Source organism: Oppia nitens, unplaced genomic scaffold (assembly GCF_028296485.1).
Source record: "Oppia nitens isolate AA-2021 unplaced genomic scaffold, nextdenovo-longstitch-racon4-pilon3 scaffold19_pilon_pilon_pilon, whole genome shotgun sequence".
Classification (NCBI taxonomy): Eukaryota; Metazoa; Arthropoda; class Arachnida; order Sarcoptiformes; family Oppiidae; genus Oppia; species Oppia nitens.
Genome location: NW_026533198.1, coordinates 754,462 through 896,124, shown reverse-complemented (window position 1 = coordinate 896,124; position 141,663 = coordinate 754,462). Strand labels below are relative to the sequence as shown.

Sequence of the window (141,663 nt, the reverse complement as noted above, 5' to 3'; positions counted from 1 at the left end):
TTTATGGTTAAAACATGAGATACCAATTTAGTTAATACCTTTTACTAAATACTATTACTATAACTATTGAGATATTTTTTTTAATTTTAAAATAATTTTCATAATTAGCTAATATATATATATTGAAATCAGTAACCAAACTAAATATACTATATATAAAAAATAATTAAATATTAATTGCTTACTTATTTAAGTTTTTTGTTTTATAAAATAAAGTAGTTTTCATTTATATATATACAGTATATACTGTATAATATATAGCATTATTACATATTTTAAACTGTATTATATATTATATATTATTATTATTATTATTATTTTTGATATTATATTTATAGGTAAGTTCGTGGGATGACTTAAAACTGTTTATACCTGAAAAATACGTTAATCTTTTTAGACAGTTGTATAAGTAAGTCACGAATTTATTTTTAAGTATTTATTTTTTAATTATTATTATTATTTTTACAGTATATTATTAATTATATATATATATATTGTTTTTGTTGTTACATTACATGCGAATTAATTTAATTAAATAAAAAAATATTTGACCATAAAATACTTGTAATATAATATTGTATTATAAATATATATATATAACTGTTTTTTTTAAATTATTATTATTATTAGATCACCAAAAGATATCGATCTATACATTGCAGGAATAACTGAGCGCCACTTTCCCGATGCCGATGTCGGGCCAACGTTTGCCTGTATTTTGGGCATACAGTTTCATCATCTAAAATATGGTGACCGCTATTACTATGAGCACGGGGGTCAAAGTGGATCATTTACACTAGGTAAATTTAGTCAACAACAAAATTACCAGTATATCATATATATATAACATAATAATATAACATATAGTTTATTAGGTTATTATATTATACATAAAAATTGCATTTAATAATATACATTATAAATATATATATATATATATCACTTGGAAAATTAATTATCACATCAATTATTATTAGAATTAATTATTATAATAATTAATTATTTTTTTAATTTAAACACTAATAATACATTTTTATTTATTAAAAAATTATAGCAATTAATTATATTTTGAGAGAAAATTGTTTTTTAGTATATATATATAAATGTTATTTATATTATTTTTTTGGATGAGATTTTATTGTGAAAAAATTTATGTATAATTGATGTTTTTTTTTTTAAAAAAAACTTAATAAGCAAACATTTTTTTTTTGTATTTTATTTGTATATTATATTTTTTTGTGTGTATTTTATTTTTTATGACTATTTTAGCTCAACTAAATAATATCAGACAGACAGCATCGTTGGCCCGATTGGTATGCCTGACCTCCGATTACATTAGTCGAGTACAACCGTATAGTTTTTTTCCTGAAAGCAAATACAATCCGAAAATTGATTGCAAAAAATACAGGGATTTTGATTATCAACTATGGAAAGAGTGATAATAATAATAATTAATAATTAATAAAAATTATATCAAAATTAAAATTAAACAAAAATTAAAAAGTTTTTAGAGTCAGTCATATTGTTTTTTTTAATTTAAATTTAAAAATTTTATTCTAAATTAATTCTAATATATTTATATATTATTATAAATAGTAATATTGATAAATATTATTAACCAAAAAAAATTTATAATGTAATGTCTATTATATTTTTATTTTTTATTTATAAATATTTTTTTTAATATTAGTTACTAAACTATTAAACTATTTAAAAACTATAAATTAGATTTAATTGTGTTTTTTTCCAGTAATTATTTTAGAGAGAAAGAGAGATAGAGAGAGAAAAAAAATTATAAGTAAATTTAATAATAATTTAAATTTAATATATTGTAAACAAATTAATTATTTATTTTTATATAAATAGTTTTGAATCATGTATTTTCATATATAAGTTTTTTTTCCAGTAATAAAGTACAAAATTTTACTTATATTTTAATTTTGTTGAAACTATTGAATTACTAAATACTTGTTGTATGAATTTGTAATGTTTAAAAAAATTAGTTTTTTGCTAAAGTTTTAATAGTAATAAAAATTATTAATGGTATAAATTTAAACATAACAAACATATATTTATTTATTTATAATGACATTTTACATACAAACATATAAACAACACTAATTAAAAACAATTTATTTAAATATATATATATATATATATATGATATATAAAACACAATTGAATATACAAAATGATGTAAATGTAGACTATTTTTTGCATATCATATATTTGCATAAATTGCAGGTTTTTTTATTATATGTATAATTATTTTTTATTTTATTTTTTTCAATTACAAGTTGTCTGTCTGTAAGTATATGTAAGTATTTTTTTTAGTTAAGTTTTTTAGTTTAGAAAGTAATACAACAACAACAAAAATTTTTGATGATTTATTTCCTGATAAAAAAAATTATGAAAAGTTATGTCACAATTAGTTATCAATTAGTTTAATAATAATAATAATAATAATTTACATTTTTAACTAACAAATTATAGTCACAAAAAAATAGCTAAAGTTTATTTTTAAAATAAATTTGTAGCAAATATTGTTTAGCATATTATAGTTGTTTATATATGTGGTTTAAATTTGTCTATAAATTTAACTTTTAAAAAAAAATTTTAGTTAAAAACAGAATTAACTAAAATAAATGTTATTTTTTATATTATTATTATTATTACAACTATTAAATTATTATTATAATATTTGTTTATATCTATAATATGTGTATTGTTTTTTGAAACTTTTTTTGTTTTTTTTTATTTATTTCAAAATACAGTATAGTATTCAAAGTGCTTTCAACCCTAATTGCAACACATTTTTTGGTTTAATATTATAATTATTATTATTATATTATTATTAATATTGATGGCCATCAATATACTTAAGGATAACATTATTTAATTTATTTTTTATTTATATAAATATAATAAATGAGTTATTGTTTTCATTTAATAATAATAATAATATACTCTCTCTTTCGCTTTGATAAACAATTTAATTTTGAATACATTGAAAATTAATACAAATTAAAAAATTGTTTTGTTTTGTTTATATATATATATTATTTGTTTAATGTTTAACATATAATATTATGAGAGGGTATCTAAATATCTTAATTTAATGGCTTTATTAAACTGTTTTATTTTATATATATATATATAAATTCTTTCACTTTTTTTTCAAATGCCAATCAAACCATACAACAACAAAAAAAAACAGTAAACAAAATACATTATATTATTTAATTATTATTATAACAGTATAGAGTATTATATAATTGTATTTTAATAATATATAATATAATATTATAATATAATTGATGCGTCCATTAGATTGCTTTATGCGAGAAATAATACAATAACTATGATATCTATAATAATCTGTATTTTATATATATATTAACAAAATAAAAAATTATTATTATTATTAAAAAATAAAAAATTAACACTAGATATCATATACAGTATATATTCAAGATATTAATCAACTGTTAGTCCAAACGTGTGTCCAACTATTTTGTCAAACATTTTTGTTTATTTATTATTATTTTATAATTTATATAATATTATATATTATTATATATAATATTATATATATATATATATATATATTATACAATATATTTAATTATTTAATCTAGAAACTTTAAAGCTAGACATATATTATATATAATATATATATTGTAATTTAATATCATAATTTAGTTTAGTATGTTATCAAATGATATTTAGATAATGTTTTTTTTATAAAAAATAATTATTTATTATATTGTATTAGTGTGATAATTATAAATTATTATTATATATTTTTTTTAAATTTATTGCACCGTTAACTATACCAGACTTTTTTAAAAATTTTTTTAATTAATTAAACTAAACAAACAAACGTTAAATTTATTTATTTTTTTAAAAAAAATTAGTTAATATTTCAAAACTGATCCTTTAATATGACAGCAATATTAGTTAGCATTGAATTGCATTCATAATATTCATTGATTTATTTAAATAAAAAAATTATTATTATTATTATTATTATTACAGGTATTATTCATTTTGTTATCACTGAACTCAATATTATAATGTAAATACTGTTTGCTTTAAATTATAATAACAATTATTTATAATAATAATTATTATTATTATTATTAATTTGTTTTTATTATTACTATAAATTTTTATTCTATGTCACTTTTATTTATTAAATGTTTTTTTCAAAAATTAAAATACAAACATATATATATATAAGATATATTATAATATATATATATATATATTATTTTAAAAATCTCATAATTCTAATCATTATAAAACTATATCATTATTTATTTAAGCAATTTTTTTAAAATATTTATTTTATTAAATGTAAATGAGTTTAATTGCAGCTTATATTTATAATATATTTATATATATATTTATATATATTTATATATATATATAATACTGTATATCTGTATATATATATTGCATTTTAACTAAAGTGCAATAACTGTTTATATACAGTATATATATACTGTATTTATAGATATTAAACTTTATATATACAGTAGTATACCAGTACTGTATATAATAGCTATTAAGTACTCATCATTAACTATATCTTATATATAATAAAAAATAAATTTATAGTTAATCTGTTTTTAAACGAAATAAATTGACTAATTTGGCATAAATTTAAAAAATATTTTTATAAAAAAATTATTTAGTAATATAAAATTATAAGTTGATATATACCTTAATATTGTTTTTTTAAATAGTAAAAAATAGTAATTGTTAAAAATTTAATCAAAAAAAATAATAAAAATTGCAAATATTTTTTTCCAATTATAAAAATTACTAAAATGATCATGGATAAAAATTATATTAACATTTTTGTCTAAATAATTATATATATATATATATATATAAATAATAATAAAATGGATTATTGTTTTTTTAAAAAAATGTTAATTATAATAATTTATATCTATTTATAAAATATAGTCATCAAAAAAATAAAATAAAACATTTAAAAAAATAAATAATTAACCGCTTATTACAATTTATACTGTTTTATATTAATAACAATACTAATAATAATAATAAAATGACATAAAAAATTACTATTTAATAAAAAAAAACACTTTTATCATTGTATAAACAACAACAACAACAAAATTTAGACAAATTAATATAATATTATATATATATATATAAATAGTTTATAATAATAATAATAACAATATATAACAATTATTATGCAAAATATGTTTTTTGTTGTAAAAAAACAATTTTACGGTTCAATCATAATTTTAATGATGAAGTTGTCAATTGAATGTGTCTTTTATTATTATTATTATTATTATTATTATTATTATTATTATTATTATTATTATTATAATATTATTATTATCATTAGATTAGACCCACAAATAGAAAATACAAGTTTTTTATTAGTTATATACAGTATTTATCATTTATTTTTATTTAGTTATTTAGTTATTATTATTTATTTTTTTGTTATCAACCATAAAACTTGTTTCACACAAAATATGATATAAAATTTTTGTTTTTATTTTTTTTATTTAATAAAAAAACTTTTAACCAGTAGTACTGTAACAACGATAAAATTAATATTTTATTTTCAAAAAAAAAAACAAAAATTTGTTATCTAAAAAATTTGCTATTTATGTTATATACCAGAATAAGGTATATATATAATAATTGATTGAAAGATATTTTTATTATTTAGTTATTTTTTTCAACACACAAAAACATAGATATTTCTACAATATATACATATATAATGTAATTGTAATTATATTTATTAACTGACAGTTATAATAATAATAATAACAAAAAAATAAAACAAATAAATAGTAAATCATATACTGTATATATTGTATTGTATAATAATTTATGGTCTATATATATAATAAATTGTTTTTTAATAAACAAAAAAATATATATATATTATATTATTTGTCAATAATAGAAATAATGGTAACAAAATTATTAGAAAATAACTAGAAAATTTTTGTATAATTATTAAGTGATTAAAATGGAATAATTAAAATAATTTATAATTTAATTTAAATTAAATATATATATATAGATTAATAATCAAATTATATTTTTTTAAAAACATATATTTATTATTTGTTATCCCAGATTATAAATAAAAACTTAAATTGATTTAATGCTCTATATTTCAAAAAAAAAGTATTACAATATTTACAAATTTATATTTAATTAAAAATAAAATATAATTTAATTATTTAATTCAAAATATATATTGATAGACTGTTTTTGTTCCGGTTATAACCAAATAATAATAATAAAATTATATTTAATTATATTTTTCAAAAAACTTATATTTAGACTTTAGAATTATAATATCAATAAAAAATCATTTTAAAAAAAACAAACATTTAATAACATTATAAATACTAAAATTTTTAATATCAACAAAAAAAAACAAACATGTATTATACAGTTTTGTGTCAAATAAATTTATATTAACATTACATTACATTAAATTACATTTACAGTCACACACACACTAACTGTAACAATACAAGCAATAAAATTGCATTTTTAACTACTAATAAAAAATTTTGTTTTTTGTTTTTGTAAATTTAATTATTATAATTGAAATATAATGATGATTTGGTAATAAATTATCGTCAATGTAGTAGTACTAGTAGTAGTAATAGTATTTGTAGTAGTATTAAAACAATTGTTTTTTTTATAAATGAAAAAATTAATAATAATAATAATATTTATTGAATTATTGAACCAAATTGAAAGTTATTATTTTTATATTATATATATATATATATATTTAACGGTAGCTTAGCTTAAATGTAGATTAATTATATAAAATATTTATTATTATTATTATTATGATTATTATTATAAACAACAAAAACAATAACAATAATTATTATTATTATTTAATATAATAAAATATATCATAAAAATATATTTATATAACTTTACTAATAGTTTTTTACAATAAATTTATTAAAATATTAATAAATAATAATTACAGTATTTATCATATAAAAACATTGCAACCATTAATACAGTAAATCTACATAAAATGCTAATAATTTTTTTTTTAAAACTTAATAACTTTTGTGCTAAAAAATATATATATAAATATAGTAAATAATAATAAATAATAAAAAAATTATAACATATAATAGTAATAATATAATAAGTATTTATAACACATGTATTTAATACACATTTGAATATATTATTAGTTATATAAATAATTAGTGAATAAATATTTAGTATTCAATTTGATTGTATATATATATTATATTAAAAGTTAATATTTGTTTTTTATATACAAGTATTTAGTCGTACATAAGTGTATAGTATATTATGTATTATTATTATTAATGTAAAACTTTTTTGTTATTATACTTTAATTAAATAATAACTATTAATTAGTATATATATATACTGTATATGTTTTTATTTTTCTGGTAAAATATCAAAACAAATATTAATTAATTGAATTGAAAATAAATAAATAAATAAAAATTTACAACCAATCGATTAATTGTTGTTGAATTTATTTATTTCACACAAATGGTTGATTAGAAAAATAATAATAATATAAATAATTAATAATACATTACTATTTAGATTTTTTAATTTTATATTTACAAACATTTTTTTTGTTTGAAAATTATTTGTATATAATTATATAAATATAGCTTACAGTATAACTGGTTTTTTTCTAAACAAGCAATTTATTATTATATTTGGAAATATAATAGAGAAATAATAGTGTATTTTTACTTTTTTTATATTTATATTTATATATATGTTTAAGACTGGCAGCAATTTTTTTAAACTAAAAATAAATCAGTAGTTTTTTTTAATGTTAAAACTTAATATTTTTAATGGCTATATAAAAATTTTCAACAAAAATATATATATATAAATATAAATGTATTTTTATATTCAACCAGGAGATAATCTAAATTTCAAAAAAATAAATAAATAAATAAATAAAATGCTTTATATTTTTTTCAATGAAAAGACGAAAAATATATATAAACTATTTCCCAAAAATATATAATAAATTTACTTTACTTTATATTAATTTTTATTTATTAAATTCAAAATTAAATTATGTTATAATTTATTGTATCTTTATTTAACTGTATTTTATTTTAAATATATATATATAACAACAAAAAAGTATTACTTAATAAAAGTAAAATATATGAACTATTACATAATATTTTTTATTACTTAATATAGTATTAATTTATACAATGACTAAATAATATATATTTTATATACATATATATATAAATCAAATATAAAATTATAAATAAATATAGTTTTTTAATTTATGCAACTTTTTTTTGTTTAATTTTCATTTAACAAATAGGAAATACTATACCAGTATTTTAAACGATAATCTATTAATTTATGATAAGATATATCGGTATTGTTTTTTTTATTTTAATTATTATTTTAGTTTCAGTTATTTTTATTTTCACTTTTATAGTATTAAAAAAAATAATTAATTAATTAACGTTTTAAATTAATTATTTAGCAGAAAATTATTTATTATATATTTAGTTATTTTAATATTAAATTTAATTGATTACTAGTACCACACCTGTTATTGTCATATTAATTATTTTTTGTTTAATTAAATTATTTATTTGATGTATTAATTTTTTTAAAACAAAAAACATTAAATAATTTAATGATTTTTTTTAAATATTAAATTTTATTATAATTAGCTTCTCTATAATTATTATGAATAAATTATTATTATTATTATTAATATACAGTATATTACAATTTTAATGCATAAATATCATTATATTTCTATTACATATACATAAAAAAAATTTTAATAAAGTATTTTTTAAAGTTCATTAACCGATTAAAAATTAAATTTATATTTATATATAAATTATTAAATTATTTTAATACATTGTTACACGAAATGCTTTTAACACTCACTCACTCACACACTCACAAAATAAATGAAATTTAAAAAAAATGAAATAAAATTAAATTTAAATTTTATAGAAAGTGAGTGAAAGTTAATTAATTTATTTAAGTAGTAGTAGTAGTAGTAGTTGTTGTCGTGATAACAGATCTGAGATTTTATTTTATATATATATATATATAAGTTATACTAACATAACAAACAAAATCATATTATATAATATATATACTGTATATATATATATATAAAATATTTTAATGTGTTTTTATATACAGTATACTAATGTATTTATTTATAAATCAAAAAAAAAGTTATCAACAAAAAAAACTGTTTACCAGGAAATCAACTGCAACTCAGTTATAAAAACTTTTATAAATATCAAAAATACTCTTAAATTAAATGATAAATAAAACATATTTTAACATTAAATCATATTATTTTAATATTTTTTTTATGGATTATAAAATCAATATATAATAATGATTTGATAGTTATTTTTTTATATATTCTATTTGTTTGATTCAAATATAAATTATTAAAATCAAAAGTATATATATATATATATAATCAAAATATTTTTATTATAATAATAATAAAAAAAAGTTAAATCGGAAAAAACTAAATCTTTTAAGATTATGCTAACATATCAATCAATTTATTATTATTATTATTATTAATTTAACTGATAATTACTTGAAATACATGTTTTATTGTACAATAATTATATAATAAAAAAAGAAAACTAAAAGTTTTCAAAAACTATTTATCAATATATCAAAATTTATTTTTTTATTGATTGATTATCTTATTTTTTTTTAACATCCAGTTATAATATATTTATAATAACTGATATTATAAAAAATAAATACTGCATTAAAAACAATAAATAAATTTTATTTATTTATTTATTTATAAATGTTTTTTTCTACTTTCATTTTTATTATTATTATTATTATTATATTGATATGTATTTATATACAACAAATATATATATATATATATTATGTGAAAACAAAATAATAAAACTAAAAATTAATTTATATTCATTCGCAACTTTTTTTATTATTATTTTTTAATTTGTAATGTTTTTAAAAATAGATATTAAATATTATTATAATAATAATAATAATAAAGTAAATTGTTATACAGTTTATACAGTGTATCTATAATTTAAACAATAAATAAATAAAATAAATTTTTTTAATATATAAGGAGAAATCAATTAGGTTAGGACATCCTAACCCAATAAACAACAATTTTAATGGCATTTTTCAACACAACAACAAAAAAATACAACCTATTAGTTGTAATTGTAATGTAAACTATTATATACAGCATATATATATACAGTATATTATATATATTGATATATATGAGAAAAATTTGAGCAAAATTTTTTTTATTATTTACTAATTAATTTTGTTTTCAATACATAATAATTTCATTTTTGTTTTTTCTCTCTCTCTCTCTCTCTCTCTCTCTCTCTATAAAGTCGATATAGTACTCAATAAAATGTATATTAGATTTATTTTTTTATTGAAAAGTTTTTATTAAATAGTTTTATTATATTACTGTATATATGAAATCATCGAAAACTTGAAATACTTGTTCATAAAAAGTTTTTTAAAAAAATTTTCTCTCAAAATTTTGAGGATATATATATTTTGAAGAAAATAAAATAATTTTATTTTTTTAAAAATTAAAGCATCAATTGACTTAATAATAAGTAATTTTTTTATATATATATATACACAAAAAATTAGATCATTTCATTTGACTTAAACAAACAAAATTATTTAGTTTTTTTTAAATAATTTTATAAGTGGTGTATAATTTATATATATAAATATATATATATTATATAGATATGATATATCAATATATAAATTATTTTAATGAACTAAAACAATAAAAAGTAAAAGTAAATGTTTTCATCATGTTTTAAGACATTTTAAAAAAAACTAACTTAAGTATCATTATTATTATAGTTAAGATTAATAGTAATAATAATACAGTATATAATTATACATTAGATTTTTAATTATTATTATACAGTATAATCTCAATAACTCAATATACAAGTTTGGTTATAACAAATAAATCGATTTTATTAATTAAATTAAATATAACTAACCGTTTATAAACATATACAGTATACAGCTTTTTATTATTGATTTTCTAATTGAAATCTATGTTAAATCCTAATTATATTCGTGTATATAATATTATTTTATATAATTGTTGTGTATATGTATATACAGTTAATATATATATATATACAATCATTTCCTATATTTAATATATATATATATAAAACTTTTTATTTTTTGATAGTTTTATTTTATGCTTAAAAGCTGTTCTCGTTTTTTCTTATATAACTTTTTAGACTCTTAATGAACTTCAGTCTCTCTCTCTCTCTCTCTCTCTCTCTCTCTCTCTCTCTTTCACACAAAACTTCCGGTAAAATTGTTTACACAATAATTTAAAAGTTAAATATTATTAATAATATTAATTTAATTTAAATTTTTTTTCTTCAGCAAACTTTACAAATTCAATTATAATTACAATAATAATAATTATTAATTAATTATTTATTTATTATTGTTAACAATTCCCTTAGTTATGTGTATTGGGAATGATTGAAAATATTTATTATTATTATTATTATTATTAATAATAAACTAATAGTAATATACTATTATTTTTTTAAATAAACAACAGCAATAAATTATTTTTAATAAACTATTCAATAAATAAATACAATAAAAAACTAAAGGTATTTAAAAATAACACCAAAAAAAATTGTCATTAATTACACACACAATCAACAAAACCTGAATACAAAGTTAAACCTGAATTAACACTATATAAGAGACACATAAATTGTATTATCAAACAAACAAATAAATAAAAAACATGTCCTTAAATCAAATAAAAAAATATAATAATAATAAACATATATTTATAATAATACTAAATAATAATTATGATTATATAATAATAATAATAATATAAAAAATAATAATAATTTTATAAATAGTAATTCGGCAGACAATTGCAAAAAAACTAATTTTTTTTTTATAAATTTCATTTTATGTGATGTCATTCACAACATACAGTAAACTAAGTTTACTAATAACTTACTGTATAACAAAAAAAAATTATTATTATTATTATTATATATATTTGTTATGCTAGCCTTAAATTAGATTTATTATTATTAGTATTATGTTTAAAAAACTAGAAATTTTTTTGTTAACACACAGAGGAGAAAAAAATTATTGCAACAATTTGTCTGTAATAGTTAATTATATATAACTTTATATACGGTATATATTGGGATATATATTATAATTATAATGACAATTGATTATACGGTTTGTGTGTTTTTATTTTGTTAGTAAATTAGTTTAGTTGTCTTCAATTTACTAAATAAAGGTATTTTTACTATATATATATATACCAATGTATATATAATACAAATGTCATAACAAATTACAGTATTTTTTAAAAAGTTTTGTTAAAATTTTTATTATCCATACATTAGGCTTCAAAAAACAATAGATATTCAGCCATTAATCACAAATGGTTGGTCACAATAATAAATAAAATTAATTTTAAATTATATTATTTATATATTTTTTGTTAGTTTGTTTAATAGAGAGAGAGAGAGAGAGAAAAAAATATTATTATTAGATTATAAACCATAAGAGAGTATTAAGAAATATATGTTAAAACTCTTTTATTTTCCTAAAGTTATTATTTAACATATAATTCAAGTGTTTATCTAAGAAAAAAAATAATGTATACAAATAACTAACTAATTATAAATTCAAAACAAACAAAAAATACAATTTTCAGTACATTTATTATTATAAATACCGGTATATATTGTGTGTGTATATATATATATATAAATTAAATGCCTGTATTTATATACAGTATAAATACATTGTTAATCATACAGTATAAGCATTTTTATGTTTAAAAACTAAATATTTTTTATTTGAGAGAGAGATATGATAAGAAACAAAATATTTATTTATTTTATTTTTTTTTAATATCTAAATATGGTATCACTTGTATAGATAGTAGACAAACAAATAGTAGATAAAGATTTTTTTAAAAATTTATTTAGCAAAATATATATATATATATATATATATATATGTACTTTACAATCGTATAATCATTTATTTTTTATTTTTTTCTTAATATATATATATATAATTATTATTATCAAAAACAAAAAATCTATTAACACTATCTATGAATTTTAATCATTACAATCAAACTAATCAACAAAAAAAATATATTTATTTTTTTTACTGTTAACGATATGATTAGTTAATTACTGTAATATTAATATAATATTTTATTTTTGGGTAACAATTACTGTGCAATACTGTATTTGCTAATTAATTACTTAAATGTTTACAATTACTATCAGATCATTATATATATATATATATATTTATTATTGATTAATTTGTTATGAGATTTTTTTTAGTTAAAAGTTTTTTAGTTTTTTTTTTAAAAATTATGCATTCAATTGACGACAAAAAAAATGTACTAATAATATACAGTATACTTATACATGTTATTACACTTATTATAATACATTATTAATACAGTATATTATCATTTAAAAAAAGATAAATATCAAATGTATAATACAGTTCAACACACATATACACACACAAAAAAACACAAATTTTTATAAAAATATTTCCATATATTAGTATTATTATCAGTTAAAAACAAAAATGTCAAGTTTAGAAATTTAATGTTTAATATTTCAAATACACATACATAGTATTATAAATTAATACTTATTAATTATAATACAGATTGTTATTATTGTTATAATATGATGTTATTATCAAAAATTTTACAATTATTTATGGGCCCATAAATTATGGGATACTAGTAGTGATGTATTGCAATCAAATATATATATATATATATACTGTATATTATACCAGTAAATAAAAGCATATTATTTACGATTATATCTATTTTTATATATATATAGATCACATTCAATAATATATATATACAGTAATTATAATCTTTCGCAAAAATATTTTCCAAAAATTATTTTAGTTTATTATAGTATTTATTTATAGCTTATCTATTAAATACTATATGAATTTAGTCTCTCTCTCTCTCTCTCTCTCTATTTAGTTATTTGTTTAGTCAATATATATCTTTAAAATAAATCAATTGCTTTAAAAATATTTAGATTCACGTGATTTAATAATAAAATTAAAAGTTATTTTTAATATACTGTATATATAAATATAAATATATATAGCAATCATACAGTAAAAATATATTAAACGGTATAATAATATTAATATAAGTTATATATTAATATATATACAGTATTATATAATACACGCTTTTTTTTAATTATTAGCAATAAATAGATAGTTTTTATTTTGTTGCTGTCATTAAATATAAAGCATATCATACCTGATATTTCATGTATATATATATTTATAATAAACAACATGTACTGTATAATGTATTTCACAGTAAATTTTTTGTTGTACTTTAAATATATCTATCTATTTAACTGATATTTTCAATTTTGACCTTAATTTTAAAATATTTCTCTCTCTCTTAATAATATTTATTTGCAAAAATCTAGCGTTTTTGGTGCTTAAGCAGCACATCATATATACAGTGATATACAGTATATATATATTTATATAAAATTTGGCCCACATTTTCATATATATATATATATATATATATGTAGAGAGCCAGCGGTGTGAGAGGAGATGGATGTTTTTGTAGGGGTAGCTCACAGCAGAAAATCATAGAGGGGTGGGCTAGTGGTGGGGGAAGAGAGTATAGAAGATTTTTATGAGTTCCCATAGAAACAATTGAAATCTTATATATATATACTGTATATACCGGTATATATGTAGTTATATTAGGTTAGGTTAAGTTTGATGACTTTGTCTCTCTCTCTCTCTCTCTCTCTCTCTCTCTCTCTATCTCTCTCTCTCTCTCACTGAAAGATTGGTCACACATATACACACAAACATACATTCAATATAAATACATACATAAACATACTTAAGGCTGTATAGTAGTGTGTGTATGGGGAGGCTTGTTGAGGATGACCTGTATATGTATATATGTATATATATATTAATATAGATATACATATAATTGTATAGATAGGGGGGAATGGTAGGGCAAACTAGTTTAGACTTGTTCTCTCTCTCTCTCTCTCTCTCTCTCTCTCTCTCTCTCTCTCTCTCTCTCTCTCTCTCTCTCTGTAGAAGCACACACACACATACATAAGCGTAGAAAACTTGTTTGTTGTTGTCTTATATTATATTACTGTAGTCCACGTGCCATATATTACCACCAAAAAAATACTATAACTCCAGTTATATACACTTAGACTACAGTTTTAATAGAGGAGTCATTGGCGCTATGCTCTCTCACACACAAACACACACACACACATACTGAGAGCACAGGTAGTTTTTAGTTTGCGGTCGTCTATCCATCCCATAGTTATGGACTGCTTTTCCTACACTACTATTATTTCTCATCATCTCTTATCTCAATGTGTTTAACAGTTATAACAGTTTTTTTTCTCTTAAAGTGAAATATATTCGTGTCATATAATTATATGAAAGAGAGAGAGAGAGAGAGAAAAAAAAAGTTTTTTTTGTTCATAACTTTTATTTAATTTTTTTTTTTAGTTGAATATATAATTTTATTTTTTTTAATTGTTGTATATGTTTTATAATTCATCCATCAATTTTTGTAGTGCACTGGGATATTATTATTTTTTTAGTCAACCAATTTTTGTTTGTTAATTAACAACAATAACAACACCATCACAATAATTATGTTAAATTTATTCAATAGTAATAATAATAATAATCCTAATAATCATCATCAGCTACAGGTGCCAGAGATTAATATTATTAATAGGAGGAGGCAATGTTGCAGTGCTATTATCGTAGGACATACCGTTAATAGTATCGCTAAAATGTGTAAAAGTTTCCTAATACCTGTCCAACTGTTCCTAATTGTTAATCTATTGTTGTTAACTGTGTCGTCGGTGTTACCTACTGGTGCTTCAGCACAGGGAGTACTGTTACCCAAACGGATAGTCCAGCAGATTAGCGAAAAAATCAAACTACCGACCTATTCGGTACACGAATTGGACGATGCATTCAATTTGGGCAAATCAATGGTCAGCGATAAGTTGCGGCTGGAAAATGAACTGATCCGTGAAGGTATGACTACGGATATGTCGAAAGTTACGGCCACTAGTCGTCATCAGGCAGTGACCACTACGCTGGCCAAAGGCAACCAATTGGAGCACATGCAGGAACTGTTTGAAGAGACCAGTAAGATATTGTTGAAAAATATGACACACGGCTCAGTGGATCCAATGGTTTTTGCCGAATCGGCTATTGCACTGCAATCGATACCGTTGTTGACCGCACCGAGTGCCCGACACGCTGTCCAACGATGCCAGGAGGAACAGTTTGTCCATTGTCAACCGTCACGCTACAGGACAGCCGACGGTAGCTGCAATAATTTGGTTCACCCGAATTGGGGCCGATCTTTCTCATGTTTTGTCCGATTGATTGCACCGGACTATGCGGACGGCCAGTCGGCACCCAGGATATCGGTAACGGGTGCACCGCTGCCCAATCCACGTATCCTATCGGCCGTAGTGCATCGGGATCTAAACTATCCGGCCACCTATACCCATATGGTCATGCAATATGGCCAGTTTTTTGCCCACGACATTGCCTTTACACCGAGTTCACGTACCCGTGACGGCAAAATGATACAGTGCTGTCCACTCGAACAGAACAGCCATCCCCAGTGCTATCCAATTCACGTACCCCTGGATGACCCGTTTTATTCAAAATTTGAAGAAAATTGTCTGAATTTTGTCCGTACAGCTATGTGTCCGCAGTGTCGACTGGGACCCCGCGAACAGATGAACCAGATTACTGCCTATATTGACGGATCAAATCTGTACGGAAGTATGCAAAATGAAACCGAATCATTGTGGACCCGAACGGGTCCGGCCGGTCGTATGCACGTATCGTTGGCCCGGAATGGCGGCGAATTGTTGCCACAGTCGCCCGAACCCGACAAAGATCAGTGTAGTAAACTGGACGAACAGCTACTGTGTTTCAAGGCCGGGGACAAACGTGCCAATCAGCACCCGGCCCTCATGTCGTTGCACGTACTATGGCTTCGTCAACACAATCGGGTGGTCAACGAACTCAAACGGGTTAACCCGCACTGGAACGGCGACATACTGTACGAAGAAGCCAAACGTATAGTCGTAGCCCAGATGTCTCATGTAGTCTACGCCGAATGGCTACCGATTGTCATCGGACCGGATGCCATGAAATTTCTGAAACTCAGTGTCCTGCAGGACGGCTACACTGAATACGATCCGCACGTAAATGCCGGCATTATCAACGAGTTTGCCGGTGCCGCTTTCCGATTTGGTCACTCACTAGTCAACAATGTTTTTGCCGAAATCTTGCCCAATGGTAAAACATCAGGCTATCGACTTCGGGAGTTTTTCTTCAATCCGTTTGGCTTTTACGAGGGACAGTTGGATTCAGTGTTGAGAGGACTGATCAGTCAGGCCGCCCAAAACAGGGATCCGTTTGTGTCGTCCGATATGAAGAATCATCTCTACCGGCCGAAAGACAATCCGTACGGTCTGGATTTGCCCGCTTTCAATGTTCAGCGCGGCCGCGATCACGGTATCCGCGGCTATACTAGTTATCTGAAGTTTTGTTTCGACGAAAAGATACACAACTGGAACCAATTGGACCAATACATGCCAACCTCGCAGAGGATGCGCTTCCAAAATCTATACAAGTAATGGCTATTTTTTCTTTGTTTTGTTTTATTATCTAATTTTAACCATTATTTTCTTTTTGGTTGGGAACTGCTCTCTAACCTAACCAACCGACCAAACAAACAAACAGATCCGTACACGACGTCGACCTGTTCAGTGCCGGTCTGGCCGAGTATCCATTGCCGGGTGCGGCCGTCGGACCGACATTTACCTGTATAATAGGCATACAGTTTTATAATCTAAAATATGGCGACCGATTCTGGTACGAACATAAGGGTCAAGTGGGCTCATTTCTACCCGGTAAGTCCTAACCTAATCTACCTATCCTATCTACCTCACGGTGCTCTCACTGTTTTTTAACCTAATCTATTTACCACTTTGTTAGATCAATTGCATCAGATAAAGAAGATATCTTTAGCCAAATTGATTTGTGCCAATGGAGACGACATCGAGTTTGTTCAGAAAAACGTATTCAGAGGAGAGTCAGCCCGGTATGTGTTGTCATTAAATAATTATTTTTTGGTTAAATTTTGATTATTGAAACTAATTATAATTAAATAGCAATCCCGTGGTCTCCTGTAAGACACTGCCGGACACTATGCTGGGCGCCTGGAGGAGTGCAGCTACAGGTTAACCATAACTATAAAAAAAACTACCCGTCCAATCAATCAATCAATGTCTTTTTAAAAAAAAACCTTGATTTTCATTTTTATATATATAAAAATAAAATCAATTAACAATTGTTTGTTTTATATATCATTTGATATCTCATTTCCTCCACAAACATACATCCACTCTCACTCATACATACATACATACATACACTTACCACACATACCGTTACATAAACATACATACGTTCATAATATTGATATGAAATTTATTATTATAAGAAAAAAAGATTAATTAATCAATCAATCATTGATATCAATATTTAATTAAATCATTTATTATTATTATTATTTTTTTGTTAATAATAGTAATAATTTAGCTTGATGATCATATTTTTTTTTAATTTTTCTAAATATGGCTAAAATTATTTAAAAGCTAAAATATCTGCTAAAATAAAATCATGTTATTATTATTATTATTGTTTTTTATGATATTATTATTATTATAACTAAAAATGAAACTAATTATAAATAAATTCAGTGTTAAATTTTTTGTTTGTTTAAAAATAAATAATTAGTTATTAAATTAAATAATAATTTTTTTTATGATGTTTACTAAACGTAATTATTAAATTATTATGATTTAAATATAAATAAAAACTAAAAGCAAATTGTTAGTCAATTTAATTAAATAAATAAAATAAAAAATTTTATTGCTAAACATAATTTGCTAAAATAATAAAACTAAAAATGATTATTTTAAAATATCTAAAAAAACGTGTACTTTAATTATTATTATTATATTAACTAATTAATACATTAATTAATTATCAATTAATACAGTAATAATTACTAATAATTATTATTGTGTGTTAAGTACTATATATTGTGTTTTAAAAAAATGTTTTTTTTTAATTAATTTATTTGTTTATTTTTGTCAATATATATATTATTTGTGTCTTATATTATATATGTATAATAGATCCTGAATATAGTGTACCACCATATCATCATCAGCCACTGCCACCACAACAGCAACCATACCCTCCTCTACCACCACCACAGCCATCATATCCATCCTATCATAATAGACAACCCATTCATAAACCATTTTCATTGAATAGTGTCTATTAGTAGTAATTACCCGCACATATAAATACCCGTGTCATATATCTATAATAATAATATGGGAATAATAATCACAATTTTTTTTTTTGAAAAAAACTACAAAATTGTTTGACAAAATTTATTATTTTTTTTAAGTATAATATATATATATATATATATTAAATATATCAATAATTCATCTAATTGTCCCATTATTATTATTTTTTTAAGTCTAATCAATACATTTATTTTTTTTATATAATTATTAATTTTGTACTTTAATTTGTTTTTAGTTTTGTTTTTGAGAGAAACTTTTATTAATATATTTTACTTTAGTATTATAGTAATAGTTATAATAATAATAATTGAGTCCTAATTTCACTTTTATTTTATCAATACTTATCAATTGCTTTACTTATTATATATATATATTATACTGTATTTCTATTGCATTGCATTAATTGACAGTAATATTGCATAATTTTTTTAAAAGTAGTTTTAATAATATTATTATTATTGTTGTTGTTGTTAAGTGTTATATCATATAATGATATTACATATTTTTATTATATATATAAATATATTTTATTATTATACAAAAAAACAATTTTTTTTTCATTTGTTTTATATTATATACTATATTATAGTTTTAAACATTTACTGATAGCACACACACATACATTTTGCTCACACATATTATTATTATTATATAATATATAAATTAGTTATTAAAATAATAATATTATTATTAATTATTATTATTCTTAACAAACATTTTTATGATTTGTTTGTTTTTTTTTGGATAAAATATTTTGTTTTTTTTTGAAAATTATTTTTTACTTATTGAGAATATACTGAATAACTATCGATATTTCATCAAATAATACTAATATTGATATAATTATTGTTATTATTATTAATTATATAATAATTATTTTGCTGACATTTTTTGAATAGTCATTATTATATATATATATTTATATTTATATAATATTTTATATATAAATATAAGTATTTTTTTGTTTGTTTTTAATATTATTAGTTTGTTATTATTATTTTTTTTGACAATAACAATAATTATTATAATAATATGCACTGATTTTTTGGATAAACTTTTTTTGATAATTTTGAATAAATAATTATTCATAATTTTATTTTTTAATAATTAAACAAATGTTTTATTTTATTATTACTGTATTTTTTTGTGGTAATACAATAAATATTCATCATCTAAACAGATAAAAATTAAACTATTATTTAGTTTACAAAATATTATTTACTTACACTTAATAATAAATTATAATATATATATATATGAATAATAATTTTTTGAATATTTATTTAATTTAAATAATAATCAATTATTTGAATTAATGAAATAATATTTTAATTAATTTCAATTTAATACTCTATATATACAGTATGTCATATATTTTTAAAAATAAATTATTTTATTACTCAAAAATTACTAAATAAATGCCATATTAAACAATTTTTAATATACTTTTTTTTAAATTATTTTTACAATCATTTATATATTTCATATATAATATATTGACGGAAAGTTTTACGGAAGAAAATTGATATTATTTAATATTGATGTTAATTAAACTACAAAAATACTGTATTATTATTATTATTATTATTATACATTGTATAGTAAAATATATAGATATAAATGTGAATATGTATGTCATCGAAAAATGTAAATTTTTATTTTATTATAAATATATATATATTTCTTATAATTACATATGAATACAAATTTTATGTATATTTTAGTAGTTTTATTTTAAATATACATTTAGTATAGTATAATATAATATAATATTTATAATACAATTCCTGTTAAAAGTTATAAAAGTTATAATCACTTACAGATACATGACATTTACATATACAGTATAATAAATATTCAAATAGTATTTATAATTATCAATACAAAAGGGGATTAAAAATTAAGTGACAATGAAAGGTGATTTAAAGTGAAAGTAAAAGTACAGTATGTACTGTTTATACTGTACTAAAAGCGCACTGGTATGTAGGTTTTAGAGCCTATACAGTTACTATGGGGGTAGGGGGTGGGGTGCGGGACTCATACTATGGTAATTTTTGTGGGATCTTAATAATAAATATGACCATTATAATAACTAGCAAGGTCAATACATTGGTGAATAAATTACTTAAATAAAAGTTTTATAACTTTTATATTACCCCGGTACACTACTACTACATGTAGTACAGTATAATATCTTTAATAAGGGGTTTTCATAATCTATTTGCAAGGTTATGAGCGGGGTCATTATTTCAAATAGTTAATGATTTTAAAATCTCAAATATTTTTAGCTAGAAATTGATTTTAAACAATTTAAATATGCATTATAAACATATTTTTAGGTAGTATTAGTAATACTTATCATATTAATTATTATTATTATTAAATATCTGTTTGCATTATCACTATAGATAAAATAATTGATTGTAATAAAAATAAACTAAATATCTCATATTATAACTTGTAAATTATAATCTATCTAGGTAATACTGTATATCATAGCATAGTGTAGAAAATAAATTAAAAATATTTAACAGTTATTAAAAAGTTATTTATAAAAAGATGATTTTATCACTAATTAAATTTTTTTGTGGTTAATATTATTAATTATATTATATACAGTATAATACATTTTCCAGTTTATTATGAATCAATTGGTTGCTAAACAAACAAAAAAATTAAATTATTTATTTAATTTTTTATACACAAAAAAATATTTTTATATATATATATATATATAGAAACTATTGATAAGTTATTATAATATCAAATCTCGCTCTTATATAATATAATTTTATCGTTAATAATAATAATAATAATTATTAGTTTAAATTAAATTAAATATATTTAACTTTTATATACAACAATAAAAAAAATTATTTCAATGATAAATATAATTTTGATATCAATACTGGAAAGTCTGTATCGACGTAAACGACGACAACTACCGGTGCCGACTATAACCGATATGATGTCCGACGATATGTCAGTCATAGCTAAGCTGATATCGTTGGTAGCGTTTTGTCCGCCAATAAAAAGTTCATATAAATTGCTGGTCAGACAACCAGCCGATAATACAGACAATGACAACAACGAGGACAGTCGTCTGTACATTGATTTGACTCCAGACGCCAAACTATATATACAGGAAACCAAATACCGACGCTATAGACAACTATTACAACTGTCCTCCGATGAGTTCCGGTATCACTGTTTCCGAACTCGGGTGACGGCTAACGGTAATCGACTGATTGGTCTAATTGTTTGGGCGCCAAAAGAGAAGGAGGAGGAAGGAGAGGACAGACACATCACCAGCGATGGTCAACAAACGTATGGATAATAATAATATCTATTTTTAATGATAGTTAGCTATTAATTATAGTTTTGTTTTATATTAAAAAAAACAATTAGTTATACTATAGTCTACAGTCATTCAAATGGCTCGGATTTGGGTCTAATGATCGGTAGTCTACATAAACTATCGGTTAATTGTCGGGTAAATGTCTGTTCCTATGACTACTCGGGTTACGGTATGAGCGATGGTCGTCCATCTGAACGTAATATCTATGCCGACATCGAAACAGTAGTCAAACATTTGATCCGAGAGTTTCGTATAGACCCGAAGCATATCATACTGTACGGCGAAAGTATCGGATCCGTACCGACCATTCATCTATCGGCCAGTGGTCGTATGTCGGTAGCCGGTGTTATACTGGCAGCGCCCATCAAATCGGGTATTCGTACGTTTTGCGACTATCAGGGCCGCACCTATACGTTTGATCCGTTTCCCAATATCGAAAAGATAGGACGGATTGATTGTCCCGGTAATCATATGTATATGAATAATACACACACACAYACACACACACACACACACACACACACACATACATACATACATACATACATACATACACATACATACATACATACATACATACATACATACATACATACATACATACATACATACATACATACATACATACATACAAACACAGATACATACACAGATACATACATACACATACATACACATACATACACATACATACACATACATACACATACATACACATACATACACATACATACACATACATACACACACACATTCACATACACACTCACACAATCACACACACAAAATAATAATTAATATAATACTGTATATATATTTTTTACTGTCGATTTTTTTCAAGTACTAGTAATTCATGGTATGAAAGATCGGGTGATTAGTATAGCGCACGGCATTTCCCTCTATAAGGCCAGCAAACATAAGGTTAGTCCACTGTGGCTACCGGAGGCCAATCACGGCAATGTCCGGCTACAGGAGCCGTATTTTGAAAGAATCAGTTTATTTATTAATGAAATCCATAAGTTTCATAATAATAATAAAAAAAATAAATAATATTAATAGTAATTAGTGATTATAATGACAGTAATAATAATAATAACAATAATATTGTATAACTAATAATAATAGTGAAAATTTAATGATTTATGATAACAAAAATGATTTATTTCATTATCAATTAACTAATATATTACTAATATATGAAAAAAATTAATTCAAAAAGTTTTGTGTTTTAGTTTATTATATATATATAATTAATTTATTTTTTATTATATAAATACTTGATATTTATTACCAATAAACTTGTAACCAATAGTATAATATTTTTTTTTTTAAAAATAAATTACATTATTAGACATAAATCAAAAAAATATTTTATTCATAAATAATTACTGTAATATAAGTTTTTAGTTTTTTTWTTAAAAACTTACTTTTTATTAATAGTGATAACAACAAATAATAACTTAATTTATTTTACTATATATTATATTAGACAAATTGTTTAATTTAATTTTAAACTAACACACAACTAACAAGTAATAATAATAATAATATAAATTTAGCAAATTTTAACAATTTTATCAATTGTCCTAATAATACTAATACAGTAGATGTTTTGTTTAAGTTTATTTTTTACTACTGTTATATACAACCAAAAAAAAAATTTTTTTAAATAAAATTTAAAGATAATGTTAGTTTTTTATTTTCAGGTACAATAAATTTCATTATTATTATTAGTATAGACTAACTGTGTGTTCATCAATGCATCTAATTTTTAAACAATAATAACAATTACTATATGCTATTCATCATTAAAAAAAACTAGCAAATAAATGACTATACAGTACTAATAGATTTTTGAATAATTTATTTATTATTATTATTATTATTAACCTAATTGTCACAATTGAATAGTAGTGCAAACCATCTTAAAATTATTATAATCTTTAAATTTTTTTTGTTTGCTATTTGAAAATTATATCAGTTTTTTGTGTTGTTGTTGTTGTGTATATTTTCCGTTTGAAAAACTATAGGATTATTTTATTTTTTTGTAGCAAATATACAACAAAAAAATAATAATTTATTCAATTGATGTTTTTTACACACACACACACACACATATATATATATACGTTATTTTACCTTATATTTGTGTAATTTATTTTTTTAAAACTAATATACAGGTAATAGAAAAAAATTTTTGTTTAAAATTGCTTAAAAAATATTTTCCTTAAATATATCTTTATAGACATATATTATATATATATATATATATTGTTTATTAGGAATATAAAGAATATATTTATTTATAGCAAAAATACAAAACAACTTCAAACAACAAAAAACATACAATTATTATATTTTAATAATAATAATATTAATGAATATCTGTATGTTTATCCATAGTTTTAGGACTAAGAGGTAGTTATTTATATATAGATATATATATCATAAAAGTGTTTTCTTTATATATATATATTATATTTACAACAATATATGATATATAATTGTAAAGATGATAAATGTCTCAAACAAACAAGTTTTCAGTAAATAATAATTAGCAACAAATATATTATTTATTTAAAAAAAACATTAATACATAACAAGTGATTAGCATTTGTTAAGGAAAAATTAGGTCAAAAATTTTTTTTTGTTTTTTTTTGTTGTTGTTATAACTTATTATTATTATTATTATTTGCTTTAAGACTAGACTTTTTTTTTAAAGATTCACTTTTTTCCATAAAAAATATTTTAAATTATTATTTTTATTATTACTGTATAATTATTGATGAAATTGTTTTTCAAATAAAAATAATATAGCATTTAATTAATTAATTAATTAATTTTTAAATACTTATTTTCTGGTAATAAATATTGTTAACAACAACAATAATAATAGTTTTTTTTTAAATCGTCAAAAAAATTTATAAATATAAAAAATCTGATTAATTGATTAAATAATTTTTGGAAAAAATTAGTGATAATAATTTTTTTAAAAAATAATATAATAAATTAATTTTACATATTTGTTATTATTATTATTAAAATATTATTATTATATTTTGTATAGTATTATAATGGATAATAAACTTGAAATAATATTTAATAATAATAAATGTATTATTGATATAATGTTAATAAAATATTTTATTTTGAGGATTGACTCATAGAGGATAAGGTATTTAAAAAAATTGCTATATTTTAAGCATTTTTTAAAATAAAATAATTTTTTATCATTTTTTATTTGCAATTATTTTTTTAAAAAAAATTGTATTATTATCTGTATATATATTCATATATCGTATATACAAAAAAAAATATATATATATTACAAGTAAACAAAAAATTATATCACAAACAAACAAAATTAAATCCAAATTATTTATTGAAAAATTATGAGTATTAAAAAAATAACAATTGATTATCAAAAAAAATACCAGTAATTTTAAATTTTAATTAATTTATATATATATATAAATGTCATTCAAAAAAATTTCAAAAAATTGCATTTTGTACTATCAATTTGATTGACTACTACCTACTACTACTACTACTAACAGTATTATACCGTACATTATATCATCAGTACTACCGGTACAGTCACCCCACCCCTCCCCTACCCTTACAGTTCATCCTTAACCAGTGGTTTGTCGGCTAAATCTTTAAGATCTGAATTGACAATAATATGATGATAATAGTTGACTGTTTTCATATAATTATCGACTGATATTCTTTCGTTATGGCCATGAAATCTATCGGTTAATTAATTAAAACACCAAAAATTATAATATTATCGGTAACTATATATATATATATCAAAATACCGTTACCTAACAGTATCTTCAGTATAGAGAATGGACGGCGAAAATCGATAGATAGCTGATGTCAGATGTTTATACCATCTATTTGTTGATTGATTGGATTGGATTAAAAACAAAGATATTTATCATTAATTATTATCACTTATTGTGGTCATCCATCCATCCATCCATCAATATGGATGAATGGATGGCAGCAAACCTGGTATCAGTATTGGCTAACATAATCCCGGGAACCACTGCAGTATTATTGAACACTTGTCTAATACTTCGACGAATTGTCTGATAGCCAAAGGACTGGTCATCGTATGGTGATATCGGATGCGGATGAATAGGTAGACCATGGATGGACAGTGCTATGCGATCGTCGCTAATCAGTCGGCGATCAAAATCTACTATTTCTTCGATGGTCTGTTTGACATGAATTCGATGGTTAATGTAAGCGACGGCAGAACTCGGACAAACATTTTCCTAAAAAAACAAAACAAATGATAATACAATTACCGATAATATTATTATTATTATTATCACTAACTTTATAACCGCCACCGATAATAGTTGCAGCGCTAGTGGTTCGGACCAAACCGTTAGACGAAGGCTTAGTACTTAAGATTCTTGAAAATATCGGTCCAAACAGCCATAGATTGCTATAAATCCAATTATAGGGAAAACTAGCCTAAAATATGTGGTAATTATTTTTTTCAATACCCGATAACTAATTAATTAATTAATCTCTTAATAATCAGAGAGAGAGAGAGAGAGAGAGAGAGAGAGAGAGAGAGAGAGAGAGAGAGATGAGAGAGAGATGAGAGAGAGATGAGAGAGAGAGAGAGAGAGAGAGAGAGAGAGAGAGAGAGAGATGAGAGAGAGAGATGAGAGAGAGATGAGAGAGAGATGAGAGAGAGAGATGAGAGAGAGAGAGAGAGAGAGAGAGATGAGAGAGAGAGATGAGAGAGAGAGATGAGAGAGAGAGATGAGAGAGAGAGATGAGAGAGAGAGATGAGAGAGAGAGATGAGAGAGAGAGATGAGAGAGAGAGATGGGAGAGAGAGATGGGAGAGAGAGATGGGAGAGAGAGATGGGAGAGAGAGATGGGAGAGAGAGAGATGGGAGAGAGAGATGGGAGAGAGAGATGGGAGAGAGAGATGGGAGAGAGAGATGGGAGAGAGAGATGGGAGAGAGAGATGGGAGAGAGAGATGGGAGAGAGAGAGATGGGAGAGAGAGATGGGAGAGAGAGATGGGAGAGAGAGATGGGAGAGAGAGTCAACTAACATAAGGTGCAAATGCTTCAAATAAGTCCTTTTCGGGTCCCGAACCAAACATATTTGGATGTACTGTAGACTCAAATCTAACAAATTGGTAAAAATCAATGTATTAATAATATTTGTTGTAATGATTTATTTTTGTGGTTTGGGTTTCAAATACACTACTTTGACACCGCTTTAGCCAATGTGGTAATAGCCGTCTCTTTCGGTGCCATCGAAGAATGGCCGACCTGGCCTTTGGCGTCCAATCGGACTGTCAGATAGCCTTTTTCCGTAACACCGACCATAGCTACCAGAGCCTGAACACCGGGGAATGTCTGGTTCATAATTATCGTTCCTTCGTCTAACAGATACTCCAGTTTGTCGACACCTTTCGCCTGAATAGCTTTGGCCAAGTATTGGGCGCCGTCGAGACCCAGGGCTTCTTCGTCGTGACCGAAGGCTATGAAAAAACTTCGTTTCGGTTTAAATCCATTCTTCAATAAGTAATCAAACGACTCGAGTATTGCCTTTTTATTCATACAAAAAAAAAACAAATCAAAATTAGTCACCAATTAGTTCCAGACTCTCTCTCTCTCTCTCTCTCTCTCTCAAAGTCTCAAAAGATCACTCAATCAATCAAATCAAATACCATAACAATATTCTTGACATCTATAGTACCCCTGCCGTAGATAAAGCCGTCGCGTATAACGCCGGCAAACGGATCGACATCCCATTTGTCCAGTTCGACGGTAACTACATCTAAATGACCGCATAGTAAATACGGTGTCAACGACGGATCTGATCCTTGAATCGTATACAATAGACTTAAATTGTTGACCAATTCATAGGAAACAAATTTAGACGAATGTATGGCCGGATAGTCTGGACAGAGAGAGAGAGAGAGAGAGAGAGAGAGAGAGAAATAAAAAACAAAGTTATAAATATAAGACATTTTTTTCGGGTGGTTTTGTTTCGGGGGGTAATCACCACCCGATTGTGTGTGTCTTTTAAATACTTTTGATAATAAAGTCGATATACTTCTTCAACTCGACGGTATCGTAATCGTGTGCCGCTTTGGTAATTGTCTTGAATTGTAGCGCCGATCGGAACCGATCGATAACCGATTGCCCGTCGATAGGTTGGTGCAAATCGGCGCATGTCGCCACTTGGGTTGGTGCCGGAAAATAGATAACCGTACGTAGTATAGTGGCCACCAATAGTCCCGTAGACAATAGTAGACCAATTGTAAACAATTTTATCACTAACTTCATGATGATTATAGGTTAACTTTGTTTATCATCGGCGGTAAACCCGTTATAACCGTTAAAAGTCTTATGAAATAATAAAATATTTATTAATAGTATTAATAGTTTTTAATTTATATCATATTTGAATCAAAAGTTTTTTTTATATATAGAAAGTGAAGTTATTTTTTTTAAATAATAAAAAACAGTAAATATATTTAAAAAAAATATTGTATTTTTTAATACTTTAATAAACAAATTGTTTATTTTAAATAACTTATCACTTAATATAAAATATGTAATAATTTTTTTTTTTTTTTTTTTTAATTAAATCAATGAATTGATTGTTACCAACAAAATGACTGAAATAATTGGAAAAGTTTTCTAGACTTTCAACAAACAAAACAGTTATCAAATTTATATTATAATATATCGTATTATAAAATAGTTTATTTAAATGATAAGACATTTGAAATGTATGTCTAACTAAATGTCTATTAATTAATATATACTGTATTATATTATACAGTATTTTATATATTATTAATAGATATTTAGTTTAGTCATACATTTCAAATGTCTTATCATTTAAATATAAAACTATTTTATTAAATACAAAAATAATTTCAAATTATTTTTTATATCAAATAAATGTGTTTTTATAGTGGCTTTTAATATACACACTGTATATGATATCATATAAAATTTAAAATACAGTATATATACAGTTAGTAACCAAATTTCAATGTCAAAGATCAATGCATTTTCAATAGTATTAGTAAATAATTTTTTGAAATATCAATAATACTGTTATACTATTTGTTTACTTTATATGTATATAAATATTATGATTTCAATGTATAAAAATAAATTATTAAACAATTTTTTTTTTTACAATAATATAACCAAAACAAACACACAAAGTATGTCTTATTTATAAAATACATTGTCGTCTATATTATGATATCAAATAAAATATTTTTAAATTAAAACAATTAGTGATTTAGTTATAACAATAATAATTAATTAATTAATTAAAATAAATTTTTGTTTAGCTTTTATGCTTATTGAAAAAAATAATTAATTTAATTATAATATTTAAATATTAATTAAATTAATTCATAATTAATTTAAATTCAATTGAATATTTTTTAAACAAAACAACAAAATAAAGTTTATTAATAAGTTTTAATTAAATAGTTTTCTAAATTAAATATACATTTTTTTAAATTCATAACTTTTATTATTTTTTAAATTTTTATTTAGTTGTTTTAACAATTTAACAATAAAAAAATATAATAAACATTTTTTTAAATTACCTTTTTTTTTGTTGATTGATTGATTGATTGAAAAACTGTTTTTTTATCAATTACTAAACTATTTTTGATAGTGTGATAATCGCATATACGATGGGTTTTTATAGGATACCAGTGCTGATTGTAAGCGATACCGTAGGTCAGTAGGGGGGTTGGGGGTGGGGGTATGCAGGGGTTGACATATGGTAATAGTTTGTGAATTTTTATTATCATTATTATTATTACTGTTTTACATTTTCCTATATATCAAATGTTTGTTTGTTTGTTTCTAATTGCTATAAATTGTTGTAAATATAAATTGAAACAAATTATATTGATTTATATGATATTTGAAAGAAAAGTTGATAAACTATACCATATGTCTAGTCCATCACCACAACTCCCTTCCCCTAACCCCTACTGACCTCCGGTATCGCTTACAGTCAGCACTGGTATCCCATACCAAAAAAAAACCAGTGCATATGTGGTGACCAATTGATTGATTTATTTGTTGTTTTTTTTTTAGTTAGAAAATGTATTAATTTACTAATATATATATACTGTATATCATGTATATATATATGATATTATTTAGCTTACAATTCAACAACAATTTATATTTAAAAAAAAATAATAATAATAATTACGCTAATTGTTAAAAAGTTTTTTTTTTGTTAAAATTAATTAATTATTTATTAATATATTTAAATATTTATATATATATATTTATTTATTTATTTATTTATTTATAATTATATAATATAATGTATAGACATAAGTGATATACTGCTGTACTGTTAGGTCATCATTATTGTCAACAACAACAACATTAATAATAATAACAACCAATTAAATAATTAAATCATACAATCATTAATTGAAATACAATTGTTTTTGTTTGTTTTTTTTTAAAACCTAAAAATAAAAATAATAATAATAATAATCAATATAAACATATTATTTCGGTAATAATAATAATAATAATTATATAATTATTATAAATAATTAGATAACACTATGTATTAGATGATGAAGAGGATGAAGGAGGAGGTGTTTTGCATTGGCTATTGGTTTGCTGTTGTTGTTGTTGTTGTGTTAGAGATGATGATTGCGATGACGACGATGTCTTACCATCTCTTTTAAGAGACTCGATGTATTCCTCTTGCGATTGGGCCAACACTTTGGCCAATATGTCGTCCTGTGTCCAGTCTTTGAGACCTACAATAATCATTACAAGTATTAGTCATATCATCCAGACATCATCGATGGTTACCCAACAAACAAACAAACACATTACCGAACATCTGCGGCGGCAAATCATTGATGAACGACGACGCCGTCTCCATAAGGCTGAAGTCGTTGTGGCGTAAAGTTGTTTTGCTATTGAAATATGTAGTCTCATTGATACCACTGCCCGATGCTTTAGGACTGGATCGCGACGGACTACTCAGACACGAGTCGAGCGATTGAAGAGGAAACCCGCCGCCGGCTGCTGAGCTGGTGGTGTTCGTCGAAGTGGCCGCCGATGATGCCGACGAAGCCGTCGATTTTAGCTTTGATTTCTGCTGGTGACGCATCTCATTCTCTTTCAGCCATTCGACGTACGATTCCCGTGCAATCTGTTCTTCGATGGCCTCGTTAGTCGCCTCCCAATCGGTAGCCCTGATCTTGTCTTCGAGCATAGCCTGTTCCAGTTGTTGTTGTTCAGATATGTGTATGGCTTTGTCCATTAGGGATTTTTCGGCAAAACCAGGTTTCAGGGCCGGCAGTCCCAGACCCAGACCAATGGTTGCTTTGTGTGGATTAACTATCGAATTGTAGTGTATGTTCTTGTGGTAACTCAACCGAATCGGTTCGTTATCTGTTTGATGGCAACCCTGAAATATGTTGATCGGTTCGCAACTATAGTGATAGACTTCGATCGGCCGATTGAATATCTCGCTCATGGCCTGCATTTCGATGTGATTGCCGTGAATGTGATTCAATCGTTTGCGTTCAATATAGGCTCCAAAATCTTCGGTTACGTATTGGGAAAAGTAGTCACCGTTTTTGGCCTAAATTTTTTTACATTCAATTATCATCATTACCATTGATGATGATAAGGGGGTGGGGGTGGGATGGGGAGGTTAGAGGGAAACATAACATACCATATAATCCATGCATAGCTTTCTGACCGATGCATGCATTTCTTGATCACCATATATTTGGTCAGCTGTTACAGTGGAGACAAAGAAACATTTGATTGATTTCATTAGATCTTAAATAATGGATCAATCAATGGTCACAATTAAAATAAAACTGGTATTTACCGACTGCACGAAAAAGACAGGCCCCGTCTTCGCCCATCTGTTTGATTATAAAACCTTTCTTTTTAAGTCGTTTGGCAAACACTCTCTCCTTTTCTTCCCATTCCTCCTTAGACTCGGTCGGCCGTTCGTATTCGTCACCACTGTTATAGCCAGAAGCAGCTTCCGTCTGGGCTACCATCGGGTCATCGATACCGCCTACTCCTACACCGCCGAGTCGTTGTCCGCCACCAGAACTGCTACTGCTTTGATCACTGCATCGTTCATCGCTAGACTCACCTCCTCCTCCTCCTCCTACTCCTAATCGTCCGACACCAACACCACCGACTACTACATCAACATCGCCAACACTTCCCTGAACACCGTTACTGGTCAACGACAACGGCGTAACACCACCACTGCCGCCGATGCCTGACTTGCCTTTACGGCCGACCAGTCGATCGTGTCGATCATCGGCTCCTACTCGTCGATGTCGACGTTTGGATATCGGTTGACCCGATTCAAGCAGATCGACGCCATCCGAATCCTGGACACCGCGTTTGTCATCAGTTCGCCAACGACTGGAACTTTGCGGCGAATGAGATCCGACTACCGAATGCGAACCGTTGTGCGGACCGCGACCAGCGAAACCGCTATAGCCTATGGAAACATTGTGGCCACGAGTTTCTTGATCTACCGAATCATCGCCCGATGATTGTTGTTGTTGCTGTTGTTTGTTTGACGGGTTTTTCTTCTTCGGCAATATAGTCATGACTATCTAAAGAGACTGGATGTGTGGTAACTAATAATGATCTAAACTATTGTTGTTGTTGTTGTTGTTGTTGTTGATGATGATGTCCACAGCAAAGAGTTTCACCCAACAAACTGGATATTATATGATAATTGTGTGGTTTTTTTCTGTCTTCTTTGATCTTCAGCTGATTTTGATGGACAATACAGAGAGATATATATCATAGATATATATATAGTCATCGACTGTAGTCTTGTTGTTGTTGTTGTGGTTGTTGTTGTTGTCTAATAAACAGTCAAATGATTTGATTTTTCCCCTTAAAAACAAAAAATATCAATCAATTGGATCTAATTGATGGTCATCTTTGCTGATGATTAGTCCAATTGGTCCTTAAAAACCTTTCAAATCATAGGTGTCTTTCAGTAAATGTCTTTTTTAACTATAAAATACTTCTCTGTCTGTCTATGTCTTCGTCTCTATAAATATGACGACAATATGTATGTATTGACTCATACTTTACAATACATTTGGTTTTTATTAATAGTATTTTAAGAGTAAAAGTAATGTCAATGTTATGATTGTGACCGACATCTGGTGTCTTAAACACCATGTGATCCATACATGTGTTGAACAATACCTTTAAATTTTTATCTGAAATTATGGATAAACATCGCCAACAAAGCAGAAGTAGTCACCATCACCACCGCAAAGACAAACAAAGTAAACATAATCATCATCTGTTAGATGATAACCAACACACCAGCGATGATGGCTGCCATCGATTGCCGACAACAAGTAGTAGAAGAAGTAAACAACAAGACATTGATGATGAAGAAGACAACAAACAACAAGACAGCAGTGATGATGACAATCAAAAACAAGACACGGATGACGATGACAACGATGATGATAATGAAGAGGACAGCAGCAGCGATGCTGATGGCGAAGAAGATACCGAAGACAATGACGATGATGAAGACTACAACAACAAGATAGCAGTCTGTATGTGGGATCTGAAACATTGTAATCCTAAACGATGTACGGGAAGAAAGTTGGTCCGTATGTCGATGTGCCGGCTGTTACGTCTGGGCCAACGTTTCGATGGTATCATATTGAGTCCGATGGCCACCAAATGTGTTTCACCGGAAGATCGACCGATTGTCCAACGATCGGGTATAGCTGTTGTCGATTGTTCGTGGAATCGTTTAGCTGATACACCGTTTCATAAAATGAAAGGTCCGTACCTCCGGCTACTACCCTATTTGTTGGCCTCAAATCCCGTAAACTATGGAACCGTTTCGAAGTTATCGTGTGTCGAAGCCGTTGCTTCGACATTGATTATCACTGGTTTTCAATCCCAGGCCGACAGATATCTATCGAAATTTAAATGGTCGACAGCTTTCGGCCAATTGAATCAATGGTTGTTCGATAAGTATAGCCAATGTCTGGACAGTAAGCAGATGGTGGCCGCACAGCAACAGATCATTGAACAGTTGAACAATAATGATGATGAAAGTGATGGTCATTATCATAGGAAAACTGATTTACCGCCGAGTGATGACAGCAGCGATGGTGACGCTGTTGATGATGATAATGATGGACACAATAATATTGTCGATAATAATAATGATAAAAGTGATGATAAAAATGTCGATAAATTATTAATAATTCAATCATTAAATATATAGAATAAAAGTTTTTTATTTATTTATTTATTATTTGTTTGTTTTAAATAAATAATTATTAATTAATTAATTATTAAAAATATAATATTTAATATAATAATATAAAACAAGTAATTTTGAAACTTTAATGTTTTCAACAACAAAAAGTTTTTTAAAGTTAATGCAAATTAATATCAATAGTTAATAAAACTAAATAAATAACTAAAACTAATAGTTTGAACATTGAAGAGACACAGTTTCCCAGATAGTTTGGGGTGGGGTGGTGGGGGTGGGGTGGCGATTATAAACTGGGGGTCAAAACATGAGGTCAATATATATATATACTGTATATAAATTTATGTGTTAATTAATTTTAATGTTTAGTTTATGTGATATTTATGCGAAACAATTTCGGTATATATACAACCCATTGGTTATACAGTAGTTTTTTTTTCAACAAATAGTTAAAATAGGATAAGTCCCATCTACCGTTCCTCCCTCCCACCCTCCCTCACCCCCTAACTGTATTTTACAATGTCAAAATTGAAAACCTAGTATTATATAAATATATATTATATTTCAGATTTTGATTTTAGATATTTTTTTTTTTTAAATTACAACATATTATATATGATATTTTTATTATACCATAGAGAGAGACAAAGAGAGAGAGAGAGAGAGAGAGAGAGAGAGAGAGAGAGAGAGAGAGAGAGAGACCATTGAATCATTATTTTATAAATTTTTAATAAAAATAAATAAATATTTAATTACAAATAATTAAAACAGATATTTATCATTAGTTATTCAACATTACATTAATTTTTTTGTTTTTAATCCGACTACTAATAAAAATGTATGTATAATAATGGATAATAAATCTATTAAAAAAAAAAAACAAAACTAAATAAGCATTTTATATATATATATATATATGCACTGGGGGTGTGTGGGTTTTTGTGGGAGGGGTTGGAGTGGACACATGTAGTATATAGTTTGTCAACTTTTCTAAATATATATATTTTTAAAAAAAAATTATTTTTCTCATATATCAATATATTAACAATACATAAGCGAAACGGTAGGCCCTATCGGACACATTATAACTATACAAAGTGTTTTTCAACCAAAAAAAAAATACTCAAAACTTAATTAATATAAAAATGCTTATTTAGTTTTTGTTTTTTTTTTAAATATCTCTATTTTATAGCCAACAAATAGAGAGTAAATTGTAATTATTATTATAAAAAAATTATATAAAAAAAATCTTGATTTGATTCCTCTGTATTTTAAGTTATCTATTATATTATAAACTAATTAATAAATAAAAGTAATTTAATAAATATTTATATATAATTTATCAGTACTTTTAGGTCATACAGTACTATATTGATAGACATGAGAGAGAGTAGTGTGTATTTCATAGACATATAGAAATAAATTTATTAATAATAATAATAATAATAATATTTTATATTCAAAATTATATTCAAAACCAAAACAATAATAGCCGCACATTAATACAGTAGTGTATGTATGTATTATATGCGAGCAATATTAGTGTGTTTAATGTTTAGATGGGGCGGAGTTTTTTAAAAAGCATAGACTGATATACGTGGTATATATGTTGCATAGCTATTTAAATTAAAATTTGTATGGTATATATATACATACATGTATATATTAAGTGTAATCTATGTGATTTTTTTATTTGTGTTTTTGAAAGTTATATTACTATAAATAAATAAAATACCAATTTATATAATATTAGTTTTGATTAAAAAATTAAAACAATTGTTGAAAAAAATGTGTATTTTGTCTATTCATTGACTACATAATGCATTTACACATTAATACAATGATATCATTGTATTAATGCTTAGACTGATAGCTGAGACATATACTAATATATAATAAATTTTTTTTAATTATCCAATATTTTGGTTTAGAATATATTCGGACAGTTTTTTACTACTATATAAACCACTGTATAAATAGTGATTTAGATGTCGCTATACTATTGGTACTACTAATCAGTGTTGGCAGAGACAAAGTGTATGTATAATACAAAGCGTATTATACAGTATAATACAATGTAAATTACATGACAATTTTGGCTTACAAAAAAAAATTTTTTTAGCACCACCTAATAACAAAAATACTAAAATTCACAAACAAACACATGTTTTGTTATAATAATAATTATTTTTTTATTTTGAAAAAAAAATTTGAAATTAACTATTCAATTTAATATCTGGTATTGAAATATATTAATAAAAAATATAATTAATATTAATTTTTAAATAGTTTTAGAAAACAACGATTCTAATAAACGATATTGAAATTATGTAATAATAATAATAATTTTAATTGAGAAAAAAATAAAAATATTTTATCATTGTAATTTGTATCTATCTAATTGTAAAAATACATCCCAGTACATTGTATTTTACTGTATGTTACAAATTGCTAAAATTGAAAAAAAACATTGTATTTTTCCAACCCTGCTACTAATACATTGTACAGTGTATATAAAAAATCTATTTAAAGTATAGTACTGTTTAAACATAACATAACATATAATAATAATAAATACTGTAATAAATAATTAAATAAATAATTTTTTTATTATATTTTTGCAGATATTTTCTAATAATATACAGTAAACTGTATTTAAATATTTTATTGTCAATCAATCAATTGATTTGATTGTCTCTGAAATAATTTAACGAAAACTTAATTTATTATTATTTTATTGTTTTATGCAATCAATTACCAAATCTTTAACAATCAGTAGATTTTGTCAAAGAGTTTTCAGCAATTCATTTGCAATGACAACGACAGCCGCCGCCGTAACCAACAAAATGATGTCCACCTCCTCCTCGGCCACCGACGCCATCACCACAGCCTCGCAATCATTTCAGTATCCATCGGTCAGAAGAGATAATACATCGGATGTGATTCACGGACACAAAGTATGTAGTAGTAGTAGTAGTAGTAGTAGTAGTAGTAGTAGTAGTGGTGGTGATGATGACTATCAGAGATCATATATCAGATCCCATACTAACCTAATTTGAAGATATGTAACACACATATTCATTATCCAATAGATCAACGATCCTTATCGATGGCTAGAAGATGCCGACAGTACCGATACTAAACAGTTTGTCGACAAACAAAACGAGATAACTATGCCTTATATCGAGTCCTGTGTTCATCGGCAACAAATCGACAAAAGGTATTATCATATCATATACTATACACCACTACCACCATCACCACTACCTGTCAGATGATGTGGTGATTGGTTGTGTTTGACATACCATAGATTGATATGATGATGACATTTACCGGTATACTATCCCTTACCTTAGATTGAACCAATTGTGGCACTACTGTCGATATGGTTGTCCATTCAAACGAGGCGACAACTACTACTACTATATGAACACTGGCCTACAAAACCAGTCGATACTCTATGTAATGTCGTCACTGGATGGCGAACCGCAAGTGTTTCTCGATCCGAATCAGTTGAGTCCGGACGGAACAACATCGCTGGGCGAGACATCGTTTTCCGAAGACGGCAAATGGTTTGCCTACGGACTGAGCGATTCGGGTAGCGATTGGGTTCGCATACGTGTGAAAAATGTATCGACCGGTGAGGATGTGGCCGAAGAGCTAACAAAAATTAAGTTTACAAACATTGCGTGGACTCACGATAACAATGGCTTCTTTTATGGCGTTAGTAGATCTCTCTATCTCTTTCTCTCTCTCTTTCTCTCTCTTTCTCTCTCTTTCTCTCTCTCTTTCTCTTTCTCTTTCTCTTTCTCTTTCTCTTTCTCTCTCTCTCTCTCTCTCTCTCTCTCTCTCTCTCACTCTCTTCCCTCTATCTCTCTCTCTTTCTCTCTCTCTCACTCTCCCTCTCTCTCTCTTTCTCTCTCTCTCTCTCTCTCACTCACTCACACTCTCACTCACTCACACTCTCTCTCTCCTCTATCTCTCTCTTTATTTCTCACTCTCTCTCTCTCTCTCATGAATTTTGTATTTTTAAAAATATAAATCTGTTTTAATTATCTTCACCAAAAAAATACCAGTACTATCCGGACCACACCGACAAAAGTGACGGAACTGAGACAACCGCCAATCAATACCAGAAGCTGTTCTATCATCGCCTGAATACCAAACAAACTGATGATATTCTTATAGCCGAATTCCCCGACGAACCCAACTGGCGAATGACACCAGTGGTCAGCGATTGTGGAAAATATCTTCACGTATTTGTTAGAGAAAGCTGTCAAAATTGTCTCTGGTTTTATGCATACATCGACGGTCTGGCCATCAATGGCCCGATCAAACTCACACCGATCATTGAAGAGTATAGCGCCGAATACGAGTATATAACTAACGATGATTCGGTTTGTTATGTACGGACCAATAAGTTGGCCAACAATTATCGGGTAATCAAATTTGATTTGAACGGCGGCACTCAGATGGACTCGTGGACCGATGTTATTGCCGAACATCCGGACAATGTACTGGATTGGTGTACAGTGGCCAACAACGACGTACTCATTGCCTGTTATATCAAAGATGTGGTGAACGTTATCGAATTGCGACGTCTGAGTGATGGCCAACTGTTGACTGATAAACCATCATTGGATCTACCGATGGGTGCCATTACCGGGTTTTCGGGTAAACGTAAACAATCGGAAATATTCTACTATTTGACATCATTTTTGATACCTGGCGTTATCTATCACTACGATTTCAAGAGTAAACCAAAAATATTCAAACAAATCGAAGTCAAAGATTTCAATTCCTCAGATTACGAGACCAAACAAGTCTTCTACGATAGTATGGATGGAACCAAAGTACCGATGTTTATCGTTCATCACAAAGATTTGAAACCCAGCGGCGATAATGTCTGCCTGTTGTACGGTTACGGCGGTTTCAATATATCCATACAGCCGTCGTTCAACGCACATCGGCTACTATTGATGAACCAATTGAACGGTATATTTGCATTGGCCAACATTCGCGGGGGCGGCGAATACGGCGAGAAATGGCACGATTCGGGAAAACTATTGAACAAACAGAATGTTTTCGATGACTTTCACGCGGCGGCCAACTATCTGATTGACAATCACTATACAAACCCCCGTAAACTGATTATTCAGGGCGGCTCTAATGGCGGTCTACTGGTGGCTGCCGTAGCCAATCAACGACCCGATCTGTACGGTTGTGTTGTTTGTCATGTCGGGTAAGAGAGAGAGATTCAATTTTGGGGGTGGGAAGGGGAAAGGCATTTAATTAGGGGTGAGGAGGGTAGAGGCATTTAATTAGGGGTGGGGAGGGAAAGGCATTTAATTAGGTGTGGGGAGGGAAAGGCATTTAATTAGGGGGTCGGGAGGGAAAGGCATTTAATTATGGGTGGGTAGGGGAAAGGCATTTAATTAGGGGTGGGGAGGGAAAGGCATTCAATTGGAGGAGGGGTTGGGGAGGCATTTAATTGATTAAATTTAATAATAAATTATTTATTATTTGTTTATTGTATACCATAGGGTACTGGATATGTTACGGTTCCATAAGTTTACTATTGGTAAGGCCTGGTGTTCCGATTATGGCAATCCCGATGAAGAAATACATTTCAATAATGTCTTAAAGTATGATATCAAACTTACCCCGTATTTGCTTACCATTTAAAACCCCCGATATTATTGTCAGTTACGGTAAATCTATTTTTACAGAAAAAAAATTATTTGGGGATTAAATGTGAGCAAATACGGTAATATTAATATTATAGCTATAATTTCCATTATTATTATTATTTAGGTATTCACCGTTGCATAACATACCCGATTCAGTGGATACATATCCGGCTACTCTTATACTGACAGGTATTATATACCGGTATATAAAATATATGTCTGTTCCGTACAATAACTTTGTTGTTGTTATTTGTTTGGACCGGTAGGTGATCACGACGATCGTGTTGTTCCCTTACATTCGTTCAAATTTATTGCACAACTACAACACCAATTGGCTCAGACCAATACCCGGACACCGTTGATGATACGGGTGGACACCAAATCGGGTCACGGAGCGGGCAAACCAACCACTAAAATGGTATTCAACAAACAAAAAAATAATACTAAAAAATATTTAAAAAAAGTCATTATTTATTATTATATTATGATTTTGCAGATCCAGGAGCTGACAGATATCTATTCATTCATTATTAATGCACTCAAATTGGATTATTATCCATAATATTATAATAATAATAATAATATTATTATTATATAAATATAATATTTTTTAATAATATTAATATTTATTCACTTAAAAAAAATAAATAAATAAAACTTTTATTTCGCTAATATATTTAATTTGATTGAATTTCCGTCACACGAGTATCTTGAGAGGGGTTAGGAGGGGTTGCAGGCAGTTATAGACCTCCCCCACCCCACCCCACCCGACCCTCTAGCAATATATATATATAATATACTGATTGATTTAATTGTATTACCGGTATATACTGTATATAATAAACTATATATATATATATATATATATATATTATTAGTTGCCATAATATAATCATCATTCAGTCCATTCAATTTTTATTAAATACCATATAATATAAAATCAAATTTGATTTAATTAATTAATTTAGCCAGGTACCTGATAATTGTGGTTTCAAATATTTATTATTATTATTTTATGACTACAGTGACCACAATAGTAAAATTATGATATATATTATAGTAAAATAATAATAATAATAAAAAAATAACAATTATTTTATTTAAATTTTTTTTGTTTGTTTCTTTAAATATATTAATTAATGGTTTGAAAAAAAATTTGGTCCAATTTTGTTGTTGTTGTTGAATATATAAATTTATATATTAATATATATTTATAAAACTACTATTTTTTGTGGGTGTGATTTGAGAGATAGATAGTTAGAGAGATAGATAGATAGAGAGAAAAATAAAGAGAGAGAGAGAGAGATAATGTAAAAATACCGGTAATATTATACAGTAAATCAAAAAATTTGAAATTAAGCGGACAATTGGCTTAAAATTTACTCTTATTTTTTAATAATAATAATAATAATTAATTAATTAAATTTGTTTTAATATACGTTTATATACAAACTTATGAGAGAGAGAGAGAGAGAAAAAAAATGCAAATAATTAATGAGTAATTGTAATAATAATTATTATTATTATTATTAAAATCTAGCGTTGAATTTGGTAGATATTATTATTATTATTATTTATTTTTATTATTATTATTATTATAGTCTTCACATAATCCCGATGTTGTTGTTGTCCATCATTGTCCATAACTGTTCATTGCATACAATCGGGTCCAATCACGCGCTAAGACAATACATAAACAGACATTTTTTTTAAAAATCATTATATATTTGATCCAATACTACTACTACTACTACTACTACTACTACTACTACGACAATAACAAACCAGTTCTGATGGCTTCGCTTTCGTTGACTTTCCATTGTTCGGCCACATCGTTGGCCAGCGGATCGTCGGGATTCGGTGCCGACAGCAGTGCCTGAATGGACAGCAATACAGTACGGATCTGTAGAGCCGGACTCCACTTGTCTTTAGAAATAGAAATCAAATCAAATAAATAAATAAATAGATCACACAATTAGATCCAAACACCCAATTGACTATAACCGGTACTCTCTGTCTGTCTGTCCGTCAGTCTCTCTCTCTCTCTCTGTCTGTTTGTCTCTCTCTCTCTGTCCGTCTCTCTCTCTGTCCGTCTCTCTCTCTGTCCGTCTCTCTCTCTGTCCGTCTCTCTCTCTCTGTCTGTTTGTCTCTCTCTCTCTGTCTGTCTGTTTGTCTCTCTCTCTGTCTGTCTGTTGGTCTCTCTCTCTGTCTGTCTGTAGGTCTCTCTCTCTCTCTCTCTCTCTCTGTCTGTCTGTTGGTCTCTCTCTCTCTCTCTCTCTSTCTGTCTGTCTCTCTCTCTCTCTCTCTGTCTGTCTCTCTGTCTGTTTGTCTCTCTCTCTCTCTCTGTTTGTCTTTCTTTGTCTGTCTATCTGTCTCTCTCTCTCTCTATCACTCTATTGGATCAATTGGGAGGTTTATTAGATTAAATTTCAAATTACCCTTAAGTATATCCAAACAGATTCGGCCCAACTTATCGATGTTCGGATGGTATATCTTTGTCATGAATCTGACCTTCGGTGCCGACATCGGGTACTCTTCAGGAAGAAACAGTTCCAGTTTGAAGACTCCGCCTTCGAATGGCGACTAAATAATAATAATAATAATAATAATAATAAACAATAAGTAAAAGACAAACAAAAGAGTACATTCATTATCTAATCTTAACAATCGATGTCGTCATCGATGTCTAATGACTATATATATATATATATACCTCTTCAGGTCCGGCAACCACTACATGAAAATATCGGGCATTGCTTTCATCGGGAATGGCCGATATGCCCGGCACTGGTTCGGCCATCAGTCGCTGTGTTTCCTTAAATTTGTGATCACAAAAGACAATAGTCATTAGATTAGATCCACACAAACAATGTGACAATCAATGGATCAATTGATTACTTACTTTGATTATTCTTCTGGTAAGTACTGCCATCACTACTATGATATATATACCAACTATTGTCTGTCAACTTCACTGACACTTGGGATGTGTTTGGGATGTGATATCAATGCAATCAAATTGATAGTCAAAAAAAAAACAAAAATCAATTTTTTTTGTTATAATACAATAAACCGATTGATGTTTTAGTGTAATTAATAGTCCAATTGATATACAGTTTATATGATATATATATATATATTACACACACAAACAAACAAAAATTATTTTTATTTTTTTTTTTATATTTAGGATTCAATCAAACAATATATTAAATTATATTTACACTTATATTCAGTCATTTATTAGTATTATATACGATATACACTGTGTGTGTGTATAACAACTATACTATCATATACTGTACTAAATGGTTATTATACAGCAATACTTTCATATAATAATAATAATTTCCACTAAAAATATTTATTCCCACCCTATGAGAAAATTTCCAACAGGGGGGAATTTATTTTTTATTTATTTATTATGTTTAATTGTTAATGGTACAAGTTGTAATTAATTATTTTTTAATTTACAAATTAAACTCTTCATATAATTATTGTAAATTTATTAATTATAATTAGGGAGTAATTACTATCCACTAAAATAATATATTAAAAATATTCAATTGTTATTAGTAGTAGTAGAAATTAAATTAATTAATAAACCATGGTGATTATTTATTTATTTTTTAAACACAGTAATTATGTAGCATAAAAAATTATAATTATTGTTTTTTTTTATAAAAATACTAACATATAATATAATATTGAAATATAAAATATTTGGGAAATTTCCTCCCTATTTGTTTGGTTATTGTCATAACTCTCTAACACTAGACAATGTACTTATACACTGTATTATATTAATGTAGTAAACTGTACTGTACAGTGTGTGTGTGTGTGTGTGTGTGTGTGTGTGTGTGTGTGTGTGTGTGTGTGTGTGTGTGTGTGTGTGTGTGTGTGTGTGTGTGTGTGTGTGTGTGTGTGTGTGTGTGTGTGTGTGTGTGTGTGTGTGTGTGTGTGTGTGTGTGTGTGTGTGTGTGTGTGTGTGTGTGTGTGTGTGTGTGTGTGTGTGTGTGTATGTATGTATGTGTGTGTGTATATATGTATGTGTGTGTATATATATATATATATATATATATATATATATATATATATGTGTGTGTGCAATATCATTGACTTATTGTAGCACACAATGTATGGGTAGTAACAGTGTGTATGTATAAAACATTACATTGATCTCGATATCATTAAATAAAAAACTTATCTAGACAATTTATTTATAATAATTAATTATATTTTTTTTAATTGTACATGGTGTGTTGTCATAATTGTTAATTGTACCCAATAAATGTACAGGGATAATTAATTTAGTTTTATTTTAAAATTAATAATTTTGTGTAAAACTCTATTATTAGGATTTTTTCAATGTTGGAAATGTTTTTTTTTTTGATAGTAGTTTTGAACTTTTTTTTAATAAATAACAATTTATTAATATTTTTTTTAAAAATTATGTATTATTAATATTCTATTGAAAATATTTATTTTCTTTTTAAAAACATTAGCATCTAGGTATATATTTATATTATATATTAACTTATAATTATTATAATTTAATTTATTTAATATTATATATATAATATCATATATATATATATATAAATTACACATTAATTTTATAAATTACCAAAAAAAATATATACTAATTTATTTATTTTTTATTCAAACTAATTTTAGATAGTATAGATAGTTATTCTACCATAATTAGCCTGGAAACTTTAATATTAGTAAATTAATATATATATATATCTATAATTAGAAATAAATATATTAATATATATAAATTATATAACTTATTAGGCAACTTTTCTAGTTAACTATCATATATATATATATATATATATAATTTGATGATAATATAAATTTATATTTAATGATTATTTTTTTCATATATATATATATATATATATATATATATAGACACTCAATTTTAGTTTTATATTTAAATATTACCATTAAATTGTATAATGTATATTATAATATAGTATACAATATTGTATTAATAATAATAATACTAAATTATTTTTTTTAATGATGATGATGCCATTTATATATTAGAAAAAATAATTATCAAAAAATAAAATTATCAATAAAAATAATATTATCAAAAATTTTTTTTCCAATTATAATTTACTGTTTATTATATATTAGTAATAATAATAATAATATTATTATTATTAGTTGTGTCTCACATTATATGTGATTAATAATTTTAATAATAATAATAATAATAAATTATTTATTATATATATATATATTTTTATCTAATTAATAAATTATGCGTTTTTTTGTTTTTGTTGAAATAAATTGTTAAAAAAATGTTTTTGTTTTTTATAATACAAATATACAGAGAATAATAAATTAAATAAATAAATAAATAAATAGTTAAATAAATAATAGACATAATAATAATAATAAATGATTATATAATTTAAATTTTAAAGTATATATATATATATTCAGGTCATAAACAGGACTTTAGATAGCATTTTCGTCGCCGCTGTGGTCTCAGTGATAGTTCACAATAATTTTTGGCCACTTTGTGGCCGTCGGCCGAAAAACAGTCAACTTTTCGCCGTTGCTTTCCGTTACCGCACATCGATGAACACTAAAAGACATTAACAACAAAAAAATACATTATTATTATTATTATAAAATAATTACTATTATTAACAATTTTTAACAAAATAATTAACAATTTTATTATCTTAAATTAATATAAAATATATATAAATATATTTAAAAAGTTTTGTGTAGTTAACACATATTTAACACATATTTTTAAATAATTTTATTTTAAAATTAATAGATTATTTATTTTATTAATTAATAATAGAAAAAAACTTGTGTTTTAAAACTTTAAAAAATAGTTTCAGTGATTATTAAAAAATTATTATTATTAAATAATTACTATTATAATAATAATAAAAACAACAATTTTGTTATAATTGTATATATTATCTTAAATTCTTATAAAATTGATTGATTTTTTTAAGTATTAAAAAAAGTTTTTATGTGTAGTTAACAAATATTTAGTATTTTTTAAAATAATTTTCTTTTAAAAAAACTTGTGTTTAAAAATAGTTTCAGTGATTATTAAATCACTGAAAAATTAAATAATTATTATTATTATTAAACATATAATTTTTTTTATACATACCTGTGACCATTGAGAGGTTTTCCATACGAAAGCACAGGTATCACGTTTGCAACGGCCGATGCTTTTCGGTTTGAGTGACGGATCGCAAAACTGATTGGGTACGACCCGATGTGTCCAATCGATACACTGGATTGGCCTGAATTTGAATCCCTTACCGCACGATACCGAACACAGTGACCAGGCAAACGATTTCCATTGGAATAGACTACACGATCGATAGCATGGTCTGACCGGCGATGATCGTGGTTTTGTATGTTGCGGACATTGATAGTCGCCTCCGGCACCGGGATGTGATTGTTGTTGGACGGCTCCCGTGGCTGCTGCTGCTGAACACAATAGGATCCTTGATTGAGTACCGTTACCGCACGATACCGAACACTGTGACCACTTGCCGTACACCCATTTGGGTTCATTGATATTATTATTATTAGACGGCGGAGGAACAGGTGGGGGTTGTTGTTGTTGTGGTCGTACAGGTGCTTGTGTTGGTGGTTGTGGCAGTGGTGGTGCTGTTGGTGGTAGTGGTGGTCGACGTTGCTGTCGGTTATCATATGATTTTGTTGGTCTCTGAGTTATTGTCGGTGTTTTAGTAGTAGTAGTAGTAGTAGTTGTTGTTGTAGTTGTAGTAGTAGTAGTAGTCGGAGTTGTTTTGTTAATTGATAGCCAATATTGATATTCAATTCTAGGTGACGACAGATTACCGACACTTAATATCTAAAAATAATTTTAAAATTAAAATTAATTATAAAACCCTAGTCTGATAGCTAACTGACCTCAATATATAACTGTCTTTTCAATGGTTTGCTTGTCTTAATTGTTTCAGTGATTTCATTGGAACCGCTGTACTCGATGGTAGTGTCGCCGTATTGGACACTCTTTTCAAACAGACTGACCACAAAATCACTGGAAAAAAATTAATAAATTAATTAATTAAATAAATAAATTTATTGTTACTTTTTGTACGAATAATATTAATAATAATATTAAATTAATAATAACAAAAAAAATAAAATAAAAGTTAAATATGATATTATTATTATTATTATATTTTTTTGTAATATTTTAAATAGTATTGTGATTACTGATGATTTAGTTTTACTATTTATATAATTAAAAGTAGAAAAAAGTAATGTTATGTTATATATATAAAAATAATTTATATTTATTACTAAACTTATTATTTAAATGATTAGTTGATTAGTTTTAGTTATTTAATATACTGATAGCATAAATTGAACTTGATAAATTTATCGTTACAAAAATTAATTAATTAATAAATTTAACCTCACAAAACAAAACAAAAAATGGTCCATGGTAAACTTACTATTTCTAGAAATACAGTGTAATAGCTTTATATTATATATTATTGTATTTAATACACTATTATTAATAAAAAAAAACTTTTATTAATAAAAAAAATTATTACCCATTCAATAGATAAGCCGAATCGTGGGCTTTAATGGCCAGATAGTTATCATCGGTACTGGACGGACCATGCTGAGCTATACGTAGTTGGGTGGCGCCAATCGGTACCGTAATTACCGAATTATAGCCATAGCGGACACTGTGTTGGCCACCAAATTGGCCGGCAATCAGTTTGCAGGTACTGTTGTCGCCGTTGCATACGCCGCACAGATCCGGTCGGGCAGTACTTCCCAATATGTGATCGCAACCGGATGTCTATCGGATGGCACCCAACAAACAAAAACAAACAAAAATTGTTTTCTTTTTCATTATATAGACTAAAATATTTTTTTGTTATTAGTTTTTAATTTTATAAATATATAATTTTTTTTAAATGTAAATTGAAAATGAATTTTTTTTTTTGAAAGATAAGCTAATGTGTGAAAAACTTTTTTTATTAATAATTATATTGATATATATATATATAACTATAATATTATCAAAAAAAACTAATTATAAAATTAATACAGATTTTGAATCAATAAAAAAATTTTTAGAAATTATAATTATTTATATATTCTGTACAGAATATAATTAAAAAAATATTTTTTTTAAAAAACAACTAATATGTATTTAAATTTATAGTAAATTAAAAACTTATATATTTATTAATTATAAAAAATTTAATTTATTCCTATTTGAATAGTCAATCTTATATATAATTTAAAACTCATTATTATTGTTATTATTATATTTTTTTTAATTGAAACTGTATCAAACTTTCTAAACTAAATGTATCATGATCATAATTATAGTTAATTATAATCAATTAATGTTTAGCAAAATATATATATATATATTCTATGTTTAATATATTATAAATGTTTACTAAATACATAACTAACCAAAAAAATTAATGATAAATAAATTAAAAATTTAAAAAAAATAATAATAATTAAAATAAAATACTAACAATACATTTGCCTTTAATGCATACATCATACGAATTGGGTGAACAGGGAGTTCCGTCAATAACTTTTTGTTTGAGCAAATAGTAGGCACCGGTACCCATAACCGTACAGTACAGCTTACAGTAATCATCTTTAACTATATAATCACAACAACAAAAATTACTTAATAGATAGGTATGTATATCAATATATATAAAGTTTTTTTTTTTAAAATTGTTTGAATTGATTGGATATACCTGTTGTATAATATGGTTGCCATTTGACATCATTGGGCAGACCATAGATATTGAATGTCTGGCCATTGAATTCAAGGCATTGTTCTTCGCGTACATTCATGGCATAGGTGTCGCACTCGTGTGTATTACACGATCGATAGCGGATCCGTTGGCCGATACAGTATTTGCCACCAAATTGTGGCCTTCAATATAGGTGTAAAACATTTTTTTTAGTTAATTTAATTTATTTTTAATATTTAATTTTTTTTGGTTAGTTTTATTAGATATAATTTTTTTTAAATAATCAATATTTTATATTATTTAAAAAAAATAAATATTCTGTGTATTGAAGCAATTATTCACTATCACTAATACAGTAGTAAATCTATTAATAATTATTAATATTGATATTTAATTATTGATAGATATATTATTACATAAATTAATTGTGAAATATATGGTATCATTAATATTATTATTATTATTATGTAAATATATATATAAATACTATACCGTATAATATATAAATTATTTACATAATATACTGGCATTTATTAGATTATTTGATTAATGCTATTAATCATTATATAATATATAATATTATATATAAATATAAGATATTAATAAACAAATATTTATATTTAAATAAATAATTTAAAACATTTATCAATATATTTATTTTATTTTTTGATAAAATTTATTTTGTTATATATATATGATTTTAGTAGTAGCTTTATAAATGATATATCATTAATTTTACAATCAATTTATTTATTTAAAAAAATAATATTACTTATAAAAAAATACTATAATTAAAAACTTGATTTATATATTTTTATAATCTATAAAAAGTGGCATTTTAATTATTGTCATTTAAATTATAATTTATAAACTATTGATTAATTTAATAACGAATTGAAAGAAACTATTGATAATATAATTAAATCTATTTATACTAACTTTTTTTAGATCTTAAAAACAAAACAAATATCAATTGAATTAATAATTCAATTAAAGTTTTTTTTTTTAAAAAAACTATTATTTTTTTATGTTTAAAATCTAATAAAATCATATTTTGTGTTATCTCTACCAATTGATATACACTTAAATATTAAAGTTTTATATATTTAAAAAAAAAATATTATTAAAACTAAATAATATTATTTAATAATGCACTTGATCATTTTATAAAAATAATAATAATACTATTTAATAATCAGTTTTTAAAAAATTAAAAATATAAAACAAAATTAATTAATAAATAATAATATTAATATTAAATAATTAGCTTTTTAAAAAAATTAATATCAAACATAAGTAATTAATTAATAATTAACTAAAAAAAAATTAGTAATAAATATTTCAAATACTTAGGCACATCACAGTCACGAGTGGCCAGTTGTACGCCACCGCCACACGATCGGGAACACTGGCCATAGTGAGTCCATTGACCCCATTCGCCATCAATCGGATGCGATTCAATTCGGTCAATATCGACACAGTTACCGCGTTGACACCATTTATTATGGGCACAGGCAGTACCGTCAGCCCAGGGCATATGTTGGGTCCGACAGCCGGCACCTTCGACACTGATCGTACACCACAGTCGCTTACAGACAGGCATATAGGGACACACTCGGGATGTCCGGCCGAAAGCCAGTTGGCACTGGACATCGATGTCGAATAGTTCGCCCGGTTGTCTCAGTTCGAGCACTGGTAGCTGTTCGGTACGGGAACGCCATTCAAGTTCGTAGAGTAGATTAGCTGATGGCTTATCCAGTAGACAATCGCCATTGCCTTCACTGTCCAATATTCAATGATAATAATGATAATAATAATAAAAGCAAATAATAAAATTTAATATATTTAATTTGTTTTGTTAATAGAAATAGAAAATTACAATAACTTTATAATATTTTTAATTTTTGTTAAAATAAATTTATTTTATTTATATTAATAGTTATAATTAATTTTTTGTGTATATATTTTCAATGCAAATATGATTTTTAAAAAAAGTTGAATGAGTTTTAAAACAACAAATTGTTTATTAATCTATTGATTATTACAGTATATATTATTATTTAAAAAAACTTTATATATATAATTATTTAACTCTCTTTAAGTTTTTTTTTAAAAAAGGTTAAAATATATAATTATTTTACTATTAAATTATATAAATTTTAACATTTACTATAATTATTATTTTCATACGACATGCTTTAAAAAAAAAAATTATTATTATATTAATAATAATAAGTATATTATACCTAATATATCAATTGCAGGTAATTTTTTGTTTGTTTAGTGGGTGTGTGGAGGATGCGGGCGATAATAGCGGTTGACTATTGCGGAGGTTGTGGTGGTGGTGGTGGAGGAGTAGTAGGAGGAGGAGGAATAGGTGGAGGAAGAGGCGGTTTGATTGTCACAAAAAAACTCATGCGATTGTATATCAACAACAAAAATATTATATCATCTAATTAACTAATATTTATTTATTTTTATCACACAATTTAGTTGTCATATATTTAAAATTTATATAACGCCATAAAAATTATTTTTGCTATATATTTGTATCTGAAAATTATTATTATTATTTTATAACCATTATATATATATACAGATAATATATCAACAAAATAAATATTTTTTAAAAAAAATCACCAATTAATTAGACATTTAGATTATAGACAATATTTTTAAAAAATAAAATAAATATTCTAACAAAATACAAATACATGTATATATATATATATATATATATATATATATTAATATAATCTATAAGTATAATCAAATACAGCTTTAAATTGTGTTAATTAAAAAAAATTATGATTGATTGATAATATCGGTAAATTGATTAATACATTAAAAAAAATTAAATAATTTAATATAAATTATTGTTTGTTTTGTTTGTTTGTTTAAATTACTTACTCAAGAAACTGTGTCATATGATATCGGGAACACTGAGACCAAGTCCACGGATGACTTGTATAGTCCAACATTCGGGCCATTATATGATGTCTTTGTTTTTCTTCCACATATTTTTCGCATTTGTCGTCGTCGTCGTGAGGAATACTTAATCTTTTTTTTTAAATTAAATTAATTTTTTATATATTTAAAAAAAATTATTAATTCATAATATATATTTTTTTTGATAATATAAGTAAAATATTATAAATAAATTTTTTAAGTAAGTCTATGTTTAATATGATTTTAAATATTGAGAAATTAATTAAAATTTAATTGATATATCTTATATTATTTGTTAATAGATATGTTTTTTCAAATTTATTTATATTATTATTATTAATAATACTGTATTTCTGATAAACAAATTATTTGATGATAATTTTTTAAAAAATAAATAAATTTATAAAATAGAAAATTTAAGTTATACTGTATTTTCAATTTATTTTTATAAAAAAAATATTCAATAAATTTGCAAACTATTTACTTCAACTATATTATAATATAATAATAATAATTATTATTAGTATTATTATTATTATTATTATTATTATTATTATTATTATTATTATTATTATTTCTGATAAACAAATTATTTGATGATAATTAAAAAAATAAATAAATTTATAAAATAGAAAATTTAAGTTATGCTTATAAGTTAACTATTTTTAATTTATTTTTATAAAAAAATATTCAATAAATTTGCAAACTATTTACTTCAACTATATTATAATATAATAATAATTATTATTATTAGTATTATTATTATTATTATTATTATTATTATTATTTCTGATAAACAAATTATTTGATGATAATTAAAAAAATAAATAAATTTATAAAATAGAAAATTTAAGTTATGCTTATAAGTTAACTATTTTTAATTTATTTTTATAAAAATTCAATAAATTACTAACTATTTGCTTCAACTATATTATAATTATTAAAAAAAATTGATAATTAAATTTATTTATAAATTTTATTTTTTTTTAAAAACTCATAAATAACTTACACGTGTGCCAACTCGTGCGCAATGGTAAAGGCAGCGCTCAGACCGTTGTCCTCAATGACCGCACAGCTGGCACTCGGATCGCATATCTGTGCCGATTGGGCCAAACCCAGTGTATCGCATGTGTTGCTCATACGGCACAAGTCCTCCCGTGTCAACAGTATGGCTGTGTCGTAGTGTTGAGGATGACTGTCGTTTGGCTTGTTCTGGATGTACTGCCACTGACAGAACTGGCGAAGAGTTTTATGAGCCGATGAATAGATTATTTGTCGACTCTTTTTTCAAAAAAAAAATAAAATTATATGATATTTTCAATTATTATCAGTAATAATAATCTAATCTATTATTAAAAAAACTACAGTACAGTATATGGGGGGCGGGCACCCTATAGGGTACAGTTATCTACTACATACCTGTTCATCATCGAGTATATCCATCTTAACCAATGCAATACTGATGGCATTACCGATGCTGGCGTCCTTATAGATTAGTTCAACCTAATTAATTAAAATTAAATTAATTATAATTAATTAATTAATTAATTAATTAATTAATAATAATATCTACTGACAGTGGCCATCAATGCCAGCAAATAATGTCGAAGATTGTGTCCATGATATTGGGCCATCTTTGCGTCGGCGGTTATCATTACTTCAATGTATATTTCCCGTGAATACCAATGTTTTTCGCGGGTCATTGACATGGCTTTGTGGTGCTGGTGTTGGTGTTGGTGTTGGTGGTGCTGGTGGTAGTGGTGGTGGTCAGTGTTATCGGTGGCCAAACTTATAGCTAAAATAATAATTTTTTTTTTGGTAGCAAATAATGCATTATATTTGTAATATAATTTTTTTCAAATAATAATAATTAATTAATTAATTATACCTATTATTGCTGATGATATAATATTAATTAATATTATTATTATTAATAGAAATTTGCCATTAGTTTTCATTGACCACATTATCCAAATTGATGGTCCCAATTGGAGACTACTGTCACCTCAACAACAACAAAAATAGTCAAGGTAACAATAATACCAGGGTGCTCTAAAAATTATATATTTATATGTGTGTGTGTGTAAAAATTTGATATCAAAAATTTAAAAAAAAAAATAAAAATATATAATAAATAAATATTATTTTTTAATTCAAATGCAAATATATTTATTCTATGCATAGTATACTAGCATATACTGTATCTAATGTTTATGTTAGTATTATTATTTTTATTTTTTCCAGCAAAAAAAAATCAAATAAAATAAATAATAAGATATCACATATCATCCACCAAACAGATCCAATACTCACCCTTTTTTTATATATATATATTCAACAATATGGGTATATATATATAAATAAATTATATATATATATATATACTGTATATCGATAGCACTGTTATCACAACTCAATACTAGTATTATTATTATTATTAATAATAATACATATAGTAGTGATGATGATGTTGTTGATGATGATGCTGATGATGATGACTGTAGGCATCACTACTAGTTGTAATAGTGGCCACAAAATTATTGTCCACTTTGCACATCATCGGTAACTTTACATTTTCACAGTATATATATATATATCATATATATAAATAAATATATATTTAATTAAATTAAATATATATATTATGATAATAAATGTCAAAATAATTAAATGCCATGTTTTCTGTGTGCTGCAAGTGTTTTGGGCTTAAAAGTATTAGTATTAGTAGTAGTAGTAGTAGTAGTAGTAGTAGTCGTCTACGACATGTGGGATCATCACATCATCAACTATTAGATGGTTTGGTATGGGATGGGAGTTCAGTAGTCAGTCAGGAACTCATATAACTTTTATGGGTGTGACATGTGTTGCTTAGGATAAGTATTATTATTATTATTATTATTATTACATAACAGTAGTAAAGGATTATATAATAAACAACAAATTTACATATAATATATATATATATACAGTATATATATACAGTATAAATATAATCACCAAAAATATCTTAATTTAGCCAAAAAAAATTATTGTATATAATATATATACAGTATACTGAATATTTAGTTTTTCAATTATTTTCAATAACTTATAATAATAATAATAATAATAATAATAATAATAATAATAATAATAATAATAATAATAATAATAATAATAATAATAATAATAATAATATATTCTTGATTATAGAATTTATCATATGGTAATAAATTAATTTTTAAAAAATTAATTTATTGTATATATATTTTTTTCTAACAAACAAAAAAATAATAATAATAATAAGAGATAATAATCATTATTTAAAATTTATTTAATTTATTAAGTTTATTATATTAATAATAATAAGATATAAATATTTTAATTAAAATTTATTATTATATATATATAGTTTTTATTATTATTTCACATATATATTCATTTACTAATTAGCATTACTAACATTTTCAGTATTTAAATACTGTAGTTATTTTAACTGTATATTTTAGACTATACTAACAATTATTATTATATGGTATAAATGGTTTTTAAAAACAGTTTACTTAATATTATTATTATTATATAAATAGAAACAGTAATTTACAGTATATTTTAAATGTATGTTTTTTTTTGTTTTGTTGGGTACAGTGTATATATATATATATATATATATATATATATATATATCCTATAGTTATATTTGTATACAATTTAAAATTATATCTGATTTAATAATGAATATAAAACACAAAAAATATCAAAATTTTTAAAAAATGTTGAAAAATGAATTAATTAACTAATTAAATGATATTTAATTATTAAAAATATAGTCTATTAAAATATGTATATACTGTATATACTTTATATAGTATTATAATTTAGGGTAAATTATTTTTTTTTGTATAATAAATTTGATTATTTTGTAAAATATAACAATAATTAAAAAAATAATCATGGCTAAATTAATAATAATAATAATAAAAATATATTAATAAATCAATTAATAATGTTTATATTTTATTATTTGATGAAAAATTTAATTGATTTTAATAATCAAATTATTCAACAACAAAAAATAAAAGCAACATTTATTTTTGGTTAATATAAAATTACTGTATATATAAACTTTATATATTATATATTAAAAATATTTTAATATAAAAATTTAATTATTTTTTTACTTACATTAACTGTAATACAGTATAACACTTACTTATAGTAAAAAATATATACTAGATGAAAACTATTATAACATTATCGAAAAATTGTTCAATGTCAATTTTTGAACATAAAAATATATTTTAATTTAATTGTATATAAGTTTTTAGCTTATATTCAAAAAATTCAAGTATAAAAATAAATCTATAAATAAGAGCACCACACAAATACAATTTGGATATACATATATAAAATAAAATAAATTTTTTTATTATTATATATTTAAAAAAAGTTTTAAAAATTTACAACAGTTTTGTTTGATATAATTGTATATAAAAAAAAAATTTTAGGGGTTTTTTTGTTGTTTCAAAATAAATCATTAGACAAAACATAAGTTCCGTTAAAAAGAAAAACAATTATTATTTTTTTTTAAGAACAGCTATTTATGTGAAAACTATATTATAATAATAAAAAAATATTATAAAAATTCGTAAAAATACCAAAAAAAAAATGATAATAAAAATAATGATTTAATAGACAAAATAAAGTTTGTCTAACAAAAAAAAAAGATTCAATAAATAATCTCTATTTATATATACAAAAACAATTCGTTATATTTGACAATCTATAATAATAATGATAATAAATAATAATAATATATTGATAATCACATTATTATTATTATATCGCTTTTTGTTTGTTATATTTGTTGAACAAAATTGATATTATTTTTTTAACAACAAAAAAAAACAGATAAATTTAAAGGCAAACAGTTTTGTTTCGATGTTTTACAGCAAATATACAGTATATTAACGGTATATAAATATATATCAATAATAATAATAATAAAAAACAACAAATGCTTGTAAAAAAAATTCTTAAGTAATAATTATAAATAATTATTTATCAAATATATATATAATATGAATATATATATATAAAAAATGAGTTTCAAAAAGTATTTATGAGATATATATATAAATATAGATAAATATAATTATAAAACATTTTATAATAATAATATAATTCTAAGTTATGATATTTAAAAAAAAAATGATAAGTATAATAATAATTCAATGATAAATACATAAAATAATAATAATAATAATAATATAATGAGACCTATAAATCAGTGACAGGAACTGTAGGCTTGGATGGTGTCTGACGGAAGCATTTCAATTCATTTTGATTGAGCATTATATTGGTTTTACTCTGTCGATGATTGTAGTGACCAAAGTATTGCTGCCATCGACGCCGTTGCAACTGTTGCTGACGCCAACGGCATACAACTATACAGGTAATCACAGCTACCATCACAGCCAGTCCGGCAATTGATGTAATCAATACAGTCAACTGGTGACCACTGCTGCCGCTTAGAGCTTCAGCTTCAGTGTTGTCTACCGAACATTTCGGTAGCGATCCGTTCCAGACACCACTGGGCAGACAGACAAGCACTGGACTGTTAGCTAAGGAGCTGCTACCGGTGCAATAAAACATGGCTCTGGTGCCCACTTTATAGCCGTTACCTTCGACTGGTTTCAATGTTGTATTATAGTAGCCGTCGGTTGCGGCTGAAAATTCGCCCAACAATGTCGATGGACAGTAACTATTTTTTTCGGGACAATGAGGCGGTCCGCGTGACCATTGGCCATCTGACAGGCACTTGGATGAAGCTTTTGTCTTGGAACTTGTATCACATGAATAGATTATCACATCGCCGGGCCTATAGCTGCCACTTTTGGGCCGTGAAGGCAATATACGAAGACCACTGTGCGGACGGACGGGTGACTCGCATCGGATCATCTGACATATCGGTGCTCCTCCTCCAGCAGCAGCTGCTGCTGATGCTGGCGCTGCTGCAGAGGTTGTCTGGTTAACGTCATGCAGATCGCTCCACGAGTCGTCCTGACGACAATACCGAATGGCCGATATTGTCATCAATTTGTAGTTTGAATTGCATACGTACTCGACTTTACTATCGGTACGTCTCATCGGATCGCTATAAACCAATCGACCGTTATCTATGTCGGGCAACTCTGGACATTGTTTCACTAAAAAAAAAACAAAACAAAAACAATATTACAATAAATCTTAAGTAAACAATTCAAATAATTATTGTAGTATTGCTTTTCAGGCACACATACTCTGACATTTAGGTTTTTCCCGATTCCAGGTACCGTTAGCCCGACAGGTCAGCACTGGTACGCCGATCATACGGAAACCCTGATGACATTCATAGTTGACATTTGTATTGTAGCGCAATTCGCCGGTCACCTTACGCGAACTGTTGTCAACATTTCCCGGATCTGTACACTTGACGGCTATTTAAAACAAAAAACAAAAAATAAATATTTAAACAAACCGTTGCAATGGCTGACTATATATATCATATATATACACATACGCTGACAAATGAGATCAATTGGCTGCCATCGAGGTTTCTGTTGGTCATCGATTTGTACGCATTTGGTTTCATCGTTACCCGACTGTTTACGGTAGCCGTTATCGCACGAGTAGACAGCAATTTCGTCCAATTTGAATACATGATGCTTCTGGTTGCGCATCAAATGTGAGACAGCGTTGGCTACCGATGGCGGTTCACCGCAAAATACTTCGGGAGAGATAACCAATAATTATCGGATCAGTTATTAATTGGTCACCAAGTTTTCAATTTACTTACAAAACTGTGTGTTACGTTCAAAACCGCTACTGATATGATTGTTGTTGTTGTTGTTGAGGCCGCCACCGATTCCGCCGCCCGATTGTTGACCAACTGATTCATTGGTGGCAATCACTGGCCGATGGCCGCCGGCAATCATCAACACCGCAACGATTACAACCGTAACTGTTTTGGTGGCGACGACGGCTGCGGCGGTGATGGTTGTGGCCAACAATTGGCGATAGTTATCAACGAATGTGTCCGTCATGTCATTGTCTGTATTTATTCGGTGACCAACAATTCTTCGGTGGACAATGTTTTCATCGGATCCGATGTTTTAAGTTTTAATTGATCTCTTGTTGTTGTTGTTGTCGTTTGGTTTTCAATGTCAACAGTCATTCATTCAGACATCGTATACACAAAACAATACAAATGTATTAATACTCAAAACTCATTGTGTATTCAATAATACAATATTATTATTATTATTATACAGTATATTGTATTCATAGATAGGATTTACTGTATTATTATTATTGACGACTCATTTCTCGCTGTAATCTCAACATACCTTTACATTACATACATTACATCAGACTTCCAGTACATAGACCACACTAAAACAATACAGATTTCAAACTTTATATTAGATACTGTACTTAATATTTGGCGCCCCTTTTAGTTTTAAGTGATAGCTTTTTTTTGTGTTTTCTCTGTATAACAATTACCGGTTACTGTACAGTATTATTGTGCAGTTGAAGTATTAAAAAAGATCTCTCAATAAATAAAATACACGGAACAGTAGTTTTTTTTTTTTTAATACTTGGAATACACTGTACTTATAGTCTAAAGTCTACATAAAGTTTGTACTAAAAAAAAAATTCAGTGCAATGTATGGGTTGGGCTAACATTACACACACACACACACACTGTTGGGCTTAAGTGTAAAGCAATGTTTCTTTTGGAATAAATTATTATTTTCAATAGCAATATATAAAAAAAAAGTAATCGATTATATTCAAAACCAAAACAATAATGGCAATTAATATTCATTTTTTTTAAATTTATAATTGATAATAAAAATTACATGATTAGTTAAATATTTTTTATGTAATTTTTATTTAAAAATATATAATTTAATATAAAGTTTATGGGTTTATTTCGGCTTATCAGCTATTATTCAATATATTGTTTTATTTGATTTCAACTTTAACTCATTCATTCAAAATTTATTAAATAGTAACGATTGTTTGATGCATATGCTGGCAATATAGCTGGCAAGGGGGGGGGACGGAATTTTTATAAAGCATAGACTATATGTTTGCATAGTTATTATACACACTATTTTATTTGTATGTACTGTATATATATATTAAGTGTAATCTATGTGCTTGTGGTGCTTATACTATTGTTTTGGTTTTGAATAAAATCGACTAATTTTTTTACACACACACACATACAAACATAACAATACAGTACTATTGGTTTAATACACATACAGTAAAACACTGTAAAACTGTTTTTAACAACAAATGTCGACATTTAATACATACAGTGTTTATACACATAAATACTGTAAACTTATAATAACGTAAACATAAAACACGTGTTGTTTTTTTAATTTTAATTTAATGGTTAATGCGATGATCATTGACTACAAAAAAATAAAAATTATCATATTTTAGATTATGAGCCAACAGTATCTGATCCGTATTCCCGATAGTTTGGACAAACAGCTACTCGATGGTCAACGTATTGATCTGTTTGGCGGCGGCGGCGGCGGACAACATATTATCGGCGGCGGTAGTGGCGGCGGAAGTAACGATACCGACGATTCGCCGACAATTATTGGCTACAGTTGTCAGTGTTTTCCGTCGACCAATCTGATCAAATTGGACCGATTGGGCGGCAACAGCAGCGGCGGCGATGACAATGATGTCCAGTATTCGTCCACTTCGCTTATCGACGGCTACATTGGCTTTAGACTGTGTCCGCGGACGACGACGACAAACACCGCCGCTGCCGCCGCCGATAACCGACAAAATGATGCGGAAAATTGGCGGCCACTCGACAAACGACATATTGTCGAACCAATTGAAGATGTAATCAAATTAAGATTGAATTCATTACAAGAATCACAACAACCACAACAACAACAGCACAAACATCGGATCAAAAAGGAAACAAAACGAAGAAAACATTAATTAATTAATTAATTATATAATTAAATAAAATTATGGTTTTATTTGTTGACAAAAAAAATTTGTTTGTTTTGAATGTTATGATAATTTGTATTCAATTTAAATAAAACAAAAAAAAATAGTAATAATTTATATTATAATTAATAACTAAAATGATATTTTTTGCGGTAAATTATATTAATAATAATAATAATAATTGTAATAAATATTTATCAAAATACTAATTATTAATAATTAAAAAAAATATTAAATTAATTATTAAAGTTCTTCGTGCTCTTCATGTGTCAGCTGTAATCAAAAACAAACAAATCATTGAATTAAAAAAAAAGTTTTATAATAATTAGTTATATATAAGACTACTGTACCTCTTGTTCGGCATCTAATGTCTCGATATTATCACTGCCTTTATTGCCATTATTGTCATCGCCTTCATCGTCATCGTCCTCATCGACCTAATCAATAGATAGATATAGAGAGAGAGAGAGAGAATGAATTAAAAACACGAACCATATTATTATAAAGAGTGAAATCCCAAAACACATACCTGTGCCGACTCGTCGACGCCCAAAGTCTTACGCAATAGTGTCTCGACTCGTTGTGCAAAAGACGACGTATCGGCCAACATAAACCCTGACCTCAGTGTTGCCGTTTCGTACATCAATAGTGCCATATTGGTGGCGGTCGGATCCTGTTTGTCGGCTTCTATACGGCGCAACAGTTCTTTGATGAGCGGATGTCTGGGATTCACTTCGAGTGTCTTCTTTTGGCTTAAATAAAAGTCACGCATAGTGTCCTGCGATTTCGAGTGGGCATTACTTCGGGCCAATCGTTCCATATTACCGGTCCAACCGAATTGAGAGGCTACCAGTGCGCAGGGCGAGTCATGCAAACGCTGTGATACCAGTGCTTTGGCAATCTTGTCTTTAAGTACATCCTCGGTCAGCCATTTGGTCAATGGTTCCAATTCTTTTTCCAGGGCTTCCTGTTTTTCTTTGGATCGTTCGTTATCAGTCAGTTTTAGGCCATCTTTGGCTACATTTTGGAATTTCTTCGACTCAAACTCTGGCAGAGCAGAGATGGCATATTCGTCGACAGCATCGGTCAGATAGAGTACTTCGTAGCCTTTTTTCAGTAGTCGTTCGACAAACGGCGAACTGGAAACCTCCTCATAGGATGTACCGGCCATATAGTAGATCATGTCTTGTTTGTCTTTCATACGGCGCACATAGTCGGCCAGCGATGTCAGCTTAGCTGATCCTACTGTCGATGAATTGAATCGCAAAAGTTTGGCCAATCGAACCCGATTGGTAGTGTCTTCGATGACACCGAGTTTGATATTAGTCGAGTACTCTTTCCAAAACTTTTCGTAGTCTTCGTCCGATAACTTTTTCAACATATCCAACGTTTTGCGGACCAACTTCTTTCGTATGACTTTCAATAGTTTGTGTTGTTGGAGGTTCTCGCGGGAGACGTTCAATGGTAGATCGTCGCTGTCGACAACGCCACGAATAAAACTCAAATAATTGGGTATAATATCTTGCATGTCATCCGTGATGAATACCCGACGGACATACAGTTTAATGTTATCGGTTTTTGTACCGTATTTGTTGAATGTATCCGATTGTTGCGATTTGGGTACAAACAGCAGGGATTTGAATGTTACTTCTCCTTCGGCAATGAAATGTGTTTTGGCCAGTGGTTCGCCGGAATCTTTGGTAATTGATTTATAAAATTCATTATATTCTTCATCAGTTATTTCATTTGGTTTTCGGGTCCAAATTGGTTTCGAACTGTTCAGCAGTTCCCAATCCCAGACAGTTTTGTCGATTTTTTTGGTTTTTGGCTTTTTCTCCTCCTTTTCATCTTCAACTTTGACATCTCCATCTTCGTCTGCAGCAGTAGTTGTTGTTTTCGATTCGGTTGTCTGATCCGAATCCAAATCGTCATCAATTGGTTCTTCTATCGACTCCGTCTTACTCGACCACAAATAGATTTTGAAATTAATAAACTGACTGTATTTGCGAATCAAATTTCTTAGAGTGTCTTCTTGTAGGAAATCTTTGGCCTCGTCTTTCAGTGCCAACGATATGGTTGTTCCTCTCAGCAGAGTATCGCCGCGCGGATCGTCACTAATGGTAAACTCGGCTGAATCTGATTCCCAGATATGTTGTACAGGATCTTCGTTATTCTTCGATGTTACCACCACTTTGTCGGCTACTAAAAATGCCGAATAAAATCCGACACCAAACTGGCCAATCAAATCGGACATTTCGCCCGAATCTTTTGTTTCGGTCATCTTTTTGAAGAACTCGGATGTACCCGATTTGGCTATTGTTCCCAAATTGTTGATCAGCTCTTGCTTGGACATACCGATACCGGTGTCGGTAATGTGCAACATATTGTTATCTTTGTCGGCTTTGATCCTAATTGTTAGCTCCGGTGTCGAGTCCAGTGCACTCTTGTCGGTCAACGACAACAAACGGATTTTATCCAAAGCATCGGAAGCATTGGATATCAATTCACGTAAGAATATCTCTTTGTTTCGATACAATGAATTGATAATCAATTTCATCATACGATTGACTTCGGCCTGAAAGACAAACTTTTCGGCCGATTCGCGCATCTGTTTCATCTGCGATACGGACAGACCATCCAATTTGATGGCCTCTTCTTCACGGGCTACTACTTCATCGTCAGTTCGCGAACCTTCTCGTTGGGCACCCAAGTCTTGATCAACTGTCACACCAATTGATTCGCCCTCGACATCATCGTTGGCCAAACTTATGCCTATTTAAAAACAATTAATTGATTAATATATTATCAAACAAGTTGTCAATTATTTTTTTTTTTGGATGTCCTATCACTTACCTATTAGTGATGATACTATTAACAAGAAAACTAGTGTCTTGTGTCCAATTGATCCCATAATTGTGACCACAAATAGTCTAAATACCGGCTAAACGCTAGTCATGTATACAACAAAAAGTGATGACAATTAACACTAGTATTCAATGAATACTTTATATATACTCCTCTCTCTCTCACACACAATGTATGTATTGTATTGTATATGAAAATAACATTAGCCATCAATAACGACTGCATTGTTTTCAATACCCTATAATTGTATTGAATTGTAAAACAATTCAAACTATAGATTATAAAACCGGACGTAATTTATTACCATTTGAATGTAAACAGTCAATGATAGCCAATAGAAAAACTACACATTTTAAAACTAATTACTTGTCGTAATACTATTGGTTGACTGAAAAACTAGTTTTTTTTTGGCGCAAATATTTGAACGAAAAAAAAATTATAATTTTATTTTTATATATATTTTATTTTTTATTTTATTAAATATAATAACAATTTGTTTGTTTGTTTGATAAAAATGATTTTTTTTTCAAAATGAATAATTATATATTGAAATTGTTTGCATAATTATTATTTGTTTGTTTTATATATATATATATAAAATACACTATATTTTTCTTAAAATTACTTTCAATAAAACTATATATATATATATCTATATCTACTTTATATATATGTATATGAGATGTATATATTTATGTTAATAAATCTACTATTTTTAAAAAAAACTACTATTTTTTTTATAAATATAAGCTATAATACTGTTTTAATAAAAAAAAACATATGATTTGTTTGTAAGTTAATTAAAAAGCAAATATTAATTATAATAATAATAATAATAACAATAAAACGTTTCGATAAAATCTTTTTAAAATTTTTGTTGTTGTAATAAATTGCATGAATTTTTTGTTTGTTTGTTTGATTTTTTTAAGTACATTGCGGTCCCGTAAATGACATCATCTCGTCGTAAACCAATTCTGTATATAAATAAATATTTAAATTTTTTAAAAATTAAATTAAAATTTTATGTCCAAAAAAAAATTGGTTTACTTTTCCATTCATTAACCGAAAGCTCTTTTTCTTCAAACGACTCGTCATAACGATCTGTAAATAATAGTAATTATAATTATTTTTGTTTTATATATAAAAATAAATTATTTTTTTTTAATTATAGTATTATATTTCAATTATAAATCAATTTATAAAAAAAATCATAATATAATATTCAAAATGTGTGCACTAAAATTAATTGAATAAAATTATTTTAATTAACTCATTACACTGTATTAATACTAGTATATAAATTTTATATATTCAATATATAATTAATATGTATATAATCTAAGCAATTATAATTGTAATATATTTTTTAAAAATATATTTTACGGTATATTAAAAATATTTTTTTAAATACAGTAAAACTTTTTTTTATATATATTGTAAACCAATAAACTTATAAATAAACTTAATTATTGAAGGATAATTAAATATATATATATATATATATATAGACGGTATAACCAAATTATATTGAAATATTTGCTATATAAACAAATTTTTTTCTAATTTCAATTATTTTTAGCAAATTGCCAAAATTCAATGAGAAATCAATATAAATATAGTAATAGATTAAAAAAATTTATTATTATTATTAGAGTAATGTAAATATTTTTGAAAATCAACTTTTAACCTTGTTTATATGTTTTATTAATATATATATATATATATAAATTTAAATACAGTAGAATATTTTGGATAATTTTAAACCTAATAATGTATTGCTTAAATACTTATTTCTAATTATCGGTAAATAATTTTATTGTAATTAATGAATTAATTAATAATTGTAATATATATATACTGGTAATCAAAAATAATGATTATAAACTTTTTTTTTAATAACTTTTTAATGATTATCTTATCAATTGCGGTATCATTTATCATAACATAAAACGATTATATAACATAACAAATATTTTTATTGCGATAATCATAATTATTATATGATATGATACTGTATGATATTAACCACTAATATTTTTTGTTACCGGTACTATAATACAAGTATAATATTGTGTTATTTGAGAGGACAAACACAAACACACACACACACACACACACACACACACACACACACACACACACACACACACACACACACACACACATACATACATACATACATACATACATACATACATACATACATACATACATACATACATACATACATACATACATACATACATACATACATACATACATACATACATACATACATACATACACACACACACACACACACACACACACACACACACACACACACACACACATACATACATACATACATACATACATACATACATACATACATACATACATACATACATACATACATACATACATACATACATACATACATACATACATACATACATACATACATACATACATACATACACACACACACACACACACACACACACACACACACACACACACACAAACACACACACATACACAAACACACACAAACACATACCTGCAATGGGCTCATCGGTGGGATCATAGTATTGCTGAAGATATGGATGAGCTAATGCCTGTTCAGCAGTTGGCCGCTTATCGGCGTCCAGTTCAAGCATTTTCTGTAATAAATCAATGGCTATAAAGGATAATAATTTTTTAAAAAATTAATTATAATTTCAATAAATTTCAATTTACTAAATATATATAAACAAATCAATCAATCAATCAGTTAAGTCAATACCGTGTGGATTGGAACCACTGAAGACATCGTTGAAACTTTTTTTCTTCATTGTCGGCAAACTTCTGATGTAATTTCTAGCCTCTTCTGAACTGATCTTTTTCATAAACTCTTCATCGGGAGTACCGCACAGATTCATAATGCGAAGCAATTGGTCAATGTCTTCAACAACAACAACAAATTATAGACACATATACAGTATGTGAACCAATAAGTATCGGTATATATCAATATTATTGGATAAAAACTTACGGTCAGTTCCCGGAAACAGTGTCTTCGATGTTATCAATTCAGCCATTATGCAGCCAACTGACCAAATGTCCACTGTGTGTGTGTGTGTGTGCGGGTAAATCAAACACAAATAATTACCGACATATAATATATAGACAGTACGGTAAGTTATAAATACCGGTTAAGTTATAATGCATCCAATTGAGCATAATTTCCGGTGCTCTATACCAACGAGTGGCCACATAGCCGGTCATTTCGGCTTCGGACTGTCTGGCCAGACCAAAGTCCAGTATCTTGAGCTCGCAGTCCTCGTTGACAGCTATATTGCTTGGTTTTAGGTCCTAATTTATTGGATAATAAATCTATTGTTATTACCAATGATTATTACGGTAAAATGATTTAGTCTATACTCGATGTATAATTCCCGCCGAATGTATATACTTGAGGCCACGTAGTATTTGATAGACCAGAAACTGGACATGGTCGTCGCTGAGACGTTGGGTTTTAATTATCCGATTCAGGTCGGCGCCCATCAAATGGTTGACCAGATATAGCTCCTGGAAAACATCGAGCGATTGGCTGGGACTGAACACATCCAATAGTCCGATCACCTGTTTGTTTGGTGGTTAAAAACAATCAATCGGATCAATTGGATGGGAAGTGATTGATATAATAATAATAATCTATACATACGTTTTCGTGGTTCATGTGCTTCAATAGCCGTAGTTCACGGTAAGTACGTTTGGCGTGTATTGCCGATTGAAACGGTCGGTTCAACTTTTTGATGGCCACTTTGATTTGTCGTTGGCTGTCGATGGCAGCGCTATTTTTTTTAAATTAAAAATAATTTTCAAAAATAACAAAATTATCAAGTTAAAATATATATCATTATAACTATGAAATTAGGATATATATATATATATATATTAAAATAATACTGACCAAACCTGGCCATAGGCACCCGAACCTACTGGTTCAAGGCTCTGGTATTTTTCGGGTACTTCCCAAACACTTTTGTTTAGCTCGACTTTAGTGAATCCGGGTTTCATTTTTTTTTTGGGTTAATTATTATTGGGTACCAAAAAATATACGGTAATTATTTAATTATATTTTTAAAATTAATATGATGTGTGAAATTTTTTTGAGACACAATTGAATTTTCAATTTATTTAATAAATCAATTTCATATAATAATAATCACTATGTGTTTGAACCATAAGTTGATAATCATATTCACATTATATACACACAAATAATATTTCACATTCAAAAAAATATATATCAAATAAAATTAAAATTTTTTTATAGTCTATTAAATGTTGATTAAATATATTTAATAAAATTAATTAAATATTTTATGCAATAATAGCACTATTATTGTTGTTTTGTGATATTAATTATTAATATATATCAATATTAAGTATAATAATAAATCAATATCACTATCAATAGGAATATTTAATAATAAATAAATTTTTTTTATCAATTCATTCAAATAATAATAATAAATATCATTATTAAGTAATAGTTATAATAATAATAATAATAATTAATTCATTGAGTATATACAGTATATACTGTATAATACATATATTTCCTACTATTTTATCATAGAGTCAATTAATAATAATAATAATAGTATACATTAGAGACTGAAAACTGACCTGATTTTTCAGGTCAGGTCAGGTCAGGTAAAAGTTAGGGCTCAGGTCAGGTCAGGTACGGGTCCGAACACCAAAATTTTTTGGTCAGGTCAGGTCAGGTCCGAAAATTTTTTATTCATTATTTAAACGACAATTATTACAAAATATGACAATCAAACACAAAATTTATTAAATTATTATTTATAAAATATTTGTATAAATTAAAGATAAAATATTACAAAAGATGATGGTTTTGATCTAATAAATAATAACATATTAACTTTATTAGAATCTAAGTTAGATCTACTATCAGTTATCGTTAATCCCGAGTAATTAAAGTTAATTTAGACAAATTTGTTGCGGGTATAAAATAAATAAAATTGTTTTTTGATAAAATTATTTTCGGACCTACATAGTCAGGTCAGGTCAGGTCAGGTAAATTTGTACCCTATGTTAGGTCAGGTCCGAGTCCGAGATTTTAGGTATCAGATCAGGTACGGGTCAGGTACGGGTCCGAAACTTTTCGCTCTCTAGTATACATGTATAAAATTTTTAATATATGATAATACTAGTAGTAGTAGTATTAATACTACAGTACAGTATATTAGCAACTATTTATAAACTACAGTACATTTCAATACATTTAAAAAATATTTTAAAAAAACTTTAAATGTATACCATTGAACACTACAATAATAATAATAATAATAATAAATTTTTAATGTGCGCTTTTTTCAAAAAAAAATATTTATAAATAAAATTGCATAATATTTATATACATATTTTTTTTTAAATAATACATAAATTCAAAAATATATATAATTTTTTTTGTTGTATACCCTAATAAATTATATCCATGTATAATATTGACAATTAATAATAATAATACTTAATTTTATTTAAATTATACTGTATTAAATATATATATATAATTTATGTTGTTGTTGTTATTTTATCATGGTACTTTTTTACTAGTTTTATTATACGTCCATATACATATATATATATATTAAAAATTTTATACTATAATTAAATTATTAAACATTAGTAAAATCATATTAATTTTTTCATATATATAATACAATCAAAATTTATAACTAACTTAACTAAATAACTAATAAAATAACTAAATTATAAAAAATATTAAATACAAATATTAATATACTGTATACTGTATTACAGTATGTGTTAAACAACATAATTGATGTACAAAAATGTGTACAAAAAATGTTTAAATGCGATAAACATTTTGTGATAAATAAATACAAATGTAATGTAAAAATTTAAAATATACTTTAAAAATACTATTAAAATTTCATTATTAATAATTTACAGCTAAATGTTATTATAATAATAAAAAAAATAGTTTTTTTTTTTAAATAAGTGATTGTCAATCAATAATAATAATAATAATAAAAAGTTTTTAATTTTTTCAAAAACACAATTAAATTATTTGACAACAAATGGAGAAACAATTGACTGACATATCAAACGAGGCGTAAGTATTATATTATTATTATTATTATTATTATTAATATATCATATGTTTATCAATAATAAAACAAAATTTTTAAATAATAATTAATTTACATTATAATAGTATTAATCATAAAAGTATTGCTGGCTTTCAATGTATTGATAGCAATGGACTGTGTCTTACGGGTAAGTATTTTACAATTTCAATCAATCAATCAATCAATCAATACATCAATTGATATAATATATGATATTTTAATATTAAATTGTATTTTCAAGTAATATCTCTTATATTATAATAAGTTACTAAAAAATATATATTATTTATAATTAAAATTTAATTAAAAATAATAACCTAAACACATAATACCAGTATATATATCATATGTCATATATATCGATATATGATCTGTTAGGGGATGGGGTCAAAGGTTAGGCGCCCATTGATTGCCTTACAATCTCATTCAATGGGCGCCTAACCTTTGACCCCCCTAACAGGTCATATATCATATATATATATATATATATATATATATATAATATGTATAGAGTATACTGTATATCCATATATGATATATTGTGTACTAACTTATGGATATATATCCTATAAATTTTTTTTTTATATATATATATACAGTAATCATATGATTGATATTTAATCTAAAATTTTTTATTTTTTGATATATTATTATTATTTAAATTTCAATATCAATATATAGCCAGTGGTTTGGCAGATGAGAGGACCAGCGGATCCATTGTTGCCATTGCAAAGTTGGCCCAAAAACTTGATCCCAATAACAGTGTAGTTGTTTGCGTTGAATCTGTCAATAGGTTTGTTATATAATATTAGATATATCCTTACAAATGATTATTTTATTTTTTTAAAATATATTATTTAAAACTTAATAAAAACTTATATTTTTTATTATTATTTATATTATTTTAGCAAAATATTGATCAAACAAAACAATCACTTAACCACTGCTCTCTACACCAAACATTGAATTAATTAATTAATTAATTAATTAATAAATAATAATAATGAAAATAATTAAATGAGAAAACTCTGGGGGAAAAAATCATTAGATTTTTTTTGTTTTATTTTTCTTTTTTTCTAAAAAAAAATTTATTGTAAATAAAAAGTGAGATTTATTATTATTATTATATATAATAATTAAGTACATTGTTATTAATTAATTAAATTAGTATTGCATTTGATATATATATATATAAATTAATTATATATATATATATATTATATTAAATATAAATATATTTTTAAAAAAAGATGACAATGTTTTATATATTTTTTTTAAAAAAAAAATCTGATACAAAAAAATATGTTAAATATCAGGTATTTATTATTATTATTATTATTATCATTATATATGTCATATCATATATCGTGTGAGTGTTACGCCTGACACGTGCGGTATTCACGCGATCTCATCTCTATATGGTTCAGATGACCCATCATTTCGTTGTTCAAGTTATCAATGATTTGCTGATAATCGGTAAGTCGTTTCTCATTTTCGTGAAACGAGTCCTCCATTTCTGTTTAAATTAAAAATTAATTTAATTAATCAATCAATCAATCAATCAATAAATCAATTAGTTATCTAATTGGTGTCAAAAAACAAACAACAAATGTATGGATCAAATTGGATCCAATACCTTGAAGTATTCCCAATCTAGACTTGACATCTTCGGCCAATTTTTTAGCCCTTTCTCTCAATGTTTCCGCCCGTTCTTTGACGGCACCGCTAGCTCTGGCTTTTTCATCTAATTTATCGGAAGCCTTATTGAATCGTTGTTCAAGTTCTTGAGCCGCCTATTAATAAGTTTGAAAATTAATTAATTAATTTTACCGATAATATAGTGACCAATACTACTACTACTACTACTAGTACAACATACCAGTCCCGCTTCTTCAGCATTTTTGGCCGCAATGTTGGCCTCATTATCGGCTTTTCTCATTTCCATTTCATTCAATGCAAATCTTCGCTTCAGATCATCCAATCGTTTCTGTAGATCACTGATACCGGAGCCGGCCTTTTCTGAATTAGCCGCCGCCGACTGGGTCTCACTTTCAATCTGAATCAATCAATTTTTTTTGGGTCAATTAACTATTTATATAATCGGGTGTTACGGGACTTACTTGAACCAAATCTCCATTTGCACTGTTAATATCTCCGTTAGCCTTACCGATGGCCGCTTCGGCTTTTCTCTGGGCATCAGCCGCCTCTTTGAGTGCATTTTGAACTTCTTCGGCCTGACCTAGGATTCCATCGGCTCTTATTCTGGACAAAAAAAAATATCGGTAAAAAAATTTATAAATATATAAATAATACACTAATACTAATCAATTACATACTTAGCTCTATCGGCTCTATCCTTAAGACGGTTGGCGTTATTCAAATCGCCGGCCGTTTCCATCAATATTTTCGTTATGTCCGTCAGTCCGGCAATTGTATCGTTAATCTGTTTGGCCAGATCTTGGATCTGCTGTGGCCGTAACGATATGTCCAATGCCAGACACTCTTCGGCCATTGTCCGGATTTCCGACGGACGCGACGCTTCTTCGCCCAGAAACGCTTCGATAGCGTCGAGCAGTTGCTGTACCTCCAGAGTAGTTGCTTCCGAAGTATTTTTGGCCGCAATGGCCCTGTCGTAGGCGGCTCTGGCCTCACGTAGGGCTTCATCTGATTTATGTTTGGCTTCGACAATACCGTTCAGTTCGTTTCGGGCATTCTTTTCCTTATCTTTTAAGGAACTATCGGCTTTTGTGGCCAACTCGAGTGCATTATCGGCCTTAGTGGTGGCACCGTTTGTACAGCTAAGGCCACCGCATTTACCGCAACCGGCACCGCCGCACAACGAATCGCAACTGGTTACCGTTGCCCGACCGTCGCAAACCATTTCGTTGATATTCGGTATCTTGTTCTCCAATTGGCCAATCTTTTGCGATATGGCATTCAGCGATGCCTCGTTGTCATCGATACTGCCATTGTATCGCTGGGCCACCTGATCCAGTAGGCGCTCGGTTTGCCGCCGTTTCCTCTCCGACTCGTACAGCGTTGGCATTGTCTCCCGTATGCGCTGTTCGCTGGCCCGACTCCTTCGTTGGGCATCTTTAGTGATATTGAAGGCACCCTCGACGTTGGCCTCTTGTAATTTGGTTGCATTCTCCCGCAGTGTGTCCGCCTGAAACTGTAGGTCCTGTGACTTACGCCGCAGATCCGATAGGGCCAGATTTGCTGCCGTTATACGTTTGTTAACCGAATCCATTTGGCCATCGAAACCATTCAATATATTTTGAGTATCGGTCAAATTTTTTCTTAACTGTTCAATCATTTCCTCAATGGTTTTAATGTCGGCATCGGTTATATTTTGACCGCCAAGTATCAGTTCGACATCGTTCAGACTATTTTCGATGGACGTAAACTCGTTAGTATAGGCACCGGTAGTACCGGTTTGTTTGATACGTCGGGCCGAGTCCAACAATCTCAGGGTATTATCCTTTAGGGTAGTTATAGTGTAATCCCAATTGTCGAAACATTCGCCACAAGCTTCGCAATGCGGAGCATTGCCAGTGAATCCACGGGCACAGCGATCGCAGCGGTCACCCGATATGCCACCGATGCAGACACAGGTGCCGTTATTTCGTTGACATTGCAGTGTTGCCGATCCCGACGGATTACATTCACATTCTGTGGCCAATCAATCAAATAAATCAATCAATCAATCATCTAATTTACGGTTACTTACGGTAACATTGCACCCGAGGATCGCCCCAATAGTTAGGTTGACATTCATTGCAGCGGCGACCACCGTGTCCTGGCCGACAGTGACACTGGCCGTCAAATTCGTTACATTTCAATGTGTAGGCTCCCTGTGGATCGCAGTCGCAGGCATCGCATCCCTGGCCGCTGGCAATCTTCCAATGATTTACAGCACATCGATCGCATGATTTACCTAAAACATTGGGTAGACACGGACACTGGCCAGTTGACGGGTCACAGTAGCCGCGACCGGAATCGGTACCCAACGGATTGCATACACATTCGACACACTGTTGTCGGGTGGCGTCGCCCCAGTAGCCGGGTTTACAGGTTTCGCAGTGCGGGCCGCCGGTATTGTAGAGACAACGGAGACAGTCGCCGGTACGACCATCGCAGTTGCCTATCTGTGCAATATCTATGTTGTTGTTGCACTGGCACTGTTGACATTGGCCGCCGGGAACGTTGGGATCGCCAAAATAGTTGCTATCGCATCGGTCGCACCGTTCGCCCGTATAGCCACTCTTGCAAAAGCAGAGAACATTTTGCGATCGGTTATCCAGTTCGCAGGTTTCGGCGTGACTCATACCGCTACCCGCTAGGCCTGGACAGGCACACGGCCGGCACGGTATGGCAACATCGTTGGCCAACAGTAGCGGATTGCCGTAATAGCCGCGTTCGCAGCGTTCGCATTGAGAACCGGTAGTAAAGTCGCGACAGTTTTGACAGACACCGGTCTTCGAGTCGCAAGTGTCGGCGTGTCCGCTACAGTCGCACCGTTGACAGTTCGGATAGTTCCAGTAGCCCGGCTGACATTCGTCGCACTGGCGACCATAGGTACCGGTACGACATTTGCACTGACCGGACGGTCCATCGCAAAAGTTGTCCAACGATCCGATACTATGACAATCGCAAGCTATTAGACAAACAAACAACAAATAAAAATTAATTTTAATTATCAAATTAAATGATGGATTGGTTGGTTGGGGCCATACGTTTGCAGCCGTCGGGACCGAAACCGTAGAATCCTTGCTGACATCGGTCGCACTGACGGCCAGTTATATGCGGCCTACACGTGCACTGACCGCCCAAATTGTTGCATACGGCGCTTACCGAACCAGTTGGATCACAATTGCAAGCTATTGTAATAATAATAAATAGTTTAAATAAACAAAAAAAAAAGATAACAATTTTTAGTATAACAGACCATAAGCACCGTCGAAGACATAATACGAGACACTGTATAACATTTTTCGGCAAATTTCTGGCGGATCGGTAGGTCTGCCCATTGAATAATATGATGATCCGCACCGAAAACGATCAAATTCTTGTAGTTTATATTCATTTAGTTGATTGCCTTTGAAAAACGGAATATCTTCTATTTGTGGCATAAAAACTATCTGTAATTATCCGGGAAATAATAATAATAATAATTTAAAATATTTACCGATAATTAAACAATTAAATTATCAAAACAATTACCGAATCGATTAGTATTGAAGCTCTTTCCCGGTCAACATTACCGGTGTATTCGTTAAATTTCAGATCAATCTTATATTGTTTGCCTCTCTCGAGACACAAGTTGTTGGTCAACACAAATCGATCGGTCGATGGCATAGCTATGGTTTTTTGGGAACTACCGGCCAACGATTGATTGCACGGTCCGCGCGGATCGTACGGATAGGGATTATCAATGGTAATGGTAACCCCTTCCCAGACACCGGGCATCTGTGGCTCGTATCGGATAACCATATCGTATTCAAGACTATCGGGTATATCAGTTACGTCAAACTCGAGATGAGTGCCGGGAAATACACGCTGAAAGCCGCTGCCAGTCCAGGTTGGCGTACGGTCGGCGTGCGGCTCACGGGGTGTTATCTGTGCGTCGGCCGATCCCTTAGCCAATTCGGCTTCGTGTGTGATATAGTCGAGATAGGGGGCAAAAAAGCCCTGTTCTGGTTGATCGCATCGTCGGCCGCTAACATGAGGCCTGCACCGGCACTGGCCAGTGGTTATGTCGCAACTGTTATCGTAGGCGCCGCCGACATCGCAATCGCATGCCTTACAGCCCTCTTCATCGGAGCTCAAGCCGTAAAATTCGGCCTAAAAAATAAATAAATGTTATTTTTAACAAAAAAAAAATCTAATTATTTTAAACAGTCAGTCAGTCAGTCCCGTACCGCACATTGATTACAATCACGTCCGACAACATTGCGCTTACAGACACACTCTCCAGTGTGGACATTGCAGCCCAGATTGCCAACGGTTCCCAATTGATTGCATGTACAGGCTTTTACCCAAACAAACAGATAATTATGATAATAATAATTTGTAAATTAATTTTTCACAATTAAATAGACATACGTTCGCAGCCGTCGGGATTGGATTCGGCAAAGTTCCAGAAGCCGGGCAAACAGCGGTCACATCGGCGACCCTCGACATTACGTTTGCAGTGACATTTGCCGGCCTCGAGTCCCGACAGTACATCCTGGTGTTCATCGCACAGGGCGTCGTCCAACGATCCTCTGGGATCGCAATCGCAAGCTATTTACGGGTAAATACCGGTAAATACCGGAAAAATCAATCAATCATTAGTTAGTCCCAACAATTGACAACAGCAACAACACATACGTTGGCATATCTGTGGATCTTCAATACGACGACCGGGATCTCTGTAAAAGTATGGTTTACATTGTTCACAGTTGCGGCCCATTGTATTGTGCTGGCAGTCGTCGCATACGCCGCCGCTAACTTTGCCGGTGGCCTCGAAAACGGCCGGATCAAAGTGACAGCGATTGGCGTGACTGTTACAGTTGCAGACTATAAACAAATAATAATAGCAATTAAATTGCAATTATTATAATAATAATACTTACTTTTGCAGGCATTGGTTTGCCGACCGATGGCCGGTTTCCACGGGACGTCGTGATAAAAGTCGTCGCATTGTTCACAATTGAGTCCCTTGGTCTGATGAGTACATTCGCAGCGGCCGTACACCATATCGGGTATAGTTTCCTGGCCGGGATCGGCAATACAACGGCTGGCGTGTCCATAACAGGAACACGAACCTCTGACCACCATATCGTAGATGGAATAGTAGTATTTTTCTTTGATTTCGTCGCGCGAGTCCAACAGATTGTCGCCCAAATTATGTAAATGTGTGAAATTGATCCTCAAGTTTGTCATTTTCAGCAGATTCTGTACTTCAGGACTGTACGGATCGTCGATACGGATGTTTGGCGGCAGAACACGAAAGATGACTTCGCCTTCAGTTGATGGTTCGACACCCGAATAATGTGAATCGCATACAACATCGGATATCTTCTGGCGCGGACCAACCGGTATACCCGGGAACGAGTCGCCACAATCGTAGGCAAAATATTGGTAGACATTCCACGAGCGGCCGAAATCGTGCGACCGCTCGATCAGCATTGCCGACGGCCTGAACGTCTTGAACGTTATGATCAGATGAGTAAAATGAAATTCGGCTTCCAGGTCGAACTCGATGGCCACATGTTCGTGGCCGTTTTCGGCCTGCCACCAGGTTTGCTTGCGTTTTCTACCGATCCTGTTAGTTGGTTGTAGATGGAAAATAGGTTAGCAATCAATCATCAAATTGATCCAATCATCATCAAATTGATCCAATCAACAAACAAACAATCAAACAAACAAACCTTTGGACTATATTTTCGATGCCGTGATAGAGTCGCGGATTGTTTTTGTTTTGTGGCCGCGAATCACAATAGAAACACTTCTTCTTTTCCTTCAGATGACTGACAATACAATACCTTTCCATCTTTGACAGACCGCATGTCGATGAAGATTTTAGTTTTTCTTCCCGACCGATCAACAGATTACCAGTGGCCGGATAACAGGCCTGTAGTTCATCGCAACGACCCGATCCATAGATTGCTTTTATATAATTATATAATTTAATTATAATTATTATATAATATTTTGTTTTTGTGTAATAAATCTTATAGTAGTTTAAAATTATAATAATTAAAAAAAAGTGATTATAAAAATCTATTTTTTCTAAAATAAAATTTAAAGTAATTAACAATAATATTAATAATAATTAATTAATTAATAGCTAATGAGTGTTTGGATGACTACCCAGAGGGTGGCGGTCATCGAATGGATAGCGAATAATATCGGTTCCATCCCATTCCTCGTGAGTATGTATATCATATGGTGGCGGTCTCAGTGTTGTCGTTGTTCCGTCTAAATCGGGATCATATTCACGGGTCCTATTAGTAGACCAATGCCAGGTCCTATTTTGCCACAGTATCGGTGTCTGATACGACTGGCCATTGGTCGAACCCGAACGACTGGTACCGACACTCTGGTTGTAGCGTCGGGTCTGATATGTATAACTGCCGCCCCTGTAGTCGGGACTCGACTGATTGCCGAGCAGAGCATCGATCGATGAGGAAAGGCTGTGTCGGGACGGAATTAGCGGGTCGTCAGTAGTATTATACAGGGATTCGTATCGTCGGCGAGCAGTTGTCCCGTTCCGGGGACTCCAACTACGGGTAACATTTGGTCGCCGATATGTTGTCTGGCGTTGATAGTTAGTCGACGACTGGTCGTAATTGTCGCCGTTTCGACCACTACTACCGCTATGTGATGGCCAATCTGTGCGGTGTGTATGTGAACGGGACAGTCATATAAATATACGGTATATCCTCACTAATAGTTCGGGTAATATGGGGTATTATTAGCTAACCTCTTATCCGGTCTCTGGATGTCCAATCAAATCGTTGCGGCGATTGATACCGGCGTTGTTGTTGATTATTATTATCAAAATACGAGTTGTCCACTACCGGCGGGTTGTCTATATTGCCCGGTCTGTCCAATCCTTTAGTTTTTATTTTTCATTTCAAAATCAATTATTTATTATTACAATTCTGATTTATATTGGATTGTTATAAAACTTTTTTTTTGTTTATTATTATTTCCCGATAATCCGCCACCAAATTAATTAAATATATTATTTAAATTATATTAAATTTTTTAATTAATTAATTTAATTAATTAATTATTAATTTTCTTACCCGAAATTTGATTTATTTATTTTTTTGTTTGTTGTTGATGTATATCCAAAAAATTAATGAATATTATTAACAGTGAATAAAAAGTGTGTTAATATATAGTAATTTATTAATTTATTAATTAATTGTTGAAATTATTATTATTAAATGATTAGCTTGAATAAGATGATAGTTTGGTTATTATTATTATTAATAATTTGATTGATTGATTGATTAATTTAGTTGTTGTATCCATTGTTTTATCCAATAATTTTTATCCACTTTTTTTTGTTTGGGTTATTAAATGTGAATTTTAAATATTAAATTAATTAATTTTTTAAAATTATTTATTTTAAAAATTTAAATATAATAATCAATTCAAAAACAAAAAATCACCCAAATATACCGCCACCATATTTTAGCTATTTTTTTAATTATTATTATTATTATAATTGTTATAATTGTTATTATAATTAGGATAATTAAAATATAAAATGTTATATTATGTTATAGATATTAAATGTTATGTTATATATTACATATTATATTATATTATTTTTTAAATATATATATTAAATGTTATTATTTTTTTGATTAAATCTATAATATAATATAATTAATTAATTAATTAATTTTTTTATTAAAAATTAAATACCATTTCTATCGTCTTCAAAACGACGGTCATCTGTGTGTCTGTTTCTCTGTTGACATAATATATCTGTATTTTTTTATTTTATTTTTTCAAAAATAAAAAATAAATTAAAAAATTTAAATCATTTAGATTTTAATTAAACTTTTATTTTTATGCATTATATAATTATTATGGATTATGTAATATATTTTTTTATTGTTAGTTTTTTTATTTCTATATACCGTATATACTGTGTATATAAATTTATTTTTATTTATTTTATTACTTTTTTCATTATTTTTTGTCATTAATCAAAATAAATTAAATACACTGTATTTATCATATATGGTGTTTTTTTGGTTAAAATTTTTATTAAAAGATTTATTTTTTGAGATTAAAATGTTTTATAATAATTTGAATAAAAACTTTTTATATATAACGTTATAATTTTTAAATAAATAGCCTAAATTAATGTCTATTATAATGTATATAAATATAATTAAAAATTATAATACTATAATACTATAATAATGTATTTAATATTTATATTTATGAGTATTTATAACTGATTTATAATATTATATTGTATATAATATTAAATATGATTAGTATTTATATGATTTTGATATATAAAAATAGTTTTAGCGTTGAATAAACCCCAATAGTATAGTTAAAAATTTTATTATTATTTGTAGAAAATCTAGTCTCAAGGGCTCCTTAACTATAAGTACTGTATATATATAATAATAATAATACTGTATATATAATATAACAACTTTTAACTGTTTAACTAATAACATATGGTTTTTATCATCGCTGAAAATATCTCAAAATTCAACTCTTTTTGGATAATTATCGATTGAAGTCATAGAAAATTATATGAATTATAATGAATTGTTAAGAAAAAAATAATAATAATTATTATTTATTAATTATATCCTTCCGTTTTAATTGAAAATAATACTATTACTACTATAATACTACTACTTAACAATTATACAACTTTTTTTTTATATAATATATATATAATACAGTATAACTTTAATACATAGCAATAGTAGGTTATACATGATATACATGTATATATATATAACAGTATATACAGTTAAAAAATAAATAGGCATTAGATGTTTATATTTTATATATATATATATGCCCTGGATACATTTCAATTATATATTTTTTTTAATTTATATATATATATATAATAAAACTTACATGTTGTTGATAATAAAATTAGACAAAACAATGTTGATGACAACAAATTGCGATAAAACATTGCACCTTATAGTGATGATAGTAGTCAAACATGCAATCAATTGGGATTTTTTGTTTAATCAATGATGAAAAAAAAATTTATATATATTTTAAAAATAATTCACCAGAGATTTCACAATTAAAATTTTTTTATCACTATTACAAATTACACATTTGAAAACCACTCCCCAAAAATAGACAACACATTTGTAGCCATAATATAATATATAGATATATATATATATATATAAGTCTTATGTCTTATAAGTTATAATAACAGTAAATGCGGGACACTATCTATATATACAGTATATACTGTATATATAAATGTCTTTATATTTTGAGAGTATGTACGGTATGTATGTATGTATATATATGAGCTCAAGTTTTTTTCCTAAAAAGTTTTATAAAATATACGGACAAAACAAAAATAAATGCCTTTAGTTTCTCACTCTCTATCTCTCAAATATCTCTCTAACTAAACCATTAGCTGCTGCTTGAGAGGAACATTAGCCTATAGTTTATGGGATTGACAGCCCAACCACACCATTGGATAACAACATACACTGTGAATGTATGTATGTATGTATATATTGTAAGTAAGTTTATAATATAAATAAATGTCTATATATTTAAGTAAAGTCTCTTAACATTTCTCTAAAAGGAGTTTATGAGTGGGTAAACAACACACACACACATACACACACACACACACACACTCACTCACACACACACACACAGTGATTGCATTGATTAGTTAGTCTATAGTTTATATAGTGAGAGCTAATTGCTTGGAGGCACTGTACTTTTTTTCTCTCTCCCATACCATACCATACCATACCCCCATATATACCAGATCCCAGTACCACAATATCAATGATAGACTACATACCACTGTATACTAGTATTATATCCTCTCATTACATAACCTAATAATATATATATATATATATATATATATATATATATATAAATTTTTAAGTACAATATATACCGTAGGTTTCTATTATTATCAAATTGTTAGTTAAATTTTTAAAAACATATATACAGTATATATATATATATAACAATTTTATACCGGTAATAAAATAATAATAATTAAATAGATAATTTAATATATATATATATATTAATAGGATTATTAATATTCATTAAAAAAATATATAAATAAGTTTTTTTGTTGTTAACAATTATCAAAATTACAGTATTATATATATAAAAATAATAATTAAAAAAAAATTATCAATTTTTTTCCCAATACATAATTTAAGGGTAATTGAATTTTGTTGTTGTTGTTGTTGAATATATTGATATATATAAAAAAAATATATAAATTAATATTATTGATTTTGATACCAATTTAACACAAAAAAAATATATATATTAAACAAAAAATTATTTATCAATTAGGTGGTAGTGTCGATGTCCAATGATTCATATCAATTCTATTCAATCTATTATATATATATATATAAATAAAAATTAAATTAAAAATTATTAATTAATTAATATTTGATAATTTAATAATAATAATAATAATAATAATTACTCTGCAGTTAAACTGATATTTTCTTGCATTGCCAGCCAAACAGCTTTAGCCGATTCTCTCAAACTATCGAGTCTATCGATAATAAAAAAAACAATTTAATTAGTTTTAATAATACTAATAATAATAGTTAATAAATATATATATATTGTATATATACTGTATATATATTATATACTAACTCTTGAGCTAGAATTGGTGGTAACTTCTGGTTAGAAGAAGAAGACTCATTGGATTGGACTTCACTTTGTTGTTGTTGTTGTTGTTCAACAACCAAATTGTTGTAAACAATTGGCTGATTATTAGCTGTTAACGGAAGATCCAGTAATTGATGAGTTGGATCAGCTGATGTTGTTGTTTTGGGTGCAATTGATTGCAATCGTTTGATAATTGTTTGCCAAACTTGTCGCTGATCTTCTTTAATCTATAAATAATTATATAAATCATATAAAATAAGTTACCGATAAATTACACCCACCCCCTCCCCCATTGAGTAGTAGTCAAATCTAATTACCTGATCAATCATTTCATTTAAATTGTTCAAATCAGTCATAAATGATCCGGTTATAACATTTAGCAGGCACTCTGATTGTACAATAGCTACCTGAGCTCCACTATTTTTGTTGTTGTTGTTGGTGGTGGGGGTGTAACAACATATAAGTTAAATAAAAATTGTATTTTTTTAAAAAATTTTTTGGATATAATTATAATTAAAATAATAATAAATACTTACGAATACCAATCGTCTAATTTTTCGGTCATAATAGTAATGCCGGCGTTTGACTCTTTTATTAGGACATCATTTAATTTTTTGCAATTTGTGTCCATTTTTATCCTAAAGAGAGAGAGAGAGAGAGAGAGAGAGACGGTTAATACGGTAGTAATAATTTGATTAATTAAAAAAAAAATATATAAATATTTTAATTACTTTTCCAATTGATGTAACTTTTCCTCGTTTACCGATAGATTAAGAGCTATAAATCAATCATAGAAAACAAATTAATTAATTTAATTTAATTTAATTACCGGTAATTAAATATATATATATATTTCATATAATTGTTTTCACACATATATTATTATATAATTTAAATAAACTAAACAAACAAAAAACTTGAACCGAGTGTAGTACACAACATATAGCGATATATGGTTTCATAAAAATTGTTTATATAATTTGTATTTAATTACCAATAATTGTATATCAAATTATATATATATATATATATATATATATAAATATAAAGCATTTTATATATATAACTATATCAACAATAACAACAAATTTATTTTTTAAAAAAATAAATACAAATTATATAAACAATTTTCACACACACACACACATCTCGGGTGTCATCATTATACCCGTCCAAACCACTGATTTTATTTATTGACAGCACTGTTAGATTGCTGTTAGACTACTGTTATATACACTGTAGTGTTTAGAGATTAGGATGTGCTGTATATATCGGTAAGTGTGTGCTACCGAAACCATTATACCAGTTGTCGGGGGATATGTGTCCGTATACACCCCCGGGTATTCACTTAAAGTATATATCAGTTTACAAAAGTGATAACACATTTTCATCACCAAAAAAGTAAGTTTTTTTTAAAAACTATTTTTTAAATATACAGTAATTATCGATATCACGGGTAACCTCTACCCCTCCCATCCCATACCTCTCGATTGTTTATCTTTGTGTAGTGTTTGCCAACTTTCCCGGATCTTATTGCAAAAATATTTCGCCTTTGATTGAGCACTGGATACATAAGCGCTAGAATTTTGCGACTCTTTAATCCAATTATCTCTCAGATTGTTCACTTTGGCTGTCATTTCTGATGATAGACCCGTCCAATCTTGAAGAAGCTATTATTTTAATCAATTAATAAATTAATTAAACAACTGAATTATTGAAACAACAATTGTTTTTTTTTATTAAAAAAAAACAACAATTACTGTACTTTTTGATATAGTTGTGCCACTTCTTCGTTGATGATTGTATTGTCAATATCCAAATGAAGCGATGATACCAAACGATTGATAATTAGATTACTAATTGGAAGAAACAACAAAAAAAAACAACAAAACAATTATCAATCAAATCATCCAAAAAAAAAAAACTAAAATAATAAAAATAATAATTACTTTTCGTTTAATGAATCCAATTGATAGTTCAGTGAATTTAACATAAATTGACATTTTTGTTGTTTTTCAGTCAAACGTTTGACATTGTTCTCGATTAATGACCTTTTAATTGGAAAATATAATTATCGGTCAAAAATAAAATAAAAAATAAAGTGAGATTCATATAACCCATTGATTAACCCCCACCCACCCCACACCCCTGATAGTATCAATTGGTTGTTGTTTTAATATCCTTACATAATATTAGTTGGCGTCTCATTAGCCAATCGATGGTTAAGCGCACTCTTGTCGACACATCTTTGGATCGAATAGGCCATCGAAGCGCATAGTTTGGCCATTTGTGCGTCAGTTTCGCAATTAGTCGACGTATTGATAATATCGGGAAACTTGTGGGCTGTTGTGGCCGATGTTGTTATCGCTGATGTCAATGTCGACGACGACGATGATGATGACGATGATGTCTGTATTGTCGATGGATATGTTGCCCGAATCTTAGTCGAGTCCGAATTCAATAGGAATATCGGTTTATCGGCCGATGTCTGGAAATCATTGACGGTTAGGTCGTCGGATATTTGCTTTTTATTCCATATCATTAGTTGACTACCGGTTCCCAGTTTGACCATAGTTTCCAAGCGAGTCTTGATTTCAATTAATCTATTTTTTTGTGGGGGTTTTCAACAAACAAATAATAAAATTTATTTATCGGTTAAATAATTAAACTAAAATATTAAAAATACTTTTCATTTGGATAACAGTAGAGACAATGTAGCGATAGATTGTTGGCATAAAATATATGTATTGTTTTAAATGTTAAGATATTGGTTACACTTTTGAAGAACTTATCGAAAGACCACATCCGGCTTTCGTCGCACTCTAGAAGTCCGGCCAACAGTTGTGTGACCAGCGGTTGAAGTGAACTGATTTTTTGTTGTTGGACAATTAAATTACGGTAATTTCAAATTAAAATTTACGGGTAATTAAAGATTGAGAGTGACCTTACTTTGTTAGTAAACATGATTTCGGTAGTGTCCGACTCCACTCGATTTCACCGTTTTCAGTGTTCTGGACGCCCGATATGATTCCCGACGATTTTCCCGTTGTTATCTTATACCTTATTTTTAAAAAAAAAAATAATTACCGGTATTATTATTATTTAATATATTATTTATAATATTATATATATATATCTTATACATACATAGTATCCTTGTTTTTACGGCCACCGTATGGCCTGAACGGTAGTACACCGGTAGCTATATGATAGAGTGTAACACCAATAGACCAGAGATCGACATTGGCGTTAAACGATTTGCCCACTGATTTGCGTAGGACAGCCCTTTCGTACATATCCGGGTGCTATATAATCATATATATATACCATACCATTACTTTTTGATAAGCTATAGTTCCTGTATTATTATTATTGTTGTTGTTGTCTATTACCAGATATTCTTCAGTACCGTAGAGCGACATAAACTGTTGGTCGTCTTCTAGTTCACGGGCGGCCCCAAAGTCGGTCAACTTGTAGATGGATGTATGATCTTCGCAGACATATTTCATAATATTACCCGGTTTTAGGTCCCGATGAATGATATTCATGTCGCGCAAGTGTTTCATACCGGCGGCTAAAAAACAACAACAATAATAATATTATTAATTATTATTTGATGGATCAGTTCATCCAAACAACTTTGCAATCAAATACATACCGACATGTTTGAGAACAAGTAGGAACTCCTTCTCGTCGAGACCATAGTAGTTGATCGGGTCGTCCAATATGTTGAACAGACTGCCGCCGGTACACAACTCCATTACCAGTACTTTATGGTGACTTTCATTCTTTCAATAACATGGAAGAGAAGATATAGGATTCAAATTTCATTATTTCATTATCAGACACACACACACACAACTGTCCCCCACCAAAATGGGTGGTCAATCCATAGATATATGGGTGTAATTATGACATTCAAACAGACAGACCAATTAAAACCAAACCCCCCCCCCAAAAAACACAAACCTCTTCCTCGATGGCCAATAGTTTGACAATATTCTGATGATTAACTTTTTTCAATACTTCAAACTCTCGCTTCTGTACCTCATAGGGACGCATATGACTTAAATGGTTGAACGCTTTTACAGCCACCGCATCACCAGTTTGTTTGTGAAGACCTATATATATATGATATCATATATATGAAGACATTGCGGAAGACATTTAATAAGTGGTTAGGAGTTATATGTATGATATCAATGATAAAAAAAAATTACCAGCAAAGACAGCACCGGTAGCACCCTTTCCAAGGACTGCATTGGTATTCCAGATATAGTTCGGGGAACTCCTTAGCAAAGACATTGATTGTCACCTAAAAAAAATCACAAAAAAATCACAAAAAAATCACAAAAAACTTAATGATTAACTCATTATTTAATAAATAAATATTTTTTTAATTAATTATAACAATATTTGCTATTCATATGCAACTATACGACTGACTTATTATACATACACTGTATTACACTATATTATAATCAGTCACTCATATGATGTCATAATAAATATATTTTGTGTTATTATTATTATTGGGTTTTTTAAATACTGACTGTCAGTACTATAAGAGAGAGAGAGAGAGAAGAGTCTTAAATATCGGTGACCGGCGACAAACAGCGGCGATACTATTAAAGTTCAATTATCTGGTCAATAAAAAAAGTGACCAAGGTGGCGCAATGTTCTATATAGATGATAATTTTTTTTAAAACTAAATAAGATTGGTCATTTTTTTTAATTAAATTAATAATTGCATGATTGGCTAATATAATATATACAATCAACTGTTTAGAAAAAAATAATTGTAAAAATGATAGTCGATAGGCAATTATTATTATTTATTTTTTTTTAAATGACCAATTACAATTTTAGTTTGAAATTATCGACAAACATTGCGCAATCACCTTTGGTTACAGTTATTGGATCCAACAATATATTGTTGACCAGATAATTGCAATTTAATAGCATCGCCACCGGCGGCGGCGGCGACGCTGTTTAAGACTCTACTGACTATATGTTTGTAAACATATGTCTACTTTATATACAGTATTTCAATGCATTTTACTTTACATTTACATTCAAACAGTCAATACAATACACAAACAAACAATACAATCGACTATTTTATTATTATTATTATTATTAAACAGTAGTTTTTAAAACAATTAAAATAATAATAATATTTTTTCAAATGTATTTAATTTAAACTAAAAATAATTAATTAATTTTGTTTATTGAAAAAAAAAATTATAATTGCAAACAAGTTTTTTTTTTAAATTTTAAATTATTATTTAATAAATTATATTAAAATTATAAATAATTTTTTTTTTGTTAATCAATTGATATCATATTTCCTAAAAAAAAAAATTATTTTTTTTTTTGATTGACATTAAACACTAATCACTGGTAGTTATCATAACTTTTTTTTTTTTTGTTGTTTTGGTGGTAACCCATAATAATAGTTGGGATCAATTAAATGATTTTTTTTACCGCAGATTTACCGCAGAGATATCATGAGTCACTTAAGTAGCGGCCGTCTGAATGTCAGTCACATCAAACTGATGGCCAAACATGAACTGCTGGATCAGTTGGACAAACTTCAGGGTACAAAAGCTATTGTCTGGGATCCGGAACTCATTGGTAGGTTCGGATTGGTTGCCGACTATCAGCTACTGAAAGAGCATCAAGTGTTGCAAATGTTTGAACTTAGGGCCGGCCGACTGACCGATAACTGTGCGGCCAAACATGTTGTCTATATTGTCAAAAGTCGGCTGGAACTAATGGATACGATTGCCGATAATATATTTAATGAAGTGGACAACAAAAAACGGCCGACCAGTGGTGGCGGTGGCGGCGGTAGTAAAGACTATCACATTGTATTTGTTCCGCGAAGAAGTATTCTGTGCGAACGTAAACTACAAGTACTGGGAGTTTACGGTAATTTCACGACAATTGACGACTATTGGACCGATTTGTTTGCATTGGACAGCGATGTCTTGTCCATGGAATGGGATAATAGTTTCGGCGACGTCTATGTCGACAACGATTACAATTGTATCTATCACGCGGCCAAAGCTATTATGACCGTACAGACCATCTACGGTGTTATACCGAAAGTCTACGGTATTGGAAAGTCGGCTAAACTTGTTTTCGATTTGATTACCCGAATGCGTAAGGAGTTGGCCTCCAATGAACCGTCGATTACGCCGCAAATCGATGCCATCCTATTGATTGACCGATCAGTCGATTTGCTGACACCGATGATGCAACAGAGCACCTACGAAGGTCTTCTCGACGAAATCTACGGTATCAGTCATTCGACTATCAAAGTACCGCCGGAAAAGTTTGTCCAACAAAACAACGCCACTGGCGGTGATGACCAACAACCAAGTGATCAATCGGCGTCGTCGTCGCGAATCGATCAGCCGACAGAAGCCAAACATTTTCATCTGAATTCATCGGAAGAACTATTCGCCAGACTAAGAGATTTGAGTTTCAAAAGTGTTGGACCAACACTGAGGACGAGTGCCAAAGCACTGTCGCAACAGTTTGACGAAAGACATAACGCCCGAACTGTTCGCGAGATACGCCAGTTTGTCGACAAACTGCCAGCTCTACAGTTGGCCCGTAAATCGCAATCAAATCATACATCAATGGCCGAACTGGTCAAAGAAGTGGTCGATAAGGAGTCGTTCTACGAGACCTTACATACGGAACAACAGTTTGTCAATTGTCTGGAAACGGATAAATCAAATCCATATATTGAAGATTGTATATCGAAAATGGATCCGTTGGACAAAGTTTTGCGACTGATTTGTGTACAAAGTTTCTGTAATAATGGTCTGAAACCGAAAATCTTAGATTTCTATAAACGCGAAATACTACAGACTTACGGCTATCGACATCTCCTCACATTCAATACACTGGAAAAGGTTGGTCTGATTCGTCTGAACAGTGGATTTGCGGCCAAGACATACAATGTCTTAAGGAAGACACTGAAACTGACAACACAGGAGACTACGACCGGTAGTACCGCAACCACCGGTAGTAGTAGTAGTAGTAGTACTAATGGTGTTGAACAACAAGACATATCATACATCTACAATGGTTACGCACCGTTAAGTGTACGACTGGCCCAATATCTGGAACATCCAGGTTGGCGGGCCATACCTGATGCCCTCAAACTGTTACCCGAACCGATTATCGAAGAAACCCAACAGATAGCGGTCGGTTTGAGAAAACGCCGCAATTCCGGTGCATCCATACAGACAGTTGGCGGCGGCGATGGCGGCGACGATAAACTAATTGCCGTTTTTTTCCTGGGCGGCTGTACCTATTCGGAGATATCGGGTCTCAGATTTCTGTCCCAAAAACATGGTTTCAATGCCGACTTTATTATCATTACCACCAATATTATCAATGGTACAACATTTTTGAAGTCATTGTGCAGTCAAACATTTACCGCCGCAGCCGGTAAACAAACCGACCGGTAATTAGTTATACAGAGAAAAAAAATATTTATTTATTTTTTAAAAAACAAATGTTTTATAATTTTATAGTTTATAATTGTTTTAAGGTGTAATAAGCTATTGATAAAATTAATAAAATAAAAACCAATTACCGTATCCGAGAAATTATTTGGTAAATTTTTATTGTATTTACCGCTATATAAACTACATTATACGGTAATAATAATAATAATAATAAAAATATGTGACAATTATTATTACCCGTAAATAAAAATACTAAGTGATTGTTATTACACCTAATAAATTTGATTAAAAAAAAATTTTTAATAAATTTATAATTTTTTATTTATTTAAATATTTGATTTTTATGTACATTAAAATTCTGTGTGTGTTTTTTTAAAGTGAGAAAACTGTTTGAATAAAATATCAAATAAAATACAAGAAAACAAAATGATAGATGAAATACATTATTAATAATAATAATAATTATTATTATTATAATTAAAAATTAAATAGTATTATTTGAAATTATAAAAAGAAAATTGTAGTAAAAATAATATTTAGGAAAAAAAACCAAAAAATTATTGAATATAAAACTCGACATTTAAAGATTCGATAATAATAATAATTATTATTATAATAATACTATTTTATATAATTAAGTAATTATTAGTTAATATTAAGTAATAAATTTTCATATTATCATTACGAGAGAGAGAGAGAGAGAGGGTGGGAGGGGGGTAGCGGTTAGGGATAAGCGAACGTATTTATTTTTTAAATAACTATATGCGAACAATTGCGAACATAGGGGAGGGGAGGGAGGTCTAGATTTGTGATAAAAAGTGCGAACGTAATATGTGAACCACTTAATTATGTTTGTGAACTTTTACAAACTTTTTGTTTTTTATAAAACTAAAATAAATATAATAATATTTTAAATTATAAAACAATTTAGTTTACTGTATAATATAATAGAAATAACATTTAACATTAAAAATACATGTATATTGATATATAGATACACTGTTATACAGTATATACTGTTTATATACTGTATATATATATATATAGTATTAATAAATAAAATTATATAATAACTTTCTATTATTTTATGTTATAGTAATGAATAATAATAATATTTAAAAAAAATAATCTCATATTTTATCTATTGGTATGCTTTTTAAAAAATGATATGAAATATCTTATGAAATCTAATTTCTATTGAAAATAAATAAAAATAATATATATATATATGAAATACAAAACTGTTTAGCAACCAATTCAATGGTAAAAATAACTAAATTGATAAAAAAAACTATACAATCGTTTTTTTATTATTCATAATTATGACTTCAAAAAAATCATATAAAAACAGATATGTTATCTTCAAAAAAAAAAAAAAAAAAAACAAACCATTTCCAAGACATCAGGTCTGGACAACAAACTATATATCAATACTACTATTACCGGCACAAGTAGTCAACTAAACCAATATTTACAGTAATACCAGAAATAACTGATAATTTTTTGTGATTAGTTATGTTTCTCAATAAAAAAAATAGTTTTTTTTTATTAAAGTAAATCCAAACTTTTTTTTGTTTGTTTCTGTAATCAAAACTTTTTTGTTTTAGTTGCAAAATGTAGTTTCAATTTGAGTTTCAATTTTTTATTTAATGGTACCAATGATTTACACCCACAACAAGTCTATTAACAACAACAACAAAATCAAATAAAAATTAAATGCAAAACAAACGAAAAAAACAAATTTCAGTCAATATTTTTTAATTAATTATTTATTTATTAATTATTATTAATAATAATAATGATTTTTCTTTTCATTTAATTTTTTTTGAACAGTAATTAATTGAATTATATAAATAAATATATCTTTTTTGGTTTGTTTATTGTTTAGACATTTAATAAATTGGCACAAATTAAATAAATAAATTTCATTAATCTCTTATTAAGTTATTATTATTATTATTATTATGTTTGATATACTTATACTGTATATTATTATTATTATTATTATTATGAATCCAATTATGAGAGACTAATTAAAATCTATTTAAATTAAAATGTGTTTTATATATTGATATATATATATATATATATATGTTTGTGTGTGTGTGTGTGTAGTGTCAATAAATACAGTACAATTATAATTTATAATTATTATTATCAATTTTTTTTATAAATAAATAATTACCATTGAATAAATTTTATAAGTTAATTATCATCATCATTATCATTATATAATAATAATAATAATATGCATCAATTTTAAAAACTTGCTTGATAATACAATTTATGTGTGTGTGTGTACAATAATGTGTGTTGATATACAGTATTATTATTATAAGGTAAAATACTATGACCCGGATACTATTACCACCTACTACTATGAAAACCATACAAAGTGTTGCCAGATATAATGTGTACATACAGTACACATATTTAAAAAAAATTAAAATTATAAAAAACATTATATATATATAAAATGGGAAATTAGCTTTTTTAAAAAATTATTATTAAAATTAAAATTATTATTATATATTAAAAAAAAACTTTTTTTTTATAGTTTTCACAGTAGTATTACTTTTTTTTGTTTGTTTTGCTTATATATCATTTGATCCATCATTACTGTACACATATATATAATATAATCCAATCAATTAAAATATTGCATTAATTTTTTTGTTTGTTTGTATTTTCTTATATAAGGCTTGTTGTTGTAGTTGTTGTTGTTGTGGATTGTTATCTAAGAGTTTTTTGTTGTTGTCATAATCAGTGTCCTTTAGTGGCATCTCTTGCCGCCACTATTAGGGCATTCAATGTAGTCAAGGGTCGGCACATCTTCAAGAAGGGATGCTATATAGATGTTAGGGATTAGACAAACAAACAAAATATTTAGGAAATTTTCCAGTAATTTTCAAGTCATTCAATTCATATACCTTTAATAGTTGAGAAGCAGACCATCGTTTGTCGACATCGCATTCAAGGCACTTGTCGAGGAAGTCCTGGAACAGTGGCGACAGTTTGTCTTTCTCTTTGATTTCTGGCTTTCCGTTTGTGGCAATTAAGTAAAGAGCCTAAAAATTTGAGAGCAAAAAAAAAAGTGATGAAATTAATTAATTTTGATCTACAACTTCGGGGATCAATTGGGAGCTAAACAACAACAACAACGACAACTAACTCTTAATGGATTTTCATTCAGATAGGGTGGCTCTCCTTCGATCATTTCGATAGCCATTATACCCAATGACCAGATATCGACTTTGGGTCCGTACTGTTTACGTGTGACAACTTCCGGCGCCATCCAGTAGGGAGTGCCCACCATTGTTGTCCGTTTGTTTTGTTCGGGCGATATTTGGGCACAGAAACCGAAATCAGTTAGTTTAACACTGCCGTCCATACCGAGCAATATATTATCCGATTTGATATCACGATGTATAACATGATTGTAGTGCAGAAACTCCAGTGCCTGTAGTACTTCCCGACAAACGGCTGCAATCTGTCCTTCGTCCATACAGGTTTCGGTAACCACATCGGTCAGCGAACCTCCCGGTAAATATTCCATTACAACCCATAGTTCTTCGCCGACCAGATAACTGTCCAAATAGTTGACAACATTCGGGTGTTTGTTTTCGCGCATCACTAGTATTTCGTTGACAATCAACTCTTTTTTCGGCTGCTGTGACAGATTCATCTGTTTGATGGCCACTTCCATACCCGTCGATATTTCGATGGCCGTATAGACAGTACCGCTGGCTCCCTGGCCAATTTTTTCCATTTTTGTAAACTTACGATTCGGATCGCCAATAGTTACTATAACTCTTAGTTTGTCGAGTATTTCTTCGTCACTCATTTTCTTTTTCTTCTGTTTCAACATTTGCGGTGTCAGATGATGGTGACCACCACCACCGCCACCGCTGCCGACATTATTATTATTTATATTACTTAAGTTAATATTATTATTGTTGTTAATAATATTATTATTATTATTACTACTACTATTATTATTATTATTACTACTATTATTATTTGTATTATTGTTAGCAATGTCTTTATTTACACTTTTCACTATTACTTCACTACTAACTGGTTTCGTATAAATAGACTTTGTTTTCTCCGGCCGGGCAGCTATTGGCGGCGGACACGGTTCACAACAGTCGTCCACTAGTTCTGTATTATTATCACCGGTCGACTGATGGTGGTGTTGGTGTTGTTGATTGCTATTGGTTGCTGTAGTAATTAGTAGCTGCTGGTGATCGTCATCGGGTGTCGATAGTATAGATATGGATGACGAAACTGTTGAGCCGCCGCCAGAGCAGCCGTCGGTTAGTATAAATTTCGTATGAATCGGCGAAACACTGGCCGACGACGACGAAGCCAATGTTGTCGTTGTAGTTGCTGTAGTCATTGCGGCCAATCGTTCGGCTAGAAAACTTGGCCGCGGACTCGTATCTATAGCGGTGTGTGTGGACACACAAATTATAAGACAATTAGTTTGTTTGAAAATTTAAAAAAAAAATTAAATTTTAATTAATTAATAATTTTTTTTAAACACTATTATATAACTTTATTTAACATACTTAACGATGGCGTCAATAAATTATCTATAAGTTCGGCTTTTTGTTTGTTTGTTTGTTAGTTAATTGCAGCATAAAATTAATTATAATTAATTAATTAATAAATAGTTACTAATAGATAAATAAAGTATTTAACTAATACTAATAACACTACTACTAAATAATAAAATCAATTAATCATTGAATCAATTGATCCAATGAATCAATCAATTGTTGAATCAATTGATCCAATCAATGAATCAATCAATTGTTGAATCAATAGATCCAATGAATCAATCAATTGTTGAATCAATCGATCCAATGAATCAATCAATAATTGCATCAATTGATCCAATAAATAATCAATCAATTGTTGAATCAATTGATACAATCGACCAATCAATCAATCGATGGCCACTCGATAAGACTTACCGATATTACGATTGATAGTCATATACTTTTCGTCTTTAGTCTTATGGGACGAGTCGTACCATTTGAGTACATCGAGAACCGCTTGCGGATTCTTCTTCTGTTCGGTTTTCGATATATTAGAATTTTGCAACAATTGTGACCAATTGGCCGGCATTCCCGTAAATTCGCCGGTCATCGAATCGAACCCAACGTGAATGGTATGCTCGAAATTAGTGGGCGGACTGATAACCGGTTTATCCGTCGACGATGACGACGACTTTGATCCGGATTTCGGTGTTTTGGCAAACTTGGATTTCATTGATTTGGTTGCCGACGACGACGACGATGACCGATCCTTGTCGTGGTGTCCATCGGGTTCTTTCGGCAGGGGTCTCATGTCCAACGGTACGGTTGTTAGCTGATCGCGAGCCGATGCCAATCGTACGGGCGGTGCCGGCGGTTTGTCTGATCCGCCGCCAAACATATTACCGACAGTAGCAGCAGCAGCCGATGCTGATGACGATGATGATAGTAGTAGTAGTCGCTGCTGATTCATATACAGCTGATCCTAACCACTTGACTATAGTATTATAAACAATAACAATAAATTATCAAGGTAGATTTTTTATTATTATAATCATATATATGTTTGAAGTCTACCATCAAATTGATATATCACCAGACAATTGATCCGTGAATTGATGTGTGTGTGTGTGTGTCTGTACTGTATATCATATAAACAATTGTCACCACCAATAGGTCATACACACAGACAGCTGATGATGACTACACTGAATATATTTATAAATTAAAATTATAATTAAAAACAAAACTTTAAGCTATTAATAGTCTATTATTATTGTGAATCATATATCCTATTAGTAATTAAAACAATAATAATAATTATTATTATTATTAGTTAGTTATTGTGTGTGTGTTTTGATAGACAATACAGTATATTATTAATCACTTGAAAAAAAATAACTACAGTATTAGTATTACTAGCAATAATACTAGTAATAGTAATCACTGTATATATATTGAGTATACACTGCATATGTACAGTACATACAGAGTATGTATGAATCAGTGAAGTACTGTACGAAAAATAAATGCTTTTAAAATACTGTATAGATTTCAATACAACAAACAATAAATAATGACAGTGTGGGTCTACTATACCAATGTATAGACTGTATATAAGCACCAATAGATGGGGTGTTATATTGATAATACAGTGATTGCATTGCATTCAACAAAATAAAAGCAAAACCATACATACTGTACAACTATTAATAGTAGTTTTATATTTGCTGTCAATTTTTTTATTTAACCTACAGTTAGGGAATTCCCAGGGAATCTATTTTTCTAACTTTATTTTATTTGTGCCCCTATTGAACCCCATTGTGACAACAATTTTTCGAATAATATATACAGTATTTTGTATTAAACTGTGGTATTGAGTGTTAATTGTTACTAAAGTATCACTAAAAAAATCCATTGAATTTAAATTTATTTAAAAAAAAAATATTTCAATGAAATTTTTATGCAACAAAAAAAATAATTAATTGTTTTATTTATTTATTTTAGAAATAATATATATATTTATATATATATATATATATATATATTCCTTACAAAACTAGGGCTAGGGAGGGAAATTAAAAAAATATTTTCCCTATTTTCCGGGAAAATTGTAGTGATTTTTATTTATTTGGGAACTTTCCTCACTGGGAAAGTTGCCCGAACTCTATACACAGTCAACGTCAACACTTGACTTATTTTACAGTATTTAATGATATGATTATATAATATATATAATATTTGCGGCAATTAATTATCATATCATATAATATATCATATAATAACTTATTTAATAACTTTAAAAAAAAAAATATATCATATAATATGCAAACACTTATCAAACCCTATCTAATATCGGGAAAAGTGGTCGCCGGGTTCGGTCGCGGATCCAAACAGTTAGGCATACCTACGGCCAACATCGATACCGATGTTGTCCAACAGATACCGCTAAAAGACGGCGTCTACTGTGGATTTTGTCAGTTGATTGCCGCCGACGCCGACGCGGCCACAACTACGGGTCCCAATCAGCCGCCGGTAATCTATCCGATGGTCTGCAGTCTAGGTTTGAATCCACAATTCGGTACAACTTTGCGATCACTGGAAGTACATATTCTTCATGAATTTGCCGACGATTTCTATGGCCATACATTACGTACGGCTATTTGCGGCCATATTAGAGATCAGCAAAAGTTTACTGATTTACAGCAATTGATTGATTGTATACACAATGATATAGCTATAGCTAAACAGGAATTATTATCAATGAATGATCAAAATCGATGGTCAATGGTATTGAATGATGAATTTTTTAGATAATTTTAAAAAACTTTTAATTAATTATCTTTTAATTTATTTAAATAATATTTATTTTTCTAGAAAATAATTTTTTTTATGCAAACCATAGTATTATTATTATACAGGTATTCATTAATTAATGTTTTGTTTTAAATTTATTATTTTCATAAAATTATTTAGTTTTTTAAAAAAAAAGTTATAAAATACAAGAATCTTAATGTGATATTCATTATTGAAAATATCTATTTAATTAATTAATTGTATTTATTTTTTAGTATTATTTTTAATTATAAAACATAGTATTTAAAGAGGTATTCATTATTTTTAATTTTTAATCACTAATTGTGTTTTTTTTATTTTTTAATTTTTAAATTTATTATTTCATATAATAACATATAGTTTAAAAAAAATTAATTAATTAAGTTATAAAAAATACAAGAATCTCAATGTGATATTCATTAAAGTATTTTTTTTATTTATTATATAATAATAATAATAATAATAAATATCTAATTAATTGTTAAATTAATTGTATTACTATTTTTTTAAGTAACTATTTTATACAATAAAACAATTATTAAACAAATTATTTAATTAATTTTTTTGATTGTTTTTATCGGAAAATGTTGGCAATAATTGTATGACAAGATTGTAATCAAAGACATCCGGTTGACAATGAAATTGTTGTAATAGTTGACCAAAAACTGAGTTGTCCTCCGACGGCGAACTATAATAGCCGTGCAATTGATTGGCCAAACATTTGGCCTGCGATGCGGTCAATATCTGGCTATCGTACTGGCCGTACATCAATACAATCTGTTTGTTGGGTAATAGTTCCGTAAAGTGATGTATACTAAGACATACATTGGCTCTGTCGCTGTGGTCGTGGTAAGCGCTCAATGGTGTCATATAGCAGTTATAGCCATCGTATTGACTTAGGATCATATCGTATGCCTGTCCACTACTGCTAGTCGACTGTCCATTACTACCACTACTATCGATGGCAAACGTAAACGTCTTGTATTTCTGGGCCATCAAATACATTCGTTCGTAGGTCTGCTGATCGACAACACCGTACAGACAGCACTTGTTCTGGTGATAGCTGTTCCAGATGTCGGCAATTTCTTTCGGCGACTTATCCGCCAATAGATCCAATTTTAGGATATCGTCCAATCGTTTATGCGGTGGAAGACCACTATTATCGCGGGCATTGTTGGCAATCATCTGATCCATTAGTTCACTATCTGGACTACTATTGTCTGCTAATGTCTTAATCGATGTTTCATTATTCATGTTAACCATTATCTGTACATTTTTGCCATTAATTTTATTATCAATCAATTGTTTGGTCAGTTTCTTCGAATATTTATCATAAAATGGATTAGTCTTTAGCAGATTATGCGGATCACTGGCCAGCGATCGTCTGACTACCGACTGCGCCGATCGGTAATCCAATTGATGGTCACTTAATATTTGTCTCATATATCGTTTGATAACTAATCGCATCATTGTATCGCTCATTACATAACCTGATAATAATAATAATAATAATATAAAAATTAAATTTTTTTAAAAGATTTTAATTTATTAGAAATTAACTAAAAATATACTAAAAAATATTATATTTACCGTAAATTTAATTATCAAAAATATAATTTAATAAGTTTTTAATTTTAATTTAAAATGTCAATATATAAATATATACTATTAATTAATTAATTAATTAATTAATTAATTTTTTTAATAAATCATTTGTAATAATTTAAAATTTGTACTAGCTAATATCTATTTTTTAAAAATTGATTGTATTCAAAAATTTAAAAAAAAATGTTTAACATGTCTATTTGTGTTTTGATGTTTTAAAAATTTATTACGTCATTTATATTGATAAATTTATGCACACAAAAAAATAGCCCGGTAACTTTAATTTTAACTTTAATTTATATATATATATAGTAGATTACATACTGTGTATTTTATTTAATTAATTAAAACAAAAATTGTTAAAAAAATTAGATATAAATATAAGTAACAAAATATTTTTTTTAATAATAATAATAATAATAAATTTACAAAAAAAACTTTATGTAATAAAAAAAATTACTGAAATTATTCACATATAAAAAATTAATTGACTTTTTTTGACTAAATTTATTTTTGTTAAATATTTTATTTTAAACTATTATTTTTTATAAATATTAAATACTTATTTTTAAACTATTTTTTTTTTGGGGGGGGGGGGGGTCTATCATAAAACAATAATAATTTGTTTAGTTTTAAAATTATAGTTTATATAAATTTGTATTTTATTTTTAAAAAAAATTCTACATTATATCAGTTAATCATAATTTAGTTGTTTATAAATATGATATACCCGTATAATATAGTCGCCAACTTGTAGTTTAATTATCACTAATTAATTATCATCTAATAAATAATTAAGCCAGGCAACAACAACAAAAATTAACCGTAATATTTAATGATAATAAAATTATTTATTTTATTTTTTAAAAAATAAATATGTATAAAAACTATTATATATTGCATTTATATTGTCAAAAATTATTATAATTTATGTTTTCAATATATGTATGATTTTAATGATGAAATACAATATTATTAAATTATTATTATATATATATATATAATTTCTATATCTATTATAATAACAAATTTAATATAAAAAAAATTATTTGCAATTTATTTAAAATATGATTACAAACAAACAAACAAAAAATGTTAATTTAATTTAGCTTTTTTATTATGACAATTATGATGATCGCTATTGTATTGATGGTCACCATCATCATCATCATCAATAACAACACTATTATCATTACCGATAACTTTATTACTACTACTACTACTACTACTACTACTACTACTACTACTATCACCACCGATGACCGTATTATTATTATCGGTAATAGTTTTCTTATTATTGTAGAGTACCTCTCGGGGCAATTGAAAGCTAATACGATACATATCCTTATTGGGGGCAACTTTCCTAATGTTAACAATTTCCGATAATAGTTGGCCATTCAATTCACACGACAGCATCTGTTCGGTAATCTGTTTGACTATTTTCGGGCCATCTGTTTCCGGATCCGCATTCTTTACAAAACAATAGCAATGAACCAGTGGTTGAATTTGATGTTCAAAATCTTGGATTCGGTAATCATTGCCGCCATCATCATCACTGTATAGACCGATAAATGCGTCCAAAAAACTGGTGGCCAGTGCCGGCAAATTCATTACTATATGATACTGGCGGCCGCCGTCCAGGCCATCAAAACTGGCCATTCGATTGATTAGATCTTTACGGACTACCGATCGGATAAAATCTCTTCCGTCCATATTATAAACACTAACCAAATCTTGGACTTTATTCAGCCGACAATTATGTTCTAACCATTTAAACGATTCTGGATTCAAATCGTTGGCCAATACCGTACATCGGCGACGTTTGGCAGCCGGTATGGCAAACGGTCCGACGCCGGCAAACACATCGTAGAGGACATCGACTCCCCGATGCAATCGCTGGACAATACGTTCGTGTTCTGTACCCAGTCTTGGATTCCAATAGACATCGTTGAAATCAAATTCAAAATCGCAAAACGATTCCCGAAGTCTAACTGTTGTCGACACCGAATCCGATCGTTTGGCCAATACTTCCATTTCAAAGTTACGAAATTCGTTGTCAATAGTATTCAACTTATTGACCACTAGTTCCGAGTTTTTTACTTTATCTAACAATACTTCGCCAATAAGTTGTTTGAACGGAAAGGTATGCGGCCGTAGATTCAGATGCAATATATGGCCAATTGTACTGAAACTGGATACCGGATCCGTTTCGTCGGGTAGTACGGCTTGAAGTATTTGTTTGTAATTGAAATTATCGTAATGAATGTCAATTGATTTGGTTTTTATTTCGTCTATAAGACACAACTCTTGGATAACTTTTCGACATTCGCTGTCATCGCTGCCGATAATGTCGTCTAAAGTGCGGACAACTTCGGGATTCAATATAATTTGGCGTTTATTATCGTCGGTAACTGTTTCCACGGGATTAAAGTTTGCTAGTTTCAGTAGATATGGTTTCAGATAGTGAAGTAAACGTGTCATATGTTGGTCACAGTGGTTGCCGGCGGGTACGACAACATAGGGTACACTTAATGGTCGACTAAATAAGCGGCGATCAAGTTTGGTCATGCCTTTGACCGTCGGCGGCGGACATATCTTCAGTGGCGGCGGATCCGCCACTTTTGGGTTGGCGGCAGCGGCGGCGGCCGCGGTTAACATCATTGATGACCGGTTGATGGCCGTCAGCGATGATGATACTATACTAGTAGTAGTTTGGATCCAATTGACAATCGACCGCAACATTTAGTTGGTCACCACACATATACAGGTCACACACACACACACTGACACTTAGGTGGCCGGCAATCGGTAACCGTTTAGTTAGTTTTTACCGACAGTTTGCTGGCATGACTTCAATGGTGCGGCAGATTTTTGACAACAATTAACGTCAAAATTTTTAATCAAAATTAATACTATTTTATATTAGTATAAAACGGACGTAATTGATGTCCTATTTTTGTGTACTGGACCTGCAATTGAATTGTATCATGTTACATTTTCTTATTTATTTATTAAATGATACAGTTTATCATAATTGACATTTTATCTAGATGATATATATGCATATATATATGTATGATCTAGATGATTGTATCTAGATAATTTATTTATTTATATATGAGATTATATACATATATATATATATATATATATTTCAAAGTGATATCATTATCGGCCATATAGTTGGGTGGATATACCGTATATCATATATACAGTATATATGATAATTGTGCTAAACATATAACCACCCGATGATGGCCAGCATCGACTTTTCGATGGACTCGCGGGTCAAGAAATGTTTTGTACCGCTGGTCACCCAACAGGTTAGTTAGTTGTTATCCTTAGACTCTTTAGACGAGTTGATCCCCTAATGTATTGAATTGTTTTCATCGATAACATAGAGACGTCTAAGACATGTCAAACGTATGGCCGCCAGAAATATAAAACTGGATTCAACATGTCTTCATCATCTTCGTCAGCAAACTTGTGATCAACAGCCACCAGCAATTGGTCTGTCATTTACTGTCCACAACGTCGACGATGAGCTGATCTACGAAAGCGAGACAGTGTTTTCAAGTGTAAGTCTTAATGGTGTCTTTGACAAGAAAATTATTCATTGAATTTGATTTTTATTGATTATATAGCGACCGGAATGGAAATGTCTGGAAAGTTGTTCCTTAAGAGACTCGACCGCCACTCAAGTGATTGTCAGTCTTTACTTTAGTGATAATAGTAGTGATAGTAGTAGTAGTATTGATAGTCAGTCGTCGTCGACATCGATGAAGAAGAAGACATTGTTTGTCGAATGGACGATACAGTTGAATGCATTGGTATTTATTGGCCAAGAGATACCCAAAGATAACCGATTCAAAGACAATACCATTATATTGGGTTCGATGGAAGGTTTCTATACAAGTGCCGACCAGATAGCCAGCGACGAGTTGGCCAAATCGGTTAGATTGTCGTACGTTTGCCGAGATTCGCTACCAGTGATGACGGATGCGGCCAACACGTTGCGCAACTCGTACAGTCTGAACGTACTCTACAGACTGGAAATGATGCAACGGGTGATCACTCAGACGGTTGTCTTAGTTAATACAAGTCGTACGAAACTGGAACTACTCTTAACCCAACTGTTAGACTCAAGCAAACTCAAGTCGCGGGCAGAACTAATGGAAGTACGAATTGATAGACTTCGGGAAGATCTTAGACGCCGTAGACAACGGCTGCAGACATCGACGGATAGGATCCAGAAGACTGAATCGGAAATCTGTGAAAAAGGTATCGATATGTTGACACGGATCGAGTCGTTGAAACAACAAAAGGATAATTTATTCGCCAAAAGAGATAAATTGCGTCAAACTGTTGATAAATTGTTGGCCACAAGAAATCAGCTACAAATACGGCGCAAACAGATCGTAACCGATGTGACCACTGTTTACTCGTTAATACCGTTTCCCGATGGTAAAGGTGGCCTATCTATATCGGGTGTCTATCTACCCGATTCCGAACATTTGGACGGACACGACGATACAATGATATCGATTGCTATCGGCTACGTAACCCATATGCTGATACTGTTGTCCCGATTGTTTGATATAACACTCAGATATCATATGATATACTATGGATCTAATTCGTCGATTGTTGACCATCTGAACGATAGGATCAACGAATCGGATCGTGTATTTCCATTGCATTGTAAGACATCCAAAGATCGATTACATTTCAAATACGGTGTATTTTTGATGAACAAAAATATTGCCCAATTAAGACATGTTTTCGGTTTACAAACCAGAGATCTGAGCGCAACTCTTCTCAATTTGTATACACTATTGAATGAAAAACTAATTATCGGTAATCTCAGTGACAAAACAATGACATCGACGACGACAACAACAACAACGACAGGTGCTATCAATAGTAGTAGTAGTACAGGTGATAGTAGTAATAGTCATCGACAATCGCAAATAAAACCTATTGACAATCCAAGAACCAGAATGCTGATGCCTGATCCCGGTGCCGCCGGTCCATCATCATATGATGACAATCATCATCAACATAACCACCAACAACCCCACCATCACGTTAGCCGATCACTGGATAAGGGACTAAATGAACTAAAGTTATCGAAACTGATGTTTAGAGTCGGCATCAGACCTAATGATTCTCATGAATCGCTTCCATCGGATTATCATTCAAACCATCGACCAATTTATTCATCATTCAATACTCCTGGTCATCATCTTCATCATCACCACCACAACAATGATTATGGCGACAATGATTGCGATTTTAGTCGCTTACCACCAGATGATAGACTAAGAAAATTAAATAATACTGTCGACAATAATCATTTAAAATGGTTACCATCATCATCATCATTATCGCTGGCAAATGGTGATCACAATAACCACATTAATAACATAAATATTATCAATGATTTGTCTATTAAGAGCACTTCCAGTACAGATAGTTCACCTAAAACACACATTTGGAACGATTGTAGTAATAATAGTAGCAATGATTGTAATAATACTGATGATTGTTGTAACAGCGATTATAATCACTTAAAATTATAGTTAATATTATTAATTAATTTATAAAAAACTTATAAATATTAATATGTATTTTATTTTTAATTATTATTATTATTATTAATTTAAACAATAAATCAAAAGCTATATTATTTATTTTAAATTAAAATCCTAAACAACTAATTACAGTAATTTGTGTAGTATTTTATGATAACATCATATATAATATACTATATTTATATATATATTTTAACTGTTAGTTAGTTAGTTAATCCCAGCGGTAAGTGTGTCCCGGTTTGGGTACACCACCGGTTGCTTTGGCGGCCACTTTAGTCGAGTCCGCTGCCGCAGCAGCGGTCAATTGTTTTAGTTGGCCACCATCGGCCAATGTTTGGGCCGGCAAAACCAATCCTCTGCCGTTACGAGTGTAATAGTGATTCAGATGAGTCTTATCCGATGGTCCGTCGGGAAGTTCGGGTTTCGGGTACGGCCTAATCAATATATATATATATATCATTATTATCTTACAAATAGGTCTATCACTCTCTCTCTCTCTCTCTCTCTCTCTCTATCTATCTATCTATCTCTCTCTCTCTCTCTCTCACTCACTATCTCTCTCTCACTCACTATCTCTCTCTCACTCACTATCTCTCTCTCTCTCACTCTCTTTCTCTCTCTCTCTCTCTCTCTCTCTCTCTATCTATCTATCTATCTCTCTCTCTCTCTCTCTCACTCACTATCTCTCTCTCACTCACTATCTCTATCTCTCTCACTCTCTTTCTTCTCTCTCTCTCTCTCTCTCTCTCTCTCTCTMTCTCTCTCTCTCTCTCTCTCTCTCACTCACTATCTCTCTCTCACTCACTATCTCTCTCTCTCTCACTCTCTTTCTTCTCTCTCTCTCTCTCTCTCTCTCTGTGTGTCTGTCTTAAGCTTATCATCACCTAATGGACAGGTTTTCCGGTTTCCTTAGCTGTTCATTCCATGACCGCTATTATCATCAAAATCAAGAAATAAAAGAAGAAGAAAAAGATTAGATGAGATAATTGTCGTTCAAATCATATATTTTTTGCGGTCATTATCGCAACAATGACTTCTTACCCCTCTTAAGAAATTGCGGACAACCTGTAGAACAGGTCCGACATCTCTGAAATAGGAAGTACTTCTACTACTCATAATATCCGGTCGGCCGGCGATTATAACTGTTGTAATAATTAATTAATTAATAGATTTTTTTATTTTATTAGTATTTATAGAGAAAACAAATATTACTGTAAATACATAACAATAATAATAATAATAACAATATATATAACAATCAATAATGTATTTAAAATTAAATTTATTTTTTATAACTAATTTTAATTAATTAATTATATAGTAATTTATATATAAATAAATTAAATTGTAAAATAAATAAATAATATTTAGATATTTAAAATATATATTTATATAACTTATAAATATCTACTATTAATATAATAATTAACTTTTAAAAAAATTTAATTAAAAATTATTGACATATTTTATGTTTGTTTAAAAATATTTATTATTTGTTATATAAATAATAATGAGATAAATAAATAGCAAAATATAATAACAATTATAATCACATTTTTTAATTGCAATTTAATCGCTAAATAAGTGGATCAATTAAAAGACACCAAACATTATGGACAACGATTGGCTTCAATTGGTCAGCGAAAGGACAACACAGAAGAAGACTTCGGTGTCGGCTAATGATAGACAACAACTGAAGAGAGAACAAGAGAGGAAAGATTTGGCCGTAAGAACTGATCGCGAATTGAATCCGTTTATCAGGAATTGTCTTCAGACTGGCGAAGACATTGACACAGCTATTAACAGCCGCAACAACAACAGCAGGACTTCTTCATCGACAGCTTCTTCAGCTACACAGTCATCGCAGTCATCAAGAAATTCATTGAACGCCAAACTAATTAAAGCACAACTGATGGGCAATCAGAAGCTGATCGACGATATCAATGAACAGATGAAACAATTGGATCGATCATCGGATGGTCACCACAACAACAGAAGAGATTATAGTAGTAGTAGTAGTACTGGCGATACATATACTGTTAAGAAACGGGTCAACGAAGCGGATCTGACAACAAAAGAGATGTATTTGAAGGCAAAATCGTTGTCGACTAGCGATGAAAGTCGTGTTTTCATAGCCACCACTTCGCGGCTGAAACATCGAACCGCAGATGACGAGTACGAAGACGATGTCCAACGAAAACAGCATAAGAAACACCGGTCCAGTGGTCAACCAAATGATCAACAATTGTCTTATATTAAACATCAAGACGATAGCAAATGTCGGCAATGTGTCCACAATATTGATCGGCAACTGATTGTCCATAACGGCGAACATACACTACTAATGGTAACACCGTATGAGCCGTTTGTTTCAGGCTATTGTCATATCTTAAGCAAAGGCCATACGAATGTGTCGTTTGTATCGGCAGATGAAGAATGTATTGTCGAAATTAACGAAAGAAAGCGCCAGTTGTGCGACTATTTCGTTGAACAACACAAGAAAAAGTCGGTAATATTTGTCGAAACATATCTTCGACGACAACATCAACGACATTATCATCTACTCATTGAATGTATTGCCATTAAACAGAAGTACGAAAGCGAGGCCCGTATCTTCTTTAAGGTTAGATAATTGATTGATTGATTAGTAGATCCAACTAATTGATCCATTAAATTACTAAATTAATTAATTAATTATTATTATTCATTTTTTAATTATAGAAAGCAATTATGGAGTGCGATACTGAATGGTCGATGAATAAGAAATTAATTGAAATCAATAACAAGTGTCCGACAAGAATGGTATGAAATTTAGTTAATATTATTATTATTATTATTATATAACTATTTATAATTAATTATTATTATTGATTGATTGATTGATTTAAAAATTGATTTTTTTACTCTCAAAATAAAAAAAAACAGATTCCCAAAGGTTTGTCATATTTTTGTGTAACAATTGGACCGAAAAACAATGGCTTCGCTCATGTTATCGAAGATGAAGAATCGTTTTCATTGAATTTTGGAAAAGTAATTTAAATTTTATTAATTTAAATCTAAAATAATAATAATAATTGTTTTGATAATATATATAATGAAATTTATTATTTGTTTGTTGTCTCGTAAACAGGAAGTCATCGGTGGTCTACTAGATGTAGAGCCGCACAAATGGTTGAAACCTAAACGCGAAAACTTTGAACAACAGCTAAAAAGAGGCCAAAAGTTGAAAAACTATTGGAAACAACTGAACGAAAATCGGAAATAATAATTATTTTTTTGTTGTTATTAATTTGTATTTTTATTTTTAAAAAAATAAATAAATAAATTATTTTTTTGTGCTATTCATTTGGTTTTCTTGATTTTTTTTATTACTAAAATCGTCACAATTTTAGTTATTTATACAATACTTTTATTATAATTATTATTATTATTAAATGCTATTAAATTGTTTTTTTTAATCGTTTAATAATTTAAATATTATATATATATCAATACTATATTTGAAGTTTTATACAAATTAATTTATTAAAATTTTTTAAAATTATTGTATATATAATATATTGGACTTAAATATCGTATAGATTTAACTTATGAGCTAACAATTTATAAATATGTATAACATATTAGTAGATTAGTATTGTATAGGCATTACTGGAATTTTTTTTAAAATTATTATTATTGAATATTTATATATAAATTTATAAATAAAATATCAATAACTTATATATATATTATATACAGTATATTTAAATTTATATTTAGTATTAATTATTGACTATAGTTTATAAAATTTTGTTGGTATCAATAGTAGTCAGTATTTTTAGTTTATTAATTAATTGATTCTATTATTTATTTATAATTATTTTTTTTATTTCAAAATAAAAGTATTATTACTAAATATTTGGAAACAATTTTGAGTCAAAAAAAAATAATAATTTTTATTTTATTTTATTAAAACAGTATATAATAATTGAAAATTACAAATATATAGCATATTATATATACCATTGAATAACAACTTAACAACTAAAGTTAAAACTAAATTATTTTTGATGTTAAAAAAGTACATATAATATTATCAATACATAATTATTAGATAATTAAGTCAATAGTATTACTAAAAACAAAAAATTAATAATTTCATTATACAATTAATTAATATTATACTAAAATATTATTTATATATATAAGTCATAACAATAATATTCATAATTTAATTTAATTTTTTGTGGGATAATAAAACAACTAAAAAAAAAAAAAAATTATTCCCGTTTATTAACTTTCCATAGGAGTACACCATAGGTTAGGATACGCATAATCACGAAAAACAGGATCAGGATTATGGTGTTCCAGATCAGGCTATCGTCGGTAACCTCAAACTGTGACATAACAATAGACTTGTAGTCATCTTCGGTACTCGAGCTGAACTGGCCGCTCAAGTTGTCCAACAATGTCTGTATAAAGTTATCGTCGCCGCCGCCGCCGCCTCCGCCGCCACCGCCCGACGACTCGCCATCGCTGTCCAAATTGGTATCGGGTGCCAGAATTTGGGACAAATATTCTAGCCATTCGGGTTTAGCATTGGTCAGATTGGCCAGCGACGGATCCCATTGGCATCGATTGTAGCCGTAGAGTACGGCAATGTAGGCCTCGAACGAATAGCGCAAATAGGATATGTAGGTTAGGGGTCGGAAATAGATGGGTATGGTTGAGATGCGGACAAAAAAGCCGGCAAATAGCATGAGTGGGATACAGGTTATGGGACCGAGAAATACGGCAGCGCTGGCATCTTCCATGAATAGGGCGCCGATAAGTAGGCCCTGACTTTGGGCTATAAGTGCAATTGCAATCGAAATGGCGGTAAAACCGCCGAAACGCAACACTGAACCATCCTGGCCGGTCATATAGTAGCTGACAGCGGTAAAAGTGGCCGGAAATACAAACTATATGTGTATACAAAAACGTTATATATATATATACCGGTAATTGATTTGACGGATAGATAATGTATAATACTCTATACTATACCTGGAAAGGCATGTCGGCCAGTGTTTTGGCCAAATAATATGTACCGCAACTGTACCAACCGTTTGTCCTCTCTTTGCGAAACACTTGCATATCCAGCGGGAATGTCATTATGGTCGGCATCATTGCCCCGAACATTATGAACATCAATGTAAAGAAAATAAAGGCCACATTTTCGGTAATAGTTATCGTCTCTTTTTCGTAGGTTTCGCGAAATTCGGCAAAATGTTCCAAATCGTTGAGCGGCGACACTTGCGGCGGACAACCGCCCGGCGCGCCGATAGCGTCGCCGTAGAGTAGGCCAATGAAAACGGCGGTAACCAAGTGAGAGATAAAACGCAACGATGTCAACATCGGATCCCTCAGGATGACCAACAATGACCGATAAAACAGTAGCCAAGTGTGCAATAGTATCGGATAGGATTGGGTTTGCGATATCTGAGCCAATGTCAGTGTTTTCGGGCCGCTAATCGGCGGCTGTAGAGAGTCGGCCTGTTTTTTATTGTCGGCCAATTTGACAATACCTTCGTGACCGTATTCGCCTGAGGCCACTTCGGCTATGAAATCGGCCGGATTGTGAAACTGTGGACAGTTCAGGCCGACTGCCGATAGCTGACTGATCAGTTCCGTCGGTGATCCCTGATAGATACATTGGCCATCAAACGATATAACATAGACATGATGAAACAGATTGAACACCCGAGCCGACGGCTGATGAATGGTGGCCACAACGGCTATCGGGTTTTTCGATTGCATCTGTTGGGTTAGGTCTTGCATTACCGATACGGTCTGATAGCAGGCGGAACTGTCCAGACCAGAGGTCGGCTCATCTAATATCAGAATATTGGGCCTTAAAAACAATAAAAATTTATATAATTTAATTAATTAATTATTCGGGTAATTCATTTTCGGGTTTTTTTTAAAGATATTTAAATGCCTATAAAAATGCATAAAATAGTAAATTATAAGATTCTATAATTAGATTTTAAATTACATCAGATTTTTAGATATAATAATATTATAAATAATATTAATTTCATTATTATTAATATATGTTTTTTTATATATAAGAAATTATTGATATTTATAGAAATTATTGTAATTTTAATGGAAAATATGAATAAAATAAATTAATTTTTTTTATAAGTAGTTTTTTTAGTTATGATTATTTTGTTAGTTATTTATAATTAAATTAATAGAAAAATTAATTAAAAATTCAATGTGAATAAAGTAAAATTATTTTTTTTCAAAAAAATAATAATAATATTTTTCATGTAATTATAATATATATATATATATATAAATTAATTTATTTTAAAAAATCAAAAAATAATAATAAATTACTTTGAAATCAATTCCAATGCTATCGATAGTCGCTTGCGTTGACCGCCGGAACAGTTGGCACTGCGGGTGTCGGCACACACTTCCAGACCCAACTGTTTGATGACATGTCTGGCCAGCATATCGTGATATGACGACGAATCAGTGCCGGCAATGACCACTTGACTTTCGGCATAACTATCGTCGACAATAACTTCGGCCAACTCTTTACTACTGTTATCCAAATGGTTGTAATTTTTCAATTTGGATGCAAATATCAGAGCCTCTTTGACTGTCAACTGATTCAATAGGTGATCATTTTGGGCTATGAGTCCGATCTTAATACTACTGCTACCGGTAATCTTGACGTCACCGGAGAGTCCATTTTTGCGGAAACCCGATACACATTCCAATAGTGTTGATTTGCCGGCACCCGACGGACCCATTATGGCCGTCAGATTACCGCTACGAAAATAACCGGATAGTCCTTTAAGTATTGTCCGATTGCGGTTGTCTTTACGCATCAGACTGGCCAATCGACTTTTCGGTACTGTATAGACCAGATTACGCCAGGAAACTTCAATGATGGTACCATCTTTGCTACCACCACCACCAGCAGCTGATCCATTAGTATCAGTGGACGGGGTCTTCATCATCATTGCTACCTGTTTGTTGTTACCATTGTTTATACCATTAACTGAATTATTATTGTTGTTTGCCATCAGTTGATTAGCGTTTAATTCCTCATAGGTTTGATGGTCTGCCATCAGGTCTTATAAAAGTGATTACTATTATTAGTATTAATATTACAGTTATATTAAACTATATATTTTAATCACTTAATTAATTAATTAATTAATTTGTAGTTTCTTTTCTCTTTATTTAGTACTCAAATTAAATCCAATTTACTGGCATATCATTAATGAAATATTTAAATATATATTTTTGTTGTAGAAATAAAATATAGATTAAAATCTAAATGTCATATAAAAAAATATTTCATTAAAAATTTTTTTATGAATAAATAAATAGATATATCTTTTTTTATAAAATAAAAGTTGCATTTCTTTTACTAATATTTTTTTAGCTTTTATTTTAACGATTTTTTTTCATTAATTTTCGTATGAATTTCAATGTCAAATACTACTATAGTTTTCGTGCAATAAAATTATTCTTCAAAATAATGTAAACAATTATTAGTATTATTATTATTATTACTTTAGTTTTAAGAGAATAAATTCATAATTTTATTATTAAAATTTATTATATATATATATATAGCTATAAATATATTGACAATTCTGTCAGACAGTAATATTCATTAAAAAATTATTTTATAAATTATTTTTGTTTTATAATTATCTCTCAAACATGATATTTACATTTTTTTTATGTCAAGTTTAGGTAATACTTAATTTTTAAATATACTTATATTATATATAAGTTTATATATAATTTATATATAATTTATATATATATATATATATTTAAATTATATAGGTAAGCATAGGTAATTACTTTTTTACAGGTACATTGTTTTTTGTTGTTGTATAATAAATTATATTATTTGCAACTATTAGAAATAAAAACTATACATTACTGTAATATAAGATCAATAATTATTTTTTTATTATTAAAAATATCATTATATTATTTCAAGTATTTTTTTATTCATTATAATTAACCTCTAATAGCCTATACATATATACATATAGTAATATTTTATAATTTTACAATAATATTATTTATAATATTATTTATAATAAATTAAATATATATATAAACAAAAAAAATTGTGTAAATTAGTTAAAACTAATTAAAACATTTTTTAAAAACATAATTGAATAAATCTATTATATAACTTATAGTATATTATTTAATAGTTTATTATTATTTTTTAAAAATTTATTAATCAATTATTTTAAAATAGTCTAAAATGGTTAAATATTAAAAAAATAATTATAATTATTAGTTCAAATTATTTACTATGCTATACAATGTTAAAAATTATCAGGGAACAATTTGTCAACTTAACTATATAATTTTGTCAATGAATTAAGTCAAAGTTTAATATATATTATAGTTAAATTATGTAACTATTTGTTGATTTTAAAAAATATATAGTATTTTATTTTTATTATTAGTATTAGTATTGTGAGAAAAAAAAACATTTTTACTATTATTATTGATATTAAAAATATTATTCAATAATTTAAAAGCTAAATGAAATTTAGTATAAAATTTATTTCAATTATAAACTTTTATTATTATGATATAACTCTTATGTATAATATTTTATTTAACAGTATTAAAAAAATGTTATATTTATAGGAAATTATTAATTTTATATTTAAATAAAAAGACAATTTAGAAAAAATTAACTAAAATTTTAATTATTTAATAAAAAAAAAATAAATTTCAAAAAACAATATACGGTAATATACATTAAAATACATATATATATATATATATAATATGATATATATATATAAATAAATTTATAAAATAAATTCAATAACCTAAATAAATTTTTATGTATTCAAAAAAATATATTTATTTAACAAACTAAATATATGTAAATCTATTAATAATTATATTATAAAATATATATAATATGAATAAAGTAATGAATTACTATTTATGAAGTGATGATATGATGATATTATTAATTAATTAATAATAATAATAATAACCAGTAATTAATAATAACCAGTAATTAATTAATAATAATAATAAATGTAATCAAATCTTCAGATCTCTAACCAAATCGGCTTTTGTTTCGCTATTATCGATTAGTTGTAGATATTTATGGGTAACCTCTCTGGAGGCGCCGTTATTATGCAATATTTTAACCAATTTTGGTAGTGATATACAGCACTTGATTCGTTTGCTACCTAACCATGACTATCGTCATCATCATCATCAAGAAAAATATCATCAATCAATCAATCAAACAAACAATTATATCTAAAATCATTAAACTAAAACTTACTTTATGTTGAAATAGGCCATCAATTTGATCCCAGCGGCCAGTGTTGGCCAATGCAGTCACTGCTGTCCAAACAAATTGTTTTTGATTTAGTTTGAAATTTTTCGTCAAATTGCTTGGACTGGCAAAATGATTATCGGCTAAATCGTAGTGATAGAGACAACAATAGTATAGCGTAGATATAACCGATAGGTTGGTCAGTGTTGGACGCGGTATTTTGGCAAACTCGGGATTCAGACCATCGCGTTCTTGGCGCTGATCGTCGGCTTCGATGGGCAACTGTTGTTCAAGTAGTTGGATCTGATCGGTGATCAAATGTTGCCAAAACATCATATCCTGGCCACCGGTAGTCATATGTTTGCGCAAACAGCTCTTCAGATTATTGATTTTCGATGTAATGTTTACGCCGCTGCCGATGGCCTGACTGATGGCCATGAATGCCAGTTCCTGATGTCGGCACAACATTGCCAACAGATCGTATAGTTCATCGTATCGATCGTATTGTCGCAGATAACTGACATAATGATCGGCAGCTATGGATCTTTTGATTAGTTCTGTGTTAAATATCGATGGCTTAACCGTTCGTTTCAGATGAACAACAGTACTGATGATAGCGTTGGAGTCTTTGCTGTCGATAGCTGTGTCCAACAGTTTCAGTTTATCGGCCAGTGATTTATATCGGCGAAGATTGACATCGCGACCTTTTGTCAGACAATTGACGGCTTCTTTGACAGTCAATTGTCTGTCCGATTGTCTTGCATTGGATCCGTCGTCGTCGTCAGCGTTACGTCTTTCAATCTCTTTCAGACATTTCTGGATCTGTTCTTCAGCTAAGGTTTGCGATATCTTTAAATCTGTAAATCAATCAATCAGTCAATACATACACACAAAGTGGTCATCAATTATCAGATATAATACCCGAGCATTTAGTTTGTAACTCTTGTTGTTGTTGTTTATCTGTTGATGTTGTGGTGTCTTCAGCGATGGTCGTAAACTTTATATCCTATTATAAGAGAGCCCAACAACAAAAAATAATAATCAATTATTGGTCAATCAATTATCATATATTATATATATATATGGAAGACATCGCATACATCATCGGTGGTAATAGTATTGTTGTCGTCGTTGTCGTCGTCATCGAAGTCGATGCCGAAGTCGAAGCCAACGGATGTGCTTTCATTCCAATACTTGTCATTCATGTCCTAAATTTTTTCTTGTGGATCAAATAAAGACATTTGAGTTGACCATCACATCCATAATCATCAGCACATCATCACAAACAACTGATCCACAAATCACTGATCCTATTAACACATATATGAAGATAATATATACAGTACTATAGAAACATAAATTTGTACATGTGCACTTTTTTTTTGATTAAAAAATAAATACATATAAATAATTAAATATACTGTATATTTAGTTACTGTTTTATTTTTTGTATATATTTTTTTGTTGATTAAATAATTAATTTTTTATATAATTATTTTGTTGTTGAAAATAAATATAGTTTACATGTTTTTAATAATAATAATAATAATAATAATTTTTAATTCAATTTATTATTAACATAAAATTAACATTTAATGCATTGTTTTTTTTAAATAAATAGCTCACGTGTAACATATGTATAGACTCTATAGTGTTTGACAACAGTGTAGTGATGGCAACCATACTATTGTATTACAGTATTATTATTACTGTTAATGTAATCACAATATCATTCATAGTATTAATAATCACTTGAATGGGAGTTCACAACAACAACAACAACGACAAGTGATTGTTGTCTTTTGTAACCTATTGGTGACATTAAATATACATCACTGGATCCACTTCATTGAGATTATCATTTATCACACACACAGACACAATGATGACATCATCGTCCCAGCGATTTGAAGACCTCAAGGATGAGCTAAATGCCATCAAAGACAAGATTAGAGTCCAGAGTCAACACAACTTAAGTATGTTTTTTATATCTTGAGGTCGTGTTATCTAATCGATGGCCAAACTCTCAATGTATTGTCACTTATTATTCTTCTTCAGATGAGTTAACCTTTAGACGGATGTCCTCTGAAGGCGATCAACTTGTTTATCAAATGAGACGAGAGCTGACATCGACGCCAGCCATAGCTCAGAAAGAGATGCTCGACATCTGGACGGATGAGTCCAATCAATGGCAGGCATTCAAACAGCAAATGGACGACCATCTGAGGTCGGCTACATCGGCAGCGGGCAATGACCTGAGTCGCGGTATTGCTATACTGGAACGGACCAGCAATAGTGTACAACGAGCCGAAATGGTTTCGCGCGAAACGGAGGCCATCGGCCAGGAAGTGATCGGCGAATTAGGCGAACAACGGGAAGCATTGACCAGAACACGCGACCGATTGGACGGTACTAACCACGACCTGAAACGAAGTAATGTTATACTAAGACAAATCAATCGCCGATTGTTGACCAATAAATGTCTACTAATTGTGATTATATTGATTGAAATATTAATACTAATGGTTGTTGTATACTTTAAATATCTTCGACCGAAAAAATAAACTATTGTTTTGTGTTTTATATATATATAATATATTTTTTATGGTATTAATAATGAATAATAATAATAAATGTGATTTTATTAATAATATTTTGTTTGTTGTTGTTGTTGTTAATTGGATGGATGACTATATAATGTGAACAATGATTGAAGTTTATAATCTTCAGGACAGGCGAATGGGACAGGAATTGGTCGACGATGATGATGATGATGGTCTCGATGGCGATGATTATGGTCACGATTATGATGATGAAGGCTGCGGCCATTAAGGCATAGATAGTTACGGTGACGGTACGATTGTAATCGATAGCGTTTAGTCATATTCATGATAATCGGATGGACAGTCCATAGGCATTGTTTCGGTCGATTTGATTTGGATTTTCGCATTTTTAAACCCAGACCATCTCTGGTCATACATAGATAGCGTAGACCACCGGTGCCGCCGCCGCCGCCGCCTTTGTCGTCGCCGTTGTCCCGGTTGGCCACCAGTTGTACTAATCCGGCTTTCGGGTCGCCAACAGAGGACACATAGACAAATGATTGTCCATTTTCTGAGCTTATATTTGACACTGCGATCGGCTTATTATTATTGCTATTGACAGCCAATGTATATTTGCTTAAATGAAATATTAGTAAACTATTGGTTTTATTATTAATATTATTTTTGAAATTTGGTGAATGCACTGAAAATATTATATATAATATATAGTTTATTATTATTAACAATTAAAATAAATTTTATGTACCGTTAAGTTTACTGTTAAATTTTGGTTAGTATACTATATATATATTTTTTTTTAAATAGTATACATAACTTTTTTTTATTAAAAAAAACTTAAATTTAATTAAATGCATTAATTTTAATTACCTTTTATGGATAATAGATAAACTGTTTGTTCATTTATGCAAATTATAGTATAAGTGATAAAAAACATTTTATATATTAAATTTTTCATTGGATTTATACTCTGTTACTGTATATTCAATAATCATATAGTTTTTATAAAAACAAGTTTTGCTATACTTTTTATTTATATATATTTAAAAAAAAATCATTACTAAAAATTTCATAAACTTGCATTTTGTAGATGCAATACTATTATATAATAATAATAATAATAGTAATAAATCTTAAACTATATATATATATATGATATTTGATATGTTATTTTAAAAAAATAATTAAAATAAAATACCTAGATATAGTACATGTGAGGGGGACAATATAGTATACAATTTACATAGATAATATATAAATATATATATCTATGTATGTATGTATATATATATATATATATATATTGTAATATTAATACTACTAAAATAATAATAAGATAATAATAATACCGAAAATACTATTGAATATAAAAAACTTTTTTTTTTATTAAATTACAAGTTTTTAGATATTTGATTGTATTGGCTGTTAAAATGTAAAATACATTATATATATATATCATATATATAATAAATATCTACTGTTTTTTTTTGTTGTTGAGTAGTAGTGTAACTGTCTATTACAGTACAGTATTATATCTCTATACATAAATAAGTGCGACTGATATATGATATTTAATTTATTAAATTACTTTCAATCCACGCGTTGGGTAGTATATTGGGGGCTCAGGTATCAAATGAACAGTTTCTGCATCAATGTATGCTTAATCCTACCGCACTGTTCAACTGATTTGTTAGGCCTATAATAATAATTAAAAAAAAACACATTATACTAACAATATATATAATATATATAGACTAATTACGACATACCTGTTCATGAATGCCCGGAGCACATGCTTTTGCTGTGGACTCATATGTTTGACACTGTTTGCCAGCGCCAGCAGCGGTCCTCTTAGGTCATCGACAGTCTTATAGTGTCCCGATTGTTCATCTTTTAGTAGACCCAAATTGACTAACAATGAATTGATAGCTAAAAATTCATTATCATTATCATTACGAAGTGCTTGCTTGACATATAACTCTACGATAAATATAAAACAAAAAATTTAAAAAATATATATTATAATATTTTATACAAATAAATACAAATCAATTATCTAATAATAATAATTACCGCTCTCTAATAAAACATCATTTTTTAGTTTGAGATCTTGACCATCAAATCCATTGATGGATATATTAACAAAATGAGAGCATAGATCGTCAATATTTTTATTACTAACCATCAAATCCTATATATATATATAAATTATATATGAAATCAAATTAGATAACAACAGTTAACAAAAATTAGATATTTAAAGAAAAAGACAACAAAAATATTAGTGAAAATATTTTATTATTAATTATTATTTATTTTTTTTTTTGATGGCAATTATGATTGATTCTCTCGATATTTATAGAAAATATAGAAATGTTTGACTTTTAAAAAATGTTTGACTTATAAAAAATAAAAATAAAATTTTATGAAAATACTGGTAATAATTGGTAACATCACTATCAAAGACATACATTTTCAATCTTTTTAGTCAATTCATCGATTGATACATCATTTTCATCGCCGACTTTCGTATATCGATCTGATTGTTGGTCCGATTGTGTTGTCGTTGTTGACATAACACAACCATCGGCTTCATTCTCCTTATTCTTCTCCACATTTTCATCTACTTCTTCGCCTTCCTCCTCTTCCTCGTCGTCCTCTCCCTCATCAGCAGAGCCTTCATCATCACTGACATCAAAGACATCAATAAAAATTATAAATAAAATAAAATCAAATAATTATAAGTAAAAATACAAACTCTATAATCAAAATTGTCGTCTGATTCAGAGCCGCCGTCAACTGATCGATACCCGATTCGCCGAAACAATTGCTACTTAATTCGAGTCGACATTTTGCTAACAATTGCTGAGTTCGTCTGTCGTGAATAGTTTGTCCGCATCTGACGATGGCATCGATGGCTGGTTGGCCACCAATTTCGTTGCCACTCAAATTGATTTCTTTGATTGTGACCGCTTGACTATTATCGACAATAGCATCGCAAATGGCCAGACAACCAGCCGTTTTCAATAGACAATCGCCAAAATTTATTGTCTCAATGGATGTCAATAAACGGAGTGCCGAAGCAATCGATTGCGATTGAGTCCGGAGATTATTGTCGTTCAGATTCAAGTTCTTCAGATTTCGATTGGAACTGATGGCCCGACAGATGGCTTCGATACCTTCGCTGTGGATACCGTTTTGCGGCATTTCCAGTGTCTCTAAAGTGGTTAACCTATTGACCAACAAAAACAATTAATATCACCGATAATAAAGAAAAGTAATCATCAAAATACTTGGCCAATGAGTTGCCGATAGCCTGAGCGCCCTTAATCTCCAAACGATTTCGGCCGCAAATCAATGTCCGCAAGTTTGTCAATTTTAGTAAACCTTTGGCCAGTATTTCGCCGCCGCCGATACCCAAACCACAATTGTTTAGCCGAAGCGTTGTCAACGATTCGCAACTGTGACTCTCGAGGAACGGCAACAACGATGGCATAGTAACCGGTCCGATGGCGTTGTCGCTCAGGTCGAGTGTATCCAATCGGGCATTGCTTAACATAACACCCGACGTAACAAACAGTAGTACTTCGGGAATCTCGGATTTTAGTCGACCGGTAAACAAATTGTTGAACAATAACTTCTTGATTAGCGGTCGACTTTCCAGACATTTGCCTAACTCTTTGGCTGCATTCACACCCAATGTATTGCCTTCGAGATTAAGACATACCAGTTGTTTACATTCGGCGATAGCGTCGACAATAGGACGGATGTCTTCTTCGTTGTCCAATTTCTTCATTTGATTGGCAAACGAAACGATCGAGTCTTCGGTTTTCAATTCAATACCGGATACTTGCGAACCAAGTTCTTGGATCAGATCGTTGGCGGCGACAATGTTGTTGTCCATCACTGTTGTTGTTGTTGTGGATCTAATTTGATGATCAAAAATATTGTGGTAAAAGTGAAGTAAAAACTTTTTGATGTCTTTTCAATCGCAAAAATCAATCACACGTTTGGTTTCAGTGATTATAAACTGAGAGATATATATATAGAGGGATCGTATTGTCATTGAATATCAATAATATCAATAATACTGTACTGTAAATACCGGTACAAAACAAATAGAGGTCGAAACGGGGGGTTCGGGATAATACAGTATTCCCGGGGGGGGAGGGAAAAAATATTAAGAAAATTAATTAGTAATTTATTTATAAAAAATAATAATAATTAATTAATTAGTAATTTTTTTTAATAATAATAATTAATCAGTTAGTAATTTATTTTTAAAAATTATAATAATTAATTAATTAGTAATTTATTTTAATAATAATAATTAATCAGTTAGTAATTTATTTTTAAAAATTATAATAATTAATTAATTAGTAATTTATTTTTTAAATAATAATAATAATTAATTAATTACTAATTATATTAAATTTTTTGACTAAACTTTTTGTTGTTGTTTTTGTTGAAAAATAATTAAAATTTTTTATTTATTTGAGCAATTTTTTGTTTTAGTTTTTTTTTAAAAAATATTAAGTATACATTTATAAATTTAAGTACTGTATTGTAATCGTTACATCAATAAAATTAATTATTTATTAATTATTTAATTAATTAATTAATTAATAAATAAATAAAACAAAATAATAAAATACTTTATTTAAGTTTTTTTTCAAATAAAAAAAACATAAAATATAATTATTTCTACATTTATAAAATTGATTGATTTTTTTTTAAAAAAAAAGTGAGGGAAAAATGTGTTTATAAAATAAAATATATAATTTTGGTTAATTATTTACTTAATTATTTAATTAATTTAGTTTATTTGGTTCAGGGTCACTCATTTTTTTTAAATCTTCTATAGGACCTATACCTACATTACTAAATGAGTGGAAAGCCGTATATCATTTATGTTGGGGAACCGTTAGTAATGCCTCCTCAGATGCCCGATCCGTATCACAATTCTATATATTAATAATAAATAATTAAATTAAAAAATTAATCAAGGTGAATTAATTATTTTAAAAAATTTTATTCATAATATAGTAATAATAATAATTAAAATAAATGAAATAAAAAATATTACGTAAAAAGTAATATCATATTATTATATAATATTATTATTTATTTATTATTGATTTTTTTTATTATTATTAAAAAATGAGACAATAGTTTATAGAATTATTTATTTATTTAATAATTTTTAAAATAATAATAATAAACAATTTAATAATTCAAATTAACTTAATATATGTGCATGCTGATAATTATTTTTTTTTAATAAACAATAATTTTTCAAACAATAAAAACAGGTGTCATCAACTTACATTATATTTTTTTTATTATTGATGTTATATAATGTCAATTGATTTGAGATGATATTTTTGATAATATTAAAAATATTATTTTTATTTAAATGTCATTTTTTTATAAAAAATTAACCTTTAAAAATTGAATTTATTATTCAGTATATATATTTTTTTAAATTTTATTTTATGTTTAATTTTTTTTTTGAAATGTTGCTTATTTTATATTTATTATAATAGTATTTAATTATTATTATTTAATTATTTTATGTATTATATATTGTACACATGTATTATTATTATTTTGTTGATAAAAATACTAATAAGTTTTTTTATTTAAAAAAAAAGTTTATTAATTTTACACTATATTCTAATATAATAGTAAAAACCAAGAAAAAAATAAATCAATCATTTTTTTTATTTAATTATATAATACATAGTATGATATAAATAAATCAATTATATATATATAACTTATATATTGAATATATATATATATATAAATAAATATCACTAAAATAAATTTTATTTGAGCTAAAATTTCATTGTTTTTTTTTAATAAAATAAAATCCTTAAAATAAAACTTTTAAATAATTTATATACACAATCAAAAAATAGGATAAAATAGAGAGTCCATACAAATCAATATGAATTGTATGGAGGAAATAAAATTTCAAAATTATTAATTAAAATAATTAATTAATTGGCCGATAATTAATTAATTAATCAATTAATTAGTATTATTTTTTTTAATACTCGTAATAGACATCTTCATTGAAAATTAGTTCCTTAAGTGACAATTTGGTCAGCGATTGTCTACCGAATCGGGAGTTAATTAGCTTATTATTATTATTATTATTATTGCCATTATTATTGAGTTTATTTAAATTATTTCTCCTAATTTCGCTTTCATAGAGAGTTGACTCTGAATTTATAATACCCTGGAGAGAGAGACAGTGGGGGAGGAATTGATTGATAATTGATTATACATTATAGTTGTATAATATATACTGTATATATATATATGTCGATTATATATATATGTAAAATATTTACTGTAAATTTTTTTTTGTTTAATTTAAATTAATTGTGAATTATAATTTTGATATAAATAAAATCAATAATAAATCAACTCAATTGTAATATGGGAGAGGGGGGGATAATAAAATATTTATGTTAAAAATAAAAAATGTTGGGATAAAAATATTTTTTTTTTTTAAAGTTGCAAATTAATAATAATATATAAAATGCTTTATCATATATTTTTTCTATGTTTGCAACGTAATCATCAATAATAATAATAATTATTATTATTATTGTATTATACTTAACAAAAATATGTGACAAAAACATATACATCACGCAATTGGATCCAAATATTTATTATTATTAATACAATTATTGGACATTTATTTAGTAGACATTTTAGTAGACATTTAGTGCAATAGTTTGCAATCGGGATATTAAAAAAAATTAAAACCACATAAAAAAAAGTTTTTTTTTTTAAAGTAGTGCACATATCCGGGGTGTGTGTGTATGTATGTATGTGTGTCTATGTATGGTATGGTTTATCTAATGTTTATGTGTATGTAATACTGTATGTGTAGTTACTATTGTATGTGTGGTTGGGTTTTGTTGGTCATGTTGTGGGTGTTGTGGGTGTCTTACCAATGGTTTGTCACGGTGTGTGTTGACCGCATCGATGGGTATACGTATTTCATCGACTTGGCACCCGTAGGCAACGGGAGTCAACTTTATTATTGTATGGAGCGGTACTTTTAGGTAGGGCAATTGGTCTGTAAAAATGTCAATCAAAAAAAAAATATATACAGTATATGATTTATAGATGTCAGCAACAAAAAAAACAAACAAAAAAAATAATTAACAAATTATTATTAATGTTTTTAATTTTTTTTTTTTTTTTTAAAGTTATATTAGTATTAAGTTTTTTTGTTGTTGGTTTTTTTTAAAACACACATTCAAACACACAGATAACTTATATATATATATATATATATATATATATTATAATATAATAATACTGTGTAGTAATAACAATAATAAAGTATCTAAATATATAAATAATTAGAAAACAAAAAAAATTTACAATTAAATTGGACCCAAAAAAAATAATTAATTAATAATTAAAAGTCAAAAATAATTGAGAAAAAACAACAATAAATTAAATAATTAAAAAAAAAGACTAGACATATAAATAATGATAATAATAATTAAATAAATTATTTTCGTGTAATAAATATAAAAATGTTATTACAATACTATTTCAAATAAATTGTAAGACAATTATATATATATATATCCGATATATAATTGTTTAGGTTTTGTTTGTTTGGTTGACGAAACTTCTAATATAATACATAATAACATGACATTTGATTTGATTGGTTTTGGATCTGATTTTTTTTGTTGTTGAGATCCACTACTCCTACTCCTACTACTACTACAAGAGTTTGTGGTCATCGACAGCGGCGATGGGCACTATTATCTCCTCCAGTTGACATCCATAGGCGAATGGTGTTAACTTGATTATGGTATGGAGTGGCACTTTTATATACGGCATATCCGCTAAAAAATTATTTGTGTTTTTTTTGTTGGTTGATGTCGAGAGGGGAGGACAGAGGGATAGGGAGAGAGAGAGAGAGAGATAAAGAGAGAGAGAGAGAGAGAGACAAAACAGTTGGCACCACAAGAAAAACTATATTAAGTTATATAACTTATATATATATATATATTTATATCTATATATTATTATTATTATTAGACACATTTGGCGCAACAATAATCATATCAACATATATTATAACAAAAAATATTATAAAAAAAATTATAACTGATTATTATATTATATATATTACTCGGGACTAAATTAGCTATCAATCAATCAATCAAATACATAACTATCATATATCATATATATATATATCACATCCATAAACTGCAATCAAAATGCATTATATAATATATATTTTTAATTAATTAATTAATTAATTAATTGGGGGTTTACCTGAGCTCTTGTCGAGAAAGTAGGCCAATAGACACCGGAGGACTGCCTGATGTCCGACAACCAGTACGTTCTCCTGGCGCTCCAGTTCCATGATTACCGGTTCCAGTCGGGCCACTAGATCTTCATAGGACTGCCAATTCATATATATATATATCAGAAAAATATCAGTAATAACTCATCGGACAGGGGTATGGACGGGGAATGGTATAAAAACAGTATATATATATATACAATACATACCTCTCCTTTAGGATATCTATAGTGAAACTTATCCTGGTCTCTCAGGGCAAACTCATCCGGATATTTATTCTGGATCTCCTCGTAGGTCATCTCTTCGCAAATTCCGGCATCGATTTCATTCAAGGCTTTCCATCGTTCTTGCGGTGCTTTAATCGATTCGGATGTCTGTGCCGTACGTCTCAACTGCGATGTCCAGACACGTAGTCTTGGGATCTGTTGTTCGGATATATATTTGGCCAGAGCTTTGGCATATTCCCAGCCACGCTCGGATAGTTCGGCATCGCCGCCAATACGACCCAATAGATTGTAGACACTTTCGCCGTGACGGGTCAAGTAGATTGAACGGGGAGTGATGTGAATGTTCATCAAATAGTAGACCACTCGACTCTGGATGTGTCCTTCGTGTCGATGGACAATAACTTTTTCGCCGGCGTTATATATCTTCATAAACGACAATTGTTTTTCTTTTTCTTCGTCCAGTGGCTGATAGGCCATCTCGTAGTGTTCAATACGTTTGATAAAATCCATCAGTGCGTCGTCATTGTTGACATCCCGGTAGTCGGGACTATGGATTTTTACCTCCTATTGAATTGGATGGTATGGATAGGTTAGGTTAGGTCATAACAGATATTAGATACCAGTTCGAGGGGGACTGGACTACTAGACTACTGACCCGAATGTTGGCCTCAATAATGCTCGGGTCGTTACAGAATGATTCGACAAAAAACAATTTGTAACCATATTTATCGACAACCGTATCGTAGATCATCTGTCGTCTCTCGTAAGTGGTATTAGTGGCGTCATAGACGGCCACTTCACCGGTTCCTTCCTCCAGCCAGGAGCACATGTCGGCCAGTGCATCGATAGCACATTTACTGTATAACAAAAAAATCAAATCAATTAATAATATAATTAATTAATAATAATTAATAAATAATTACTTTCGGATAAGCTGTGCATCTTTATTGTCGGGTCGGAAAAAGTCATGATTACGATAGGCTTTTGTGGCCAGTCGTCGATATTCGCCGACATTGAACACCCGGGTATTGATGCCAATCCAATTCAGATAGCGGGTCAGTTTTTTGGCAATATATGTCTTGCCCCGGGCGGGCAGTCCGACCATTGCTATTACATGGGGAATGTTTACGTAGGTTGTCGTCCGGTCACCTGTTTATGTTTCGGGTAATTATAGTTTAGTATATAATTTATATATATATATATATATATATATCCATTATTATTGATAGTATCACCTCTAATAGGAAATGGTTTGGCGCCGTTATTCTGGGATATCTTACGATTAGGTCCGTCCTCTTTAGTCATGATTTTATTTTTAACAAAAATTAAATTTTTTTAAAAAATAAAATTCAAATTAATAGCCAATATTTTTGTTGGTTGTTATTTCAATTGATATGCAGAATAATATTGTTGTACTTTTTTTTCACCCAAAAATTGAAAATTATATAACAATTTTTTACTAATAATAATAATAATATAACAATTATATGATATATAAAAATATAATTATATTTGATATTTAATTATTTGTTATTTTCAAACACCACATCCACACACATAACACTCTCCTTATATACAATTGATGTCAGAAAATAGGATAATATTTTATTTTTTCAATGTCTGTGTGAAAGGCGACAACATTGTCGGTGACCTTCAATATAAACCAGTTATATTTGAACCGCTTATCTATTTATATATTTAATATATAAATTTATATATATATATATATACAGTATATATATAAAAATATTTTATATAATGACATCAAATATCAATTGCACATTTGATTCATTTACACTATCCTACTGTATATAGTGTATGTATGTATGTGTATGTATATATGTAAGTGTGTGTACGTATGTGTATGTATGTATGTAAGTGTGTGTACGTATGTGTATGTATGTATGTGTATGTATATATGTAAGTGTGTGTATGTGTATATATATGTGTGTGTTTTGTATTTGTATGTATGTATGTGCATGTATGTATGTGTGTGTTTGTATATATGTGTATGTGTATGTGCGTGTGTGTGAATATGCGTAAAGTACTCATATGATTTTTATACACTACTAATATATTTTTTTTTATAAATAAATATATATAATTGTTGGTACATTGCACCATGTACACTGTGTGTATATGTGCAAACATGACAATCATATATACACACAATTTTAATTTTATTTTTATCATTTAAGTTTTTTAAAAATATATATATATATATAAAATCGTAAATATCATAGTATGCTAGTACTACTAGTACTACAATATAAAATTTATATATATATATCAATTAAGTCAATCATGTATTTCCATAGTATTATTATAAAAAATATCACACATTTTGTATTATTGTATTAATATATAAAATTTTTATGTATGTTTGTATGGCTTATCGTTTGTATTTTCCTATGTATTTTCCACCCAATAATATACAATAAATAAATATATATATATAAAAGCAAATGACGTTTGAAATTAAACTTTATATATATATATAGAAATTAATTACATAATTAATAATAATATATATTAAAGTTTGTAAATTGTGTGATATATTAGGTAAATATCGTAAGTGTATAATATATATATAAACTTTGTGTTTAATTACTGTCTAATATAGCTAATGCAAACATACATAACAACTCATAGACTCCTGTATATATAACCACGGGTTTAACGTACAACACACACACGTGTATAACCAGACAAACAAACAAAAAATTTAATTAAATTATCTGTCAAAAATCTAGCTAACAAAAAAACATGACCATGGTGTTTATTTATTTTGATATATAAATATACTGTATATAACTATAGTAAATAAACATTAAAAATAAATAACATTCAAGTATTGAAAAATTTTCAAAAATTCCATATAAATATTTCCATATAGATATAAATATTAGACTATATATATATATATATATATATATATATTTAACTAAACTTATATATATATATATATATATAAGTTTAGTTAAATAACCTAGATAAGGCAACCCATTTGTTATTGACTTCAACAAAAAAATATTACACATTTTGTTTATCATAATTATTATTACTTTCTAAATGTCAAAAATATTTTGTTTTATTGCTATAATAACTCATATTTATTTGTAATTTTTCTAAATCAATGTTTTAGTTATTATTATTATTATTATTATTGTTAACCAAAAATTTTGGCTATAAATAGATTTTTCAATAATTATTATTGACAGTTAGTTTAGTTTATTAAATAATATTTACATTTTATTTTTTTTATAGTTTCAATAATTTTATTATTGCATATAAATATATATATAGAAATAACTATAATTGAGTTTAAATGTTTTAATTTAAAAATTTAATTGCAATAATAACTTTAATCATTATTTATATATGAATAACACTTATGCTATTATAATATCTACTATCAATTGTAAGTGCAATTAACAAAACAAAAATATAATTTTTAATAATAAGTGTTTTTGATATCAACAAAATAATTATTTTAAAAAAAAATAAATAAATAAAATTGAATGCATAAGCAATATATCAATTAAATAAAATTAATAATAAAAAGTATATATATTTAAATTATGGTATAAATTTAATATACAGTACATGTAAAATTGTGAAAAATTATATATGATTTTAAATAATACATTATAATATTATTATTAACAACTTTATTATATTACAATATTTAATTTATCAATAAAAATTGTTAATAATAACAACAACAAAATTTACAGTCTATTTAACAATCAATTAAATTTTGTGTCTCTAAACACTTAAGTTATAAATATAAAATCATATAAATAATATAATAAATATTATTTATATTAACAATTGCAATTGTCAATTGACATAATTGTTGAGAAAAATAAAATTTATTTATTGATTATTTAAATTAATTTTCATATTTAATTATATTTTAAAATATCAATATAATAATAATAATAAGTTATATTAAATATATATATATATATATACAATATTAGACACCTCATAGACATAATTTACAATTAAATGCAATATATTAGTCATTATGCAAATATGATAATAATATTATATATATATATAGTGTTAATGATTTTTATTGCACTAAACACTACATTATAAATAGTGTAACAAAATTGTTGTCAAATTTTATAATAAAATTTATATTATCGTATAATAATATTAATACCGTTTTAATATTAATACTATAATATTAATTTAATATAACAAATAATAAAAACAATAAATAAAATGTTTAACCCCTTTAATAATACTTCATTGCAACACTATTAAGCTTATATTAAATTTAAATAAATTTAAAATCAAAATTTTTAAAATGTAATTAAATTAAAATTAAAATTTTATTTTGTTTTTTTTTGTTGATAATTTTTGCTAAAAAAAATTATATAGTATTTTGTTGAATAATATATTTAATTTTATTTAGATAATTATATTAGATATGTGTGTTAAATAGATAACTAAATATAATAAATGAAATTTCAATTATACATTGCATAGTAAATATCATATATATATATATATATATATATATATATATATAAATGTGAAAATTTGAATTTAAAAATTATTTTATAGACATAATGTAATTGAGACCAACTGTTCCTTAAAGAGAGAGAGAGAGAGAGAGAGAGAGAGAGAGAGAGAGAACTTCAAGTTTTAGATGTTATATATATATAAATATAATGTATATTAATAGTTACGTTGGGTTCAAATCAGGGGTTCAACTCATATAATATAATATATATAATATAAGAAAAGAATTGATAAAAACAGAGAAACGGGGAAAACAGGGAAACAGTAGAGAACTCTCAATGATTTTTTTTGCCTACCAGTGCTCTATAAGACTGTGTGTACTGTACAGTACTTTTGTAATGTGAATGCCGTTATGTCATCTGAATGCTATTTTCCCAGGACTTGGACTCAAACACATACATACATACAGTACAGTACAAGAAAGAGCATGACATGAACTGAGGTCAAGGTAGCACTGGTAGCACTGTATGTCTTAGATATATATATACACAGTATTATACAACAGTGCTCTATGGCTGGTATGTCAGCTCTCTCTCTCTCTCTCTCTCTCTCTCTCTCTCTCTCTCTCTCTCTCTCTCTCTCTCTCTCTCTCTCTCTCTCTCTCTCTCTCTCTCTCTCTCTCTCTCTCTCTCTTTTCACTCTACAGATTCACAATTGACAAGTGAGTGGTGAACAGTAATGTCGCAAAACTCTCATCACTAATAATTCCCATGCATTACAATAAAATGCATTAAACAAAAATGTATGGCAAATGACATGAGAGAGTAAGAGTAAGAGAGAGAGAGAGAGAGAGAGAGAGAGAGAGAGAGAGAGAGAGAGAGAGAGAGAGAGAGAGAGAGAGAGAGAGAGAGAGATGTCGTGCCAACGGTTCCAACGCATGCGTTCACCCATCACTACCATCATCATCACCACCACTACCACCAGCAGCAGCATCGGTATGACTGAGCCCTGAGAGAGAGAGAGAGATACTTTTGCCTGAAAATACCACACCATATATACATGTATAACATGTGAGATATGGCAGATGTGTGTATGTGTGTATAGTATATACTGTAGTTTCTGTGTATCTGTGATGAGCACTGGTAGTAAAATCTATATATTCTCTCTCTGTCTATCTCACTGTATGTATGTGTGTGTGTGTGTGAATGGCATTCATATTTCTTGGAGAGAAAGAGAGAGATATATATATATATATAGAGAGCAGTCAATGAGTGAGAGAGAGAGTGGCTGTGAAAGAGATGCCAATGCATTTGGATTTTTAGTTTTCCGCAATCATTGTAGTCATCGCCTAAATATAAAATAAAAAATAAAACCTAAAATTTTTTGTAGTTTTAATTAAATATATATATTATATATTTTAATAGTTTTAATAATACTTAATAATATTAATATATTGCAGTATGCAATCTATCGTAATAATAATAATAATAATAATAACCAATTATTATAATAATAAAATCAATATATAGTGATTACTATACTATAGTATATACTAATAATTATTATTATAATAATATCATTGCCAAGTGGTTTGACACAACAAACACCAAAAAAATAAATAAATAAATAAATGTGTGCTTAATATAATAATAATAATAAATACTTATAATATATATATATAAATATATATATTTTTAGTAATAATATTAATACTAATTGTTTGGCAAATAATATATTGATTGAAAACAATATTATGATTGTGATGACTGAAAAAACAAAAACAAATTTTACAGTACGGGTAAGTAAATTATTTTATTATTATGTTTTATATATCTATTATATTTATATATATATAATGCACTGGTATATACAGGTATATAAATTATTATAGTTATTATTATTATTATATACTATTAATGATTATCTAATATATATATATATATATATATATATATATATATATATATATATATATATATTTATGGGGAACGGTATATACAGAGCACTGTCACCTTTTGATTGTTGCTCAGAAGGCGTTAATTTTAATATTTGAATCGCCGCTGAGCTGCTATCAAATGCTGACCAGTGTTTCAATCACTACTTCATCAATGGATTAGGTCTCAAAAAAATGCATTTCTTAAATAATAATAATAATAATAATTGTTTAGTAATATTCATGCCATATATTATAGCCATTGTTTTTTTATACACAATTATATATAACAGTATATATAGTATATTATGTCTTTAAAAAAAATTTTTTTTTTTAGTTATATGAATCAGTTTTGTGTTTTTTTGTGGTTATTGGATATTATTTGTATTATTTGATATTCAATTTTTTTTATATATATAATAATAATAATAATGATTATTATTTTGTTGTTGTTGTTATTGTTGAAAATTTATATATGATTTTCCATTCAGTCATCATATTATACTTTATATATAATATATAAAGTTATATATTAATGAAGTAGATATTGTAGACTCAAAAAAAATATTATTATTATTATTATTATTATTATAAAATATTTTTGTCTGCTCTATGAGTATATATATATATATATATATAAATTATAAGCTATTCATTTGGATACAGCAAATAGAAAGTGCAGTATTATTATTATTATTATAGTAATTATAATTTATATATATATATATACAGTATAAGCAAACAAATAAAATATAGCAAATATGGCAATGAATTATACACTACTTCATCTGTATGAGTGAGTGAGTGAGTGAGTGAGTAAGTGGATGTGTGTGTGAGTGAGTGAGTGAGTGAGTCTTGAAAATGTTATATAAAAGTTATGTCAGTTTCTCTCTCTCTCTCTCTCTCTCTCTCTCTCTCTCTCTCTCTCCAGAGTCCTGTCCTTCTATAAGACCGTCCATCATATGAGTCTCTATTCATAAGAGACAGCTCTTCTTTTCACAAATTTTTTTCACCACTAATTCCTATATACCCAGTGCTAAGTCATTGCTAAGTCATTGGCTATAACTATAACAGTATAGTATGTGAGAGAGAGAGAGAGAGAGAGAGAAAAAAAAAATCTCTCTCTCACTCACTCACTAAAAACGGGGCGTCTTTTAATGGTATGAAAGATGATTTTTTTTAGGTGCACCCGACCTATGCTATCAAAACTTATAGTATACCTTAGATTTACTTATATGCTATATATAAATATATATATACCTTATAATATGATTGAATCACACAATTTATATAACAAGTTATGAGATCCTAACAATACAGGCATAATAGCACAGATGAGAGAGAGAGAGAGAGAGAGAGAGAGAGAGTAAGATAGCGGTAACTGTTAGCTCATATACTGTTTTATTTTCTTGAGGGTACCGTTTTTTTTTATTTTGGGTATACTTTTGTCGAAACGGTTCCCACGATATCATTGCTTGCTTTTTCCAGTGCTTGAGAAAGTAAGTGAGTCTCTCAGATGAGTGAGAGAGAGAGAGAGAGTGAGTGAGTGAGTGAGTGAGTGAGTAAGTGAAATGCCATAAGAGATGAGAGAGAGAGAGAGAGAGAGAGAGAGAGAGAGAGAGAGAGAGAGAGATTTTGAATAAAAGTGTATAAATCGATATAATATGAATTGGGAAATGAAATGAAATAATAATAATGAATTGAATTCTACGGAGGGATCAGATGGGATGGGACTGTGTTAGATGTGATGGTATGGTATGGTATGGTTTGGGTATATATATATAGATTGGTGTGAGAGAGACCTGTTCTGATTCAATCGTGAATTATTATATTATACAATACAAAATACAATAGGAGAGACACATTGCGATAGTTAGTCCTATTGCGTGATCCATGAAGTGTAGTGTACTGTACGGTGTGATTGTTGTCGTCGTAGTCGGCACTGGTATATCGCTAATCAGTTATATATCGTATTTATATATATAATATAAAGAAATGGACCAAAAATGTCAATATATTTCACATATATATATATGTATAACACGACTGTAAGGCCAATGAACTCACACACACTCACACACTCTCTCTCCATTTCCTTAGTCCGCATCAAATCATAGTATTATATATATATATATATATACCGTATATATATATATATATATATATTGTCATCATTTTTATACATCATTTATACTGTATATATATATATATATATGTTTTAGTATAGATTTTTTATATATATTATAAATACAATGTTACGCTATGTTATATATATATTTATAAAATTTATTTTTAAAAAAAATATATATTCAATGTTGACGACCCCTCACCGATATTACATATATTACCGGCCAATTATATATGCCATTAAATACTCTATATATTATTAACATATGATATATCACACACACACACACACACACACACACACACACACACACACACTTAATCATTTAAACAAAAAAAATATTTATATAAATATATATATATTGATTACCATTATTACTACCCATAAATCTAAATGTTTGGTTAAATATTTTTTTATGAAAAAAATATACTGTATATATACAGTATATATAAATATAAATAATTGTGTAATAAATTAAGTTATTATGCAGAGAAAAAAAACAAACATTTATTATATATTATTATTATTATTATTATTATTATGTATAAATTATTACAGTATTATATAATCTATAATTCCCACAATTGACATCAATAACACACCAAAAAAAAACATTTTTTTGCTAATTTTAATAGACGTGTGGGGAGATAATTACATAATTTAATTTTCATAAATAATATATATATAGAATATTATTTATATATATACGTATATATAATATATATTAGCCCTAATAAATAATACTAGAATTTATAAGTTTGATTAATTTGATTAATTAATAAATAAATAAATTACAATAAAAATAGTTTTCTATTTATTACTATCTCTATGCAAATTACAATACTGTATATGATTACAGATACGTATGATAAGGGGGGTAAAAATCTCATCAAATTACATAATAATTAATACAGACTATATATATATATATATATATAGATATATATAAAAGTCTAAATATAAAGTATATATATTGTATAATAATTTTTTTATTATATGAATCTAATTACACATTTATAGAATAATTAAATGATTTATTTTTAGATACCTGTAGTTATTTTTACCTGTAAATCCTTGTAAATTATTATTATATATATATTATTAAATATATATATACACGTGTAGGTGCTATTTAATTAATAAAAAAAAATTTCAAAATAATTATTATTGCATATTATAATGAAATTATCAATTTACCCTGCGTCATTTATATATATAAATGCTTTTATTGCAATCAATTTAATTTTATAATTAACTATAAATATAGTACCATTTAATAATAATAATAATAATAATAATCACAATTCATATATAGTTTTTAATGTGCCTTTGGGTCACTTTATTTTTATTGTGTGCAAAATATTTCAATTTAAAAGTTTTTTGACATCAATATTATACAATTAATTATTTTTTAATTAATTAATCAGAACATTACCCCACAAACAAACAAACAAATAACATATATGTATTTTTTTAAACAATTACCAGTATATATATAAAGTATTTTAGAAAATTATTTTTTTTAATAAATACAATCAATATAATTTTAAATAGTTATATCTAATATATATATAGTTAAATTGTGTGTGTGTGTGTGTGTGTGTAAACTTGTATCAAAAATTAATACAATTTAATTTAAATATATATATATAATAAATGCATTAAATATATATATGGAAATAATAGACATATTGTTATTGTTATTTAACAATAATAATATCTAACTTAATTGGAATGCTTTATAATTAAATCTAAATTAACACAATTATTTGTTTTTTGATTATTTTCAAATATCAATTATATAATATATATATTAAATAAATATATATATATTTAAAATAATTAAAAAATATTGTACTGCAAAATTAAAAAACGTAAAACAAAAAATAAATTAAGTATATAGATTTGTAAAATTATATAATAATAATAATAAATATCATAGTAATTAACACATTAGATTGCAGAGTATTTTTTAAAATATCAATATAATAAAAATAAATAATGATATTATTATTAATGTATAAATTAGTATTAATGTATTTCATTGCAACTATAAGTTCAAAACAAACAAACAAACAAATAAAATCATGTTTTATAAAATAAAATATGATTTTTAAAATATATATAATTTTTTTAAAAAGTATTATATCATGGAATGTATATATATATATATATAAATTAAGTATTTTTTTACAATTTAATTGTATAATTATTAAATATATATATATATATATATATATATATATATAAATAAATAAATAATTGATGTCATGGTTTTTTTTTTGGAGTATAGTATTTTAAAAATATATGTATATATATTGTATATATATATATATATATATAATTTATATATAATATAAATACAATGAGTATATTATTCAATATTATTATTATTATCAAATGAAATGATTGAATGAATCAATGAATCGATGAATGGGAAGAAAAAATCAATGACTTTTCAAATGCATGTTTCGAAATGTATGTATAGTTTTTTTTTTCAATGCAAGTGTGCGGTTGAGTCAACTTCTGGGAGAGTCGTCGTAGTCGACGACTTATCACTACTGGATGTACTGCTAGTAGTAGTGACAGCTGTCTCCTCACTGTTCTCAGTAGTCTCGACAACAGTGATCGATGACTGTTGTGATAATAGCAATAGAGGTGACAGTGTTTGTTGATATTGTTGTTGCTGTAAATCACTCACTACTAGCGGTGGTGGTGATGGTGTCACAATCGTGACCTCATCTCCGCCTTTAGTATTATCTAACTGATGGTCGACGACCTCTACTCTTCCTCCTCTACTACTTCCTCCTCTATTACTACTACTATCGGCAGCGGCGGTAAGTATTTCGCTAATACTGTTGGCCTTTGAATTGCTACTGTCTTCGTAGTGTTTATTATGACTGAGATTGATATTATCACTTAGATTATCATTACTTTGATGATGATGTTGTTGTTGATGATTAGGCGCCGCCGATGACTGGATCAGATCATTGATGTGCGACGATGGCGTCGTCATAGTAGTAGTTGTTAGATAACTAGGTCTCAGTAATGGTGGCTGAGATAGTAGTGTCGGATCTCGTACTATATTATTATTATTATTAGTTTCATTGATTAATGAATTAGTGTTATTATTATTATTATTGCCCGTAAGTCCCGCAGTCATGGCCAGTATGTTTGATCTGGAATACGGTCGACTTCTTAGATATGAAGGAGTCGTAGTAGTAGCTGTTCCACCATCGGTGGCGGTGGGAGATACCAATGGCGGACTATTTGATGGCACTGAATGGCTGGCCATCATCATCGGTGGCCACTTTGGATGATACGACGTGGACGTCGAATAATCAAACGATTGAAGCGATGGAAGAATCGATGCATTGGACACGAGAACAGCGTTTAATTCATTGTCGTCGTCGTCGTTGTCGTCATTGTCGACAATGTTGTTGCGATGAAGATGATGGCTATGGCTCTGCTGTTGAATGGCAGCATTGATTCGATTTTGTTTGGGAGCCGTACTGTTGTCATCGTCATCTGACGAATGACTTGACGCCAGATCCAGTGATCTGTCGTAGGAAACGTCATCGCTATCTGATTCCGAACGATCTTCATTGATGGCACGCCGTCTTTTATGTCTAAAAAAAAATCCAATACAAACAAACAATTAGTATAACTATTAGATCCATCCAATCCAAGACAATCACAAACCTTAATACAGAACTAGACGTCTTGGTGACAGTGGAACGGCTGGTCGTAGATGAGGCACAAATGTTAATATTGCGATGCAATACGTCGAACGATGAATTATGAAATACTGGTGCCGATCGTGAACCGGCCAGCGATGTTCGGGTACCGCTTAGGCTGTCGTCGATGAATATGGCTTTTTTGCCCTGAATACGGGCCCAGAGTGCCTGAACGTTGTGCCGGACCCGATAGTTGATAACACAGTACCCGATGAATACGTAGAGTGATGTCAGGAGCGACATCATTGAATAGCCATAGTGTAGTTCATCCAGTGAATCGTTGACCGATAGTAGTGCCAGAATCCAGACCGAGCCTAACAATGGCAACAATATTATGCTTAGCCATAGCAGTGTCCTGAGATTGCCGTAGTCGCTGATCGCCTCTTTTATTTGGACACTGGCCTGAATGGCCAGCAAAAAGACTACCAGATTTATCTATTATTATTAAAACAAAAATAGTCAAATAATTTCAATTACCCGTAAACTACCGGTACATAAAACTAATGTCACCAAAAAAATAAAACTTACAATAATAGCTACACATATGGGTGCCACTAAACTCCATATTATGCTCTCGTAGATTGAAAGCCAACAACTATTTGATTGATTGATTGCAAAAAAGTAATTATTAATTACAGGTAAATGTTAATAATAATCAATTAAATAATGCTTACAATAGATAGTTGCCGTATTGATCTGCCCGTACGCCGACTGTCAGGCCGACAATTATGGCCGGAATAGCGTAGCCAATGAAATAGTAGAATCTCATGGGTCCGTGATTTATGTCGCGAATTTCGGTAAGCATTCGATGCAAATGAATACTTTGGACACAACTCCACGCGAATAGCGACATAAAAAAGTATTGCAAACTTATGGCAATTATTTTGCAGCCAAACTAAATCCGATAATTACCGGGCGGTAAATAAAAAAATAATATTATTAGTTATACAAAACAATAGTAGGGCGGGTATTATGATTAGCACACTATATATTTTGATACCTCTTTTTCGACTAACGATGACCGAAGTCTCGAAGCGGTCAAAAATATTAGTTGACTTAATAGTAGACATAAAACCAGATTCTTGTGAATTGAATTACTATTGGTTTCGATTCCTCTGATAGCTGTCAATACAAACAGTGTTACCGATAGTAAACCCAACGATATTAGCGAACCAATCGATGAGACAACCACTTGAACTAACGATTCGCTTATGTATAGCTAGTTAACCGATAATAATAATATAAATTATATATAATCATGTATGGGTAAGGGTAGGGGGGTATGGGGGGAGGTGCTGCACACTTACATCATTTGAATTGATATCCATGAGTAGGGCCACACCTATTGAACGATCGCACGAACAGTTGATATAGTCATAGGAAAGCCTATATTTATGTGCCGTATAAGTGCCCTTTACTTCGCAGCCTTTCGATGACCATCGGCCACGACCGGTTTGGCCACCGAGTTGTCCGCTACCACTAGATTTAGTTCGGGAATTGCCATTCGAATTGAACGCCCAATAGACACACTGGGGATTACTTCGGGCCGACCGAACCAATGTCCGCAACCGGAACTGTACTTTTGTCGATTGAAACGATTTGTTAACTAATTTTGTGCCATTTGTCGGCCTCATTGTCATTACGATTACGGGAGAGTTGCCTTTGAATGGTTGTCCAAATCGATGTCTAAATGATATATGAATTGTTAATATTTCACTTTTAAACAACAAAAAAAACAAAACAATTATCGCTAATAATAATAATAACAATTACCTGACACTCGAGTCGACAACTGATGGCAACAATTGTGCCAACGATGAGAATATTGCGTAACCGATGACAGCGTTATTGGACTTATCTTTTTGTTTATCAAACGATGCCGTTAGAGGATTGGCGGCTATTTCTTGTAAACTTTTTACCGCTATTAGCTTCAAGGGTATGAATGCTTTGGTAATGTCGTCGATATATTGTTTTCGATTGGGAAAGTTGTTGTATTTGGGTATGGCTACCGCTGGATTCGATTCGGGCGGTAGACTAGTGTCCACATAGACGGACGGTGCCGACGATTCAATCAGTTGACTGGTATTGACATACGAGTTCAACGATCGTGGCATATCCCAGAGCTGATCACTCGATACAGTATCCAAACCGATTGTCATCCATTTCGATGATATCTCAAACGGATCGGTAAACGTATCCATTTGATTGTCGATCAATGTTTCCAAATAGTTGTTGAATAATTTAATTAAATGTTCGGGTCCTCTGTCCCTATCGGCTACAGTGTCCCAAATCATTTCGTATCTCGGCTCCAATATAGACGAAGTCGATTCAATAATATTACCGATAAAATAGCGGTCCTGTTTGTGGGTCAGATTCAGGCCCCGCTGTTTCAACTCATTGCCGATTATATGCCTAATTAGTCGATAGGCTATCTGAATATCGCTGCCATATAATGTTTCGGTCGAATTGATAGCATTTCTCAGATCGCTAGCTATTTTGATTGATAACTGTGCCGTTAGGGTTAGCTCCTGGTTCTCTAATAGCTGGGAATGTTGGGCCAGTTCGACAAACGTATTTGACGTACAATCGAATAGATCGGGTGGTGTCCAGCCGTTTATATCGGAACAATAGCGTTGGGCTTTGCCCTGCGAGTTAGGTGGACACACCTGACTGGCCTTTTGGCCGAACTGTGTACGTTCCCACCAGATCTGTTCGGTGAACGCACGGGGACAGCCATCGTAGATAACTTCGCAGCCGCGTAGAGTAACTTCGGCGAACGGACTGGAACACGAATCGCATCGGCGACCGATAACTCCGGGCCGACATCTGCATTGACCGCTCAGTGTATCGCACCGACTGGTATACGAACCGGTAGAATAACAGTCGCATTTGAAACAGATATCGCTGTTCAGGGGCTGGAAGTGATTCTGTTCGCAACTACATTCACCCGATGTCTTATTACAGTTACCGTCGTAGCCTTTACTGGTATCGCAATTGCATGGACCGCATATCGGATAACCCCACCAATTGGACGGACATGTTTTCGGTAGTTCGTCTAAACAGTTCAGACCTGTGTGATAGTCATCGCATTGGCACTTATAGCCACGGCTAGTGTTTGTCCATCGCTGACATTTGGAACCAACGGAACAAGGGTTCAGATGACAAATATCCAGACACTGGTCACCAGCGAAACCGTCGTTACATTTGCATTCGTATTTGGAAAATGCTTTGCTATAACATCGGCTGTTTGGCGGACATGGATTCGATAGACAGGGATTTGATTCGATACAGCCGTCTTCGACATTAGTCTGTAGCGATGGCCTTAACCAACCGTCCCGATTGCCGGCTAGATCTAGACTTTTGATACAACCGATAAAATAATTCGGGTAATTGTTATCGCCGGTTGTGGCGATATCGTTAACTTCAATGCCGCCGACAGTTGCTTTGGCCACATATAGTCCACTGATATCGGTATCAAAGTTACGAAATTGTTTGTATTGTCCAAAATCCACGTCCAATTGGACACCGTTTGTCATCCAATTGATGTCCAACTGATGCCATTTGCCATCGTTGACACTGTAGTCGGAAATTTTGATGGTTTGCATATCATATGTATAGCGTATGTTTGAGTTGACAATTTCGACGACAACAATACTATTGTGGCCTAACTGTAGCCTCAGGAGTACACCGTTTGCAGCGA

The 141,663-nt window shown here is 28.3% G+C and overlaps 29 protein-coding genes across 32 annotated transcripts in view; 11 read left to right on the top strand and 18 right to left on the bottom strand.

Annotated features, from left to right (window-relative positions):
* LOC128966005 (peroxidase-like) overlaps positions 1-1,459 on the top strand; it is an 11,179-nt gene extending 9,720 nt beyond the window's left edge. Inside the window, exons 8-10 of the mRNA XM_054312804.1 lie at positions 339-409; positions 631-800; positions 1,270-1,459. Of these exons, the coding sequence (XP_054168779.1) occupies positions 339-409; positions 631-800; positions 1,270-1,439 (411 nt within the window). The 3' untranslated portion in view covers positions 1,440-1,459. The remainder of the gene's footprint in view (positions 1-338; positions 410-630; positions 801-1,269) is intronic.
* A 14,368-nt stretch (positions 1,460-15,827) lies between these two features.
* Positions 15,828-18,639, top strand: LOC128966049 (peroxidase-like). The gene is made up of 4 exons (XM_054312851.1): positions 15,828-17,866; positions 17,977-18,146; positions 18,232-18,337; positions 18,408-18,639. Exons 1-4 carry the CDS (start codon positions 15,849-15,851, stop codon positions 18,478-18,480), a joined length of 2,367 nt encoding a protein of 788 aa, XP_054168826.1. The 5' UTR covers positions 15,828-15,848; the 3' UTR covers positions 18,481-18,639.
* Positions 18,640-22,524: 3,885 nt separating this feature from the next.
* LOC128966157 (alpha/beta hydrolase domain-containing protein 17B-like) lies at positions 22,525-24,297 on the top strand. Its single transcript, XM_054312972.1, has 4 exons — positions 22,525-22,949; positions 23,031-23,443; positions 23,822-23,974; positions 24,293-24,297. The coding sequence occupies exons 1-4, from the start codon at positions 22,588-22,590 to the stop codon at positions 24,295-24,297; spliced, it is 933 nt and encodes a 310-aa protein (XP_054168947.1). The 5' UTR covers positions 22,525-22,587.
* Positions 24,298-26,445: 2,148 nt separating this feature from the next.
* LOC128966055 (N-fatty-acyl-amino acid synthase/hydrolase PM20D1-like) lies at positions 26,446-29,659 on the bottom strand. 2 transcript variants are annotated; one of them, XM_054312860.1, is made up of 9 exons: positions 29,638-29,659; positions 29,058-29,373; positions 28,692-28,924; positions 28,226-28,569; positions 28,068-28,143; positions 27,331-27,471; positions 26,998-27,266; positions 26,808-26,879; positions 26,446-26,729 (listed from the first exon to the last, which is right to left on the bottom strand). In XM_054312860.1, exons 2-9 carry the CDS (start codon positions 29,311-29,313, stop codon positions 26,600-26,602), a joined length of 1,521 nt encoding a protein of 506 aa, XP_054168835.1. In that variant the 5' UTR covers positions 29,314-29,373; positions 29,638-29,659; the 3' UTR covers positions 26,446-26,599. The 2 variants fall into 2 exon arrangements, with proteins under 2 accessions (XP_054168835.1, XP_054168834.1); XM_054312859.1 differs by lacking the exon at positions 29,638-29,659 and having other exon boundaries at positions 29,058-29,385.
* A 1,835-nt stretch (positions 29,660-31,494) lies between these two features.
* On the bottom strand, positions 31,495-34,131 carry LOC128966052 (OTU domain-containing protein 5-A-like). 2 transcript variants are annotated; one of them, XM_054312856.1, is made up of 5 exons: positions 34,068-34,131; positions 32,891-34,015; positions 32,729-32,793; positions 31,879-32,635; positions 31,495-31,799 (listed from the first exon to the last, which is right to left on the bottom strand). In XM_054312856.1, the coding sequence occupies exons 2-5, from the start codon at positions 33,636-33,638 to the stop codon at positions 31,597-31,599; spliced, it is 1,773 nt and encodes a 590-aa protein (XP_054168831.1). In that variant the 5' UTR covers positions 33,639-34,015; positions 34,068-34,131; the 3' UTR covers positions 31,495-31,596. The 2 variants fall into 2 exon arrangements, with proteins under 2 accessions (XP_054168831.1, XP_054168830.1); XM_054312855.1 differs by having other exon boundaries at positions 32,891-34,122.
* A 69-nt stretch (positions 34,132-34,200) lies between these two features.
* On the top strand, positions 34,201-35,299 carry LOC128966057 (18S rRNA aminocarboxypropyltransferase-like; the record flags this gene model as incomplete). Its single annotated transcript, XM_054312862.1, has 1 exon — positions 34,201-35,299. A coding segment is annotated over exon 1 (1,023 nt), but the record flags the coding sequence as incomplete, so codon positions are not given.
* Positions 35,300-37,939: 2,640 nt separating this feature from the next.
* On the top strand, positions 37,940-41,548 carry LOC128966050 (prolyl endopeptidase-like). The gene is made up of 8 exons (XM_054312852.1): positions 37,940-38,253; positions 38,389-38,516; positions 38,653-39,019; positions 39,373-40,538; positions 40,840-40,941; positions 41,111-41,175; positions 41,253-41,404; positions 41,483-41,548. Exons 1-8 carry the CDS (start codon positions 38,041-38,043, stop codon positions 41,546-41,548), a joined length of 2,259 nt encoding a protein of 752 aa, XP_054168827.1. The 5' UTR covers positions 37,940-38,040.
* Positions 41,549-42,545: 997 nt separating this feature from the next.
* Positions 42,546-44,286, bottom strand: LOC128966059 (ubiquitin-conjugating enzyme E2 N). The gene is made up of 5 exons (XM_054312863.1): positions 43,889-44,286; positions 43,700-43,801; positions 43,425-43,569; positions 42,772-42,912; positions 42,546-42,666 (listed from the first exon to the last, which is right to left on the bottom strand). The coding sequence occupies exons 1-5, from the start codon at positions 43,916-43,918 to the stop codon at positions 42,620-42,622; spliced, it is 465 nt and encodes a 154-aa protein (XP_054168838.1). The 5' UTR covers positions 43,919-44,286; the 3' UTR covers positions 42,546-42,619.
* Positions 44,287-46,450: 2,164 nt separating this feature from the next.
* Positions 46,451-54,452, bottom strand: LOC128966045 (A disintegrin and metalloproteinase with thrombospondin motifs 20-like). Its single transcript, XM_054312848.1, has 11 exons — positions 54,284-54,452; positions 54,126-54,209; positions 53,716-53,987; positions 52,668-52,817; positions 51,107-51,538; positions 49,758-49,939; positions 49,524-49,657; positions 48,573-48,826; positions 47,920-48,049; positions 47,147-47,860; positions 46,451-46,594 (listed from the first exon to the last, which is right to left on the bottom strand). Exons 1-11 carry the CDS (start codon positions 54,413-54,415, stop codon positions 46,451-46,453), a joined length of 2,628 nt encoding a protein of 875 aa, XP_054168823.1. The 5' UTR covers positions 54,416-54,452.
* A 3,477-nt stretch (positions 54,453-57,929) lies between these two features.
* On the bottom strand, positions 57,930-60,052 carry LOC128966054 (sushi, von Willebrand factor type A, EGF and pentraxin domain-containing protein 1-like). Its single transcript, XM_054312858.1, has 4 exons — positions 59,524-60,052; positions 59,248-59,454; positions 58,988-59,164; positions 57,930-58,894 (listed from the first exon to the last, which is right to left on the bottom strand). The coding sequence occupies exons 1-4, from the start codon at positions 59,768-59,770 to the stop codon at positions 57,966-57,968; spliced, it is 1,560 nt and encodes a 519-aa protein (XP_054168833.1). The 5' UTR covers positions 59,771-60,052; the 3' UTR covers positions 57,930-57,965.
* Positions 60,053-61,923: 1,871 nt separating this feature from the next.
* Positions 61,924-64,762, bottom strand: LOC128966046 (endoplasmin-like). Its single transcript, XM_054312849.1, has 4 exons — positions 64,572-64,762; positions 62,248-64,490; positions 62,069-62,155; positions 61,924-61,991 (listed from the first exon to the last, which is right to left on the bottom strand). The coding sequence occupies exons 1-4, from the start codon at positions 64,627-64,629 to the stop codon at positions 61,962-61,964; spliced, it is 2,418 nt and encodes an 805-aa protein (XP_054168824.1). The 5' UTR covers positions 64,630-64,762; the 3' UTR covers positions 61,924-61,961.
* A 585-nt stretch (positions 64,763-65,347) lies between these two features.
* LOC128966056 (mitogen-activated protein kinase 14-like) lies at positions 65,348-68,723 on the bottom strand. The gene is made up of 9 exons (XM_054312861.1): positions 68,521-68,723; positions 68,272-68,401; positions 67,989-68,189; positions 67,757-67,919; positions 67,600-67,671; positions 67,351-67,509; positions 67,126-67,245; positions 65,631-65,684; positions 65,348-65,557 (listed from the first exon to the last, which is right to left on the bottom strand). Exons 1-9 carry the CDS (start codon positions 68,625-68,627, stop codon positions 65,508-65,510), a joined length of 1,056 nt encoding a protein of 351 aa, XP_054168836.1. The 5' UTR covers positions 68,628-68,723; the 3' UTR covers positions 65,348-65,507.
* A 1,925-nt stretch (positions 68,724-70,648) lies between these two features.
* Positions 70,649-71,765, top strand: LOC128966061 (ragulator complex protein LAMTOR5 homolog). Its single transcript, XM_054312865.1, has 4 exons — positions 70,649-70,719; positions 70,822-70,883; positions 71,417-71,528; positions 71,644-71,765. The coding sequence occupies exons 1-4, from the start codon at positions 70,685-70,687 to the stop codon at positions 71,699-71,701; spliced, it is 267 nt and encodes an 88-aa protein (XP_054168840.1). The 5' UTR covers positions 70,649-70,684; the 3' UTR covers positions 71,702-71,765.
* Positions 71,766-72,053: 288 nt separating this feature from the next.
* On the bottom strand, positions 72,054-81,589 carry LOC128966044 (laminin subunit beta-1-like). Of its 2 annotated transcripts, XM_054312846.1 has the most exons (18): positions 81,359-81,589; positions 80,165-80,227; positions 79,206-79,337; positions 78,593-79,114; positions 78,151-78,388; positions 77,353-78,044; positions 77,108-77,296; positions 76,841-77,020; positions 76,657-76,766; positions 75,959-76,579; positions 75,684-75,876; positions 75,472-75,615; positions 74,466-75,392; positions 73,072-74,407; positions 72,856-72,997; positions 72,615-72,791; positions 72,372-72,528; positions 72,054-72,251 (listed from the first exon to the last, which is right to left on the bottom strand). In XM_054312846.1, exons 1-18 carry the CDS (start codon positions 81,417-81,419, stop codon positions 72,112-72,114), a joined length of 6,024 nt encoding a protein of 2,007 aa, XP_054168821.1. In that variant the 5' UTR covers positions 81,420-81,589; the 3' UTR covers positions 72,054-72,111. The 2 variants fall into 2 exon arrangements, with proteins under 2 accessions (XP_054168821.1, XP_054168822.1); XM_054312847.1 differs by lacking the exons at positions 78,593-79,114; positions 79,206-79,337.
* A 1,195-nt stretch (positions 81,590-82,784) lies between these two features.
* LOC128966047 (serine/threonine-protein kinase TBK1-like) lies at positions 82,785-87,703 on the bottom strand. Its single transcript, XM_054312850.1, has 18 exons — positions 87,600-87,703; positions 87,361-87,455; positions 87,110-87,261; positions 86,799-86,928; positions 86,533-86,714; positions 86,288-86,445; positions 86,090-86,200; positions 85,827-86,006; positions 85,327-85,743; positions 85,090-85,191; positions 84,906-84,996; positions 84,624-84,810; positions 83,872-83,917; positions 83,677-83,778; positions 83,458-83,557; positions 83,126-83,367; positions 82,947-83,018; positions 82,785-82,851 (listed from the first exon to the last, which is right to left on the bottom strand). Exons 2-18 carry the CDS (start codon positions 87,443-87,445, stop codon positions 82,800-82,802), a joined length of 2,409 nt encoding a protein of 802 aa, XP_054168825.1. The 5' UTR covers positions 87,446-87,455; positions 87,600-87,703; the 3' UTR covers positions 82,785-82,799.
* Positions 87,704-88,501: 798 nt separating this feature from the next.
* Positions 88,502-90,640, top strand: LOC128966051 (vacuolar protein sorting-associated protein 33A-like). Its single transcript, XM_054312853.1, has 2 exons — positions 88,502-88,543; positions 88,633-90,640. Exon 2 carries the CDS (start codon positions 88,651-88,653, stop codon positions 90,628-90,630), a length of 1,980 nt encoding a protein of 659 aa, XP_054168828.1. The 5' UTR covers positions 88,502-88,543; positions 88,633-88,650; the 3' UTR covers positions 90,631-90,640.
* Positions 90,641-93,177: 2,537 nt separating this feature from the next.
* LOC128966156 (serine/threonine-protein kinase Pak-like) lies at positions 93,178-96,627 on the bottom strand. Its single transcript, XM_054312970.1, has 6 exons — positions 96,249-96,627; positions 95,610-96,168; positions 94,613-95,073; positions 93,803-94,552; positions 93,561-93,698; positions 93,178-93,477 (listed from the first exon to the last, which is right to left on the bottom strand). The coding sequence occupies exons 2-6, from the start codon at positions 96,142-96,144 to the stop codon at positions 93,394-93,396; spliced, it is 1,968 nt and encodes a 655-aa protein (XP_054168945.1). The 5' UTR covers positions 96,145-96,168; positions 96,249-96,627; the 3' UTR covers positions 93,178-93,393.
* An 863-nt stretch (positions 96,628-97,490) lies between these two features.
* LOC128966062 (riboflavin kinase-like) lies at positions 97,491-98,002 on the top strand (the record flags this gene model as incomplete). Its single annotated transcript, XM_054312867.1, has 1 exon — positions 97,491-98,002. A coding segment is annotated over one exon (498 nt), but the record flags the coding sequence as incomplete, so codon positions are not given.
* Positions 98,003-98,561: 559 nt separating this feature from the next.
* LOC128966155 (ATP synthase mitochondrial F1 complex assembly factor 1-like) lies at positions 98,562-99,488 on the bottom strand. The gene has a single exon (XM_054312969.1). The coding sequence runs from the start codon at positions 99,486-99,488 to the stop codon at positions 98,562-98,564; it is 927 nt and encodes a 308-aa protein (XP_054168944.1).
* Positions 99,489-100,706: 1,218 nt separating this feature from the next.
* On the bottom strand, positions 100,707-102,488 carry LOC128966154 (tRNA (guanine(37)-N1)-methyltransferase-like). Its single transcript, XM_054312968.1, has one exon. It carries the CDS (start codon positions 102,351-102,353, stop codon positions 100,707-100,709), a length of 1,647 nt encoding a protein of 548 aa, XP_054168943.1. The 5' UTR covers positions 102,354-102,488.
* A 337-nt stretch (positions 102,489-102,825) lies between these two features.
* Positions 102,826-105,193, top strand: LOC128966152 (UV radiation resistance-associated protein-like). The gene is made up of 3 exons (XM_054312967.1): positions 102,826-102,934; positions 103,013-103,189; positions 103,256-105,193. Exons 1-3 carry the CDS (start codon positions 102,863-102,865, stop codon positions 105,191-105,193), a joined length of 2,187 nt encoding a protein of 728 aa, XP_054168942.1. The 5' UTR covers positions 102,826-102,862.
* A 170-nt stretch (positions 105,194-105,363) lies between these two features.
* Positions 105,364-106,430, bottom strand: LOC128966060 (uncharacterized). Its single transcript, XM_054312864.1, has 3 exons — positions 106,247-106,430; positions 106,090-106,136; positions 105,364-105,639 (listed from the first exon to the last, which is right to left on the bottom strand). Exons 1-3 carry the CDS (start codon positions 106,319-106,321, stop codon positions 105,417-105,419), a joined length of 345 nt encoding a protein of 114 aa, XP_054168839.1. The 5' UTR covers positions 106,322-106,430; the 3' UTR covers positions 105,364-105,416.
* Positions 106,431-106,720: 290 nt separating this feature from the next.
* Positions 106,721-108,470, top strand: LOC128966151 (CWF19-like protein 2). The gene is made up of 4 exons (XM_054312966.1): positions 106,721-107,828; positions 107,927-108,007; positions 108,131-108,235; positions 108,336-108,470. Exons 1-4 carry the CDS (start codon positions 106,818-106,820, stop codon positions 108,468-108,470), a joined length of 1,332 nt encoding a protein of 443 aa, XP_054168941.1. The 5' UTR covers positions 106,721-106,817.
* Positions 108,471-109,467: 997 nt separating this feature from the next.
* On the bottom strand, positions 109,468-112,317 carry LOC128966150 (ATP-binding cassette sub-family G member 4-like). Its single transcript, XM_054312965.1, has 3 exons — positions 111,575-112,317; positions 110,234-111,080; positions 109,468-110,148 (listed from the first exon to the last, which is right to left on the bottom strand). Exons 1-3 carry the CDS (start codon positions 112,315-112,317, stop codon positions 109,468-109,470), a joined length of 2,271 nt encoding a protein of 756 aa, XP_054168940.1.
* Positions 112,318-114,292: 1,975 nt separating this feature from the next.
* LOC128966149 (spermatogenesis-defective protein 39 homolog) lies at positions 114,293-115,887 on the bottom strand. Its single transcript, XM_054312964.1, has 4 exons — positions 115,637-115,887; positions 115,458-115,542; positions 114,543-115,393; positions 114,293-114,454 (listed from the first exon to the last, which is right to left on the bottom strand). The coding sequence occupies exons 1-4, from the start codon at positions 115,739-115,741 to the stop codon at positions 114,293-114,295; spliced, it is 1,203 nt and encodes a 400-aa protein (XP_054168939.1). The 5' UTR covers positions 115,742-115,887.
* A 351-nt stretch (positions 115,888-116,238) lies between these two features.
* Positions 116,239-117,100, top strand: LOC128966148 (uncharacterized). Its single transcript, XM_054312963.1, has 2 exons — positions 116,239-116,512; positions 116,595-117,100. The coding sequence occupies exons 1-2, from the start codon at positions 116,419-116,421 to the stop codon at positions 117,098-117,100; spliced, it is 600 nt and encodes a 199-aa protein (XP_054168938.1). The 5' UTR covers positions 116,239-116,418.
* Positions 117,101-118,510: 1,410 nt separating this feature from the next.
* On the bottom strand, positions 118,511-121,142 carry LOC128966053 (ran GTPase-activating protein 1-like). Its single transcript, XM_054312857.1, has 6 exons — positions 120,391-121,142; positions 119,856-120,329; positions 119,569-119,785; positions 119,171-119,288; positions 118,867-119,077; positions 118,511-118,793 (listed from the first exon to the last, which is right to left on the bottom strand). Exons 1-6 carry the CDS (start codon positions 120,999-121,001, stop codon positions 118,727-118,729), a joined length of 1,698 nt encoding a protein of 565 aa, XP_054168832.1. The 5' UTR covers positions 121,002-121,142; the 3' UTR covers positions 118,511-118,726.
* A 2,010-nt stretch (positions 121,143-123,152) lies between these two features.
* On the bottom strand, positions 123,153-127,352 carry LOC128966147 (6-phosphofructo-2-kinase/fructose-2,6-bisphosphatase 1-like). Its single transcript, XM_054312962.1, has 7 exons — positions 126,922-127,352; positions 126,610-126,835; positions 126,342-126,543; positions 125,669-126,250; positions 125,429-125,558; positions 124,072-124,199; positions 123,153-123,344 (listed from the first exon to the last, which is right to left on the bottom strand). Exons 1-7 carry the CDS (start codon positions 126,989-126,991, stop codon positions 123,153-123,155), a joined length of 1,530 nt encoding a protein of 509 aa, XP_054168937.1. The 5' UTR covers positions 126,992-127,352.
* A 9,261-nt stretch (positions 127,353-136,613) lies between these two features.
* Positions 136,614-141,663, bottom strand: part of LOC128966043 (protocadherin-like wing polarity protein stan) — a 10,454-nt gene continuing 5,404 nt past the window's right edge. Inside the window, exons 5-11 of the mRNA XM_054312845.1 lie at positions 139,737-141,663; positions 139,271-139,649; positions 138,964-139,182; positions 138,638-138,858; positions 138,492-138,558; positions 137,929-138,398; positions 136,614-137,855 (exon numbers count right to left, since the gene is read on the bottom strand). The exon at positions 139,737-141,663 is cut by the window's right edge and continues 1,173 nt beyond it. Of these exons, the coding sequence (XP_054168820.1) occupies positions 136,724-137,855; positions 137,929-138,398; positions 138,492-138,558; positions 138,638-138,858; positions 138,964-139,182; positions 139,271-139,649; positions 139,737-141,663 (4,415 nt within the window). The 3' untranslated portion in view covers positions 136,614-136,723. The remainder of the gene's footprint in view (positions 137,856-137,928; positions 138,399-138,491; positions 138,559-138,637; positions 138,859-138,963; positions 139,183-139,270; positions 139,650-139,736) is intronic.

What these genes read in the sequence shown, in the direction of transcription:
- LOC128966055 (XM_054312860.1), bottom strand. Translation starts at nt 29,313, where the DNA reads ATGAAGTTAGTGATAAAATTGTTTACAATTGGTCTACTATTGTCTACG. An exon ending in TTGGCTAAAGCGGTGTCAAA is followed by an intron (nt 28,144 to 28,225) that starts GTAGTGTATTTG and finishes CCAATTTGTTAG; the next exon opens with ATTTGAGTCTACAGTACATC. An exon ending in TTAGCCAATACTGATACCAG is followed by an intron (nt 26,880 to 26,997) that starts GTTTGCTGCCAT and finishes ATCAACAAATAG; the next exon opens with ATGGTATAAACATCTGACAT.
- LOC128966059 (XM_054312863.1), bottom strand. Translation starts at nt 43,918, where the DNA reads ATGGCAGTACTTACCAGAAGAATAATCAAA. An exon ending in TTACCAGAAGAATAATCAAA is followed by an intron (nt 43,802 to 43,888) that starts GTAAGTAATCAA and finishes CACAAATTTAAG; the next exon opens with GAAACACAGCGACTGATGGC. An exon ending in AAGCGAAGCCATCAGAACTG is followed by an intron (nt 42,667 to 42,771) that starts GTTTGTTATTGT and finishes GTATTGTCTTAG; the next exon opens with CGCGTGATTGGACCCGATTG.
- LOC128966151 (XM_054312966.1), top strand. Translation starts at nt 106,818, where the DNA reads ATGGACAACGATTGGCTTCAATTGGTCAGCGAAAGGACAACACAGAAG. An exon ending in AGGCCCGTATCTTCTTTAAG is followed by an intron (nt 107,829 to 107,926) that starts GTTAGATAATTG and finishes TTTTAATTATAG; the next exon opens with AAAGCAATTATGGAGTGCGA. An exon ending in TTTCATTGAATTTTGGAAAA is followed by an intron (nt 108,236 to 108,335) that starts GTAATTTAAATT and finishes TCTCGTAAACAG; the next exon opens with GAAGTCATCGGTGGTCTACT.
- LOC128966155 (XM_054312969.1), bottom strand. Translation starts at nt 99,488, where the DNA reads ATGAGCGATACAATGATGCGATTAGTTATCAAACGATATATGAGACAA.
- LOC128966047 (XM_054312850.1), bottom strand. Translation starts at nt 87,445, where the DNA reads ATGTCTTTGCTAAGGAGTTCCCCGAACTATATCTGGAATACCAATGCA. An exon ending in ACTTGTTCTCAAACATGTCG is followed by an intron (nt 86,715 to 86,798) that starts GTATGTATTTGA and finishes GTTGTTTTTTAG; the next exon opens with CCGCCGGTATGAAACACTTG. An exon ending in AAGTTACATCAATTGGAAAA is followed by an intron (nt 83,779 to 83,871) that starts GTAATTAAAATA and finishes CTCTCTCTTTAG; the next exon opens with GATAAAAATGGACACAAATT.
- LOC128966154 (XM_054312968.1), bottom strand. Translation starts at nt 102,353, where the DNA reads ATGTTGCGGTCGATTGTCAATTGGATCCAAACTACTACTAGTATAGTA.
- LOC128966156 (XM_054312970.1), bottom strand. Translation starts at nt 96,144, where the DNA reads ATGAATCAGCAGCGACTACTACTACTATCATCATCGTCATCAGCATCG. An exon ending in TGAATGAAAATCCATTAAGA is followed by an intron (nt 93,699 to 93,802) that starts GTTAGTTGTCGT and finishes TCAAATTTTTAG; the next exon opens with GCTCTTTACTTAATTGCCAC. An exon ending in CTGCTTCTCAACTATTAAAG is followed by an intron (nt 93,478 to 93,560) that starts GTATATGAATTG and finishes ACATCTATATAG; the next exon opens with CATCCCTTCTTGAAGATGTG.
- LOC128966061 (XM_054312865.1), top strand. Translation starts at nt 70,685, where the DNA reads ATGGAGAAACAATTGACTGACATATCAAACGAGGC. An exon ending in CAATGGACTGTGTCTTACGG is followed by an intron (nt 70,884 to 71,416) that starts GTAAGTATTTTA and finishes ATCAATATATAG; the next exon opens with CCAGTGGTTTGGCAGATGAG. An exon ending in TGCGTTGAATCTGTCAATAG is followed by an intron (nt 71,529 to 71,643) that starts GTTTGTTATATA and finishes ATATTATTTTAG; the next exon opens with CAAAATATTGATCAAACAAA.
- LOC128966053 (XM_054312857.1), bottom strand. Translation starts at nt 121,001, where the DNA reads ATGGACAACAACATTGTCGCCGCCAACGATCTGATCCAAGAACTTGGT. An exon ending in ATCGGCAACTCATTGGCCAA is followed by an intron (nt 120,330 to 120,390) that starts GTATTTTGATGA and finishes GTTGGTCAATAG; the next exon opens with GTTAACCACTTTAGAGACAC. An exon ending in TGATGTTTTATTAGAGAGCG is followed by an intron (nt 119,078 to 119,170) that starts GTAATTATTATT and finishes TATTTATCGTAG; the next exon opens with AGTTATATGTCAAGCAAGCA.
- LOC128966149 (XM_054312964.1), bottom strand. Translation starts at nt 115,741, where the DNA reads ATGAATGACAAGTATTGGAATGAAAGCACATCCGTTGGCTTCGACTTC. An exon ending in ATACTATTACCACCGATGAT is followed by an intron (nt 115,543 to 115,636) that starts GTATGCGATGTC and finishes CTCTTATAATAG; the next exon opens with GATATAAAGTTTACGACCAT. An exon ending in GTTACAAACTAAATGCTCGG is followed by an intron (nt 115,394 to 115,457) that starts GTATTATATCTG and finishes ATTGATTTACAG; the next exon opens with ATTTAAAGATATCGCAAACC.
- LOC128966054 (XM_054312858.1), bottom strand. Translation starts at nt 59,770, where the DNA reads ATGACGGACACATTCGTTGATAACTATCGCCAATTGTTGGCCACAACC. An exon ending in TGAACGTAACACACAGTTTT is followed by an intron (nt 59,455 to 59,523) that starts GTAAGTAAATTG and finishes TCTCTCCCGAAG; the next exon opens with TATTTTGCGGTGAACCGCCA. An exon ending in AATTGATCTCATTTGTCAGC is followed by an intron (nt 59,165 to 59,247) that starts GTATGTGTATAT and finishes TGTTTTAAATAG; the next exon opens with CCGTCAAGTGTACAGATCCG.
- LOC128966147 (XM_054312962.1), bottom strand. Translation starts at nt 126,991, where the DNA reads ATGACTAAAGAGGACGGACCTAATCGTAAGATATCCCAGAATAACGGC. An exon ending in CAAACCATTTCCTATTAGAG is followed by an intron (nt 126,836 to 126,921) that starts GTGATACTATCA and finishes AAACATAAACAG; the next exon opens with GTGACCGGACGACAACCTAC. An exon ending in CACACCGTGACAAACCATTG is followed by an intron (nt 123,345 to 124,071) that starts GTAAGACACCCA and finishes CTCTCTCTCCAG; the next exon opens with GGTATTATAAATTCAGAGTC.
- LOC128966050 (XM_054312852.1), top strand. Translation starts at nt 38,041, where the DNA reads ATGCAATCAATTACCAAATCTTTAACAATCAGTAGATTTTGTCAAAGA. An exon ending in CATTTCAATAATGTCTTAAA is followed by an intron (nt 40,942 to 41,110) that starts GTATGATATCAA and finishes ATTATTATTTAG; the next exon opens with GTATTCACCGTTGCATAACA. An exon ending in GGCTACTCTTATACTGACAG is followed by an intron (nt 41,176 to 41,252) that starts GTATTATATACC and finishes TTGGACCGGTAG; the next exon opens with GTGATCACGACGATCGTGTT.
- LOC128966148 (XM_054312963.1), top strand. Translation starts at nt 116,419, where the DNA reads ATGATGACATCATCGTCCCAGCGATTTGAAGACCTCAAGGATGAGCTA. An exon ending in CCAGAGTCAACACAACTTAA is followed by an intron (nt 116,513 to 116,594) that starts GTATGTTTTTTA and finishes ATTCTTCTTCAG; the next exon opens with ATGAGTTAACCTTTAGACGG.
- LOC128966045 (XM_054312848.1), bottom strand. Translation starts at nt 54,415, where the DNA reads ATGTCAATGACCCGCGAAAAACATTGGTATTCACGGGAAATATACATT. An exon ending in GCAACCATATTATACAACAG is followed by an intron (nt 49,658 to 49,757) that starts GTATATCCAATC and finishes GTGATTATATAG; the next exon opens with TTAAAGATGATTACTGTAAG. An exon ending in TCGGCTTATCTATTGAATGG is followed by an intron (nt 48,050 to 48,572) that starts GTAATAATTTTT and finishes ATTTTTTTCCAG; the next exon opens with TGATTTTGTGGTCAGTCTGT.
- LOC128966060 (XM_054312864.1), bottom strand. Translation starts at nt 106,321, where the DNA reads ATGAGTAGTAGAAGTACTTCCTATTTCAGAGATGTCGGACCTGTTCTA. An exon ending in TCCGCAATTTCTTAAGAGGG is followed by an intron (nt 106,137 to 106,246) that starts GTAAGAAGTCAT and finishes TGATGATAATAG; the next exon opens with CGGTCATGGAATGAACAGCT. An exon ending in CCGGAAAACCTGTCCATTAG is followed by an intron (nt 105,640 to 106,089) that starts GTGATGATAAGC and finishes TATATTGATTAG; the next exon opens with GCCGTACCCGAAACCCGAAC.
- LOC128966044 (XM_054312846.1), bottom strand. Translation starts at nt 81,419, where the DNA reads ATGTTTTATCGCAATTTGTTGTCATCAACATTGTTTTGTCTAATTTTA. An exon ending in GCAAACCAATGCCTGCAAAA is followed by an intron (nt 77,297 to 77,352) that starts GTAAGTATTATT and finishes ATTTGTTTATAG; the next exon opens with TCTGCAACTGTAACAGTCAC. An exon ending in GTGATTGTAATCAATGTGCG is followed by an intron (nt 76,580 to 76,656) that starts GTACGGGACTGA and finishes TTTATTTTTTAG; the next exon opens with GCCGAATTTTACGGCTTGAG.
- LOC128966046 (XM_054312849.1), bottom strand. Translation starts at nt 64,629, where the DNA reads ATGGGATCAATTGGACACAAGACACTAGTTTTCTTGTTAATAGTATCA. An exon ending in AATAGTATCATCACTAATAG is followed by an intron (nt 64,491 to 64,571) that starts GTAAGTGATAGG and finishes GTTTTTAAATAG; the next exon opens with GCATAAGTTTGGCCAACGAT. An exon ending in GCGTCGACGAGTCGGCACAG is followed by an intron (nt 62,156 to 62,247) that starts GTATGTGTTTTG and finishes TCTATTGATTAG; the next exon opens with GTCGATGAGGACGATGACGA.
- LOC128966150 (XM_054312965.1), bottom strand. Translation starts at nt 112,317, where the DNA reads ATGGCAGACCATCAAACCTATGAGGAATTAAACGCTAATCAACTGATG. An exon ending in GCATTGGAATTGATTTCAAA is followed by an intron (nt 111,081 to 111,574) that starts GTAATTTATTAT and finishes ATTGTTTTTAAG; the next exon opens with GCCCAATATTCTGATATTAG. An exon ending in TGGCCGACATGCCTTTCCAG is followed by an intron (nt 110,149 to 110,233) that starts GTATAGTATAGA and finishes ATACACATATAG; the next exon opens with TTTGTATTTCCGGCCACTTT.
- LOC128966052 (XM_054312856.1), bottom strand. Translation starts at nt 33,638, where the DNA reads ATGACTATATTGCCGAAGAAGAAAAACCCGTCAAACAAACAACAGCAA. An exon ending in AGCTATGCATGGATTATATG is followed by an intron (nt 32,636 to 32,728) that starts GTATGTTATGTT and finishes AAAAAAATTTAG; the next exon opens with GCCAAAAACGGTGACTACTT. An exon ending in TTTGCCGCCGCAGATGTTCG is followed by an intron (nt 31,800 to 31,878) that starts GTAATGTGTTTG and finishes TGATTATTGTAG; the next exon opens with GTCTCAAAGACTGGACACAG.
- LOC128966157 (XM_054312972.1), top strand. Translation starts at nt 22,588, where the DNA reads ATGATGTCCGACGATATGTCAGTCATAGCTAAGCTGATATCGTTGGTA. An exon ending in ACCAGCGATGGTCAACAAAC is followed by an intron (nt 22,950 to 23,030) that starts GTATGGATAATA and finishes AAAAACAATTAG; the next exon opens with TTATACTATAGTCTACAGTC. An exon ending in AGGACGGATTGATTGTCCCG is followed by an intron (nt 23,444 to 23,821) that starts GTAATCATATGT and finishes ATTTTTTTCAAG; the next exon opens with TACTAGTAATTCATGGTATG.
- LOC128966056 (XM_054312861.1), bottom strand. Translation starts at nt 68,627, where the DNA reads ATGAAACCCGGATTCACTAAAGTCGAGCTAAACAAAAGTGTTTGGGAA. An exon ending in AGCACATGAACCACGAAAAC is followed by an intron (nt 68,190 to 68,271) that starts GTATGTATAGAT and finishes CCAAACAAACAG; the next exon opens with GTGATCGGACTATTGGATGT. An exon ending in CAGTGGTTCCAATCCACACG is followed by an intron (nt 67,246 to 67,350) that starts GTATTGACTTAA and finishes TATCCTTTATAG; the next exon opens with CCATTGATTTATTACAGAAA.
- LOC128966049 (XM_054312851.1), top strand. Translation starts at nt 15,849, where the DNA reads ATGTTAAATTTATTCAATAGTAATAATAATAATAATCCTAATAATCAT. An exon ending in CGCTTCCAAAATCTATACAA is followed by an intron (nt 17,867 to 17,976) that starts GTAATGGCTATT and finishes ACAAACAAACAG; the next exon opens with ATCCGTACACGACGTCGACC. An exon ending in AGTGGGCTCATTTCTACCCG is followed by an intron (nt 18,147 to 18,231) that starts GTAAGTCCTAAC and finishes CCACTTTGTTAG; the next exon opens with ATCAATTGCATCAGATAAAG.
- LOC128966051 (XM_054312853.1), top strand. Translation starts at nt 88,651, where the DNA reads ATGAGTCACTTAAGTAGCGGCCGTCTGAATGTCAGTCACATCAAACTG.
- LOC128966152 (XM_054312967.1), top strand. Translation starts at nt 102,863, where the DNA reads ATGATGGCCAGCATCGACTTTTCGATGGACTCGCGGGTCAAGAAATGT. An exon ending in TACCGCTGGTCACCCAACAG is followed by an intron (nt 102,935 to 103,012) that starts GTTAGTTAGTTG and finishes TCGATAACATAG; the next exon opens with AGACGTCTAAGACATGTCAA. An exon ending in GCGAGACAGTGTTTTCAAGT is followed by an intron (nt 103,190 to 103,255) that starts GTAAGTCTTAAT and finishes TTGATTATATAG; the next exon opens with CGACCGGAATGGAAATGTCT.